The sequence below is a fragment of the Lagenorhynchus albirostris genome, chromosome 8, assembly GCF_949774975.1.
Source record: "Lagenorhynchus albirostris chromosome 8, mLagAlb1.1, whole genome shotgun sequence".
In the NCBI taxonomy this organism is placed as follows: domain Eukaryota; kingdom Metazoa; phylum Chordata; class Mammalia; order Artiodactyla; family Delphinidae; genus Lagenorhynchus; species Lagenorhynchus albirostris.
This window is the reverse complement of record NC_083102.1, coordinates 6,222,241-6,344,713: the sequence shown is the minus strand read 5'-3', so window position 1 is coordinate 6,344,713 and position 122,473 is coordinate 6,222,241. Positions and strand designations below refer to the sequence as shown.

Here is a 122,473-nt window from a genome sequence, read left to right as displayed (position 1 = left end):
TGAGTTAAATCTTAATTTAAAAATAAGTATGGACAATATTTAAACTTTAAAATGAAGGCATGATATTGATGCAGAATGAATGGAGATGACTAAGCAGGTAGTAAAACTGGAACAGGAGAGGGAAAGAGGCTGGAAGATGTGTTATAACATTCACAGTGGCAACTGCAATTTGCTGCCGTGTAGCAAAACCAAAAAAGAAAAAAAAAAGCTGTTAGAGACCTTTTCAGCAAACACATACAGGATTTGATAAAATGTTTCCTCTCAACCATCAAAAACAGACCTGACAACTGAAGCCAGAATTAAATGTCCAACAAAAACCTCTAGACAACTTTTAATAGCCTCTGAGCTTATAACTTGGGCCAGGTGTAAAACAGTTTGGATTACTGCATGAAAAAGAAAAACACTTTTAGTTGGAGAGATGGTGAAAACAACTTATTACTTTGGTTATGGAAAGTTGTTTGTTTGTTTGTTTGTTTTGCGTTACGCGGGCCTCTCACTGTTGTGGCCTCTCCCATGGCGGAGCACAGGCTCCGGACGCACAGGCTCAGCGGCCATGGCTCACGGGGCCAGCTGCTCCGCGGCACGTGGGATCTTCCCGGACCGGGGCACGAACCCGCGTCCCCTGCATCGGCAGGCGGACTCTCAACCACTGCGCCACCAGGGAAGCCCTATGGAAAGTTTTACTGCAAATTTTTAAAGAAAAGACTAAAAATTATAAAGTATGCAAAACACGAAAGACCTTCCATCAAGGCACCAAACAATTGCCCAGAGAAGGCAAGACTTTTAAAATAATATCAAAGATGAATTGATTTAAGGTTTGAAAAATTGCAAGTCTCTTTCTTTAGAGCTATATGAGAAGTGTGACATAAGACATGATCCGAATGATACTTTGAGTATGTCTTAAAGTCGTCCCACGTCTAGGAAAAGATGTAAACTCAGGGCAAAAAAAAAAAAAAAAAAATCAAATTAGGGGTATAGATATTTTTACATCTTTCAAACCTGTCAGAGGAGAATTTTAATAGATACTTGGCACAAATTGCTCATGATGGAAGCACATGCAGTCATCTCCAGTCTCACACTTGTACTCTGCGCCCCAGAATTCCTGGACCATATGCTCTTCTCCACTTCTGGATCCTGCTTTATTTTGCCTTGACTGTTTCCAGTAACATTTCATCTCTCTCCACTTATACAGAGTATTCGATTAGGAAAACTGAAGCCAATCTAGGTACTAAAAGTAGGATGAACTTTTTGTTTTTCCTTCTAAAATGGTAAAAAAAAAAACTTTTTTAAGTTGCCTTTAGATACAGTAGATTGGTGAGTGTATGACTTTCATCCACATCTTTCTTTTTCTTTTCTTCTTTTCATCTTTATTGGAGTATAACTGTTTTACAGTGTTGGGTTAGTTTCTGCTGTACAACAAAGTGAATCAGCTACATGTATACATATATCCCCATATCCCCGCCCTCTTGCGTCTCCCTCCCTCCCTCCGTATCCTACCCCTCTTGGTGGTCACAAAGCACCGAGCTGATCTCCCTGTGCTGTGCAGCAGCTTCCCACTAGCTATCTAGTTTACATTTGGTAGTGTATGTATGTCCATGCTAAAAGTTGGATGAACTTTTAGTCCAAGGAATGAAAGGCTTGCCCTGGCCTGGGGAGCGAGGTGGTGTGCTGACCTGGGTGATTTTCAGCAGCTATGAGCTGTGAAACACACCGCCGTCTCCCGTAGTCTATTTGCAATGGTTGCCATGTGCTCCTTCTCCAGCAAGTTCCAAATCTTGTGGGAGTGCTTCTCATTGGCAGACTGTAACCCGGACCTGTAGGGAAAGGGATGATAAGGAACGTTGGCCCAGGCTCCTTCCCTGAGATGCAGAGGACCCAGGAAGAATCAATGGTGCCACGTTTACAGCATTCAGCACAGCTGAATAATTCAGATGGAAGGATTCACCTTACATCTGACCTTAGGGAAAGCTTTCCTAGCTCATCCACGACATCGAATAGGAGTTACACCTATTTGATGCTGGGTATGCCTGGGACAAAGTATTAAAATATTATCTTGAATTTTCATTTCAACATGTACTCCCTCAGTAGTGAGTGGCAGCTAACTCTTCCTGTTCACTCCTTTGTACCAACTTGCTGGCATACATGAGGCCCTCACTAAATATTTTTTCACCTTACCCCTTGAAGAGTTGGTGAAACTTGGCTCAAGCTACATTTCCACAGCATGGACAGCCCCAAATCTTTCTTGTTCTTTCTGGGAATTTCCTGAGCTCACTTCTTTATGCTTCCCTCTACTTTCTCAGTCATGTACTACTGTTCTCTATTTGACTCAATTTCATGAAGACTCAAAATTCACTTCTTTAGCTGGTTTCCACAATAACCATGGATACTAAGCTTCTTGTACGCTTTGGCATCTTTCCTAGTGACTCATGGGGCGGGTCCCACAGGCAGCAGTGGGCATTATTACATCAAGTCGACTGCCTTCCCTCTAGCTTGGAACGAGGAAGTGCTAATCCCTCCAGAACCCAGGAGGGAGAAACTCTGGAGTGACACTTCATAAACGGTCTCCCTCTCACGAAAGGCAGAGGGATTGACCTGTTTGGGGATGTTAAGAATGTTAGGAGAGCCATTAGACCCATTAGACCACTTCCTGCTCTGAGTTTCATTTTTCAGAAACAGGAAACAAACGGCCCTCTCAACCTTTTGACCTGCTGTGATCAGATATGACCAACACTTTTGGTTCCTTGTTTCATCCTATAAGCAGACCAAAAAAGTCCTCTTTCTGGTGGTCCAGAGGAGTCTTGCTTTTTGGGTTTCACCTTCTCAGACTATGACTCTTTGGTTGTCAGGTGGCCCCATTATGTGAAACTAGCTCTCTTCCATTTCAGGGAAAAGAAGGAAGACTCCTAACTTAGGTTTTTCATCCCTGCTCTGGTCTCCACTTCATCTTTACCAGGGAGTCCTAGAATTCTGGTAACAAGATGGTATTTAGCTTTATTTGATTCAGTTCTTTGTGTGTATAGTTTTCCTGCAGAATCCTGGAGGGGAGAAGGGTCTTTGGCTCCCTGGCTCTAGCTGGTAACATTTGGAGCAGGGGAAATGCCTTGAAAATTATTGAAGTGACTTTCCCTTTTTATTCAAGCACAGGATATTTGCTCCAGTGTAATCACTCTCAAAGTATATTCCTGGAGCAGCGAGATCGGCAATGCCAGGGAACTTGTTAGGAATGCAGATTCTCAGGTCCACTGACTCAGAAACTTTGTACGTTAGCAAGTCTTCCGGGCGACTCTGATGCATGCTAATGCTCCACAAAATACAGGAAAAAACCTGAATAATCAGATTTTAATATTTTTAAAAATACTAATAGAATTTTGTCGAAAGATGACAACCTTGTCAAGCTGGGTGTTTTCTCTAGAATGGATGGTCTGTATTCTATCACTTCTCCAATTTGCATGAAAAGGTTTAGGCACTAAGCGATAACATTTTACACGGTAGAAGTCCAGCTGATAAGAGATGAGAACAGCTCCTCTTATAGGGGAAAGGAAACAGGAAGGCAGAGGAATCAAGCCATCAGATATGTGTCCTAAATTTTGTGTCTCCAAGTTCAGGAAACAAGAGGTATATTAGATAGTTAAGTTCCGGTCACTTCTTGAGCTAGGATCTGGGGAACACCCTCTGAGAAAAGCCTTTAAACCTGGATGTCACCCTATGTGGTCCTCATCTCAAGGATGGAAACACTTTCCGTTTCTATCTGGTTTGGCTGCTCCCCGGTACTTTCTAGCATTTGATTCTTCGTAGTTTATCCAAAGTTTATCTGTAGGATATTTAGTATGTTACAAGCCTCTGTCCTTTTGGAACCAGACTCAAGTTCTGACGTTGTATTCTCTTTCTTGGTTTGTATGTAGAATGAACAAGAGTTTAGGATTATAGGAAAGTCTGGTTGGGAATTGGCAAAGGAATTCACCACGAGGGTGGGAGTGAGGTCGCTCTAGAGCCAGGTGTAGAGCAAACTCGCCCAGCTGCCTCTGGCACGTGCTGCTAGTCATCTGCTTACTAGCATTTACCCCTCCTGTTCACTAACAAAACTACAATTTTGCTTATAACTGCAACGTACCCGTGTGAAATACTGAATTGCACAGTGTTTCTTGCAGCTGGGGGTAACCATATGACCACGAGGTAGTAGCAGAAGCTCTGTGGACATTTCTGGGTAGCCTTTGCTTCTGTAATAGATGTGGCATTCTGTCCTCCTTCTTGTGTCTGTGTTCTTTCCACCCGCAATTCAGACATGAGGCTGAAGGTGAAGCAGCCGTCTTACCACTTTGAGGACAAAAGTTACTTGCAAGTAATGGTGGAGAAAAAAATCAAGTTCTTTGGGTAGTTACATGGGCTCTGGACTTACCAGCCGTAAACGCCTTGTATCACAATTGAACCCTTTGTTAAGCTGCTTTGGTGAAGTTCTCTTCCATGCAACCAGACATAGCCTCCAGCTTACATTCCAGGGCTGAATGAGCGTCACTGCCGGACCAGCCACAGAGATTTTAGACCATCAGGAGCTGTGGTGAAGTCAGCCAGGAGACCCTCAAAGGGCACTGCCTGGAGTGAGAAATTCATTCACTTGGTGACTTTACACCAGCTTGTGGACTTTCTTGTTGGGGACCAGCAGGGCTGCAGAGGCTTGACAGACATGGGATGTCACCCAACAAGTAGAGGAGACAGGGACTGAGGCTTGGAGACCCCATCTTTCTCCGCAGATCACGATGTCACAGAAGAAACCCATCCCCCACTGAAGGAAAGAAATACGATGGTTGCAAGGAGTCTCTAAGTCACCTAAATGGGGACTGAACACGGCTCTTTAGCAGATCCGATTGGACTGGTTTTTAAACAAGAGTAAACATTTAGTTATATATTTTCCCTAGAAGTAATGGATGGGATCTAGGAAAGAGTATAAAATTATAGACAAATTAAACAGGTACATTTTCTATTTGTGTCCTAAATGTAGTATATGTTTAGTTTTGCCTCGTAGGCTGTTTCCAGTGAATTCCAAATTGTTCCACAAGAAGCAACTGACTTATATTCTCAGAGGACTCGTTTCCACAAGCTTGCTCAAAGCATTTTTTTCTGCAAATGCAACTATTGTCTCAAGAGGAATTAAAAATAGAGTTAAAATTTCCGTATCTCATTATCCTTTCTCACAAATCCTATATCAGAGACATAATGCCTAAGAAAATGTACGCACTACATAGCATAGCCATTGTGTATATGAAGCAAAAAGTACAGAAAATGCAAGGAGATATGGACTAACAGGTCCTAATAATATGACTTTAATATAAACTTGTCAGAAAAGACAAATCAAGTAGACAAAAAATAAGTAAGGAGATAGAAGAATAAACATAATGAAGAAAGTAGCTCTCTTGGATTTATAGAAAATACACTCTTTTTGCGTAATATCAGAGAATACATCCTTTTTCAAATGCACATGGAACATTCACAAATATTGATCATATATTAATATACGTTAGCAAACATCAGTGAGTTCCATGAAGTAGAAATAATAAAAACAACACTTTCTGATCATGATGAGATAAAACCAGAAATTACATTTGGAAAAAAGTCCTTCCATCGAGAAATGAAAACACCTTGTATTAAACAACTCTTGTTGAAAAGAAAAATACAAACTGAGGCTTTAGAATTTCTTACAGATCATACTAATAAAAATACTAAATGTCAGAAGCTATAGGCTTCATTTAAAGAAGTGATCAGAGGGGCTTCCCTGGTGGCGCAGTGGTTGAGAGTCCGCCTGCCGATGCAGGGGACGCGGGTTCATGCCCCGGTCTGGGAAGATCCCACATGCCGCGGAGTGGCTGGGCCCGTGAGCCATGGCCGCTGAGCCTGCGCGTCTGGAGGCTGTGCTCCACAACGGGAGAGGCCACAGCAGTGAGAGGCCCACGTACAGAAAAAAAAAAAAAAAAAAAAAAAAAAGAAGTGATCAGAGTAAAAAGCATTGCACCAAAAACTTCTTCAACTAAAAAAAAGAAGAAAATGAATTAAATTCTCACTTCCAAAAAAGCTAGAAAAAGTACAATAAGGTAAACCAAAAGAAAGTACAAGTATGAAAGACAAAAATTAATGTAGTGGAGAAAAAAATACACCTAATTAATAAATCAAAATCCTGGTTTATTGAAAAAATTTAAAATTAACAAACTACTCATTAACTTGTTCAGGAGAAAAAGAGAAAAGGGCACAAATAAAACTTCCAAAATGACAAGAGGAACAACCATTGAAATTGAAGACAATTTTAAAATTTAGAACCTTTTTGCAAATAAATTTGAAAACCTAGAAGAAATGGATAATTTCCTAGGGAAATGCAGATTACCAAACTTATCTCCATTAGAGACAAATTTATTTTTAAAAATATTTTTAAAAGGTTTTTTGATGTGGACCATTTTAAAAGTCTTTACTAAATTTGTTACAATATTGCTTCTGTTTTATGTTTTGGTTTTTTGGCCCCAAGGCATGTGGGATCTTAGCTCCCCAACCAGGGATCCAACCTGCACCCTTTGCATTGGAACGTGAAATCTCAACCACTGGACTGCAAGGGAAGTCCCTAGAGAGAGAAAATAGACCAGTGTGCATGGAAGAATTAGAGAAAGCTATTAAGGAACCACACCACAAAGTAAGCACCAGGGACAGACTGTTATGCATGGAAATTCTTCCAAACCTTCTAAGTCCAGATAGTTTCAGTGCTCTTTAAATTGTTGCAGAGCATCGAAAACGATGAGAAATTTCCGAATTGCTTTTTGAAAACAAATATAACATTGATACCTAAGTCTGATAATGATGGTACAAAAAGATAAAACTATAGAGCCATATCTCTTGTGAATATCAACACAAAAATACTAAATAAAATATTAGCAAACAGGTGCCAACACATCAAGCATGTGATACATCCTGACCAAGAGGGATAGAAAACAGAAATGAAAAATTGGTTCAATATTGGGAAATCTGTTCATATCATTCACCATGATAATTCTCATGGATGATTTTTTAAAAGCCTTTAATGAAATTCAACAGCCATTCATGATAAAAACCATCAAGAAAATAGTGATTGGGGGATACTTGTTTAACATGATTACACACACACACATGCGTGTGCACACACACACACACAAATACATGTACTACTGTAGCTCAGCAGCTATCTCACTTACCTAATTGGGAAACACGGAGGGCGTATCCAAGGAAGAAAGCAAGTATACCCACCCACTACTAATCAACATTATAATGGAGGTTTTAGCAAATGCAATTTGACAAAAGCAATCAATTAGGGGCATAAGAATAAGTAAAGGAGAAGTGATACACTGTGGGACATCCGTAAGATGGAATAGTAGTCAGCAATAAAGGAGAACAAGCTCTTGGTACACACAGCGTCAATGATTCTCAAGATCATTACGCTAAGTGAATGAAGCCAGTCTCAAAAGGGACTTTGTTTTACTTATCTCTAGATTCTCAGTGTCTCGTATAAAACCTACCACCAAGTACAAACAACCAATGAATGTTAATAAATAGATGAATAGGTATGAACTCCCAAAAGTCTTGAGAGAAGAGAACATGCTTCATTCTTCTATTGTATTAGTCACAATGCACAGTTTCATTAATCTGTCTGCCTTCTGCCCTGGGAGGCAAATAGGCAAAACTGCTCTCAGGATATGTCACACGGGTTTCTCATTTCCTAACTGCTAGTCAAGAGCAAAACCTTTTTCTTTGTCTCATCTACAGCATTAACTCGGAGGCAAGGGTAAGAATAATTGAATGCATTTACACAGAAAATAACCACTGACATTAGAATTTTCTTCGTATTAAGCCTGTATTTACTTTTTCTTGGGAGGTGTATGTGGTTCTTTGGTTAAATATTTGTTAATAGAAGGTTGTAATACAATAGCACATTAAATTCATATCTCAGAATTTTGACTACAACGCCAATGATGAAAACAGTAGAGACAGAGATCACCCACCTTCTGCAGAGTGAATCCAAATCTCTCTACTCAGAGCGACTACCTCTAAAGGAGTCATGTGCTTCTTTGCACGGTGCTTCTCATATGCGTGAGCCTTTGCTAATTTTTATTAAGTGTACAGTCTAAACTCCTTGTGTTTGGGGGAAATCATGGAGAGACATATGCCCTAGTTTGAGCAAAATGGGTTAGGACATGGAGAAGACGATTTTAAGGTGACAGAGCAAGGAGAGTTGGCATAGGTCACATATGACCACCAGAACACGTTGGTAGAACATGGAAAAGTGCTTTGGGGAAGCCTAGAAATTATTAGGTGAAGAGTACTCAGTAGAAGAGTAGAAAAGGGATAGGGACTTAGCTATTTTTATCCATATATTAAAAAGAATTGTTGCATCAGGAAAGCCACAAAGGTCTCAGAAACGTAGGTCACGTGTAATTTCTATCAACACATAATGAATGAGACCAAGGGCAATGTAGTCTCTGACTGTCAGAGGCGTTGAGAATGTGGCTCAAACCTTCCAGGGAAAAGGAGAAAGGGAGAAGTCTAGAGGGTAGACCAAGCCTACTTCCAAAAGCATCTTGAACTTTTACAAAAGACTATAATTCATTCCTGTGCTGTTAGAAGAAATAGTGGTAGTATTTTCCAAAAAAAGATTCCATTTTGTACAAATATGAGAGAACAGAAAAGTTTTATTATAATAACAATAAGCAAACAATTCAACTGGGTGGGACAGCAGTTAGTTTCCCAAGAAAAGGAGAGAACTGGTTATTCAGCAAATTGGTTGGTGTTGGTCAAAGAGTTTCTACAGATACATCTGAATATACCAAACATTGTTCTCTTATCTGTTGAATCTCTTTCACTCTTTCTCGCATTTCACATAGTTGAGTTCTGAAAGATCTATCTTCCAGACAACTCTGTTCGTCAATGGGCAGACGATAAGGAACAATTGAGTCCTTCTGTAAAATTGTAAGTAAACAAATTTCCATTCATCTACAAAGAATTCTATAAACATCTCCATCTATAAGCTTAACTAATGCAAAGAATTGATCTTTCTCATAAACTATAAGGTTAAGATGATCACTGTGATTCTGAGGGTAAAATAAGTGAGACGAAACCACAGGGGGAGATTACCTACCAATCTAGAAAGAATCTAGAGGAGAAACATTTACTAGGGATAAACAGAGAAAGCTTGGGGTCATTTTCTTTGGTCTCCTGCATTCCTTCTCTCTGTGTCTCTGAGAAAGAATTCACAATTAGGGAGCATCAATACATTGTGCTTTGGAGTTTCACAGATTGAGAGTTTGTCCCTCCCCTGTTAAATCAATCGACATATACCAATTCCCAGCAGTGAGCTTTACTCTCCTTAGTCCTGAGAGTCTGAGAGACAGAAAAACGAGAATGCTCTGACTTACATGGGGCAGGGCCAGCTGAAAATATGCAGGAAGTATAGACACATTTTCATGAAGTTGGATCTTAATGTTTAATTCTTAAACAGAGAGAAAACAAAAGAAACCACCTTAAACAGGCCTAAGATGAATTCAAGTATCTCGCTCTGATTCTCAACTTCGTGTCTGGCATTTTGCTGCCTTGCAGCACAGAAAGCCTCCCTTTCTGCCAACTGCCTCCTCATTTGCATCTCTTGCTTTTGCTGTTCTAGTTCATCCTCCAGCATTCTGATTTTCTCTTCGTACTCCTGTCTTATCTGCGCTTTCTGTCTCGCTAGCTCTGCTCTGTAATTTTCTTGTATCACTAGGATTTGTTTCTGAATCTCCTCCTCGACCTTTTGATACGTGTTGTTCGTGAAGCACCTGCCTTTGCACTCTGCGACCACGCGCTGAACCAGGACCAGCAGCTGCTGCCTCTGGTCCTCCTGCTCCGCTCCCGTCGCCCTGTTGTTGAACACACAGTAGCGGTCTCCGAACTTGTCCATCAGCTCTCGAATGACTTCTGGAGCTTCCTTTAAATAATCACGGAAATCGGTGCCTTCCAAGTCATCTTTCCGGGTGAATAAGAGAATCATGTGTTTCCTAGCTCTCTCTCCAAACATTTCCAGGACCTTTTCCGTGGCTCTCTGCTCTTCCAGCGTGTACCGGCCCAGTGGGATGACGAGGAGGAGAGCATGAGGCCCTGGGGAGGTCAGGGCCATGCAGCGAGCAATCTCCTTGCAAGTGTCAGCATCCTGTACCTCTGTATCAAAGATGCCTGGCGTATCCACAACGACGACTTCCCTCCCGTTCCAGGTGCTGTCTCCTTTCTTACAGGACCTGGTGATGGATACTGCAGAAAAGCCCGAAGGAAACACCTTCTTTCCGAGGATGCTGTTTCCTGTTGCACTTTTTCCTGCCCCAGTCTTACCCACTAAGACGAGTCTCAGTTGTGAATCTCTGGGGTCTTGGTTTCCAAGCCCTGGCACAACAGGAAACAAAAGCCGTAGTGTTAGAAGGAACTTCAACCGTCTCCCCTGCAAGGCTCCTGCCCACTGGTGCCCTTCTCTGTTGCCTGCTAGGGTCCTCCGCACTCAAGGGATGTCTATAGAAAGCCCTCTGGGCTCGTGTTCCTCTTGCAGTCTTTGGGGACTGCCCAGGTACTTTTCAGCATCCCCCCTGAGCTTCTTACTGTGACCTTGTGTAGGTAAGTAGCCCACAGAGGAGGAAACAAAATGGTTAAGAAGAGAACTCTGAGTTGCTACTGGTAGCTGTTCTTCATAAGATAACATAGGAAGTAACACAAAATTGACTTGCGTATTTTACTTCCTAGGAAAGTTCGAAGTTAATAATCAGAGCAGCAGAGCACAGCAACTGAAACCTTAAGTAACATACCAAGTCATCTGATAGCTCTTTCCGTGTTTGTATTCAGCAGGTCTCTGCATATCTCTTTAACGTGTCTATAAAGTCAAAGTCTGCCCGATTTGTTAGGCATAGACCCAGGACCGGCGGGAAGAGAAATGGCAATCACGTTTGAGAGGCTGTTTTCCCGAGAAGACAGACCCTGCCAGCCGGCCCTTGAATGTAAGACTGATTCCTGCGTGAGGAATCCTGTGTTATAACTACCTATTTCTGCTTTGAGACAATCCATACATTATCCCGCTTACACCCTTATAGACACTGTTACAAACTCCAATTCGTTTTCAGAGCTATCATCCCCAGTCACCCAGTTCCTCAGGCTAAAAATCTAGGCATCACCCTTGACTCCTCTCTTTCCCCTTCTTTCCATATCCAACCCATCACCAGGTTCTCTTGGCTCCAAATCCGTTCGCTTCTCTCTATTTTGAAGATCATCATACTAGCCCAAGTTACATCCCCGTCCATGCCTCAGTGGTCTGCTAACTGGTCTCTCTACTTCCGCTTTGGCCCTTTCAGTCTATTCCGTAAAGTGGAATAATCTTTTAAAAATATCAATCAAACAGAAGAGGGAAATCGCAGAACCTCCCACTCTGGCTTCCACAAAATCTGTAGTTCATCCGCATCTCCCACACACTTTATGGTGAAGCTTCTGCTGATCCCTGGATCCCTAAGGCAGAGTTTCTCACATTTGATAACCAGAATCCTGGGGTGAAGGAAGTAAATTTCCCAAAGCTGAGAACACTGGATACGGATGGCTAAGATTACCTACGGAAAAATGTGGATGGGAGTTCAGACTATTATGTAGTTAGCATCACAATGGAAGATTCCAACCTAGGGATATCCTGAGGGCGTTGGTTGACCTTAGAGACAGGACGTAGGAAAATCATGGCTGGCGAGATAAAAAGGCCCCATGGGCCAGTGCCAACACTGCAACAACTGGCCAGTGTTGACAGCAAATGGACGGCGATCTACAATAGGTGGCAGACACAGCCATGAATTATTCCCTCTCTGTACTCATGCCTCTTAGGAATGTGGATTTGCAGCTACTCTCATCAAGAGGCTGGGTCCGTTTCTCCAACCCTTGAATCTGACTGGGCCACGTGACTTGCTTTGGACGGTAAGATCGTGAAAACATGATCAAGCAGACTCCAAAAGTGCTGACTTACTGTAGTTTGCCTTCTCTTTCTGCTTTTCGGAACCTTACGACTGCCCTGGACTAGCTACTAGATGAGGGACACAAGGGCCTGTTATCCCTGTCCCCCTGGTCTGCCCAAGAGCTTGCTGACTACCAGACATGTCCATGAGGCTACCCAAGATTATCCAGTTGCATCCTGAACCACCAGCCTACCACACATGCATGAGTGAGTCTGGCTGAGATTAGCCAAGTTGATCCAGACCCAAAGACTGCCCAACTGACCCAGAAAACCAAGAGCCAGCTAAACGGTTGATGTTTTAGGCTCCTAAATTGTGGGGTGGTTTGCTAAACCAGCAGAAGCTCAAACGATATAATCAATGTCTATGGATAAGGGAGTAGAGGCAGGGTTATGTGAGGAATGGAGTGATCAGTCTGTTGAATTTGTTGGTTATAGTGAGGCCACCAGTGCAGCAGGGAATTTAAGGAACTGAATGAGGAATTAATTACATCCACGTTCCTCCTTCCCAATCCTCTCTTGGGCTGAAGAGAGGGGCAGAGAAACAATCAGGGAGGCTACAGCCCACTGTTCTGGTGTGTCCACGCTGTAGGAAGTAGCACATAAGAAACCTCACCAAGTCCGGATCAATCAGGATATTCTAACTCTCTTCCTCTTAGCTGTTTAGCTACATCACAAGAAGAAGGCATAGAGGGTCGAGAGAAATGAGAGAGCAGAGTAAACGAAGGGAAAATAAGAAATGTGGTTGAAAATGTTTTGCTCTTGTGCAGAGGGGGGATGACTGACGGGACAGGAGAGACCCAGCCCTCCTCCCCCAAGCCTGGCCGGTCTAGCCCCGAGCAGCCTCTCACCATGGCTGGTCCTGGAGTTGCTGGGGTAAAGGGCTGCCATTGTAGTTTGAATTCCTGGAAATAAAGAAAAACAACTATGTCATTTCAGGTAAATGGAGAGTAACTGGAAACTGGAAATGTCAACCTCATGTAACCAACAGTTTCTTTTTCTTTTCATAAACTTGCTTGCTACTCGATTTCTCTTCCTCTATTTCCCAATACTTCTCCATTCTCTGTTTTCAGTCTCACTTTCAGATTGTTCATTTTTCTTTACACAAATGTAAGTGCTTCAGGGCCTTCCTCGGCACTGGTTCTGGGTGCCCTCGCCCACTCTATTCAGTGAATTATTGCTTTGAATGCCATTTGTACGTAGCCTGCAGCCTAGACCCTTCTCAGAGTTCCAAACTGTCAAATCCCCATTCAACTTGTCCAGTTGGCAACTTTATGGGCATCTCACAGAGAACTCAGACAAAATGGAGCCCTTGACCTCCATCCCCAGCCTGGTCCCCATTTCAGTAAACAGCACCCCCAAATGGCTCATGCAGAATCTTGGGGTCACATCCACAACACTTCCTTCCTCACTTGCTCATAGGTCTGTCACCAAATCCTATTGATTTTACTTCCAAAAATGCAAAACTCTCCATTTCTCCGCATCTCCATGTTAATCCAACCCACTGTCATTTGACTGTAAAGGTAATAGGCTCCCAACTGATACTGCATCTTCAATCCCTTCTCCACTCAATAATCAGACAGCTTTTTAAAACTGAAATTTGATTTTTTTTCCTTGCTTAAATTCCCTAATGGATTCCTTTTGCTTTTTATTGTTCAAATAGTTGAAAACCCTTGGAATGGTCCAAAAGGCCCTGCATGATCAATTACTCTCTCTCTCTCTTTCAAAAGACTTGAGCCATACTGGTCTCCTCAATGTCCCGTGAATCCTCTAAGCTCCCTCCAGCTCCTAGACCTTTGGGGAATATTTCCCCCTCCCTGGAGCACTCCCACACCCATCCAATGCCCAGCTCATTTCTGCTCAGCCCTGAGGCCACAGTGTTCTGTTATTTCTCCAGAGAGGGCTTCTCCATCCCCATCACCAACCAACAAGTTAGCTCTGGTGTAGAGTTTGTGCTAGCCACACTCCAAGGGTTTCTACAGAATACGTACCACAATAGGAAGTTGTTCGTCTGATTTTTTTACTGTCTCCTCGTAGACTGTAAGCTTTGTGATGGTGAACCGTCTGTGTCTTGTCTGCCCCGTTATTCCCTAGGGACAAGCACAATGTTGGACAAAGCATGGATCTCAATAAGTATTTGTTAAATAAATGAATTGATTAAAACAAATCCCCCTGATTCTTGCCTTCTCTCTGATTGAGCTTTACGTCCAGCCTAATCTGGCTTGTGAAAAAGATTATCCTTTCCTTATTTTTTAAAAACTTAATTAATTTATTTTTTGGCTGCATTGGATCTTCATCGCTGTGCGGGGGCTTTCCCTAGTTGCGGCGAGCGGGGGCTACTCTTCATTGCAGTGCGTGGGCTTCTCATTGCAGGGGCTTCGCTTGTTGCGGAGCACAGGCTCTAGGCACGTGTGCTGCGGTAGTTGTGGCACGTGGGCTCAGTAGTTGTGGCTCACGGGCTCTAGAGCTCAGGTCTTGTAGTGGTGACACACGGGCTTAGTTGCTCCATGGCATGTGGGATCTTCCCGGACCGATGATTGAACCTGTGTCCCCTGCATTGGCAGGCAGATGCTTAACCACTGTGCCGCCAGGGAAGTCCCCTATCCTTTCCTTATTAACAACACCTAGCATCCTTGAAACACGGTAATACGTTTTAAAGGTTTTCTTTCATTGCTACCTACTAACGTTGGGCAACGGAGAAAGCCATTTGAAGAACTCTTAGCAGATCAGATTTTAAGTAGGACAGGCTGAAATGCTAGTTGTTAAAGAAAGCGTGTCTGATAGGAAGCCAACAAATACAAATTTCAAACACTGTTAGAAAGACAGGCACTTCCTCTGAAAGTGGATTAGGAATAGGAAGTAGGAAACAGCTTCTTGTAAACTGGGAGGAGAAATCACAGAATTTTTAAAAAATCAGCTTTGGTCACATAGTTGATGTTGGTGATTGATTTCAGGAGAAGGAGTAAGATACCAGAACTAGGAAAACAAAAGGTTTGGGGTGTTTCTTAAACACCATTAAGAATGGTGTTTCCATTCAGTCTGTGGACTTTCTCTTCAGCATTCTTTAATGCTGTTCTCTTTCTCCTAAATCTGATGTAAAACCAGAGGTCTGAACTTCTCTCCATACTGACACTGGATGGCTGAATTCTCCTCCTACTGCCTAAGGAAGAAGCACCCATGCATCCCCAGATTCTCCTGAACTGTAGATAGTAACATGGGCTGGCATTTCCCTCCTCCTATCTCCTAAAAGTTCCCCTTCCCCAACTCTGGGTGAAGTCCACGGCGGGACTGTTCCGAGGAGGAAGGTCCAAAGGGGCAGCTCTGAGCAGATCATTAACTAGGTAAGAGAGTCTTGGATCCTGACCGTGTGCTGGCTTTGTGACACGGGGCTGCTGACTGCGGCTCTTACATCTCCTAGTGCTCTTTTCACCACCAGCTCCCCACACAGCTAATTCTGTCTGCTCAGCCAACACAAACCGTGAAAGCTTCAACTTTACTTGTAAATTCTATCAATGGTGAAAACAATCATTTTTTCATACAAGTATCCTCTGAGCAGTGACTGCTGAAAGAGTTATCAATTTGTAGAGCTCAGCCTTCAAAACAGATTACTGCCTAAAATCAGCAAAGACGGGAAGCAGGAACCAATGAGAAATATATTCTGAGAGCAAGTTTGCAGGGAGTTTTAAGCTATAGATCCAGAAGAGAAGTCCCCCCTCCACCAAATCACACATTTCCTTCCCTCTCTTCCCACCCCCACAAACACCCCTATTCCCTTACCTAAAAAAATTCTGGGTCCTGCTCCCTCCTCTGACTTTGAAAGCAATGCTAAACCAGGAGGTGACACTAAGCTATCAAGAAGCAAGAGGAGAGAGGAAGTGAGGGGAGGAGCTGTCCAAACTTGCTCATGCAAGAGACCTGCCCACCTTATCACCTAGCAGCACCAGAACTTCCTGCAATGATGAGATTGTTTTGTGTGACTCCATTTGGTAGCCCTGAGCCACATGGGCTATTGAGCTCATGAAATGTGATGAGTGTGATTGAATTTTTAATTTTATTCCATTTTGATTAATTTAAAGTTAAATAGTCACATCTGCCTAGTTGCTACCATATCAGACCATGCAAAGACTCTATAGGGAGGGAAGAAATATGGGTCATGCTGTGAAGTTTGAGAAAAAACCACTGGGTCAAAACCAGAGAGTTGCCACTCAGAGTGTGGCCAAGATGGTGGAGTAGGAAAACCCTGAGCTCACCTCTTCCTATGGGCACACCAAAATTACAGCTATTTAGAAAGCAATTATGACCTAAAAACTAGTAGAAAAGATTTCTCACAACTAAAGATATAAAGAAGGAACCACAAGACAGACAGGAAGAGGTATAGTCAAGGCCCACACACCTAGGTAGGTGACACATAAATGGGAAGATAATTACAATTACAAAGGTTCTCCCCAAGGAGCAAGGGGTCTGGGCCCCACTTCAGGCTCCCCAGCCTGGGGGATCCTGCACCAGAATGACGAGTCCCCAAAATATCTGACTTTTACGGCCAGAGGGGCTTGCACGTGGGAGAGCAAGAAGGCTGTGGGAAACAGAGACCCCATTCTTAAAGGGCACGGACAAAATCTCCATGCTCTGAGACCCAGCATAGAAGCAGTAATTTCAAAGGAGCCTGGGGCAGACTCACTGGCTGATCCTGGAGAGCCTCCCAGAGAGGCAGGAGGCAAGGAGGACTCCCCTAGCGACGTAGACTCTGGCAGCAGCTGTTTTGGGGAGTTTACTCTATGACAAGGACACCTGTCATAGAATGGAGTCTTCTCCATTCTTAGAGTCTTCCCTCTAGCCTATTACTGCCAGGGGCTTACCTGCCCACCAGCCAATTGGCACCAGTCCCAGAGCCTCCCAAGCCAAACAGCCAGCCATGAGAGGACTCAATGCCACTCACCAGGAAACTGGCACCAGCCCTGCACACTCAGGCAGCCACCCCAAACCTGGGCCCACCCACCAGTGGGCCAGCACCAGCCCTGGAGCACCACAGGTCCCACAGCCAGCTGCACCGAATGCCAGTCCCACCCAGCAGCAGGCCAGCAGCCAGAGCACAAGCCAGGGCCTGGCAGCCAACGGGGCCAGAAAAACCTACAAAGGATCTCACAGCAAGGTTCTGGTTCAGATTTAATGGAGAGATCAAAAGCTTTACAGACACGTAAAAGGGAAAAGAGTTCAGCACCACCAAACCAGCTTTATAACACATGTTAAAGGAACTTCTCTAGGAGAAAAAGGAAAAGCCACCACTGGAAACCAGAAAATTACGAAACAGAAAATGCTCATTGGTAAAGGCAAACATAAAGGTGGGAAATCATCTACACACGAAGCTTGTGGGAAGGTTAAAAGAGAAGAGCGATAAAATAATTTATATCCACAGTAAGCACTTAAGGGACACACAAAGCAATTAGATGTCAAATATGATGTCAAAAACAGTAATGAGAGGAGGAGAGTGCAAAAGCAGGGATTTAAAAATGCATTGGAAATTAAGAGATCAGCAACTTAAAACAATCATATATATATATATGTATATATATATATATATACACCTCATGGTAACCACAAACCAAATATCTATTATAGATACACACACACACACACACACACACACACACACACACACACACACACACGGAAAAAGGAAAAGAGAAAAAAGAAAAAGGAATCCAAACATAACACTCAAGATCATAATCAGATCACAAGAGAAGAGACAAAAGAAAAAGAAATTTATAAAAACACCTACAAAAACAACACACAAACAATTAAAAAAATGGCAGTCAGAACATACATATCAATAATTACCTAAAATGTAAATGCACTCAATGCTCCCATCAAAAGACACAGAGTGGCTGAATGGATACAAAAATAAGACCCATATATATACTGTCTACAAGAGACTCATGTCAGATATAAGGACACACACCAACTGAAAGTGAGGGGATGGAGTCCCTCCCATCAGGAAGCTTGCACAAGCCTCTTAGATAGATTCATCCACCAAAGGGCAGACAACAGAAGCAAGAAGAACTACAATCCGCCAGCCTGTGGAACAAAAACCACATTCACAGAAATACAGACAAGATGAAGAGGCAGAGGACTATGTCCCAGATGAAGGAACAAGATAAAACCCCAGGAAAACAACTAAATGAAGTGGAGATAGGCAACCTTCCAGAAAAAGAATTCAGAATAATGATAGTGAAGATGATCAAGGACCTCGGAAAAAGAATGGAGGCAAAGATCGAGAAGATGCAAGAAATGTTTAACAAAGACATAGGAGAATTAAAGAACAAACAAACAGAGATGAACAATACATTAACTGAAATGAAAAGTACACTAGAAGGAATCAGTAGCAGAATAACTGAGGCAGAAGAACGGATAAATGACCTGGAAGACAGAATGGTGGAAATCACTGCTGCGGAACAGAATAAAGAACGAAGAAAGGAAAGAAATGAAGACGGCCTAAGAGACCTCTGGAACAATATTAAACATGCCAACATTCACATTATAGGGGTCCCGGAAGGAGAAGACACAGAGAAAGGATCTGAGAAAATATTTGAAGATTATCATTGAAAAGTTCCTTAACATGGGAGAGGAAATAGCTAGCCAAGTCCAGGAAGCACAGAGAGTCCCAGGCAGGATGAACACAAGGAGAAACACTCAGAGACACTTAGTCACCAAACTGACAAAAATTAAAGACAAAGAAAAATTATTAAAAGCAACAAGGGAAAGATGACAACACACAAGGGAACTCCCATAAGGTTAACAGCTGATTTCTCAGCAGAAACTCTGCAAGCCAGAAGGGAGTGGCACGATATATTTAAAGTTCATCAACAGGAAGAAACTACAACCAAGAATACTCTACCCAGTGAGGATCTCATTCAGATTTGAAGGAGAAATCAGAAGCTTTACAGACAAGCAAAAGCTAAGAGAATTCAGCACCACCAAACCAGCTCTATAGCAAATGCTAAAGGAACTTCTCTAAGTGGGAAACACAAGAGAAGGAGAGGACCTACAAAAACAAACCCAAAACAATTAAGAAAATGGTAATAGGAACATACATATTGATAATTACCTTAAATATGAATGGATTAAATGCTCCAACCAAAAGACACAGACTGGATGAATGGATACAAAAACAAGACCCCTATATATGCTGTCTACAAGAGACCCACTTCAGACCTAGGGACACATACAGACTGAAAGTGAGGGGATGGAAAAAGATACTCCATGCAAATGGAAATCAAAAGAAAGCTAGAGTAGCAATACTCATATCAGATAAAATAGACTTTGAAATAAAGACTGTTACAAGAGACAAGGAAGGACACTACACAATGATCAAGGGATCAATCCAAGAAGAAGATATAACAATTATAAATATATATGCACCCAACATAGGAGCACCTCAATACATAAGGCAAATGCTAACAGGTATAAAAGAGAAAATCGACAGTAACACAATAATAGTGGGGGACTTTAACACCCCACTTACACCAATGGACAGATCACCCAAACAGAAAATTAATAAGGAAACACAAGCTTTAAATGACAAAATAGACCAGATAGATTTAATTGACATTTCTAGGACATTCCATCAGAAAACAGCAGATTACACTTTCTTCTCAAATGCACATGGAACATTCTCCAGGATAGATCACATCTTGGGTCACATATGAAGTCTCAGTAAATTTAAGAAAACTGAAACTGTGTCAAGCATCCTTTCTGACCACAACACTATGAAATGAGAAATAAATTACAGGGAAAAAAGAAACATAAAAAACACAAACACATGGAAACTAAACAGTATGCTACTAAATAACCAAGAGATCACTGAAGAAAACAAAGAGGAAATGAAAAAATACCTAGAGACAAATGACAATGCAAACATGACAATCCAAAACCTATGGGATTCAGCAAAAGCAGTTCTAAGAGGCAAGTTTCTAGCAATACAGTCCTACTTCAAGAAACAAGAAAAATATCAAATAAACAATCTAACCTTACACCTAAAGGGACTACAGAAAGAAGAACAAACAAAACCCAACGTTAGTTGAAGGAAGGAAACCATAAAGATCAGAGCAGAAATAAATGAAACAGAAAGAAAGAAAACAGTAGCAAAGATCAATGAAACTAAAACCTGGTCTTTGAGAAGATAAACAAAATTTATAAAACTGTAGCCAGATTCATCAAGAAAAGAGGGAGAGGACTCAAATCAATAAAATTAGAAATGAAAAAGGAGAAGTTACAACAGACACCGCAGAAATACAAAGCATCATAAGAGATTATTATAAGCAACTCTATGCCAATAAAATGGACAACCTGGAAGAAATGGACAAATTCTTAGAAAGCTATAACCTTCCAAGACTGAACCAGGAAGAAATAGAAAATATGAACAGACCAATCACAAGTAATGAAATTGAAACTGTGATTTAAAATCTTCCAACAAATAAAAGTGCAGGAGCAGATGGCTTCACAGGTGAACTCTATCAAACATTTAGAGAAAAGCTAACACCTATCCTTCTCAAGCTCTTCCAAAAAATTGCAGAGGGAGGAACACCCCCAAACTCATTCTATAAGGCCACCATCGCCCTGATACCAAAACCAGACAAAGATATCACAAAACAGAAAACTACAGGCCAATATCACTGATGAAAATAGAGGCAAAAATCCTCAACAAAATATTAGCAAACCAAAGCTAACAATAGATTGAAAGCATTATACACCATGATCAAGTGGGATATCCCTCAGGATGCAAGGATTTTTCCATATCCACAAATAAATCAATGTGATACACCACACTGACAAACTGAAGAATAAAAACCATATGATCAACTCAATAAGTGCGGAAAAAGCTTTTGAGAAAATTCAACATCCATTTATGATAAAAACTCTCCAGAAAGTGGGCAGAGAAGGAACTTACCTCAACATAATAAAGGCCATATACAACAAACCCACAGCAAACATCATTTTCAATGTTGAAAAATTGAAAGCATTTCCTCTCAGATCAGGCACAAGACAAGGATGTCCACTCTTGCCACTATTATTCTACATAGTTTTGGAAGTCCTAGCCAATACAATCAGAGAAGAAAAAGAAAGAAAAGGAATACAAATTGGAAAAGAAGTAAAACTGTCACTGTTGGCAGATGATGTGATACTATACATAGAATATCCTAAAGGTGCCACCTGAAAACTACTAGAGCTCATCAATGAATTTGGTAAAGTTTCAGGATTCAAAATTAATACACAGAAATCTCCTGCATTCCTATACACTAAAAACAAAAGATCAGAAAGACAAATCAAGGAGACAATCCCATTCACCACTGCAACAAAAAGTATAAAATATTGAGGAGTAAACCTACTTAAGGAGGTAAAAGACCTCTACTTAGAGAGCAATAAGACACTGATGAAAGAAGTGAAAGACGACACAGATGGAGAGATATACCATGTTCTTGGATTGGAAGAATCAATATTGTGAAAATGACTATACTACCCAAAGCAATCTATGTATTCAATGCAATCCCAATCAAATTACCAACGACATTTTTTACAGAACTAGAACCAAAAATCTTAAAATGTGTATGGAAACACAAAAGAACCCAAAGAGTCAAAGTAATCTTGAGGGGAAAAAAAAAGAAAAAACGGAGCTGGAGGAATCTGACTCCCTGACATCAGACTTCAGACTATAAAGCTACAAGAATCAAGACCACATGGTACTGGCACAAAACAGGAATATAGATCAATGGAACAGGATAGAAAGCCCAGAGATACACCCACACACCTGTGCTCAACTAATCTATGACAAAGGGGGCAAGGATATACAATGGAGAAAAGACAGTCTCTTCAATAAGTGGTGCTGGGAAAACTGGACAGCTACATGTAAAACAATGAAATTAGAACACTCCCTAACACCATACACAAAAATAAACTCAAAATGGATTAAAGACCTAAATGTAAGACTGGACACTATAAAACTCTTAGAGGAAAACGTAGGAAGAACACTCTTTGACGTAAATCACAGCAAGATCTTTTTTGAGCCACCTCCTAGACTAATGAAAATAAAAACAATAATAAAGAAAGGGGACCTAATGAAACTTAAAAGCTTTTGCACAGCAAAGGAAACTATAAACAAGACAAAAAGACAACTCTCAGAATGGGAGAAAATATTTGCAAATGACACAATGGGCAAAGGATTAATCTTCAAAATATATAAACGGCTCATGAAGCTCAATATCAACAAACCAAATTCAAAAATGGGCAGAAGACCTAAATAAAGACCTAAAGACCTTAATGTCTTTCTCCAAAGAAGACATACAAGTGGCCAAGAGGCACATGAAAAGCTGCTCAACATCACTAATTATCAGAGAAATGCAAATCAAAACCACAATGAGGTATCACCTCAGACCAGTTAGAATGGGCATCATCAGAAAATGTACAAACAATAAATGCTGGAGAGAGTGTGGAGAAAAGGGAAACCTCTTGCACTGTTGGTGGGAATGTAAATTGATACAGTCACTATGGAGAACAGTATGGAGGTTCCCTAAAAAACTACAAATAGAATTACCATATGACCCAGCAATCCCACTACTGGGCATATACCCTGAGAAACCATAATTCAATAAGACACATGCACCCCAATATACATTGCAACACTATTTACAATAGCCAGGTCACGGAAGCAACCCAAATGTCCATCGACAAACGAATGGATAAAGAAGATGTGGTACATATATGCAATGGAATATTATTCAGCCATAAAAAGGAACGAAATTGTGTCATTTGTAGAGACGTGGATGGACCTAGAGACTGTCATACAGAGTGAAGTAAGTCAGAAAGAGTAAAACAAATTTCGTATATTAAGGCATATATGTGGGATCTAGAAAAATGGTACTGATGAACTGGTTTGCAAGGCAGAGATGGAGACACGGATGTAGAGAACAAATGTATGTAAACTCAGGGGCGAAAGCGGGAGAGGGGGGCATGAATTGGGAGATTGGGATTGACATATATACACTAATATGTATAAAATAGATAACAAATAAGAACCTGCTGTATAGCACAGGGAACTCCACTTTGCTGTACTGTAGAAACTAACACAACATTGTAAAACAACTATACACCAATTAAAAAAAAAGAAAAGAAAGTGAGGGGATGGAAAAAGTCATTCCACACAAAGGGAAATCAACAGAAAGTCAGAGTGGCAATACTTATATCAGCTTAAATAGACTTTAAAGACTCTTACAAGAGACAAAGAAGGACAATACATAATGATCAAGGGATTGATCCAAGAAGAAGAAAAATTATTGTAAATATACATGGACCCAACACAGTAGCACCTAAATACATGAAGCAAATATTAATGACATAAAGGAAGAAATTGATAGTAACACAATAATGGTAGGGGACTTTAATCTCCCACTTATATCAATGGACAAGTCATCCAGACAGAAAATCAATGAGGAAACACTGGCCTTAAATGACACATTAGACCAGATGAACTCAATGACATATAGAAAGCGTTCCATCCAAAAGCCACAGAATACACATTCTTTTCAAGTGCACATGGAACATTCCCTAGGTTAGATCACATGCTAGGCCACAAAACAAGCCCTGGTAAATTTAAGAAAACTGAAATCATATCAAGCATCATTTCTGACCACAATGCTATGAGACTAGAAATCAACTACAAGAAAAGAAACTAAAAAACTCAAATACGTGGAGGCTAAATGATAGTCTACTAAAAACCAATAGATCACTGAAGAAATCAAAGAGGAAATGAAAAGAATACCTAGAGACAAATGAAAATGAAAATATGGCAATCCCAAACCTATGAGACACAGCAAAAGCAGTTCTAAGAGGGAAGTTTATAATGATGCAAGCTCACCTTAGGAAACAAGAAAAATCACAAATAAACAAGTTCACCTCACAACTAAGGGAATTAAAGAAAGAAGAATAAACAAGACGTAAAGTTAGGAGAAGAAAAGAAATCATAAATATTAGAGCAGAAATAAATAAAATAGACTTAAAAAACTATAGAGTAGATCAATGAAACTAAACAATGGTTCTTTGAAAAGATAAAAAAAATTGATAAACCTTTAGCCAGAATCATCAAGAAAAAAAGGGAGAGGGCCCAAATCAATAAAATCAGACATGAAAAAGGAGAAGTTACAACTGACACCACAGAAATATAAAAGGTTACAAAGGATTATAAGAGACTACTATGAACAACAATATATGCCAATAAAATGAACAACAGAGAAGAAATGGAAAAATTCTTAGAAAGGTACAATCTCCAAAGACTGAACCAGGAAGAAATAGAAAATATGAACAGACCAATAACCAGTAATGAAACTGAAGGAGTTATTAAACGACTCCCAACAAACAAAAGTCCAGGACCAGATAGCTTCACAAGTGAATTCTACCAAACGTTTATGAAAGAGTTAACAGCTCTCCTTCTCAACTGTTTCAAAAAACTGCAGAGGGAGGAACACCCCCAAACTCATTCTATGAGGCCAGCATCACCCTGATACCAAAACCAGACAAAGATATCACAAAACAGAAAACCACAGGCCAATATCACTGATGAAAATAGATGCAAAAATCCTCAACAAAATATTAGCAAACCAAATCTAACAATACATTAAAAGGATCATACACCATGATCAAGTGGGATTTATCCCAGGATGCAAGAATTTTTCAACATCTGCAAATCAATCAGTGTGTTATACCACATTAACAAACTGAAGAATACAAATCATACGATCATCTCAATAGATGCAGAAAAAGCTTTTGATAAAATTCAACATCCATTCGTAATAAAAAGTCTCCAGAAAGTGGACATAGAGGAAACATACTTCAACAAAATGAAGGCCATATATGACAAACCCACAGCTAACATCATACTCAACAGTGAAAAGCTGAAAGCATTTCCTCTACGATCAGGAACAAGACAAAGATGCCCACCTTCACCACTTTTATTCAACATAATTTTGGAAGTCCTAGCCACAGGAATCAGAGAAGAAAAAGAAATAAAAGGAATCCAAATCAGACAGGAAGAAGTAAAACTGTCACTGTTTGCAGATGACATGATACCATACATAGAAAATCTTAAAGACGCCACCAGAAAACTATTAGAGCTCATCAATGAATTCAGTAAAATTGCAGGATACAAAACTAATACACAGAAATCTGTTGCATTTCTATACACTAGCAATGAACTATCAAAAAGAGAAATTGAGAACACAATCCCATTTACCATTGCATCAAAAAGAATGAACTACCTAGGAATAAACCTACGTAAGGAGATAAAATACCTGTACTCTGAAAACTATAAGACACTGATGAAAGAAATTAAAGATGACACAAACAGAATGGAAGATAATACTGTGTTCTTGGATTGGAAGAATTAAGATTGTTAAAATGACCGTACTACCCAAGGCAATCTACAGATTCAATGCAATCCCTATCAAAATGTCAACGGCATTTTTTACAGAACTAGAACAAATAATTTTAAAATGTGTATGGAAACACAAAAGACCCAGAGAAGTGGAAACAATCTTTTTTTAAAATTCCTTTATTTATTTCTCTTTATTTATTTTTGGCTGCATTGGGTCTTTGTTGCTGCGTGCGGGCTTTCTCTAGTTGCAGCAAGCGGGCGCTACGCCCCATGTCCCCTGCCTTGGCAGGCGGATTCTTAACCACTGCACCACCAGGGAAGTCCAGCCAAAACAATCTTGAGAAAGACAGTTCTGGAGGAATTACACTCCCTGACTTCAAACTATACTATTTAAAAAGCTACAGTAATGAAAACAATATGGTATTGTAGATTAATGAAACAGAACAGAGAGCCCAGAAATAAACCCATGCACATATGGTCAAAGGAGGCAAGAATATACAATGGGGAAAAGACGTTCTCTTCAATAAGTGGTGCTGGGAAAATTAAACAGCTACATGTAAAAGAGTGACATAAGGACATTTTCCAACACCATATCAAAAAGAAACTCAAATTGTGTTAAAGACCTAAATGTAAGACTGGATATCATATAATCCCTAGAGGAAGACATAAGCAGAACCCTCTTGACAGAAATCGCAGCTATATTTTTTTGCATCTGTCTCCTAAAGCAGAGGACATAGTATAAAAGCAAAAGTAAGCAAATGGGACCTAATTAAACTTCAAAGCTTTTGCACAGCAAAGGAAACCATCAACAAAACAAAAACACAACCTAGAGAATGGGAGAAAATATTTGCAAATGATATGACACATAAGGGGCTAATGTTCAAAATATAGAAGCAGCTCATACAACTCAACATCAAAGACAAACAACTTGATTTAAAAACAGGCAGAAGACCTGAATACACAGTTTCCCAAAGCAGACAAACAGATAGCCAACAGGCACATGAGAAGATAGTCAACATCATTAATCACCAGGGAAATGCAAATCAAAACCACAATGAGAGATCACCTCACACCTGTCAGAATGGCTATCATCAAAAAGAACACAAATTACAGAAGTTGGTGAAGATGTGGGGAAAAGGGACCCCTCCTGTACGTAACTTGGTGCAGCCATTGTGGAAAACAGTATGGAGGCCCCTCAATGCTAAAAATAGAAGTACCATGTGACCCCACAATTCCACTCCTGGGTATATATCTGAAAAAACAAAACAAAAACAAAAGCACTAATTTGAAAAGATACATGCACCCCGATGTTCACGGCAGCATTATCTACAATTGTCGAGACATGAACGCTACCTAAGTGTCCATCAACAGATGAATGGATTAAGAAAATGTGGTATATATATAGACACAACGCAATACTACTGAGCCATAAAAAGAAAGAAAATTTGCCATTTGCAAGAACATGGATGGACTTGGAGGGTATTATGCAAGTGAAATAAGTCAGAGAGAGAAAGACAAATACTGTGTAATATCACTTATATGTGGACTCTAAAAACTACAACAAACTAGTGAATAGAACAAAAAAGAAGCAGACTCACAGATACAGAGAACAAACTAGTGGTTACCAGTGGGGAGAGGGGCAATATAGAGGTAGGGGACTAAAAGGTACAAACTAGTAGGTATAAAATGAGATATAAGGATATATTGTACAAAACAGGGACTATAGCCAGTATTTTATAATAACTATAAATGGAGTATAACCTTTACATATTGTGAATCACTATATTGTACACCTGTAACTTATATAATAGTGTCCACTAACTATACTCCAATTAAAAGAAAACACAATGAGATATGAACTCACACCTGTTAGGATGACTACATCAAAAAGCCAAGAAATAACAACTGTTGTGAGGATGTGGAGAAAAGGGAACCTCATGCATGTCGGTAGGAATATAAATTGGTGCAGCCACTGTGGAAAACCAAATGGAGGTTCCTCAAAAAAATTAAAAATAGAACTTCATACGATCCAGCCATCTCACGTCTGGGTATTTATCCAAAGAAAATGAAAACACTAACTAGTAGAGATATCTGCACCCCAATGTTCATTGCAGCATTATTTACAATAGTTAAGATATGGAGACAACCTACGTGTCCACTGATGGTTGGAAGAATAAAGGAGATACACACACACACAAATAGTATTCAGCCACAAGAAAGAAGAAAATCATGCCATTTGTGACAGCATGGATAGATCTCAGGGCATTAGGCTAAGTGAAATAAATCAGACAGAAAGACAAATAGTGTACAAACTCATTTATATGTGGAATCTAGACAAACTAAAAGCCAGGCTCATAGATACAGAGAACAGCATGGTGGTTGCGAGAGGCGGGGGCTGAAGGTGGAAGTGGGAGAAGTGGGTGAAAGGGATCAAAAGGTAAAAATAAGTAAATAAATAACTAAATAATAAGTAAATAAAATGAATACTCGTTGCAATGTGTATACACATATATAAGCTCATTACAGGCTCATATATAAGCTCACATATATACGTCAATACCAAGCTTAGAAATATTGTTTAACTGATTATTGAATCTACTGAAAAAAAATGCATGAATTTTATTTTATGCAAATTAAAATTCAATAAAGCTGAAAACTGCTGCTTGTCCTGTACTGTTTCCTGGGATGCCTGTAACATGCTGTATATTATGTGTTGCAAAAAAGGTTTGACATTTTTGAGAAAGATATGTAGAAGCATTATCGGTTTTTATGTTGTCGGGAATTTCCATAACAGCAAAAGCTTCTAATAAATGAGTTATTACAGCATCAGCTTTTTCAGAAGATAATGGAGGTGCCCATGAAAAATGAGAGTAGGTATCTACAGAATGATGAATATATTTTAACTTTCCAAAACCAGGATATTGAGTTACATCCATTTGTCAGATAGCATTAGCAGATAAGCCTTTAGGGTTAACTCCAATATTCAAACAAGGTTGATTAATGGCAGCACATTGCGGGCATGTACGGAGAATAATTTTTGCTTGTTTCCATGTAAGATTAAATTTATTTTTCAATCCTCTGGCATTAGTATGATATCTGTGATGTTCTGCTGTAGCTAATTGTACAGTACCCACTAAAGTATCAATAAAATCATTTCCAGCTACCAATGGGCCGGGTAAATGAGTATGAGCACGAGTATGAGTAATATAAAGTGGTGCAGTACGTAGTCTAAGTATCTGTTGTAGTTGCAAAAATAAAGAGTGCAGTTCTGATCCATCATTTGGGATAAAAGCGGTCTCAATATTTTTAACTGTAAATTCCACATACTGTGAGTCTGTAATTATATGAAGAGCAATTGGATAATCTTGTAACAATAGTATTACAGCAAATAGTTCTACTTTTTGAACTGAAACATATGGAGATTATAATACCTTTTGATCATGACTGTTAGCATATCCTGCTCTTCCTGTTTTATTGGCATCAGTAAAAAAGGTTGGTCCTATAACAGGATCTGATTGAACTATTTTTGTCAAAATCTGATTAGTCTTTTTTTAAAAATTGTAAACGTTTATCAGAAGGATAATGATTATGTATTTTGTCTATATAATGAGCACAGGCCATTTGCCAGTTATCCTCCAGCTGAAAAAGAGTTTGTATTTTTTTGTTTGAAAAAGGGATTATAAGTTTATGTGGGTCCTGACCACATAATTGTCTTAATCGTAACCTACCTTTAATAATAACATCAGCTATTTTTTGTACATAAGATTGTAATGTTTTTTGAGCTTTATGAGCTAAAAATATCCAATTTATGAGATTACTGTGTTGTTGTAGTAATCCAGTAGGGGAATGAGGAGTATGAAATACAATAAGTCATAAATGATCCAGAGATTCAATCCGATCCAATTGTGCATCACGTATATGTTTTTCTATCCATTTAAGTTCTTGTTCCGCCTGGGGAGAAAGTCCACGGTGACTATTCAATGCTGGATCGCCTTCCAAGGTGTGAAATAAATTTTGTAACTTAAAAGTAGGAATTCCTAGGCTAGGATGTAACCAATTAATATCTCCTAGTAATTTTTGAAAATCATTTAATGTTACAAGAGAATCTCGTCTAATTTGTACTTTCTGAGGAATAATCTGAGTATTGGTTACAATTTGTCCAAGCAATTGCCGGGGAGCACATTTTTGAATTTTTTCTGGAGCTATCTGTAAACCCCATTCTTTAAATTTCAACTCTGCTTGTTGTAACATCTGCTGTAATGTTTGCTGATGGGGATGAGCAAATAGAATGGAGACTACGTGCCTCAGGATACATGTGAGTAATTCCTCCAAAGGCTGATTAACAAAAAATTGGCACATAGTTGGACTATTTAACATCCCCTGAGGGAGAACTTTCCATTGAAATCTCTGAGCTGCATGTTCTTGATTTAAGGCTGGTACAGTAAATGCAAATCTTTCACAATCTTCAGGTTGTAATGGTATAGTAAAAAACAGTCTTTCAAATCTATAATCATAAGTTCCCAATTGCGAGGGAGCATTGCAGCAGGTGGAATTCCAGGTTGTAATGCCCCCATTGGTTGAATAATCTCATTAATTTTTCGTAAATCTGTCAACATTCTCCATTTTCCTGATTTTTTCTTGATTATAAAAACAGGTGAATTCCAAGGGCTAGTGGATACTTCAATATGTCCTGCTATTAATTGTTCTTGTACTAATTGGTGTAATGCTTGTAATTTTTCTTGAGTTAAGGGCCACTGCTCTGTCCATAAAGGGGTATCCTTCAACCATTCTAATGGTAATGCAAATTTTCGAGCAGTGGCCCCTATCCTAAATTTGGATATCCAAGCCCAGCATAATCTTTCCCTGTTTTAGTTACATGTTGGGGTTCAGTAGCATTGTTTTTATTTTCTTCCAATTTAGCCATCAAATTTTCCAACTTTGAAAGTATATCAGAAATCTCATTCTGTTGAGAAAGTGGCATTTCATTTTGTTTGCTAGCTTGCTCCTAATCTTTATCATCATCAGAAAAGCCCCTTCATCACTGGAATCCGAAAAATCCTCTCCTGTCTCAGACACAAGGGGAGGAGGAGGGGAGGAAGGTCCTCTATAGGAGACTCACGGGGCAGAGTACGAAAAGCAGCAGAGTGATCGCGAGCAGGATTCGGACGCTGAGGACGCGCCCCATATTTACTTTCAGTTTCAGATGGTAATGGTTCCAGGGCAAGGGAAATTAATTTACACCAAACACGGACAGATATAAGGTCTCCATGCTGATGAGCTCTTCTTAAGGTTCGCATAACCTGTTTCCAAACTTTTAAACTCAACTGGTTATGACTAGTAGGTTGAAACCAGTAACAATATTTACGTACCAGCGCAAACAATTCATCAAAAGATTCTGGTTTCACTTTCACTCCTGAACTCCGTAATAACTGTTTCAGGAGTTTAATGTATTGAAATTCTACTGAATGGGAATTCCCCCTTTCAATTACTCTACTGTTGCCGAAGGTTTCGCTCTGAGCGGACCAATTTCCCCTTCGGTCCCGCCATCACGCGATTACTTACATTCAGGTCCCTGTTCGGGCGCCAAATGTTGCAGTTTATCTTATGACAGGGTTTCCGAAAGCAACCTCATCACGCGAGATGAACTGTGCCGAAGCACAGCAGTAGAGGGCTGCCTCTCGCTCAGGCAAAACAGCGCCGTCTGTCCTGCTGTGGTAGCTTTTATTTACGCATTATCTGTGTTTACATCTTAAGACTTGTTTTCTTAACATTCCAGAAATGCCAAAGCAGCAACATATGCTTCTATCGGTTATACAAGCAACAGTGGGCTTTCTTGAAGACATGCCGTGCTACGCGTCCTTGAGCTCAGAAGCGGCACAAGGACATCTCCGTGTGTTCCCATCATTCTGATTATACTGAAGCAGCACAAGGACGTTTCCTTGTGTTCTGATTATACTGAGGTCATTTCATGCATCAGTGCCCAAAGTCTCCAGGACTGCCTGCAGTCCTGGCTTACTCGCCCGCCCTCGGTTTGCCGAGGGGTGCCAGCCCCTTGCCTTGCAGAGGGGCTCTGGCCTATGGGTCACGTCTCCTTTCCATGTCCTCGGTTATTTCACTACACTTTAAAAGCCTAAACTTTATAAAGAAAACTTAACAAGTCAATTTTTTATCATTGCCCATTTGGAAGTAATAGCAACTTGAAATTTGTCTTAGAATTTCTCTATTTCCAAGTTGTAAATGGCCACAAATAATTCTGTGTAAATATATATATGTAAATGTTGCTCATTCTCTCTCATTACATTTTACTTCTATTTAACAGGAGATCAGGGATTTCAGCATCCAGATAGCAAACTGGCCATATGCCAAGCTTTCTGGATAATGAACTGAGATCAGTTATCGACCACAGACGTTCTCTTTCTGCAAACCCTAATAAAAACCAGGATGCCATAGACAATTAGGAGTATAAGTATCAGAGACAAGAGGTTTCAACAGATTTCTGGAAGGACGCATCGGAGCAGAACACCCACGGCCAACATGGCCCCAGAGAGGCTGTCCTGAGGTGCCCGCGGATGTTGACGGAAGCACCTCGGGGAGGTGGGCTTCAGAAATTTCCACTCCAAGGGGATGGGGCTGTAGGGCTGAAAGCAGGGCATTCGTGGAAGAAGTGAGTATGAGACACATGATCCAGTCATCTCCTTACTTCCCCCTCATTCAGAACCTCACACTTCAAGGTCTCTCTTCCCGAGTGGGTAATTGAAGGAATCTCCCCTAGAGGTTAGAGCATCTCCAGAGAAAATCCTCTGCATTCTGGCATTTTGCATTCCCTCTACATAACAGCCTGTCCTGCGGTCACCTCAGGTGAAGCCTGCAGTCGGCACCCTCACTCAGACGTGGAACTTCCAGGTTTTCTAATGATTTATTCCAAACTACAAAGAGGCAGTCAGGGAGAGCTGCTGTTTGACGAAAAACTGCGATATGAGAGACAGTTGAAAGAGACAACGATAAACAGCAAAAATAACCCCACAGGGAGCCATACACACAGGAAACAAAACCAGGAAAAGACTAACCGAACATAAAAATCAACTTCTCTTTCAGATATTTAGATTACTAATCCTCCCACTGAAATCAACTAACAATACTGAAAAATATTACACACATTTTCTTAAAAGCACAGGTGAGCAGGCAAGAAAATAACCTTTCTCAGACGCGGAACTAAGTGAAGGTGGGCAAGTGGAGCACAGCAGCTAGCTGTCACTCTGAGGATATTTCACCAGCCCTGGAGAATTTAAAGTCTGCTTCTCAAAACCACATTGACAACAAAGACTGAGAGTTCTTGCCGCCAGCACAACCTCACTAAGAGAATTTGTAAAGAGTGTGCTTGAGGCAAGAGGAAAGTAATCACAGATAGTAAATCAGAGGTTGAAAAGAAAGAGGAAAGAAAGAAGAAAGGAAGGAAGGAAGGAAGGAAAGAAAGAAGGAAGGAAAGACAAAGAAAGGGAGAGAAGATAATGGTAATAACTTCTAGGGCTTAAAAAGGAAAAAAATACACAACAATAATGCATAGATGGGGTGGAAGGTGGGAACGGAGTTTAAATGTTCTATAGTAATTTGTTGTATAAGAGGAAGGTTAAAATATAGATTCCTTTTAGACTTTGTTAAGAATATGTGTTGTATGAGGAATATAGCCAATATTTTGTAATTACTGTAAATGGCATGTAACCCTTAAAAATGGTATAAAAAATTTAAAAATTTTGAAAAAAGAATATGTGCTGTGGCCACTAAGAAAATTAGGAAGAGTGTATATAATTTCCAACTGAGTAGAAAACAAAATAGAATGTGAAAAGAAGAACCAAATAATCCAACTTAAGGCACAAAGAAGAAAGAAAAAAAACTATGAAACAGGTTGGACAAGTGGAAAGCAAAAAATAAAATATTACAAATGCATCCAAATAGATCATAAATTATAACTACGATAAATACACCAAAGATTTCCGATCAAAAATAAATATTGTTTGGAGTGGATTGCAAAGGAAATCCAAATCTAAAACATGAAACTTGAGAGAGGTTGAAAGCAGAAGTAGAGGCAAATACAGCAATCCGATTCTAAACAAACAAGAACAAAATATCAAATGAGATAGAATTTTCATTCAGTGTTTCTTGCGAGCCTGTTATGTGCCAAGCACTGTTTTAGGCAATAGCAAGGTAAAGATCCTTGCCCTCCGGGCCTTTCAGCGTTCCTTGAAGGGACAGAAAAGAAGCAAAAAAGGAATAGTGTGTGAATTATAAAATAAGTATAGAAGATGTTCACTTATGTAAGAAAAAACAATCAGGGAACATATGGTAAAGAGGACCAAGAGTGAGAAGGCAGGTTAAATGTCAACAGTGTGGAAAGGGAATACCTACAAAGTCCTATTCTGCAACATGGCAACTTGCTGATTGCAAATCTCAGAGAATGCAACCCAATCTAGGAAGAGTTTTGGATAATCGAGATGCTTTTTAACAAGAAGAGAGAACTTTGAGAACAATTGCCTTGGATATTCCATTTTTTATATTTGTTTATAAATATAGATGAGACTGATGTTTAAAAATATAAGTTGGTTTGCAACGTCCTCGGGATCTTCCCAGGTGTCATCTGAAACCCGACGGTGAGGCAGACCACTCCAGGTGGGCAGCCGGCAGGTTTAATAAGCAAGGAACTTACAAGGCTTGTCCTGAGCGGCCACGAGGAGAATAGCTCTCCACCCGTGTCTGCCAGAATCGTCAACCTTTATACAGAGGCCTTCAGTGGGTTCGGTCCTGTCTAGCATCCAGATAGTGTCAATTTCTACTCAAGGCTGTATCCTTGGGGAGGCTTCTGGGAGTGGGGAAGCCAAGCAGAACACACATACCAAGGACAGCGGAGTAGGTGGGGCGCCCCCAGCTGGCTGGGTCTAGTTCTTAGGTCCAACTCTCAAGCCCCGTGACCCGCTCTCGCGATGTCACAGGCTCGCGGCTCGCGCAACGCGCCCTGGCGGTCAGCGAGGGCTTTCGCTAGCACGGAGGTGGCTCCTTTGGTAGCTCCCTGGCTGCATTGGTGGCAGATGTCACAGCAACAATACAGTCACATGCAAGAGAAAACGCAGGTTAAGACAATGATTCCCCAAATCAATGACCAACTTTTTCTACCAAGAACCTATGATCGGAACCACTGATTTACTAGGTCCCCAGGTAGGGGGATCGGATCACTCAGGGGCTTCACTTGTGCCCTCATGTGACTCAATAAAGATGATACATTAACAGTCTCATCAGTAGGAACACACTGCATTCTGTTTGGACAATGGCACGGGTGCCTCCTTGCCAGGCAGGGATCACGTCCAAGGCCATTCTAGTTTGGAGGGTAGCTTTTCTCATTAGAGAAATGTCAGCGTTCAGTAAGGACAGGCTTTGTTGGCTCTCATTCAAGACTTGCTGGGTGAACTTACCAAGGGCTTCTCTGTGTGTATACCTTCCAGAAAGGATGCGATTTTGCCTCTATGTTCAACAAATTACCCTTCCAATGAACTTTTGGTCGTTCGTGGATTATACATGCAGCACTTTACAAATGATTGCTCTGTCTCAAACGTGCCTCCTTTGACCTTGGGGCTCATTACTCAACATCTCTGGAGCCCCTTCTGCTGGAGTCATCTTTGAACTTAAAAGCCACAGTGGAAAACAAGTCTCTGATTTGTAGCTTCTTTTTTTTTTTTTTTTTTTTTTTGCGGTACACGGGCCTCTCTCTGCTGTGGCCTCTCCCGCTGCGGAGCACAGGCTCCGGACGCACAGGCTCAGCGGCCATGGCTCACGGGCCCAGCCTCTCCACAGCATGTGGGATCTTCCCGGACCGGGGCACAAACCCGTGTCCCCTGCATCGGCAGGCGGACTCTTAACCACTGTGCCACCAGGGAAGCCCTGTAGTTTCTTTTTTTTCCAACCAGAAGCATGCTTTCAAGTTGGGTCATTGACCCTGTTCACCAGATTGAGACCCCGGCACAAGGTAAATCCGTTCTCCGTAGGTCAAGTTGTGATCTCTAAGAACGGTCGGAACTTTGGCCACAGCTCACACCATAAACTTGCTGTGACAGTCTCCTATTCATAGCAGTGAGCCTTACTGCCTGTCCTCTCCCAAGGACGGGGAGACTCCACGGCACAGATTTTTAGCTGGTAAGGCTCCGCTCGGATTGACCGTGAGAAAATAAGGCTCAGGGCTCTTCGGGACACTTCCCCCCCTTCAGATATTGCAAGCCCTACTCCATCCCTTTGAATCCTTTGACTGTGTGGGATGTACACATAAGTACCCCTCTGGGAATGTGGTCATGTCAAATTTCTTTCCATAATCTGCACGAGCAGAGCGCTTCCCTGGACTCCTGCTACACCACTCACGGGAAGCACGCAGTGCCACTCTTACAGGAAGAGGATTGGCAAGATCTTGGCATTCTTCTCTAGCGTGATCTGCTCCATAGCAAAGAAGGTGATCTATGGCTGAGCCTGTGATTAAATAAGACAGGCTTCACGAAGAAGGGAGGGCAAAGAAGGAAGACATTTATTCTTGTCTCCTACTGGCCCATCAAACTGGGTGCATCAGTGCCTCATGAAGGAAGTCTTGGATAGCTTCTGCCCTAAGCGCAAACCCTCTCCGGTCTCTGTTAGTCCCATTTGTGTAATTACAACATCCAACCCAATAATCAAACTCGGAATTTCACTGCAGGGTAAAGCGTCTCCTTCCCCTGGCTGGTGCCTGCTTCCGCTGAAGGACCAGCAGTGTGCACAGGGCTTCTTCCATCTCTCCCCACCCTGCCCTTCGCCACCTCCTCCCCCCGTCACTCGCCTTGGTTGTGACCCCTCGTGGGTTGGAGGAGAAGAGGAAAAACCATTGAAGACAAGGCAGGTGTAATCTGGCTTTGGGGGATGGAGGCACACTTCGTGGCTCTTTTCCTCATGGGGCCCCATTAATGACTCCTCGCAGAGTCTCCCTGGAAATCTGCAATCACAAGTCCGACTGATAGCCACCATCTCCCCCCAGCTGGTCACTTCAACTCCAGTTCCGGGCACAGGTGCGATCCCTGGTGGACTTCCGGGCAAGTCCCCTCAGCCTGCCTTTGGCTGGCTCCCTCCTGTGTGGCCCGCATTGACTTACGGGGAGCACATACTTTTGCCCCACAGTCAGTGAAAGTTATGGTTGCTTCCAATCAACCTCTTCAGTCTTTACCCTCTGACAAATAGTAACGTCCTTTTGTATTATATTTCCCACAGGAGCACCCGACTCCAAAGCTGAACTCCAGAGGACACAGGTCAGGTCCTCCCAGGAATCTCTTACCATACACCACTCATGTCCTCTGGCAGCATCAAAGCCCAAGGGGCCACCTTACTTGCTGGGAGGCGAGAGGGAAGTGTTGTCCTGTTGGGTAGGGCACGCAAGTGGAGTCCCCGTGGAGCCTCCCTTATTAAATCACACGGTTACACATAGATCCCCCTCTTTACCAGGGAGCCAATTACTCTCGAGATGAAGCCCAAAAGTTTGCCAATCCTAAAGGCTGTTGTTCTTATGATCAGAATGTCCTCTTTTCAAAAGCCCTTTCCTCTTGACCTCTTCAAATACCTACCGAATTAGTTGAAGAGCTAAACCTCACCTAACTGGTTTCCAGCTCCTTCCTTGGCAGGACCTGCCCAGATCTTCTAGTGTATGCCTTTGGAATGTGGGGGTGTTGGCAATACTGAGGACTCAGCTGAAATTCACATTTATGTTAATATCCTGTCACATTCACCCCAGGCCTCTCACATAACCTTCAGTCGAAAATTTCAATGTAGGACGTTTACATTGGACCCGCCCTTTGACGTCTGCTACTCAGCTTGTCACAAACCTAATTCAGTACTGTGACTCCTGAGTCTACCCCGATGATCTTATCTGCAGATCCCAACTTTCCTGTTTCTGAAGAGAAGCATGATCAATCATTCCAGGCACCCACATGGACACATCCTATACATCCTTCACAGGAGATTTCAAGCCCTGAATTCTTCCTCAAGTCTTCTCCTATGAATCCTACTTTAATTCCCCAATTATGGGTCATGGCTCTCACATATTTCAACAATTAGGAATGATGCACACAAAAAATGCTGGAATTTCCAGAGACCTCAGAACTCAGAACCACCTTCAGAGAAAACTGGGATGTAAGCATTGTGAAGATAGTCGAGCGGGCAAGAATTCCTTCGACACGGGAGAAGATAATGTCGATGATTTTTATTTGATTTCTCCTCTGGGCATGTCTTACCTTCCAAAGTGGAATATAAGCTGCATCGTCCATAGGCCCTAACGTACGCCTAGATACACACAAGTTAATTGAATTAATAATGCTTCTGCAAGTTGCTGAGAGAAAATGTCATTTAAACGGCTCTTAAATGAAAGTGTCAGGGCAGTGCATGAATAGTTCGCTCTCTAGAGATAATATTGCACTGATGAATCACTCACAAGGAACTACCTCTAAATACAAGAATTGTGTTATCAGGAATAGCAGTTTGGACCAGCGGTGTTATGTCACAACATATATTATGAATGTTTTCTCACAATGGGCTTTTCTTCCCTGCTGTCTTTACTCCATTCATAATATTTGTGACGAACCTTAGAATGAGCAGGTATTTGGGATCCTATTTTCTCCAGATTTGATCTCGAATCCCTGCCTCCCTAAATTTCACCAGTGCAATAAATACTCTCAGTCACATTCATGGGGAAAGCAAAGGACAGCTGTAAAAATTCCAACAATTTGAGTTTGGGTTATCTGCCATCATTATAAATGATATAGAATCATCCCTCTAACTTCGAAGGTTTGCAATTATTTTAGCAAGACAGAACCTTTTATCTGCTCACTGCCAATGTCACAGTCCATGTGGGTAAACTTGTCCCAGAGATTTCAACAGTCAGGAGAGAGTTTTCTGCTGGCAGAAAACACTAGAGGGAATTGAAAAACAACAACAAAAGTCAGGGGATGCTCTGAAAGAGAAAAAGAAGTAGGCATCATAAGATGTATCGATCAGGATTCCAGCAGAAAACAGATGGCTTAGTATAATGAAGTAGTTGGAGGAGAGCCTAGTGCAGGGGCTTCCTACAAGCTGTGGTTTGGAAATGACAAGGGAGAGGGCTGGTAACAGTGAGGAAATTACATCCTTACCCTAAGGGGTGAACAGAAGCTGGAACCCAGAAGGAGAGCTGGGTAGAGAGCCTCCAGGGGAGGAGTTATGAGCTTCCGGCTTAGGGTTGCAGCTAGTGGGAGAGGCCCCTGCAGGGAGAGAGGCAGGAAAACAGATACCCTGACCCTGCTTTTCTATCCTCAAGAGCTCTCCTGCTTGGATTTCCCATTGGCAGAAACGGAGCAAAAGTCAGAGAGCGAGAGATCCCACTGATGTAGTCCATATAGATCAGCCTCCCAGGCAAAAAGCTAGAGTGAAAGAAGGGTGAACTGTGGATCTGCAGAGGCAAGAAAAATATTTGGCACAGAAGAGATTTCTAAGGTACAGCAGGGACATTTAAAGTTAGGATGGTACCTTAAAAAAAGAGAGAGACAGAAAAAAAAAATCAGAGGATTTATCAACGTCCACATCTCCATGAACCACAGAGGAATGGTGCCAGAGAAGCCTGGTGCTTCACCAACAAAGTACTCATAGATGTGGACTGACATAAGACACATTACCAGTGGGGCTAACACTGAACGTATGCAGGCTTTCTTATTTGAATCTTCCTAAATTGACTCTTTGAACTCTCTGAAATAGATCATTGCCTGCTTATGTCAATTTCATAACCTCTTACATTCACTGGCATTGTGTAGAAGGACAGCTGGGAGCCGGGTGTCGTGGGGAATGTGCTGGGAAGATATTTCATTCTGGTTAGCTCTCACTGCGTAACAAACCATCCCAAACTTAGTGGTTTAAAACATCAACAATCATTTATTTTTCTCATGAATCTGAAAGGTGGGCAGGACCCCGTGGGGATGGCTCATCTTTGCTCTTTGCGGCTCCATCCGTTGGCAACTGGAGAATGCACTTCGGTGTCACCTCGCTTCCATGACCGGCAAACTGCTTCTGGCTGGCAGCTGAAATATCAGCCAGGGGAGTGGGCCAGTGACTTCAAGTCCTCTTCGTGTGGGTGACTGGGGCTTCCTCACAACATGGTGGCCAAATTCCAAGGGCAAGCACCCCGAGACAGCAAGGAGGCATTTTCCCTTTCTAACCTTGGAAGTCACATGGTGTTGCTTCAACCACCCAGAATTTATCGAAGCGGTCACAAAGTCCATCCAATTTCAAGGCAGGGGATATAGACCCATAACTCAATGGAAAGAGTAACAAGGTCAGAGTGTAAGAAGACGTCAGAAAGAAGATATGGTTTTAGTTTATGGGTTTAGTCCTCTTTGGGAAATGCAAACTGCCTATTAACAAGTTATAGTAAATTGAGAAGTAAAAATAAAATTGACACTACTTCCAAAACATTTGCCATATTTTTGAAAGCATATTTTTAATCTCCTTGAAAACAACTTGAAATATATTCTCCTTGGCTTCTTCCCTTATATTTTTCATTCGTTCATCATGCTTCTGCATTAGCAATTTTATTTGTTCCTCCTTTGCTTCCTGTGGTCTATGGGCATATTCCTTTTCTACTAGTTTAATTTCCTTTTCTAATTGATCAGTGTAGATTTTCTTCAAGACTTCCTCCTGCTTTCTCAGCTTTTCCTCTATGTCCTTGTATATGGCATCGGAAAAGTAAGCCCCCTGGTTGTTTTGCACCATCTTCTCTATCAGCTCCACCAGCTCCCGCACCTGAGCTTCCTTCTCAGTCCAGTCTGTACTGTTGTTACTGAAGGTACAGCAGCGGTCTCCACACTCCTGGAGGATGCTTCGCAGGTTTACGTTCGCAGTCTGCAAAAAGTCGCTTAGGCTGTGGTCCTCCAGTTCCTCTTTGCGAGTGAACAAGACGATCATGTGCTTCATGGCTGGTTTCCCAAACACAGCCTTGATCAACGCCACGGTTTTCTGCTCTTCCTCCGTGTAGCGGCCCAGCTGCAAGACCAAGATGATGGCGTGAGGTCCGGGGCAGGAGGCGAGGACACAGCGGCTGATTTCCTTGCAGGTGGTGTTCAGGCTCTCCTTGGTGTCGAAGAGCCCTGGGGTGTCAACAACGAGAAGGTCTCTCCCCTCCCATTTCCGGGATGCTTTCTGACAAGTTTTGGTAACAGCCTGGGCAGCAATCTTAGACTCAAATTCCTTTCTCCCGAGGATGGTGTTTGCTGTGGCACTTTTCCCATTTCCAGTCTTCCCGACCAGCACGATCCTCAGAGCATTGTCCTGGGCATCAGCCATGTTTATATCAAGAGGCCCTGGGGCTTAGGTACCCACAAGATCTTAAGAAAAAGAAGGAGAGGGAAAAAGGGTCAATTTGGGCAAGTTGGAACCATTCCCAACTCTTTTTTTCTTTCTTTTCCTCCCTGCAAATATGTAATATTCTATTACACATAAACAGCTCAATTGCTGTGGAAGAAATAACAAAGTACTTAAAGAATATCCCCACAAAACAGTCATGTCCAGATGGTTTCACATGGAATTAACTGAAACCTTTAAAGAGCTGATAATCTCAGTGCTACTTAAACAATTCCTGATCACATAAAAAGGAAGGAAAACATTCAGCTCTTTCTATGAAGCAAGTGTAATGTTGATCCCAAAAGCTAACCACGATTTCACCAACAAATAAAGCGATACACGTCTCATGTGTGAGTATTGATTCAAATATCCTAAATAAATTATTAGACACTAAAAAGCAATACACGTTGATTAAGTACTACTGTTTCAGAAATACTAGGGTGGTTCAACATGAGGAGATTGATTGTTGCAACACATCCCATTAATAGGTTAAGAAGAAAAGGAACTAGGTGCAGAAAAGACATTTGGCCAAATTCAACACTAATTCATGTTCTTTTTTTTTTAATAAATTTATTTATGTATTTATTTATTTTTGGCTGCATTGGGTCTTTGTTGCTGCACACGGGCATTCTCTAGTTGCGGCGACCCGGGGCTATTCTTCATTGCAGTGTGAGGGCTTCTCATTGCGGTGGCTTCTCTTGTTGCAGAGCATGGGCTCTAGGCACGCGGGCTTCAGTAGTTGTGGCTCACGGGCTCTAGAGCGCAGGCTCAGTAGTTGTGGTGCACGGGCTTAATTGCTCCGCGGCATGTGGGATCTTCCCAGACCAGGGCTCGAACCTGTGTTCCCTGCATTGGCAGGTGGATTCTTAACTACTGAGTCACCAGGGAAGCCCCACACTGATTCATGTTTAAATCATAAAATTTAAATGAATAGATACTTCTTTAACATGATTTTACATAAATATAAAAATTTTTTCATCGCTTTTTTTTTCATGCAACTAAAATAGTTGATTATAAAGTTCATTTGGATGAAGACAAAAGAAAATTAGCCTTGGCAATCAAGAAAAGAAAAATGAGGGAAGACTAGCTCTACCAGATAGTAGAACATTATAGTTTGTATAATTAAAGCAGTATGATGTTGGTGCATGGATAGAGAGAACAGTGAAACAAAAACAGAAAATTCAGGAGTAGACCAAACTGATCACACTATATTCATTTATATTCAATTCAGTTATATTATATTACATTTATATTCAATAAGGCAGCATCTCACATCAATGGGAAAAAAGATGGACTAATAAGCAACACTGAGATAACAATACAGAAAAAGATAAAACTGCATCCACTTCCTGACGCCATTCAAATTCCAAATAGATCAGAAATTTAAATGTAAAAAAAAAATCCATATGATAATAGAAGAAACATGGATAAATCATTGTAACCTGGGGGTGGGAAAATATTTCTAAGATTTGAAATAGAGTAAGGAAAAAGACTCCTAAATTTGATTACATAAAAACCAAAAAGATAATGTGAGGCAAACAAACAAGTAAATAATCCTCCATACACAAATTAAAACACAAATGTCAACTTATATAAAAGAGGGGCAAGGGGCAATTTTCCTTTTACACCAAGAATATCTATACAGATGGCCAACAACCACATGAAAAGATGCTCAGCATCACTAATTATTGAAGAAATGCAAATCAAAACTAAAATGATGTATCACCTCACAGCAGTCAGAATGGCCATGATCAAAAAGTCTACAAATAATAAATGCTGGAGGGCTTCCCTGGTGGCACAGTGGTTGAGAGTCCGCCTGCCGATGCAGGGGACACGAGTTCATGCCCCGGTCCGGGAAGATCCCACATGCCGCGGAGCGGCTGGGCCCATGAGCCATGGAGGCTGAGCCTGCGCGTCCGGAGACTGTGCTCCGCAACGGGAGAGGCCACAACAGTGAGAGGCCCGCGTACCGCAAAATAAATAAATAAATAAATGCTGGAGAAAATGTGGAGAGAAGGGAACCTTCCTGCACTGCTGGTAGGAATGTAATTTGGTGCAGCCGCTATGGAGAACGGTATGGCAGATCCACAAAAAACTTAAAATATTGTTACCATATGATCTAGCAATCCCACTCCTGGGCATATATCTGGACAAAACTCTAATTTGAAAAGATACATGCACCCCTATGTTCTTAGCAGCCCCATTTACAATAGCCAAGACATGGAAACAATCTAAAAGTCCATTGACAGATGAATAGGTAAAGAAGATGTGGTACATATATACAATGGAATATTACTCAGCCATAAATAAAATGAAATAATGCCATTTGCAGCTACGTGGATGGGCCTAGAGATTATCATATTGAGAGAAGTAAGTCAGACAAAGAAAGACAAATATTATACGATATCACTTACATGTGGAATCTAAAAAAAATACAAATAAACTTATTTACAAAACAGAAACAGACTCACAGACATAGAAAACAAACTTCTGATTACCAAAGGGGAAAGTGGCAGAAGAGGGATAAATTAGGAATATGGGATTTATGGATACATACCACTATATATAAAATACAAAAGCAACAAGGATTTACTGTATAGCACAGGGAACTATATTCAATATCTTGTAATAACCCATAATGCAAAAGAATCAGAAAAAATATATATACAACTGAATTACTTTGCTGTACACCTAAAACTAACACAGTATTGTAAATCAACTATAATTGAATTACAAAATAAAAAAAGAAAGCAAAGAATATCTAAAAGTAGAGAAACAAAAGACCAGCAACACGATAAAAAATGGAGAAAGAGATATAAATAAACAGTTCAAAGAAAAAAATGTAAATATCCCTTAAATATATAAAAAGAGACTAACATTCACTTGTAATAGAGAAAAATATATCAAAACATAGAAAAATTAAATTAATTATTTAATATTACACTAAGATACGATTTCTCACCTACAGGTTTGGGAAAAATCCAAAAGTTTGCTGGCATAATATACTGGTAAAAGGTATAGGGGAGACAGGTGCTCTCCCACATGGCTAGTGCGAATGGAAAAGCAGTGTGAAACATCTAGAGGAGAAGTCAGCAATATCTCGCAAAAGTACATGTGCATTTACCCTTTGATTATCAACCTCAATTTTGGGATTTATCCCAAAGGTACACTGACAAAAATACAGAAAAAAATTATGCAGAAGGCTGTTTACTGCACCACTACTTGAAACAGCAAAAGACCAAAAACCTATCAAATGCCCATCAGTACGGGCCTGGTTGAATAAACTAAGGTATATTCACACAGTGCAGTACTAGCCAACTAAAACAGAATGAGATCTATCTTTATGTCCAGCTATGGAGACATCTCCAGGATATATCATTAAGCAAAAAAAGCCAACTGGTGAAAATAATGAACAGTTTACTATCATTTCTCTAACCAGGAGGACCGGAGCCTACATATATAAAATGTAATATATATATTTTTTCAATCATACGTAAAAGCAATGGCAGGATAATCTGAAAAGTAAGCAGACAAAAAAGTTACTTATATGGGGATGGAAAAAACAGGGTGGAGGGAAGCTGGGAATAGACGCTGGGAACTAGACTACTTTGGATATACTTAGATTTCATAGATTTGATCTTGAAAGCATGTATTATACAGCAAAAATTATATTTCAAAATACTAGTAAAAAGCAAATGAAACAAACTAGCCAGATTGTATTTTGTGTGGTGGATGAACCACAAAAAAATTGGTCCTAGAGACTTGACAATGCAGTAGTTTCTTTGTCCATCCCCAGTAGGATATAGTTAAGCAACGCCCCCCCCCGCCCCAAAAAGAAAACCTGCAGAAAATTGTTTTCGGGAATCCTATTCTTAGTTGTGTGTATGTGCGTGTGTGTGTTTGTATAGTTTTGAAATCCATTGAAAAGGCATAAAAACAATGATAAGCCCAGCAACAATGAGCACCCTCAGTGCCAGATTGTAATCTTCAAATGCCATTTCCTACCAAAAATTTAGGGCTCTTAGGAGAAAGTATGGATTCCAGGTCTGGGCCAGGCAATGTAAGAGTTGAGCATAGACCATCTTGTCATACTAGACAGCAAGGATGCTATGAAAAAAATTACTAGGATCCCATCAAAAGGGCTTAAGAGCCAACTTGAAGACGATCCCCAACAGGACAAAGATGAGACAGTTTGAGCATCGGTAAGAATAATGATTTCAAGGGATTGAAATATATCAAATAAGTTAAAATCTATGTGTTCATAGCAATGCCATCTTCTTAGAAGAAGTCAGTTGTTCCCTTTGGAGTATGCTAGGAGTATGTCATTCTGAACGTTGACAAAGGGAAAGAACAAAGCATTTATCTTGTCTTTCTTATATAACTGTGCCTCATGGAAATGAAAGGATTGTTGAGGGGAAGTTTCTTTTTATAGGTTTATTCCATCTATTAAATGAAGAAAGAATGATAGAATTAGAATATCATAATTTGTGACCCTTAAGGAAACATATACTCAAGGTAATCATTAATATCTGAGACAACCAAACATTATGTGCCTTCTGATTGACGTTAACAACTGCACCTGTGAAGTACTCCCACCAAAACACCAGACAAACTTGAATCTGACCAAGCTTCTCCCTAAACAGGATGCACACAAAACACTGGAACTAGAAGAGCAGGTGACATTTTGGGGACGTAATCAGCAAAGTGTACACTTCCAATTCTGCTGGACAAAAGACCTCCCCTTTCTTAAAGAAATTTTATAGCAAGAAACAAGGAAGGTAGAAACCTATGTGTTAAGTTAAATTTAAGAGATATCAGTGAATTGCAATTTATGGACCTCATTTGGGCGCAACTTCAAACAATTTTTAAAATTATGAGACAATCAGGGCAATGTGAATATAACTGGTAATTTTCTAGAAATTCTCGTTGCTTTTTGAAGTCTGAGTCTGGTAATTTTTTTAAATGCTCTTTATCTTTCAGACATATATACTCAAATATTTACTGATAAAGTGACACAAGGTCTGACATTTGCTTCAAAGTAATCTGGGGTGGCTGGGGAGTGGTGAGTATATAAATGAAACAGGACTGGCATAAACGGATAATCGTTGAGGCTTGGTATAGGTACATGGAAGTTCCTTATATTATTCCCTCTATCTTTCAATAAGTTAAAAAAAATTCCACAATAAAAAAAATAACCTGGGTGTAGTGTAACCGCTACTGAATGTATACTGTATACCGAGCACCCTAATAAGTATGTTTTGTATATTACAGTCATCCCTCCATATCAGTGTGGAGGGGGGACTGATTCCAAGACCCCAACGTGTTCCAGAGTCTGCAGATGCTCAAATATCTCAGGTAAAATGACTAGTACCGTGGGCCTCCATATCAGGGCTTTCACATTGGCAGATTCCACCTACCTTGGAGGGAAATTTCCATCCTGTTTTGTTGAATCTGCCAACGTAAAACCAGGGATATGGAGAGCTGAATGTGTATTTATTGAAAAAAAATCCACATGTAAGTGGACCCGCACAATTCAAATCCGTGTTGTTCAAGGGTCAACTGTGTCTCACTTACTCGCAAAAATAACCTGCAAGGAAGCTAACTTTATTACCTGAGTTTTTTAAATGAGGAGACTGATGTGGCTCAAGAATTCTGAGACACTTGCCCAAGGTCATTGTGCTAATAGGTGTCGAGCAGAGAGGGGTCCAGTTCAAAGGCTGTCTGACTACCATGCTCGCTCTTAAGCACTGCACACTACGGCCTCTTCTTGTTCCTTCTCGGACCCGTCATTCTGTAGTCCACGTCAGGTCAGAGGCAGATCAGGGGAAGACAGTCCACACTGTTTCCCGAATGGTGAACTGGTTAGCAAGACTATAATTAGGGAAGGCAAGGAGGGGGTCTCACACACATGTTTTTTTAGCATAGTTAATCCTCTCTGCATAGCACCCGCTCCTCACCTCATGTGTCACCCTATTAGGGACACAGCTTCTCTCTGTGAAGTGTCAGAAAGCATTCAAAGTGAATTCTACATTTCCTGTGTCATTAGTGACCTGGGTAATCCCTGGAGAGTCACCATGCTCTCAGGGGTTCTGATTCTTTTTCAGTAAAATCAACAAGGACCTACTGTATAGCACAGGGAACTCTACTCAATATTCTGTAATAACCTATATGGGAAAAAAATCTGAAAAAGAATGGATATACGTATATGTATAACGGAATCACTGAGCTGTATACCTGACAGTTACACAACGTTGTAAATCAACTCTACTCCAATATAAAATAAAAATTAAATTAAAAAAAAGAAACAGGGGTTTAGACTGGGTGGCCTCTGAATTGCCTTCCAGCTCTGAAGACCTGCCTTGGGGACACTCATTTCCTACTAAGGGAAAACTCTGGGTTATCAAGTGGTACTCAATATCTATCACAACAGCGACTAGACAGACGGTACAGTATTCAGCAGAAGTTTGTCATGTTAACTATGAGATGTATGGACATTATGCTCATAAACATCTTTCCTCCCCTCTCTCCCCTCCACCACCAGCACTCTGGCAGCATCCTCCTTACTGCGTTGCTTGCTCACCACCTGGTCCCTTCTCACGCCAGAGCCCACCCCCACGCAGACTCCCTGCATCCTACTGCCCCTCTCAGCTCTATCCTCTGGGGCCTCTTCTCAGCCAGGCTCACCTTTTGAAGGAGTTGATGAGTTGTCAAGTTTTCTCCAAAGAAGCTGTTTGAGCCGGTGCTTTCGCTTTAACTATGAGGGGGAAATGTTTGCACCCTCTGAAACCTCTGATCCAGGAAGCAGATTGGGTGGGGCTAGTGAAGGAAGTGTTTGCCTTTAAAGAGACAGAAATATTGCGCTGTAACTTGGTGGGTGCTTCAGCGTTGACAAGTTGAAAGCTTTTTCTCCGTGTGCCTGGTATCACACCAACATTTCCAAAGTTATACTTGTTGTTTGGGGTTATTGTGGTGGGTCCAAAAGGCCCTTAGTAAATGACCTAAATCTTGCCCAGAAAGCCAGTCACAGTGTCTGATTATCTCTCCTGGGTGCAGTGGGAGACTGCAGGGCTCTTCGGGGAAGAAAGAAGTCAGACACGTGGCTTGGTGTATCCTCGGGGTAGCGCCAGTCTATTGCTGGGTGGAGAGTAGAACTTGTAAGTGATGAACTTGAATATTTAGCTGAAGAGATTTCTAAGTACAGTGTGGAAGGTGCAGCCTGGTTTCTCCTTACTGCTTATAGTAAAATGCAAGAGGAAAGAGACTGGAGTGATGCAGCTACAAGCCAGGGAATGCCAGGGATTGCCAGCAACCACCAGCAGCTGGGAACACACAAGGGACGAGCTCCCCCTGGAGCCTTCAGAGAGCATGGCTTTGCCAACATTTTCAGTGTGAATTCCCAGAACTATGCAGCAATGAATGTCTCTGCTTTGAACCTTCATAGTTTGTAATAATCTGTTAGAGCAGCTCTAGGAATCTAGTCCATCACCTTTCTCTTTTCCTCTACCTTTTCCCCTGCCAGGTTTCTGTTCCTCCTAACGACCCAAAGACTCCCCTCCTGCATTACATGGTCTGAGCGGTGCAAATTTACTAGAGTGCGCTCTTCCGCATTCTCTACCCACACGTCTGGCCCAGATGGACCGTGGAAGTCTCAGTGATGGGAGAAGTTGTAGCTTTCTCAGGAGTTTAGCTTTGAAATTCTCTGGAGACTCTAGCTTTTGTCAACAATTTACACAACACTGTCAACTGAAAAAAGTGCACAACCGAAAAGTTGAGAATTCTGTTTTATTCAGCAGACTTTCTGAGGACCTGAGGCCCGGGAGGCAGCCTCTCAGCTAGCTCTGAGGGACCACTCCCAAGACATAAGAGAGGAGCCTGGTACTGGCATCTTTACAATCGACACGGCGCTTTTCTCCACCACAATCCAGTGTCAGTAGATCGGCTTCACTGTGTGCGAGTGAGTGGACCCAAGTTTGCTTCAGTGATAGAAATCGTCTGTCACATAAATGCTATTAAAAATGCATTTGCATAACTGTATTTTCTTTAATTTGCTTTTCTATATCAGTGAGAAGATTTTCAACAAAACTGAAATTTAAGAGTTCTGTGTTTTAGAACGTTAGGGTTTAATTTATCATGCCTTCAAAAGCTTGCCTACGGTAGGTACTCAGTAAAGACCCTCTTTTAAGTGCACAGGTTAGACCAAGAGCAAATCTCTGTTGTCACTTTTATTAGCCCCTGAATATTAGTTCTTAGTTTTCCTTTATATTGTACGGTCCCAGGTAACACTATCAGTTTCCTTTAGTTTGTTTAATAAATATTTCCCGAGGGGCAGGTCTATAAGTCCTGTCTTATAATGCCACCCAGGGGAAGTAATCCCCAGTGAAACATGTCTATCCTACAATATAATTAAGCAAAAGAGATGTAACCATCTTATATAATGCCTATTTACATATACCAATATTTATTAACTTTCATCTCAATGTTATGATTTTATACCTTTACCTTTAGTTTCCATTAGGAGCCAATCAACAGGTCTCCTCCTCTCTGGGCTCAGACCTAGGTGGCGGCGACATGGCTAAATGCACCAAGAAGGTCAGAATGGTGGGTAAATACGGGACCCATTATGGTGCCTCCCTCCGGAAAATGGTGAAGACAATTGAAATCAGCCAGCACTCCAAGTACACTTGCTCCTTCTGTGGCAAAACCAAGATGAAGAGACGAGCTGTGGGCATTTCGCACTGTGGTTCCCGCATGAAAACGGTAGCTGGTGGTGCCTGGACCTACGACACCACTTCTGCCGCCACAGTAAAGTCAGCCGTCAGAAGACGGAAGGAACTGAAGGACCAGTAGAAGGGCCACCATTTGAAACATTGCTAGCCTACAATAAATGGGTTAATTTAGGTAACAACAGCAACAAAAACAAAAAACAAGGCTTGTTCTTACAGGGACTCCTAGAAGTTTTTTTTTTCTTTTTATCCCCAACCATTTAATCTATTTTGTATAACAGACTCTGGGTTCCCAGGGACTTCCCTGGTGGTGCAGTGGTTAAGAATCTGCCTGCCAACTCAGGGGACACAGGTTCGAGCCCCGGTCCGGGAAGATCCCACATGCCGCGGAGCAACTAAGCCCGTGCGCCACAACTACTGCACCGCGTGCGCCTAGAGCCCGCGCTCCACAACAAAAGAAGCCACCGCAATGAGAAGCCTGAGCACCGCAACGAAGAGCAGCCCCTGCTCACCACAACTAGAGAAAGCCCGCGCGCAACAATGAAGAACCAATACAACCAAAAATTAATTAAAAAAAAAAAAAAGGCTCTGGGTCCCCAGAGAGGAGTTGAGCCAAGGGACCCAGGCCCTGTCGTCAATCTTTAAACTTGACTAACTGGCCTAACTGCTGCCTCAGGTAATTGTTGTTCAGGTATCTCAGTGTAATTTTCCTTCTGCCCTTTACATATATAGATTATTATAGATATACATATTTATTTATTTTAAACTGGGATAAATAGAGTGGACTTGATTGGGGCCTTTTAATGTTGGGGACCAGTTGGGGGGACCTTTGGGACCATCCAACCTCAGGTCATGTTCTATCAAAACCTTTTCCTTTAATCTTATTAACATTCATTTTACTTACCCATTTTTAAATACCAGTGATAGGGATAGAGTAGGATAGTTACACAGGTAGTTTTAGAAATCCCACTAGGGGATTATAGTTAGAGAGGGAACTTTAGGGAACTTTGGGAGACCACTCTAAGTTAAAGATCACTCAGGAAAGCTATTGGAACATCATGAAACAAAGCAGGCTTGCTTAACAATAAAGCCATATATAAAAGCACAAGATATTCAAGGTCAGCAAGATACTGATTCTTAGGACCAAGTGGAGCGGAGCAGAACACAGAACCCTGAAGTGCCCCCCGTCGCCAACCAGACTGTAGCCATGACATGAGCTGCTCCACCTTGAGCAGTACTGAATCTAGGGGCACAATTCCAGGAACTGGCCTCAAGAGAATGGGATTAACATTATTGCTCATAATAATCTATATCTTTGTGGGCAGTCAAAGAATTGTAGCTTTTCTGCTCATATATGTAAACAGGCAACTAAAATTGTCAGCAAAGAGGTGCTACAGACCCATCATGTCAACATCTTCCACTCTGAGAACATGGCATCCTATGTCAGTGTGAAGTTACAGGAGCTGAATCTTTGCCCCTAATCCCACAGAATGGAATGGTCTTTGACAGCAGGGAATTGAAAACAGCTTTTGCCACTTTCCTGTTTGCCCATTTCTGTTCCCCTCTAACCGTAAAATAACCTAATTATAGGAATGAGATCACTAGGCAATTTAACCTAACTCCTGACTTGAGCTCTCCTGAATGCACACCATGCCTCATCTAACCTGTTGATCCTTTTCCTAGATTAAATGAAGAATGAAGAATGAAGTGGTTAAGGAATGACCAGCTCTCTGCCCCCAATAGCCCCCTTGGCAATCCTGCAGGCAGATCACACAGGCAAGATAATATCTGAAGAGATGGGCTTCCCTAGTGGCACAGTGGTTGAGAATCTGCCTGCCAATGCAGGGGACACGGGTTCGAGCCCTGGTCTGGGAAGATCCCACATGCCGTGGAACAACTAGGCCCGTGAGCCACAACTACTGAGCCTGCGCATCTGGAGCCTGTGCTCCGCAACAAGAGAGGCTGCAATAGTGAGAGGCCCACGCACTGCAATGAAGAGTGGCCCCCGCTTGCCACAACTAGAGAAAGCCCTCGCACAGAAACGAAGACCCAACACGGCCATAAATCAATCAATCAATCAATCAATCAATAAAATCTAAAGAGAGAGCCAGCCAGCCTGCACGCAATGGAGAAGGATGCAGAATCCAACTTCTTGCTTTGACGATTCACTGAGATTCTTGTCCCCCATTTTTCCCTTTAAAAACTGTCATGGCTGAGCAGAGTCTTCAGAATTGGTTTCTGGACATGAGTCCACCTTCTCTCCAGATTGCCAGTTCTTCTGATTAAAACACTTTTCCTTTCTACTAACACTTGCCTTTTAAATTATTGACTTCTGAGCGGCTAGCAGCTGAACCTGGGTTTGGTAACACAAGGACAGGAATATTAAGGGAAAGGTGACATTCCAAAGTACAAGACCCTCATTATACCGAAACCTGAGATGATTTAATGTATTTGAGTGTATGTTACCACACTTCTGCTGATCTGAATAGCGCCAGGACGTTCCTAGTTTGATCATACAGGGTCAAAAACTCCCCGCCCTACGTGAAAGAGGAGCTAATGATGTAAGCATGACATCTACTCAAAGAATAAGGAAGAAGGTGGTCTTCTCTCCCTCCCCACTTGTCCTTGGGTTATAAAAATGTAGCCCATTTAGTTCTCGGGGCAGAGCCCTCTTGCTTGCCTACTTGTAACCTTAGTGAGGGTCCTATATTAATAAATCTAGTTCTTACCTGTCACATTGCTTCTTGCTGAATTCCTTCTGCACCGAGACATGAAGAACCTGAGCTTCATTAAGTCCTGAGATGAGTTGTGCAGTTTCAGTTGGAAGATTGTGGGTTCGAGTCCCAATTGAGGTGTGTGGTTTCACCAATAAAACATCTGTTTATAATGAGAGCTTTCTAAAAATTTACCAATTTAGAAGTTTTTCCAATTTCAAAGATCCATCATCTGGCCATTAATGAGATATAATATTAATAGTGATTCAAACCAATAAGATGCAAGAGGCTTCCCCACAAAAGCGTGCAAAGGATGCCCCTAAAAGAGATCCAGAGGGTTTATTCCCCAAAATAGTCTAAGAAAGTACAGGCTGAGGCAACGCATGTTAAGATGGCAAAAAAAACAAACAAAAACCCTGAAAGTTGACACAGCCAAAAGACTGCTCAGAATCCGAGTCTATTTGATTTGCTGCTCAATGTGCACCTATGGGTACCTTTTGGATGGCAGAGACTGTAACAGGAAAGGGCCAATTCTCACTCCATGTTGGATCTGTTTCTTTGACTTTAGTCTTTGCTTCTCGTTGCTTTTGTGATTATAATCACACATAATGGCCTGCTTCAGGGAACCCTACCCACCTGTGAAGGGCTGCAAGACAGAAGAAATGAATACATGCCCTCCCCGAAGCTGGCCATTCCAGGAGATGTTTTGCAAGACTGACGGCCCTTTTTACTTTATTTCCTCCCCACCTCTCCCTCTCTATTCTGCCTTTCTACTTTACTTCCCTCTCTGATTCTATAAAAGAAACTGGCATCCAGACCCCGATAAGATGGTTATTTTGAGACACTAGTCTGCCATCTTCTCAGTCTGCCGGCTCTCCGAATAAAGTCATATTCCTGGCCTCGACACCTCGTCTCAGATTTATTGGCCTGTCATGCAGCGAGCAGAGCGAGCTTGGACTCGGTAACAAGACCAAGTTTTCAAAACACAGGCGCACACACCGAAAAGCCCAAAGAAGATCAGGGAGAACGTTTACATTTCAAAGGCGCAGGAAGAGAAATGCCAGTCCCCCCTTGAAGGGCTTTTGTTTCTTTAAGAACAGAATACTGAAAAGATGTTTTTATTAAGCCAGCTTTTCTAATTCCACTGCATAGGTAATAAAAGAGCCCCATCTTAGCCATTTTAAGGGTGAGAGTTCCTTTAATTTCCAATTAAGTAGGTACTTATAAGTATGAGCTCTGTACATACATGAAGCTGGCTGGAGTTTTAGTCGGAGGTTGGCTTTCTGATGCCCCTCATTTTTGTCTGAGAGAATCTATTTCCCATTTTAAAGTTGAACTTATTGGGGATAAAATTTACTAGTGTGCTTTTATCCTGACAAATTCTTGCGAAGATAGCCAATTTGAGGAAAGGTGTCAGGTCAGCCTCTTACCTAACCATTCATCCTAGACCACTCAGTATCCTTCCAACTGAGCAAATCCCAGTGTTTTTCAACCAGGCTGCCCTAGTATCTTTCAACTAGAAGGGGTCACTCCCCAATATCTTTGAACTGGGGAGCCAGGTAAAGACACTGCCCAATAAAACTCAAGATCATCAATCAATAATTGGGAGACCCGAGAACCACGAGGGACTCACGCAAATTCGTCTGGACCCTCCGAGAAGGCAGATGGGCACAAGTGGCCTCTGTTGGTACCGAGGCTCTGGTTCCTCGTAGAATTCAGATGGAGAGAAATTTGCTCTGGGGTGCTTTGTGATTGGTTACCAAAACTGTCAAGCGGAAAAAAAAAAAAAACACAACCTAAAAGTTGAGAATTCTGTTTTATCCGGTCGACTTTCTGAGCACTTCAAGCCCAGGAGGAGCCTCTTGGCTGTGAGGGGCTGCTCCTGGTGAGGATGGAGTAGGATGGTTACACAGGGAGCTTTAGAAATTCCACTAGGGGATTAAGGATGGAGAGGGAACGTTGGGAGACAACTGTAAGTTAACTATCACTCAAAAAAGCAATGAAAACATCATGGAACAAAGCAGGCTTGCTTAACAATAAAGTCATAAATAAAAGCACAAGATATGTCCCAGGCCATTAAGTGAAAAAATGAGGCCTGCATCCTGCTGGTCGACATAATGATCCTTAGGACATGTACCTCTGCACATACCAAGGACAGAAATATAAGGGAAAGGTGACATTCCAAAGGGGAAGACCCTCACTATATTGAAATCTGAGCTGATTTAACATATTTGAGTATATGTTACCACCCTTCTGCTGATTTGAAGAGCGCCATGACAGTCCCAGTTGGACCATATAGGGTCAAAAACTCCCCCACCTGGTGCAAAGGAGGAGCTAATGATGTAAGCCTGCCATCTATTCAAAGAATGAGGAAGAAAGTGGTCTTCTCCCTCTCCCCACTTATCCACTGATGATAAAAATGTAGCCCACTTAGTTCTCGGGGCAGGCCCCTCTTGCCTCACCTTGTATCCTTCACAGGCATCCTATACTAATGAATCCACTCCTTACCCATCACTTTGTCCCTCACCGAATTATTTCTGTGCCAAGACATAAAGAACCTGAGCTTCATTAAGCTCTGAGATGAGTTGTGTGGTTTGACTCCCAACAGGTAAGAGAGGAGCCAGGATGTATAGGAATTTTGCAAAAAAAACCCAGGTAGTCGGAACTTGAAAAGGTTATTGTTAACTCAAAAAAAAAAAAAATCAGACAACAAGTCAATGAATTGAGTGCTTTTCTCTATCTGTGAAGATGCAAGAGTCTGGGCTCTTGGAAACCATCCCTTTGATATGCACCTTAGCTGTCTAGGGCCAGTATCCTGCTCTCTCCCATCCTGAGTCCCCTCAGGGGACCCGGTTGGGGGTCTGCAGTGGCTGGGGGCTGTTTATCTCCATCCTGAGTTCCCTCAGACTCACTGTGGGGGTGGGGAGGGCGGTGGTAGGGGCTGCTCACCTGATGGCCACGGTATCCATTGTTTGCTGATAGGGCAAGCAATATTTTTCTTTCACAACACCAAAATAAAAACCAAAAAATTGTTGTTTTTTTTTTTAAAGAGAAGCTAAAGGAATCAAGGCCTGGGAGTACCATTTAAGGTCTCCTCAGCTCCAGACGCGCAGGCTCAGCGGCCATGGCTCACGGGCCCAGCCGCTCTGCGGCATGTGGGATCTTCCCAGACCGGGGCACGAACCCACGTCCCGTGCATCGGCAGGCAGACTTTCAACCACTGCGCCACCAGGGAAGCCCTAAGGTCTCCTAAACTCTTAAGGGGAACAGGCTGACTGCCAGGATATTATGAGCTCAGTGAGTTATACGACCACCTGCCTTACATCATGTCCCAGTCCCACCACCAAGAGCCCAGCCCACACTTTTACAGAATACCAAATTCACACAAAAGAATTGTTTTATCTAAAAAAATAAGAAGAGGAGGACATTATCCCTTAAAATAAGATAAAACAACTTTAATGCATTTAAAGGTATGGAGGGCTTCTCCCCAGGCTACACTGGCAGTGCAGGATTACCACCTCTGTCTGCGTGGTCTAACGGCATTCAGCATCCTCCTGTGAGCCCATGACACCTGTCTGGTTCCATGAGACTCCGTCGTACACTCTCATTTAGCATATGGGCACCAGGTCTCTCCATTAACATATGAAAGGCAGACGGTGGAAACATAGGTGGGTCTTGATTCTGCCACTAGCGAGATCTATGGTTTGGGGGAGAAAAATATGACCCCTCTGAGCCCATCATCTTTACAGATGAGACGATAAGGAAGTATTATTGAAGTCAGGTGCCTATCGCGGAATTGTATCATACTCTGATATTTGGGCCTTGCCCAACGAGAACAAATCCGCAGACTCTCCCACTGGCAGGGGTCATGAACCCTGGCCTGCTTACCCTTACTGCTTCTCAGCTATCGGTTGGTTATAGTTATAAACTTCCAGCAGTGGCGCAGAAAAGGGAGACCACCATGTGGGGGGAACATTCCTGAGGCTCTCAGCTTCAGGGGTTTGGGATGCGGGACCAATATTAGTACAGGCCCTCCCTTCCCGGTGTTCTTGAGTTCCGAGGGTCACCAGAGCAATGGATGGTTACAGCCAGTTACATATATCAGCTTTATTGACCACTTGGCTCCAATAGCCAAAAAAGCAGTCAGCAAGGAAATGGGTTTTTCACCCACAGTTTTCTATTTCTCTCAGGAAACCCACAGTTCCCTTCCTTCTTTGCCTACCTAGATTTCTTAGCCCTACACCTCCAAAGCCCACAATGTCTGCTTAGAAATCCTCTGGATTCTTAGCCATTCCATGATCCTAATGGTGGAAGAGCCCGATTAGGAGAACAAGAGCTGGGAAGGAATGTAGAGGCTGCCATAGTCACCCGATAGCCTTCAATGACTTGCTTTCTTTCTGCCGTTTGTAATTTGGTTTGCGTGATTTCTGCTCTTATTTTCATTTCTTCTTTTTGTTTCAATTTGACAGCTTTTGTTGCTTCCCTTCAATCCTCCTGTAAAGACATTGTTCTTCAGTGCTTTCTTACTAATGATGGGTGCTATAAATAAAACTTTTACAAGGGGTAAGGGAACCACTGCAATGTACACCTCAGCATATCACAGCACAAACTTCTTGTTGTTTTCCGTAAATCCCTAGATTTTCAAGAAGTGGGAGACAGGATGTTCTATTGTACTTTCGCTTGTGCAGAGAACAACCCACATCCTGCCTCAGCTGCAGCCATTTCCTGCTCGCATTTCCTCACCACCCTGTCTTATCCATCACTTGAAATTGTGGTCATAGCACAGGCTATGAAAGGCTAGGTTACGGGGTCCAGGTCCCCTCTTGGTACCTGCTGAAGTGTTCAGAAGGGAGAGGAGAAAGGCTAGGCCAAAGAGAAATCTCACCATGGAAACTGCACTGAACTCTCCTTAGGATTCTTTTCAGACCCCGCCTCAGGCTGCCCTGGCCTGAGGATGAAGTGCAAGGGTTTTCCTGTGAGTCTCCAAACCCACAGCAGGGTCTCATTGAAAGCAGGTCCAGCAGTCAGCACTTTTGACTTTGACTGAACGAAACAAAATAAACTCTGCTCTAGACTTGAATAGGTGTGTATGGGTGTTGCTGTCTTTCAAAATCCTGACAATGAAGTTCTCAAAGCCTAAGTAGCTAATAAACAGCTGAGCAGCCTCATTGCTTTTGACTGTTGCTTATCATGAAATAAATATAACTTGAAAATGGTACTTAATGACTCATTTCTAAGCTTTGAGAGGCCGCATGTGACTATGTGGAAATATAAGGAGACACTAACATTTTTCTTATCCTCTGCAAGTAGAGCATGTTTGTATTTAGTGGAAAACCAAGGATTCCAGATAAAATAGCAATCTGGAAGACAATGGCGGCTGCCGCCTAGGTCCCTGTTAACTAATGTTCATTCAACTACAATAAAGAACAACAAGAAGGGGAAACTAAACTCTACAAAACCCATGCACTCAGCAGGAAGGAAGAAGAGCGGAGCTACCGACATGGCCAAAGTTTAACTTAAACTAATGACAGGGTGTCCAAATCCAGAAAGCATTGTGGGGAGCCCTGCAAGCTTATCACTGGTGAAAAACCATAACCAGTGGAAATTCTTTTTAAAGAAAGCAAAGTCTCTAGACGTTGTCCTAAGATCATATAACAAGTGAATAGACATTTATTGAAAAAATGTCTACTGAATCTGAGTAAGAACAGTGAGAGTCTGTATCGTGCTTGAGCCGTGACCCACTTTCTCCGTTCCCAACACATCCTCAGCCCAGCTTGAAGGAAACTCCATTCTAGGCAGGGGTGGCCGAGAAGATGGGGCTCCCTCTCCCCTCAGCTACCCAGCAAGAATATAGTATAGTACCAACAGGGCCAGGCTGGCAACATTTCCCATCCCCTCCAACACTGAGCTGCAGAGACGAAAGTTCTGGTGAGTGCAGCCAGCAGTGCCCTATTGCTCTTCTATTCATAGGGCAGACGCTCTACCCTAGGCATGACAGGCCCCAACTGCCCACACTCCAGCTCCCTCTTAAGATAGAGGTTTCACGCTAGGAGAGGCAAGTTGAGAACTCCAGAGGCTACCATCCCCTGCTCTGGGCTTGGAGCTGTGGCTCAAAGATTTTGTTCAGGATGAAAAGAAGTTCATAATAACAGAATACTCTAAAGCCCTCCCCAAAGGAAGCAATTATTTGAAATAGAGTGTGGGAAGTTCAAGTGAAAGCGTATTTCTGAAAATGATAAAGATTTTAGAGGAGACTGGTAATGTTGTGAGAGCCATAAGAGGAACCATAGGCCAACAATTTTACCAGCAAGAACCAGAAAAATAGACAGGTAAGAAGAGTCCTTCTAGGGCCAGAGAAAACCTGAAAAACTGGCCATGAAAACTACCCCTGCAAAGGAAACCAAATTTAATTAGACCAGACTGTGGAGCAATTTATGCTCATGAACCTCGTCAAAAACTAGAGTGCAATCAAATGGCAGTTAGTAAGCCTAACAGCGGGTGTAATACCAACAGAGTCACACAGATGAACAAAGAGAGTAGGGAAACAGACATTCAGAGAGAGCACTGCTAAAACTTTTCATCCCAGCTGACTGTGTGAGTGCCAAAGTCTGCACCCTCTGAGGAGCAACATCAGAGATTCCACACTGCAGGGGGAATAGTCTTCACTAGAAGAGTCTAGCTGAGTCACTAAACAAATCAGGAACAACGGCAAATCAAGCCCCAGAAAAGCAGGAGGTGAATCAGTACCCAGAGTTGCTATACTACGTTACCTAAAATGCCCAGTTTTTTAACAAAAACTGCAAGACATGCAGAGAAACAGAAAAGTGTGATCCACGTACTGGAAAAAATCAGGCAACGAGAATTGCCTGTGAGAGGGCCCAGATATTGCATTTGAAGACAGAGCTTCAAAGCAGCAATTATACATATATTTAAAGAGCTGAAGGAATCACACTTAAAGAAATAAAGGAAGCTATGATGACAATATCTCATCAAATAGAGAATGTCAATAAAGAGATAGAAATTATTTTTTATAAAAGAACAAAATAGAAATTCTGAAGTTCAAAAGTAGGACTGAAATTTAAAAATTTACCACAAGGGCTTAATGACAGATTTGAACTGACAGTAGAAAGAATCAATGAATTTGAAAATATAACAATTATAAACATATGAACTTAGCAACTGAACCCTGAAACACATGAAGCAGAAAATGACAGCAATCAAGGCAAAATAGACTATTCAACAGTAATAGCTGTAGAATCCAATACCTGACTAAGAATAATGCATCGGTCAACTAACCAGAAAGTCAAGAAAGAAATAGAAGATGTGGCCAACACTATAAATCAACTAGATCTAACACAAGATACTCCACCCAGCCACAGCAGAATACACAGAAAGAGAAAAACAAATACCGTATGCTAACACATATATATGGAATCTAAGAAAAAAAGGAAAAAAAGGTCATGAAGAACCTAGGGGCAAGACGGGAATAAAGACACAGACCTACTAGAGAATGGACTTGAGGATATGGGGAGGGGGAAGGGTAAGCTGTGACAAAGTGAGAGAGTGGCATGGACATATATACACTACCAAACATAAAATAGATAGCTAGTGGGAAGCAGCCGCATAGCACAGGGAGATCAGCTCGGTGCTTTGTGACCACCTAGAAGGGTGGGATAGGGAGGGTGGGAGGGAGGGAGACGCAAGAGGGAAGAGGTATGGGAACATATGTATATGTATAACTGATTCACTTTGTTATAAAGCAGAAACTAACACACCATTGTAAAGCAATTATACTCCAATAAAGATGTTAAAAAAAGAAAACAAAAAAAAACACCATATGATCATCTCAATAGATACAGAAAAAGCATTTGACAGAATTCAACATCATTTCATGATAAAATCTCTCAAGAAACTGGATACAAAGGTAACAAACCTCTAATAATAAAGGTCATATACAATAAGCCCAGAGCTATCATACTCAACAGTGGAAAGCTAGAAGCTTTTCCTATAAGATCAGGAAAAATACAAGAATGCCCACTCTCACCACTTCTATTCAATATAGTACTGGAAGTCCCAGGCAGAGCAATTAGCAAGAGAAAGAAATAAAAGACATCTAAATCAGAAAGGAAGAAGTAAAACTGTCTCTATTTTCAGATGACATGATCTTATATATAGAAAATTTTAAAGATTCCACTCAAAAAATGTGATAAGTAATAGGCAAATCCAATGAAGTTGTGGGATACAAAATCATATACAAAAATCAGTTGCATTTCTAAACACTAATAATGATTTATGAGAAAAAGAAATTAAGAAAATAATCCCATTTACAGTAGCATCAGAAAGAATAAAACACCTAGGAATAAATTTAAGAAAGGAGGTCAAAGACCTGCACATGAAAATTATAAGACATTGATAAAAGAAATTAAAAGACACAAATAAATGAAAATGTATTCCATGCTCATGGATTGAAAGAATTAATATTGTTAAAATACTACCCAAAAGTATCTACAGATTCAATGCAGTTCCTATCAAAATTCCAACGGTGTTTTTCAGAAACAGAAAAAACAATCCTAAAATTTGTAAGGAAGCACAAAATATTTCAAATAGCCAAAGCGGTCAGAGAATGACAAATACTGTATGATATCACTTTTTTATGTGGAATTTTTAAAAGCCAAATTCATAGAAATTGAGAGTAGAATGGTGATTACCAGGGGCTGGGAAATGGGAGAAATGGGGAGATGTTGGTCAAAGAGTACAAACTTCCACGTACAAGATGAGTAGGTCTGGGGATCCAATGCACAGCACAGTGATTATAGTGTAATTCTGTATTATCTACTTGAGAATTGCTAAGAGAGTAGATCTTACATGTTCTCACCACCAAAAAGAAATGGTAATTATGTGTCATGATGCAGGTGTTAGCTAATGTTATGGCAGTAATCTTTCTGAAATATAAAAGTGTATCAAATCAACACATCATGCACTTTAAACACATACATTGTTATATGTCAATTATACCTCAATAAAGCTGGAGGGTATGGGCAGGGGGCAGAGTGGGGGGGGTGACCAGGTGGAGTTCAGTGGGAGTTGGGTTCTTCACTAAAGAGCTGGCAGGAATGGGTGAACATCACACCCCAGCCCATTAGCTTCAGATGAAGTTAATCCCCTCACTATATCCGTGGAAAGTCAACTCCAGAAGGTTGAAGTGAGTTAGGCAAGATCACACGGTTTGTTAATAATCTAACCAGGTCCAGGGCATGTGTCACCAAAATACTTCTCTCCACACAATGATTGGCTATTTTACTCACCTTCTCATGACCCTCCTAAGAGGAGAAACAGTCACTTGAGTTGGAGGTACTAACAGAGATGGCTAGGTTAAGCCCCGTATAAAAATTTTCTGTCTTCTGCCAGCTGTCCTATTTTTAATAGCTGGAAAAGCCCTCCTTTTCTTTCAGAATGAAGAGACTTTGCGTGTGATGTTCCTAGCAGGTAGGACCACTTTGGTGGCATTGTCCACTCTGAGGTTCACTCAGAGATTCCTCTCAAATTCCTGTCCTGGGGAAGGAAGGCCATTTTATTTTGTTTTTTAAAAATGCCTGAGGGCTTCCCTGGTGGCGCAGTGGTTGGGAGTCCGCCTGCCGATGCAGGGGGCGCAGGTTCGTGCCCCGGTCCGGGAGGATCCCGCGTGCCGCGGAGCAGCTGGGCCCGTGGGCCGTGGCCGCTGGGCCTGCGCGTCTGGAGCCTGTGCTCCACAGCGGGAGAGGCCACAGCAGTGAGGGGCCCGCGTACTGCAAAAAAAAAAAAAAAAAAAAAATGCCTGTAAAGCAAAAGACAACTGGAGATAAGATTGCTGGTCAAAGGTCAGAAACAAAACGAGTCCTCAGAAACCTAAAGTGCTCTTCCCCGCTGAGGTTATAGACCCTGCCAGGGACAAGATGCTGGTGTCACAGGAACCTCTGGAAAACAGTACCATAGCCCAAAGCAGCGGGTGGGATTCGCAATGACAACATTGCACACCCACCACCTCACTGGCCAATGTTTCTGTCTCTTTAAGTCATCACCACTGGGCCCCCCCTCCCTGAGCTTCCTGAACTCTGAGGTCTGAGAGGCACAGAGACTTCCTCCATGTGTGGAGAGGAAACCGCCCACTGCACCCACAGTCCAAGGGCAGGCGGTAGGTCAGGAGCTTCTGGGAGCCAGCGTTAGAGCCTGTCGCCAATCCTGCAGGAACGGTGAGCACAAGGGAAAAGGAACCAGCCCGGAGCAGGACCTGTGGGGAACAGGAAGAGCTCTGCCTGTGTGAAGCTGGCTGAGTGAGCAGCTGCGTTCTAGTAAGTATGTGAAAGGGGGGCAGGATCTAGAAACGGTAACTTCATGTGCCTCTAGGTTTGTAAGGCTGTTCTGAGTGTGAAACAGTAAGTTCAGAATAACAGGTAATCTTCTCGAGCTCTGCAGCGCACATGCTCTTCTTTGGGACTAAATTCTCTCTCCTTCCCTACTCCCTTAGTCCTTCTGCTGGAACTACCGCAGAAGGCAATGAACACTCCCCAAATGCATGTGCAGCAAATGCAAAAGATATTCCTGGGGACTTACAAGGGAAGCTAACCTCAGAACAAGTTACAAAGTGAAAATTCTGTATATATCTGAGCTGAACCCTCCTAAAACCTCCACTCTCCTTAGCGCTATCCACAATAGTGCAAGAGACAGCTAAGGTTGTGAACTGGGTCCTCAACCCTTGCCCTACATGATCACTTGAACATCTGCTCCCCACCCCAAACTGGGCTCTGTGGGCTGCTCTGGTGTCAATTAAGGGAGTTTGTTGATTTCTAGACACAAAATAACGAATCATATTATGTGATTTAGCCCTGGGGTAAACTTTACAGAAGCTTTGGGGGGGTGGGGTGATGGGGGTGGGGTGGGTAACGGAGTGGGGGGCGGGCAGCGGCAGGAGAGTTACTGCAGAGACACCCACAGCTTTGGCTTGAGCTCTAGGCAAACCTACCATCTGAGTCCTTTGGCCAGAGACAGGTTACTCAGCCAACCTCTCCCTTTGCTTTTGCTTCGTTGTTGGTGCCAATAGGGGGAGAACACAGTTACCTGTAGGAACCAGGTGGGTGACATGAAGAGGTAGAATTTGAAACGGACGTTGAAGCACAGACAGGACTCAGGCAGAAATGTGCGGTGGGATGAATGGTCCTAGGAATGAATGCACAAGGTGGGTTGGAAAAGGCCCTGAAATCTGCTGTTTGTGGAGGGGCTGACTGGGGAGGGGATTAGGTGGGAATGAGGCTGGAGTAGACTGAGGAGAGACTGTGCTGTCGTGTTCAGGCACTCGTGTGATCAGGCAAACTTGACCACAGAACGTTTAATTGTATTAAATAATGTTGGAGTGGGTATTTTACTTCAAAAAGCCTCAGGTTTGAGGCAAGAACATAAAGAGCTGGAGGGGAGCATCCCAGTCTCTCCAGCACACAGATTATATTTAGACTTATTTATTTACTTATTTTTTACTGAAGTATAGTTGGCGTACAATATTATATTACTTTCGGGTATACAACATAGTGATTCTGCATTTTTATACTTATGCTCCATATAAAGTTAATATAAAATATTAATTAACTATATTCCCTGTGCTGTGCATTACATTGGTGTATCTTAGTTATTTTATACCCAGTAGTTTGTACCTCTTAATCCCCTTCCCCATCTCGCCCCTTCCCCCACCCCTCTCCCCAATGGTAAACACTAGTTTATTCTCTGTGTTTGTGAGTCTATTTCTGTTTTGTTATATTCCTCTGTTTGCTTTATTTTAAATTCCACATATAAGTGGAAACATACAGCATTTGTCTTTCTCTGTCTGACTTACTTCACTAAGCATAATCCCCTACAGGTCCATCTATGTTGTTGCAGATGGAAAGATTTCATTCTTTTTTATCTTTTTCATTCTTTTTTTATGAGTAATATTCCATTATATCTACCTGTCTATATATATATGACACCTTTTTCATTCATCTGTTGATGGGCACTTAGGTTGCTTCCATATCTCGGTTATTATCAATAATACTGCTATGAACATCAGGGTGAACACGTCTTTTTGAATTCGTGTTTTCATTTTCTTTGGATATATACCCAGGAATGAATTGCTGGATGATATGGTAGTTCTCTTTTTAATTTTTTAGGAACCTTCATACTGTTTTCCACCGTGGCTATACCAATTGACATTCCTGCTATCAGTGTACTAGGGTCCCCTTTCTCTACATCCTCATCAACAACACCAGTTGTTTCTTGTTTTCGGATGACACCATTCTGACAGGGGTGCTCCGTGCTTCCTGTACCTGATATCTGTTTCCCTTTTCGGGTTAGGAAAGTTTTCAATTACAATTTCACCAAATACATTTTCTACCCCTTTCTCTCTCTTTTTCTGGGACCTCTATCATGTGAATGTTAGCACACTTGACCTTTTCCCAGAGGTGCCATAAACTCTCCTCATTTTTTTAAATGTGTTTTTGTTTTTGCTGTACTGATTGGATGATTTCCACTAGTCTGTCTTCTGTGTTCTCCTACATTGCCTAATCTGCTCTTAATTCCTTCTAGCGAATTTTTCATTTCAGTTATCGTATTCTTCAGCTCTGACTGGTTTTTGCATTTTCTAATTCTCTGCTGAAGTTCCCACTGTGTTCATCTGTTGTTTACCCAAGTTCAGTTAGCATTTTTATTACTATTGCTTTGGACTCTTTGGCAGGTAAATTATTATCTCTTTCATTAGGGGTTTTTTCCTGGGGTTTTATCTTGTTCTTTCATTTAAAACATATCCCTTTGTTTTCTCATGTTGTTTGACTTTCTCTGTGTGTCTCTATGAAATTAGGTGAAACGGTTACCTGTCCAGGTCTCAAAGGCATGTCCTTGTGGGTAGCAACCCTTTGCAGTGTGCCTGTCACCAGTGGCTTTGGTGGGAGAGCTGGACGTGAAGTGAGCGGGGACCGCTTCCTCTCCCACAGTGTGCTGGCGGCCACCACCTTGGTGGGAAGCAAGGCTGGAGGCAGAGGGCTAGAGCCAGAGCCAGGTGCCAGCCAGGGCTTCTCCTCGGCTCAGGGCTAGTTGTTAGCCTATTGTGGGAGGAGTCAAGGACCAAGGGGCTGGGCAGGAGTCCTAAGGGAGTTGAGCTTCCCCCAGATGTGATGACAGTCTTCACCTTGGCTGGGGGTGTGGCCAGGGCCTGAGAGCCTGAGGCTGCACTTCTGAGCTGCCTCTACTTTTTCCTCAGTGTGTACCCCTTGGTTAGAGGCAGGATAGAGAGCCAGAGGGGTTGGAGCCACACACCGGAGCTCTCTCTGCTCCTTCCCTGGTGCACATATGCCCACTGCCAATGGCAGCCTTGGCCTTTGTGGGGGGCAGTGCTGGAGCAGTAGGGGCTGGAATGGGAGCCTGGAGAGGGCTTGGAGGTGCTCTGGGGCAGTCCCGGCAGGCTGGCCAGAGCACCAGGCAGTCTTCAATGTACTGCCTCTGCACTGGGACTGAGAGCAAGCATGCTTGTGCTCTTCAAGACCAGAGTGTCAGGTTCTTACAGCCCTCCAGTAAGCCCTACTGATTTTCAAACCAGCTAAGGGGGCTCATCTTCCCAGTGTCAAGCCCAGGCCTGCGGTGCCTAGTAGGTGGCTCAAACCCCCCACTCCGCAGGGAGGATCCCCAAGCCTGGGATAGCCCCTTCCACTTCTAGGTCCCCACTAGGGACTCAGGTCCCAACTAGATTGCGTCTCCGCCCCTGTACCAGACTCCACGTGGTCCTTTCTTTACAGCCTTGATTGTGGAAAAGCCATTTTCCTAGTCTTCAGGTCATTCTCAGAGAGAGTTGCTCTATACGTAGCTGTAGCTTGGATGTGTTCATGGGGGCAGGTGAGCTTGGGGTCTCCCTCCTCCACCTCCTGGATCCCACCTCCTAGACATATTAGGACGAGCCAAATTTTGTGGTTTTCTGAGCACAGAGTCAGGAGCTTTCCAGGTCAGCTTGGGAAAAATGTCTGTTTTCTGATTTCCAAAACCAAAATTCCAAGTTTCTTCTTGTTTCCCAGGCCAACAACCCTAAGGTAGGTCTTAAGTCAGTGAGCAAACTTTCTTGTTCTCAGGGTTTGACAAACCCCCCACCCCACCCCCAGCTGCTGAACCTCCAGGGAAAACTTATTTTCTACAACTTACGTCACTGACATAGAATTACCTGGGAAAATGAACATCAAAAGCTTATTCATTGACATAGAGTAAGTGTTGTCATCTCCCCTCTGCTCTCTGCATTTCGAGGCCCTGAAAAGACAGCACAAGCTCACCAGGTGTTCTCATAGTATCGTCCCAACCACAGACCGAGCTCTTCCACTGTCTTCCCTAAATTCTGATGCTCAGAGAGGGCAGGAACTATGACATTTTCACTGTGGTGTCACCAGCATTTGGGGCTTTGCCTGACACATAGTAGGTGGTTTTACCTATGAATGAATAATGAACGAGTGAACGAATGAAAAAATAAATAACTTGTGCTGGGGACACTTTCAGGGAATCATGAGAGGACAGAAAACAGCAAGAGATGAAGAAAACGCCTATGGTAAGAACATGCCTCACAACGCGTGTTTGCCCCCAGGTATGAGCTCTGGGTAGTAAGGGGGATGGGCTAACTCAACACTGAACAGAGAGAAGCCCCAGAGGTTTCTCGATGCTGGGATGAAACAGCAAGAGCCCTGGGGCTGGCATTTGACCTAGATCTCTGCCCCTGACCTGCTGTGAGATACTGAGTTCTTTGACTAACCTGCACCTCCGTCCCTAAGGTAAAATGAATAAACCTCCTCTGATCTCCACAGAAGGGGGTGTAGAGGGAATCCAACTATATACTAGAGGGAACATGACTCACCAGGTAGAAGGTGTTAGGGAACAAGGATGGAGGGTTAACCAGGTATCTTATTAGGCAGCAGGTCTAAGAGAGAGGAGAGGATGAGGAGGGAAAGAGGGAGGGAAGAAGAGATGGTCTCATCTTATCCTCCCAACAGCCCTATGAGGACGGCGCTACATTAATGATCCCATTTGTGCAGGAGAGGTTTAGCACTTAGATTAAGCATCTTCCCAGGGTTACACTGCTGGCCGGTGGTGGGGCTGTGATTCAGACCGAGGGTGTGGGACAGCAGACAGCCCTCGTGGCCAGGCCCACTGCCCCTCCTGCCTATCTTCAGTAAGAGGGTATCTGGGGAAGTAAGGCAGAGGCCACTGAAGTTGTCCAATAGGGAGCAGCTCTGCGCAGTGTGGATGGCAGGTCATGTCACACGAAGTAATGGCCTGTATCATACAGGGATGTCCTCTACAGAAACGTTCACCGGGTGCTGGTGCACCTACAGGTGCATGTGTGACGCCAAAGAGGGAAGAAATAGACGGGTAGAGATCCCCCGGAGTTCACAGATCTCCGACCAGGGCACTCAGTAAAGGTTTGGTCCGAAAAGCAAAAGTCGAAGCACTCTGTTCTCCTTTGTTCAAAGGCATCCAGGGGACCCGGGTGCCAGGATATGTGCTTTCAGGTTCGGGAGCTTACAGATCATTGGTGCTCACAGGTTTAGAAGCCCGCGAGTCTGCCCTGCAGGAGCCCAGGCTGCGGCTCCTCCTGGCCGGGAGGTCAGGGACTGGGAAAAGCGCCACGGGAAACAGCATCCTGGGCCAGAAGCGCTTCCTCTCCAGGCTCGGGGCGACGTCGGTGACCCGGACCTGCGCCACGGGCAGCTTCAGGTGGGCCAAGTGGGACGTGGAAATCATTGACACCCCGGACCTCTTCAGCTCCAAAGTCTCCCAGACGGACCCGGACTGCGCGGAGAGAGGCCGCTGCTACCTGCTCTCGGCGCCGGGGCCCCACGCCCTGCTCCTGGTGACCCAGCTGGGCCGCTTCACGGCCCAGGACCAGCAGGCCTGGAGTGGGGTGAAGGCGCTGTTCGGGGACGGCATCGTGACGCGCACCATCGTGGTCTTCACCCGCGAGGAAGACCTGGCTGGGGGCTCGCTGCAGCATTACGTGCGCGACACCGAGAACCGCGCGCTCAGGGAGCTGGTGGCCGAGTGTGGGGACCGATTCTGCGCCTTCAACAACCGAGCCGCCGGCGGGAAGCAGGAGGCGCAGGTGATGGCGCTGATGGGGCTGGTGGAGGAGCTGGTGAGGCACCACGGCGGCGGCCCCTACACCAACGACCTGTACAGCCTGGCACAGGCCCTGCGGGGCGCGGACCCCGCGGAGAGGCTGCGCAGGGTGGCGGAGCGAGTGGCCTTCTGCGCGCAGAGGCGGCGGGAGCGCTGGCTGCTGACCTGGCTGTGGCGGTGGCCCAAGGCGCGGGGGAACTGGCGTAAGCTGGGCGCGTGCACCCTAATGGGCGCCCTGGTCCTGCTCTACCTGCTCTGCAGGCACCGGCCAGAGGCCCTGACAGGGTGATATTCAGTCTTGCAGGTAACCTGGCAAGAAAGGAACTGAACACTTGGGTCTGAAGGGGGATTTCAAAGGAATCAGAGTTTTGAAGAGTTTCATATTTCCTCCAGTAAACAGTTTTAAAATAAAGTTGTGCAATTTTAAAACGTCCTTAAAACGTGTTAGTTAGCTTGATGTTTCGGTCCTCTCTTGAAAAATAGTGGAATGACTGGTGATTTTTAGTAGAAAATGGGTTCATAGCAAAGGGAAAACAGCTATTTTTATTTTGAGCTTGTGTTTGTTTGTTTAGACACTGCCTTCCTCCCTTTGGACTGCTATTTAAAAAAAAAAAACAAAAAAACACAGACTGCATGGCTTAGAAACCACAGACATTTATTTCTCCCACTTCTGGAGGCTGGAAGTCCAAAATCACGGTCCGGTTGGAGGGAGAGCCCTCTCTGAGATTGCAGACTGCCAGCTTCTGGCTGTGTCCTCACCTGGATGGAAGGGGCACTTTGGCAAGGGCACTAATCCCAATCATGAGGAATCTACCCTCATGACCAAGTAACCTCCCGCTGACCCCATCTCCTAATACCATCCTCTCCAGATTAGGTTTTCAACATGTAAATGCTGGGGAGGGGGACACAAACATTCAGAGCATAGCCTGCACTCTCTCTTCTTGATGTTTTCTGGTTCTTATGGGTAGATATCTCCCTTCAGTGATCCTTGTAATTTTTTTTTTTTTTGCAGTATGCGGGCCTCTCACTGCTGTGGCCTCTCCCGTTGCGGAGCACAGGCTCCGGATGCGCAGGCTCAGCGGCCATGGCTCACGGGCGCAGCCGCTCCGCGGCATGTGGGATCTTCCCGGACCGGGGCACGAACCCGTGTCCCCTGCATCGGCAGGCAGACTCTCAACCACTGCGCCACCAGGGAAGCCCCTGATCCTTGTAAATTTTTATTATCATCAAGGAAAGAGATGTCACAGTCATACATATTAATGTTTACTTCTGATACATCGGTTTATTTACCAGTACAATGGCTTAGTACCAAGAAGTTAAATGTAACTACACTGAAAATAACACAGTTTCCAACTTTCTAGCATGGATTAGGGTTCATGTCTGTCCAAAATGAAGTAAGATTTGGGGAAAATAACATGCAATGTCTTCAATGTAGTCATCTATCTGGATTTTTAAATAATAATAATAATAATAATAAAGCGCCTGTCTCAAAATGGAGAAGAGAGGGGTGGCAGGGTCATCGGCAGAGAGCCACAGAGCACCGGAGGCTAGGTGTGGCTGTACCGTGGGGTTTTTACAGGGCATGGGCCAACCCACATAAGTCTGTGAATGCCAGCCTTACGTTGTGTAAGCAAACGCTAGGATCTGTTTATTTCCATATTTCTGAATGTGACAGAACACTTTAAAGGAAGTCGTTCTATCAGCCATGTGCTAGTTAGGAGGTGTGGATACAGGAGGAGGCAGATATCCCAATACTACCAGGGCTCAGGGGTGCTAAGGGCCGGGAGGTTGTGCGCAGGCATCCTAGGGCCATCCCAGCTCCACGTGGAGAAGGGGCCTATGCACATGCACTTCGATGCCACCTCGGGTTAAGGGCCTGCAGAGACTCAGGATGACTATGGGCTTAGAGTGGCCTACAGTTGGGTGGGGGGGTACCTGAGGGCCATAGTAGTGGGGCAGGGAGTTGGGCTCTGTGAAGCCTGGATGGAAAAAAAGTACATTATCAATTCCTGCCTTCAGCGTCGTGCTGGGCCCATGCAGGAACTCTCAGCCATGGAGGCACTCTTTCCACACCCTGAGGGCCCCAGGAAGGGCCGACGTAGCGGAGACCGCCTGTGTCCGCAGCTTGCCCATCCAGGGCCACGTGCGCATGAGCGTGCGTTGTAAGCCAAAGACTTCGCTTACCATGGGGTTGATTGTAACCTGCTTGTTCTTTCATTTTTCGTTTTCTCATGTCAGGGTGTCCACATATGCCCTCCAGTTTCTGTCATTGCTTATTATTTTTGTCTTGTTTGTAAATGGACATGTGATTTTTAAAATAAATATGAGTGTTAGGATTGTAAAATTCTCATGCGGACTGTAGCATATAGAAATGTGTAGGATCAGAGGAAGGCTTGACATCCGTGGGTGAAACACCCTGCTTGGGGCATCACCAGGACCATTGTGGGGGACAGTGGAAAGAGCAGGAGATGTGCAGAGGGCTTGTGTGACAAAGCCGGTCCCCTATGAACTTGCTCCAGGACCTTGGGCACAAGGGGAGTCAGCTTTTCTTGAGATGCATATATTAATATTAATCCTATAGCTTTCATGTATGATGAAGTAACATGAGTGAAAGCACTTTGTAGGTTAAATTCCATAAGAATATAGTACAGAAACAAAAAGTCTAAGAAGAAACTTCTCATAATAATAATCCTCATAAATAAATCTCATACTCATAAATACATAAATTTCACACTCATGAATACTCCGCATTTATTCTTCATAATAATAACTACTCCACATTATTCTATGTATAGAGTTGGGAGCTAGTGGTAATATAAGGTCGGCATGATTAGTCATCAAATATATTTACAAAGTGCAGTCAAAGTTGTATTTGTTCTCTAAAATATTGCTAGTTTCTAATCCTTAGATTTAGAACTATGCAACATGACTCATAAGTAAATGGAAGACACGATTTTTAGTTTTTAAAATGTAATTTAGGGACTTCCCTGGCGGTCCAGTGGTTAAAACTCCACGCTTCCACTGCAGAGGGCACGGGTTCCATCCCTGGTCGGGAACGAAGCTCCCGCGTGATGCGCGGGCAGCCAAAAAAATTTAAAATATATACAATTTAATGTTACACATGTAATACAAGATAGATCATAAAACAAAATAATGTAAGACTGATCATAAAATAGAAAACAGAAGCTGTAGAGAGAACACTATAATAACAATTTATTGCCTTAATATTTTATGATGAAAAATACCTCATGAGGTATGAAGGGTAATTATCATTAACAGCCTTTTATTTGAAGAGGAAAGTAATGTACTGAGAGTCAAGTGATTTTCTAAGGGCAAAACGTGGCAAATCAGAACTGGAACTTATTTTTCCTTATTGTCCTATAGGAAGAGTTTCCTGAACCAGACACAGGGTCAAAATGCTATAACTTCTCAAAAACTGTCTATTTGAGTGAATATATATATATATATATACACATATATATCTTGATTACTTACATGTCCTCTCATTTTCTTTCCTTTTTTTCTCACCTTTTCTTTTATCTCTTCAAGAATAAAAATTCGTTGATCGTGTGCTGATGAAGTTTCTTTCATATTTCCATGCCCTGCTGCCTGGATCAACTGTCATTTTATCTAAAGAGGTTCATATTTGACTTACTTCTGAGAGTTGTTTTTGGTCATGATGAGTTTTTCTTTTTTTTTAATTAATTTATTTATATGTTTGGCTGCACTGGGTCTTCGTTGCTGCGCATGGGCTTTCTCTAGCTGCGGTGAGAGGGGGCTACTATTTGTTGCAGTGCGCGGGCTTCTCTATGCAGTGGCTTCTCTTGTTGTGGAGCACGTGCTCTAGGCACACGGTCTTCAGTAGATGTGGCTCACAGGCTCTAGAGCGCAGGCTCAGTAGTTGTGGCACACAGGCTTAGTTGCTCCACGACATGTGGGATCTTCCTGACCCAGGGCTCGAACCCATCTCCCCTGCATCAGCAGGCGGATTCTTAACCACTACGCCACCAGGGAAGCCCCCAAGATGAGTTTGTCAAGCAGAAGATTTCAAACAATGCATACCCTCTTACGTAGTCTTGTACAATATTCATTATTGTACAATATTCAATTCTTGTACAATATTCAATATTCATCACCTGGCTGGGCAGATGCCACTACGCCTTCCAGAGAATATCCTATGGATTGAACTCCCTAGAAGAGGAATTCCTATAACTCCTTGGGGAAGCCAGAGCTAGACTATGACCCAAGACTCTTTTTTTCTGCCCCGGGAACCTTCATCTGATAGTGGCAATGTTTGCCTTTTCTTATACAACTGCATTTGGGCTTGCTTATTCCAGCAATAAAATATTTTGAGATTTTTTCTAAATTTGTCTTTTACCTCTTTTTTTTTTTAAGTAGTTGTCTTCCAAAATGATGTAGTGTTTTGTTTTAATTATTATTTGGGGTCTTCATTATTTTTATACCTTACATTCAATCTCCTTCTCGGCCCATTTCTTATTTATTTTATATTTCCTTTCACTCTACACCATTAATTTTAGGCACTCCTTTTTACTTTGGAAATAGTGTTAAATCGTGTATATCCCTTGATTTACTACATCTGAAAACACCTAAGATCTATTCTTCCACATGCTGGCGAAATAGCTCATGGGTACGCTGAAGAGAACTGCTTACCACTCCTCAAACATCACACACACACCCCCAAGAAGAGACACCCAACCCCAAGAAACAAAAGACAAGGTCACTTTCTGCCTCCCAGCCCTGGGGAGTTTCTGGAAAGGAGGAAGGCTCCATTCTAACCTGTTCCACATCTGGGCTCCAGCTTTTCACGAAGGTAGACAAGTCCTCCTTCCTGAAAAGCCAGTGATTCTTTCCCGTACCAAAGAAAATAACTAATTTTCTCAGTAGATCTCTTTGTAGGTGCTTTCACAGGGAGACTCAGGTCAGCGTGGTCTGTGTTAGAGTGAGAGGTACTTGGACTCAACAGGAGAGATGAAACGTTGATCTTCCGGGAATGGTGGCCGGAGAGCACGATACGCCCGCGGAGGCAACAGGGGTCTTTAGCAACGGGGGAACTGGGGGGATTGGGGCCCGTGTTCTTCTCTTTCACGCTCCAAACATCACTTCTTTGCACACGTCTTAAAGAGGAAATGGGAGTGGGCGAGGGACTCGCGGGCTCCGACAGGAAGCATCCCATTAGGGGGGAAGCACGCTCCGAACTCGCTGCTTTCCGGTTTCCGCAGCAGCAGTTTCGCCCCATCCGGAGGGGGTGTCCCCAACTGCGGGGACAGGGGGCGCACTCCGTCAGCCCCATTTTCCTTCTTGCCCTGCAGCCGTGCCCTGGAACCTTCGGCCGCGCGCTCGCGCCGACCCGCCGGCACCCAGCCCGCAGCGCCGCGCCTGGTAAGGGGAACCCGGCGGGGGTCCCAGCGTCCTGGGTGGAGGCCCGGGGAGGCGGGGCGCGTCCTGGAGGCCGCGGTTGAGTCAGGGCTACTGATTTCTCGTGGGATCTGACACCGGTTACCATACTTCTGGGCTCTCCCATCAGTGAAACGGGGCGCCGATGGTGAGCGTTATGGGCAACCGCGGATTCCTAGCGGGAGGGAAGCGGCTTCGGGAACCGCTCACCCCGCCTTCACGGCCCACAGCTTTCCACAGCGTGGAGGTCTTTTCCGTCTAGTTGCCTACTTCTTAGCTCTTCTGACTTTCATAAGCTTCACGGGGTTTCATAAAGCTTCACTAAGATTCTCAACCCATTTGACAGATGAGTAAACTGAAACTCACCAGGTGCCCGAACTAGGTGGGGCGGACGTCTCAGTTTTAGCTCTTCACTTCCCCGCACCAGCCCCGCCCCATCCCTGACAAGCACCACGCCCCCTGAGGCCTGGGTACCGAGAGTCTATTCCTAGGGCTCCACAGGACAAGTTCGGGGTCATTATGTTCCCGCCCTCATTGAGCCACGTGCTCCAAACGGAACCTCTCAGTGAACATTGTTCCATTGATCTGAAAACCAGCCCATTCTCCCCCAAATACCCACACTTTTCCTACGACACGATGTCGAACTCGATCGTATGGCAGACAGATTCCAGTGTGTACAGGAACCAACCCTTTGCTAAAGCTCCTGTGAGAGCCGCGTTATGAAATGACAACGCTAAACTCTGACACAAGTGATACCAGGAAAACAGCGGGAGGGGGCAGATGGGCGAAGGAGAATATGAATCAGGCAGACAGAAAATATTTTTATCTTTCCTAAAACAGCATGAGAGAGCCTGCTTTCCAATGGTTTGATAAAGTAAGGTGCCGTCAAGATAAAATCAGGTTCGTGTAGTGTACAAATCAGGAGGTACATTATATGCTCATTGGCTTCAACCTCCTACCTAAGCTACATCCTCCTGCTGCTCCTGTCAGATACTCTTATAATCTCTGCCCGCATGCTGCCCGCGACTCTCTCACGATTCCTGATCCCACCTGGGGGAAGATTAAAAGGGTTTTCCTTGTGGAGAAGAAATCTGCCTCCACTCCCGATTCTCCCTCTTCTGTCTACTATGTGATTGACACGTGTCACGTTCCTTCGAGTTTAGGATGTTTCCCGATCTTTTCCTAGGCTGATTCTGTCCTTTTAATATTCTATGACTCATTTTAGCATCTCCATCAATATCCTTTCTGACTAGCCTCTGCACACTTTATTATTTGTTAATATCTGTCCAAAATAATCTACTCCTCGGTGGGACGTGTCTCCCCCGGCAGCCTGAGCCACTCAGAAGACGGTTCAGGAGGACCGTGCGCGCCTCTGCTAATGTAACCTGAACTTTGACTGGCTTTTGTGAGGCCACAGAGCTCCATTTGGGTCACACTGATCATCAAGTCATGGGAAAACACTAGATTGCTTTAAACTGAAATACTTCCATTCCGAGCAACTTATGGCCCTGCGATTTTACCTTTGAATAATCTTTTTTTTGCACTCAAGATTTTGCAATACAGTTCCCTTTGTTAGTTTTAGGGTAAGCTTCCAGCCTGCCTGCCTCAGTTTATGTCCTGACCATGGATGGCAGCATGGTATGTGGTGTTCCAAGAGGTTCATTGACTGTATAATCTCTTCTCCACCCTGATAAATCTAGGAGAATACACAGGCAAAATGAGCCATGTTTTGGTCTTAGCTCCATGGAAGTTGTGTGATCGTGGGCAGGTCAGTTGAGGCTCAGTTTCCTAATATTTTAATAGAAATTTTAATACCTATCTTGATCACATCATAGGGAATTTAGGAGAACGATTCAAAGAACGGACATGAAAGAAACTTGAAAATTACAAACGGCTGCACAGAGGATTATTACCATGGTAAAGTTCATCATCAACATTGTCACCACTGTCGTCATCCTCTTTACCACATCGATATATTGATTCCAATATATAGCAACTGCCGTCTGAAGTAGAAAAGATGTCAGAGGATTTGAGCAGTTTTAGCAAAAGCTGGAGTGTTATTGACCAGAGGCCAGGACAGCGTGTGGGAGAATGTGGTGAGGAAAATGCTCTTCTCTGGGCTTAAGGAAAGGAAAGTGGTGCAGAAGGAAAAGGAAAGGAAGGAAGGAAGTTGCCTTAATAAATTCTGAGCATGTGACAAGGGCTGGTTTCCCTAATGAGGGCCATTTCTAGTCTTCCCTCCTGAGTGAACAGAAGCATGTGAAAGAGGCAGAAATAACAGAATCGACCTGAATAGCAAGTAAACTATGAAAACCGTTTTGAATTCAATGTTAATCAATAAAATGCACCTTTAAACCAATTAAGACATCCTAAGATACGCCCATCAGGGTGACCAAAAAATTAAAAATCTAATATCACCAAGCGTAGGTGAAGATTGGGGGGATTCTCACCCATGGCTGCTGCCAGCATGACTTAGCACAAGCTTCTTGGAGTCACATTTGGCAGTATCTTGTCAGGTGGAAGCTATATATCCCAGAGCAATCGTCCACGTGCACAAGGAGACGTGTAGGGGGATTCTTCTGCAGCGTGGTTTGTAGTAGCAAGCACGTATTTTGGCACACCAAGTGTTTGTTAATAAAATTGAGTTGGATAAAATGCTACATAAATAATGTCACTGACATAAAAGATTAAAATACCAAAAAGTACTATATATTACCTATACATACATGTGTATCTCAGAATATTGGTTGCCTCTGAAGGGAAGAGGGAGAATGAGACGGGTTGGGGGGAGTCAAAAAATAAATAAATGGAACTATATGTGTAATGTTTTAACTTTTTCAGTCAAACCAAACAGCAGCAGTGAAAATGCCAAAATACTTAGATCTGTTCACTGCAAATAGTGGGCATTTGTTTCATTACTCTGTGTATTTCTCCCCTTAAAATGTTTGCTTCAGAACTGCATAATCTTTAAAACTGAATAAATAAAATACAGTCTCGGAGATCATCTTAATTATAGTGGCACATTGCATGCTTGCCTTTTCTAATGCATGCTCACCTTTTCTAGCACCAAGAAGAACGACACAATATTATGTCTCATCTGAATGAAACATTTATCCCCATAGTTTTGCCAATTTCTGGGTATATCTACTGGAAAAATTTTTAAGTGGTTATTGGGAGACCCACAAGGGAAGACATGTGGTTTAAAACTGAGCAGGAAATGAATTTACCTTGAATTTGTCCTGAATGTTGACTCTGTCCCTCAGTCATGGCAGCAGCTTCTCTCCACCAGCTGCTCAGAGGGGAGGGAGGGTGGTGGCCGTGCTCCTCCATCTTCTACTGCATCCTCTCATGTCTGTGCTCAAAGGAGCCCTGGATCCCCAATTCCACACTGCCATTGGAAGGTACATTGTACTTTCCTCTTTGCCACTGGGATATCCATCTGGTACAAAGAGTTTCTGGGGCTGGAAATGGCCAGTACTTCAAACAAGCCAATGTCATTTACAGCAAGGCAATTTTTATTCTCTAGTCTAGCAAGTTTGCTTACTTTGATTCCAATAATAATAGTAATAATAAAACAATAAACAAAATCCTGCTTCTCATTCCACAGAAGAAGACTTTCTTTATTTCATGCCTTTTCAGGTAGAGGGGAGATAATCAACTGACTTGTTTTCAAACATTTCATGCTTTCCTATAGGATGAGGAAAAAGCAGGAGTTCATTGTGTTAATATAACCTAGAATCACCTGGCTTGCTTAAAGTTATATATGGATATTTGAAAGTAAAATATAAGTTAAAAAATTAGCGATGGAAACGGCTCATCTAAGGATAATTATTCTTGGCTGTCTGAATTGGAGGTGTTCTCAGGCCTTAACCAAGTCCCATATGGACACCTGCTTTTTATTCCTTTCCTTTTTTTATTCCAGAAGAGAATGGAAGGGCTTCAGAGGAGCAGATACGGGACTATGGCTGAAGGTAAGAAAGCCTCCAAATTCTCAAGAGCTCTAGGCATCAGGGAAGAGTCACTGTTTTCTCTCCTCCTTTTCCTCACCTCAAACACAGTGACAGAAAAGAAACCCAGTTGTTTTCCACTGCAGAAGAAAAGGCAGCTACCATGTTCTTATCTTCCCCACCATCATCACAGCACACACACCCGAGTGTGAAGCGCTCCCCTGTGCCGTGATGTATGGGAAATGAGGAAATGAAACTTCAAGTCAGAGGTCAGGGGACTTGGAAACGAACTGTGAAAATGATATCCTTCCCTGCCTGCACTCAACTGAAAAGAGGAAAACTTCCCCATAAAGATTTAGTGATCGTGTTTGCTAAAAAAAAAAATCCAGGATACTTAAGAAAGAGAAGAACCAACACAGGGTAAAAGGAATAACAATAACAGATTTTAGGAGACTAAAATGAACTTAATTCATCTGAGCTCCTAAGAACTCCAGAAATCCTCGGATTCGCACTCTCTTCATCCCTTGAAGATTTTAGCTCTTGATGCAGGGTCGCCCTCGACAACACCAGTTTTGTTCTAATTTCCTGTCATTCTATCAGCCAAATTGACGATCTTTCCAACGCACGTATTTCTTATACATGATGGTCTTATCATTTCTTCCTCAGCCACCGATCCAGGGTCATCTGTCAGACTGTTGCGGTCTCACACACACCTGCGAACTTCCCTCGGAGAGGAATCAGAACCAAGACAGAACACCAATATCCAGTGCAAATCCAAAGTAGATTAGTGATAGGCGTTTATTACGCACAAAAGCGCAAACCGATCGGGGCCTCACCAAAAGCAGGGTGAGACCCCGAGTCTTGTACGGGTGTGGTTTTTATATCCCAGGGTAACAGGATGTTCGTTCTAATTTTGAACTATTGGGTCGGCCATCCGGAACCCAGCGTCTTCCTGTTCACATTATGCTGGCAAGAAAAGCTCAATTTCACAGCAGCCAAGTCAGGCGGTTAGCAATAAAAGCAGTTACGGTGCAAACAGTTTTAAACCAAAACATTCCATCATTAATTCCAAGTATTACAATCGAAACTGTATGTTCTGGGACAGCGTGTCCCGGCACAAGACTCCGTCCTTGACTTTAACGACAAGCCTTCTGTAGGCTCACGTTCAAACATCCAACTCCCCACCCAAAAAGAGGAAACCCAGGGCCATTCAGCTGGTCCTCGGTGGTAGGTCACTGGAGCTCTTGACATCTGAGACTTCCTTTACCCCCAAGGTTCAGATGAATGTGATTGGCAGCCTGTGTGCCTGGGAATTAATTGGTGGGTGAAAGAGAGGTGATCATAGTTTCTCACTGATGACTTCTCATCCTCCACCTCTTTCTAATCTCACGTTTATTTAGCATGAAACTGGGCTAAGCACCTTCCCTGGAAAAGCTCAGGGACCAGCTTTCTGAAAGCTGTGTTTTCCCTGGTCCTGACGAAGCCCCTGGAGCGTCCTTCACAGTGTAGCGGTTCTTACTCCTGGCTATGCGTCCAAGTTCGGGCTCCCAGTGTGGGCTTCCTGCCATTCAAGAGTCGCCTCAAGTTGTCTGCAAACATTTGTATGTATTTAAATATCACTGTTTGGCAGGGAGAGAGGTCCATAGCTTTCATGAGATACCATGAAAGGTCCGTGACCTAAAAATCTTAAGAATCACTAACTTTACCAACAAGGACCTACTGTATAGCACAGGGAACTCTGCTCAATATTCCGAAATAACCTAAATGAGAAAAGAGTTTGAAAAAGAATAGATACATGTATATGTATAGAGTAATCATTTTGCTGCACACCTGAAGCTAACACAACATTGTTAATAAACTAAACTCCAAGATAAAATAAAATGTTTTTAAATCACTTAGTAAAACACGAAAAACTCTTTTTTTTTTTTTTTATAGGCGGGATAGAACATAAGCTGTTTGCAACCTCGTCCTCATTGCGGATCATCCTGGTGGGCAAAACAGGCAGTGGGAAGAGCGCCACCGGGAACAGCGTCCTCTGCCAGCCAGTGTTTGAGTCCAGGCTGGCGGCCCAGTCGGTGACCAGGAAGTGTCAGGGGGCAACGGGCACGTGGGATGGGAGGAGCGTCCTGGTGGTGGACACGCCCTCCATCTTTGAGGCGAGGGCCCAGGACCAAGAGGCGTACGAGAACATCGGGGACTGCTACCTGCTCTCGGCCCCGGGGCCTCACGTGCTGCTGCTGGTGACCCAGCTGGGGCGCTTCACAGAGCAGGACGTGGTGGCCGTGACCAGGGTGAAGGAGGTCTTTGGGGCGAGAGCCCTGAGACACACGGTCATCCTCTTCACCCACAAGGAGGACTTAGGGGACGGATCCTTGCATGACTACGTAGCAAACACAGACAACGTCAGGCTGAGGGGCCTGGTCCGGGAGTGTGGGCACAGGTACTGTGCCTTCAGCAACCAGGCCTCCGGGGACGAGCAGAGGAAGCAGCTGGCCGAGCTGATGGCCGTGGTCGAGGGGCTGGAGAGGGAGCTCCAGGGCGCCTACCTCAGCAACGACCTCTTCTTTGATGCACAGCGGCTCCAGCAGGGCGGGGGCGAGCCCCATGGAGAAGGTCACGTGCGCTACCTGGCCAAGGTGCGGTCGCATATTGCAAAGCAAAAGCAAGACCTGAGAGAGGCCCAGAGAAACCGCGCCTTCAAGGCGCTCCTGCGAGTCAAACGCTGGATCGTTTCTCACATCAGAATATTTGCTGTTTTTGTTATATGCTTTTTGAGTTTGCTTGCCATTTTAATTAGCTTGTGTAGCACTCACGAATGCTGAGCATTTTCAGATGATACCTGCCATCAGCTTCCATTTTTTCAGAGTCAGTATCTTTGTCTATGTTGATAAGGAACTTTATTTGCGTTTCGTGTAGTTTCACTTTCAATTTCCCTTCCTTGCATCGGACACACCGTCCATTTTCTTCAGCTGCATTTTAGGTAAATAAAATCCAAAGGAAAATCCCCTTTTTGTTTTGTTAAAAATGGTGAAAGCAAATAATAAACTAACTGGATACAGTCGTGAAATATTAGGGAGCTTGCAGGAAGGAAAGTGAGTGGACTGTCACGCTGTGTGAGCATCTCAGCTCTGTGACCTACTTTTTACAGCCTTGCGGTTGAGGAGAGAAACATGTTATATTAAAAGCTGGTAGTGGAATTCCTTATTGTATTCAGAAACGTACTCTGACTTCCTTGTAGGCTGTGGAAAAAAAAATAAAAAGGCACCCCCCCCCCCCCCGCAAGAGAGAAAGATGAGGACATATCGGTGGGGGGCGGGGGTGGTCTCTGAGGCCTGAAGAGGCTGAGGGAGAAAGGGGGAGGGGCCTGGGGGTGAGGAGAAGAGGAATGGGGTCTGTGCAGAGTCAGTGCCTGGGAAATTAAGGAACTGGAATTTGTTAGAGCGGGGCTTGGCAAGGGCCAGACTGTAAGGGTAGTATTTCAGGCTTAGCCGACTATCTGGTCTCCATTTCAGACACTCAACCGTTCCCTTGCAGCGCAAAAGCCGCGGTGGACAAGATGCAGGTGCCAGGCGAGGCTGCATCCCCATACGACTTTATGAAATTTGAATTTCATGTACTTTTCATATGTGAAACGTTTTGCTTCTTTTGATTTCTTCACCCTTCAATAAATGCAAAAGCCCTTTTTTAGCTCACAGGTTATGCAAAACGGGCGGCAGGCTGGATTAGGTCTGCCGCCTGCGGTTAGCCGACCCCCGTCTTAGGAAGTTTTCCATCATGGGTTGAGCTCTGATGTAGTGGAACATCGTGAACCCCAAAGTCAGCACAATCGTGTGTGATACCTGCAGAAATTTGGGGAAAGGGTGGCGTTGCCCATTTCAATGGTAGCAAAGAGAAGAGGGCAGACATTGGCGTGAAATCTGAGCGGAAGTCACGAAGTCAGTGGAAACAGGAAATCCGAAGAGGAGGGCCCTGTGCGGCCCCTCTGAGCTTCTCCTTTGGGATAGCTGCCGCCCCCAGCCCCTGCTTCGTACCCTGTAGGGGAGACCCGCAGTCGTCCCAGGCAGCCTGTGACTGGATGGGCAAGTGATGAATACGCTAGAATCTCAGGAACTTGACTGTGATGCCCAAGCGTCATTCTGCAAACCTCCACTGGTACTAAGGTGCGTGTTGGTCTCTACAGCGCTACCCCATAACTGATTCCAATCTTGTGCAAGGAGTGCTATGTCTGAGCTCCACAAACTCTTGAAACCCCAAGGAACTCTTGCGTTCTCAGACCAAGGACCCCCTCCTCAATGCAGTGTTTCCAAACGGTCCGACCTAACTCGGTCTCTCCCTTCCTTGTCTTCATTCAGTCCTGCTCCACCAACAACTGTGTGAGCGCTGAGTGTCGGGCTCTATGCTCAGCGCGGTAGGGGGATAAAGGCATATAAAAATGGGTATGAGAGAAATGTGTCAGCCAAAAGGAGGGGGCGGGCTCGGAGGGGGGGCGGGGGGTGGGATTGGGGGGTGGGCAGAGGCAACCTAGCCAGGGCTGGGCTTCTAGGAATGTGCCGGCCCGTCCCCCCCGGGACTCACTCAGGAGGAGGGAGCCCACGCTCAACGAGGGGAATGAGAATCCTGGTAGGAGGGATGCAGGGAGGCACCTGGCTGGGCGGGGCCCTGGGCGTCACCCCCAGGGTTCAAGGGCTACCTCCCCAAGGCTTTTAAGCAAGTTAGGAATTTTAGGAAGACCATGCTGCAGCAATGTGGCCATTGGACTAAATAAGTGTAAGCCTGAGAACAAAGGATACCATTCAGAGGAAAAGAATTCCCTCTTGGCCATCAGTCTGCACCAAAACACGAGGCGTGGGGAAGGAGAGGAGAGAACGCGGAGGGGCGACACCGACGGGGTGGAACTGACACAGTGTGGGCACTAGCAGCAAGGTCGGGAGGGAGCCAGGTTTCCGTCTTGCCTCCCTGTGACAGTGGCTCCCTGCACTGTCCCGGACCCTCAGAGGGAGAGTGGGCTGCGCAGAGGAAGGCAGACTTTGGAGCTGGTTGTGCCGTCCTTGAAGCCCTCTGGGCGGGGCGGTCTCATCCTCCCTCCAGGGAAGGCATCCCTACCAGGCAGGAACTCGGCCCAAGAAAGTATTAGAGAGCAGGGCTGCAGGAGGATGGTCTCCCATTCCCAGGCCTCCCCGCACCAGGAAGTCATCTCTTTCCCCAGGAGCAGCGTTGCCCAGTGATCCGGACGACATTCCACCTTTGTTGATTTCCAAGAGGAATAAAGCCGGAGGGTTAACCCAAGGATGCTTTACAGCAGAGAAGGAGAAAGGGTTTTGCTCAGCCTGTGCTCACACGTGAATGTTCGCCAAAGTAACTCCTTGGAAAGTGTTCAAATGTGGCTCTGTTTCTCCCTCAAAGGATAAACGAAGCATGGAAAAGACCCCCCTAGGGATCGTCCCATTTACTCTGCCCCCTCCTTTTGTCATTTCCAAAATAATACGACTCTAGGGATTTTTCACTTTCTTCAGGATTCAGTGAATGTCTACTCTAAGCAGGAAATTTGGCTGTAGAGGGAGGTCCTTCCTGATACTGGGAACAAGAAAAGAGAAATTCGTTTATTTAGTCTCGATTCACTTACTCACAGGAAGCATGAAAACAGGGAAGTTCTGATAGATTTAAGGATTTTTTTTAAAGGATATGGAGAACACTTCATTAGTTCAAATGTTTTAAATGCAGGTAAAAGAGACCCCAAACTCCAGTAGCTTAAGCAGTAAGGGAATTTATTGGCTGACATACTGGAAACCCAGAGACGGTGCAAGCTTCAAGGTGGTGGAGTCAGTGGCTCGGGCTGACTCCATCATTCTGCTTGGCTTCAACCTCAGGTCGGTAGCCACACGGCTGCTGTCATTCCAAGCATTACACTCAGGTCCAACAATGCTCAGAGGAGGAAGAGACTGTTTCTCTATGGGGGTCTTTCCTGGGCAAGCAGAAACCTGGCCCCAGCTCTGCAGACTTTTTCTCACTTCCCATTGGCCTGAATTGGGTCTCAGGCCTATGCCTGAGCTGCTCACTACAAAGAAAATGAGATTGTATATAGACCAGCCAGGCATCCCTCGATCTGAGCCATCGTCACCTTCCTCTGAGGCACGTGGCTTCACCGAGGGACTGGTGGAGGCATGAACCAAGCCAGAAACCTACAAGGAAGATGGGAGCCGCGGAGATGACAAACCATGTCCTCTGCAGACCAACAGAATTTATTTCTGAAATGAACAAGGAATCCTTGAGGTGATACTTTAGAAAAGCCTCTGACAAACAGATGAGACGGAGGAGAATTAAAGATGATACCAGATGATCAGCAGAATAAGAAGGAAAAGTACGCTGCCCCAGACAAGACAAACACAAAGAGCATCGTGCACAGCGGCCCAGCGCTTGACTCGCAGGAGCGCCTTGAAGGCGCGGTTTCTCTGGGCCTCTCTCAGGTCTTGCTTTTGCTTTGCAATATGCGACCGCACCTTGGCCAGGTAGCGCACGTGACCTTCTCCATGGGGCTCGCCCCCGCCCTGCTGGAGCCGCTGTGCATCAAAGAAGAGGTCGTTGCTGAGGTAGGCGCCCTGGAGCTCCCTCTCCAGCCCCTCGACCACGGCCATCAGCTCGGCCAGCTGCTTCCTCTGCTCGTCCCCGGAGGCCTGGTTGCTGAAGGCACAGTACCTGTGCCCGCACTCCCGGACCAGGGCCCTCAGCCTGACGTTGTCTGTGTTTGCTACGTAGTCATGCAAGGATCCGTCCCCTAAGTCCTCCTTGTGGGTGAAGAGGATGACCGTGTGTCTCAGGGCTCTCGCCCCAAAGACCTCCTTCACCCTGGTCACGGCCACCACGTCCTGCTCTGTGAAGCGCCCCAGCTGGGTCACCAGCAGCAGCACGTGAGGCCCCGGGGCTGAGAGCAGGTAGCAGTCCCCGATGTTCTCGTACGCCTCTTGGTCCTGGGCCCTCGCCTCAAAGATGGAGGGCGTGTCCACCACCAGGACGCTCCTCCCATCCCACGTGCCCGTTGCCCCCTGACACTTCCTGGTCACCGACTGGGCCGCCAGCCTGGACTCAAACACTGGCTGGCAGAGGACGCTGTTCCCGGTGGTGCTCTTCCCGCTGCCTGTTTTGCCCACCAGGATGATCCTCAACCAAAATGATCCTGCATTTAAGCTCTCTTCTCCTCCACCTGTCAGAGCACACGGAAAGTTAATGCGCCATTGCCATGGGCTGAATGTGTCCCCCCCAAAATCATGTGCTGAAACCCTAATCGTCAATGTGATGGTGTCTGGAAGTTGGGTCTTTGGGAAGTGCTGAGGTCTAGATGAGGGCGTGAGGATGGAACTCCATGATGGAATTAGCGTCCTTCTAAGAAAAGAAAGAGACTAGAACTCTCTTTCCCCCAGATGAGGACACAGCAACCCGGAAGAGTGTTCTCCCCAGACACCAGCTCTACCACACCTGGACCTTGGACCTCCCAGCCTCCAGATCAGTGAGAAATTAACATTTGCTGATTACCACCCAGTCTGTGGTGTTTGTTTTAGCAGCCTGAACTGACAAAAAGAGTAATAAATGCCTTTTTAGGAGGAAGAGAAGGAAAGATAAAAAGGAAAAGACCTAGAAGAAATAGCGTCCCTGGATCAATCAGGCTATCACACTCTCTTTTCCCACGACAGGGCTGGGCTCAGAGTAAATATTCTTAGGTAGAGAATAAAGGGAAGTCATGCAGGGTTGGTGGAATAAATCATCCCAGCTGGCCAAAGTCCTTAGGAGCGCTCCTTTTGGGATGCTGAACTTTTCCACCCTTTCCAGAACATTCTCCCTGTTCAGTTCCCACCCTGAAGGCCTTCTGATGCTCAGAGCTTCCTGCAACCACTGAATTAATTGTTAGTCGCATACTTTCATCTCCTCCCATCCCTGCCTGGTCTCTGTTTTACAAGATGGCAGGGTTTTATCTGAAAGAACTTACCCTTACTAAGGAGAGCATGACAGCAGATAGCCTGATAAGTTCTATTTCTTGGGGGATATGCATTTTTCTTTGTGTTGAGGTGACTCTAGTCTTGTACCTTTCCCTACAGGTGGGAAGTTTGCTGACCCAATGCTGAGTTCTTGGTCCCCAGGTGTTGTGCAGGGCTCCACCAGATCTTACCTTTGATGCACGTGTCTTCTCCACCCTTCTGAAGCCCCTCCATTTTGTTCTAGATGGAAAACAGGCAGAGATTGTTCATACTCGAGTCGGATGTGGCATCCGACACAAAACACCACATTTTATAGATGAGGAGATTGAAGGGAGAAAAAAACAACTACTGAAGGCCACACATACTTTAATGGATGAGCCGAGACTAAACCCAGGGCTGCTGACCCTCAGCCTTTCTTGGCACGAGACTGAACTTCCTCACGAAGAGTATATAGACAGTCCCAACACAAGAGCACCGCACGTGCTTTCCCACCACCTGAATTTAGCTACTAACAGGATGCACTGAAAACGTGCTGTCCACCCAGAAGACCAACTAAGGAAGTTGGTCATATCCTGGCTTCCTGGCTCTCTGTCTTCAGGGTCTCAGTCCTGGCACCCAAACTCAAGATTGCCTCGCAAAGTTTCGCCTTGGGTAAACTCACAAAAGACGTTCTTCCCTAAGTTTCCATGGTGATGGTGGTAGAGAGGGTCACGAATCATCCCAGTTTGCCCAGGACTGAGAGGATCCCCTGATCAAAGGAACTTCAGTGTTGAAACTGGGAGAGCCCCAGGCAAACCAGGACGAGTTGGTCACGCCAGGAGTAGGAGATTGTCGTGACCCCAGGTGGGCAGTGGGGTGGAGCATACGTCCGGTAAACAGAGGGAAGACCTGATCTGTTAGGCTCAGACCAGCTCTTATGTTACCAAAGATCTATGCTTCCATATTCTCAGCTCAAATAGTCTCTGACCAGTAGCTACCTCAGAGGCATCTCTCTCCAGTCCACTCCCCTTCTTTCATTGTTCCCCATATGCCTTTTTCTTGATCTTTGTCTTTCTTCCTACTTCCTACTTCCTGTGCTCAGCGAGTGGGGCCACTCAGGCCCCACCCAAGGATGACTACTCAAGCTTCACTATTGGGAAAGAACTTCACGACCCTTCCCAAAACTGCATCAGGACCTCACTGTGTGCCAAGTTTTAGAGTATTTTCTGAGGCTCAAGCAGTTAATGCTAAAGAATGAATCTCTAATTGTGGAATTTCAGCATCTGGGACAGGTGAACCGAAAAAAACTACTTTTTGGAATAAGTAGATTTCCTCCACGCTCCTTGGAATCACACCATATAGGATGTTATCTAGCCCCTCCACCTCTGAAACTGGCCACAGTGATTACCTTTGAAGGGAAAATAATTTAATAAATAAATAACTTGGGAATTATTTTAATTTGAATGTCAAAATTCAGCCTCTATCAGACAGTTTCCCGGTAATATCTTGTAATTCGTTCTAATGGTATTTTCAAGCCAAAAGAGAATTCTGCCTCAAGACTTCAACATCAGCTCCTGCCTGAGTTTCCAGCCTGCCAGTCTAGGACCTACCAGCCCCCGTAATTGTGTGAGCCAATCCTTCAAATAGATTTCTTCATACGTACATCCTATTGGTTCTGTTTTTTCTGGAGAAAACTGATACATCGATCCAGCTGACTCTCTGTGTTGAAATTTGGAGAAGGAGCAAACCTGAAAATAATTCTCACCTTTGGCTGGATCTCTTCAAGCACAAAGTCTACAGGGAGGAGTTTTTAAAAGATGTGATTGCATGGGGGGGGCACATGGGGACACAGGTGTTTTTTAGATATCAGCTTATTTTCTGTGCTGATGACCTTGAAGCCAAGGTCCTCTGTTTTCTCATGTACTGCCCTTGGATCATCTTGAATGGTGGTCTCCAGAGAGGACCAGCAAGGAGGGGCTCCCAAGCATCTGAGGACACCGGGCTGGTACCAGGTAAGTGATTGGATGAATGTTAAGGGGCAGAGAAGGTGATGCTGAAAGAGCTGCAGAAGGGGGAGCTGGAGGGGGGCTGAGGCTGATATGCCTGGACTCAGAGAAATCAGGTAACACTGTCCACGTCTTTTATACATGAGGAATACAGCAGCGACGTGAAGCCACCTGCAGCCAGGACTGTGGGTTGAAGGGATATCCGAGAGAGATGGCAACCCCTTCACGGTGTCTCCCGGCCAATTGGGAGTGCAGGCAGGACCAGAGTGTGCCGCCTGCCCTGTGTGCTGGGAGGGATGTTCCCCTCTGGCTGCCCCTCAGACCCTCGGGAACGGGTCAAGCAGCGCTACTCACCTGGTGTGTATGGCCAAGCGACTGGTAGCCAGCCATCTTGGAACAAGGATGAGAGGCTTAAATTCCTGCTCTCTCTGAGTCTAGCCTGAGCAGAAGGAGAAGTGAAAAAAGGAGCCCCTTCTCAAGAACCATCTTTCTCAATTATTTTGTGAGGATTTTTTTTTCCCTCTCTAGTCCAAACGGCCACACCTCTGGCCAGAAGGCTGCCACCGGGTCCCAGCTGCACACCCTCCCCTGCTCTGTTCCCTGCAGATCCCTGTGCCCTTGTCACCACATTAGCCCCCTCCCGACATCACCATCATCGTGCTTTCTCCTGGCCATCAACCTCACTGCAGAGCCATCATCCTTTATCCACTCATTGAAAATGTTACTAAATACCTAGCTTTGCTAGACACTTCTCTCCCTACACTTGGAGGACGGTTGGACCAGTTTAGAGAACAGCTCCTTCCAAAGACAGGGAAAGAAGGTGATTCCTTGTACCACCCTTGGGAAGCCCCACTTCCTGCGACGTCTCCACTGGGCAGGGCTGAAAGGAGCACGTGGGGACAGGAAAGGTAGAGGCACCCTTGGCAAAATTGTGAAATGGGCTGAAACTGGCCTGAAATGGGCCAAAACCCAGGCAGATTATCTCACTCTCATTTGCCAAAAGTATTCAGGATCTCCTCCCTACTGGCCCCACGGGAGAGGGTTGGAGAAGGTGACACGCCGATTAGGAATCATAAACAAGATGCCATGGTGAGACACCGTCACTGTCAAAGGGTGCCAAGCAGGGTAATCCTCCAGGGATAACGCCCTCGTAACTCCATCCTGGTCAGTGAGCAGGTTAAATCATTTTTCAAAACAATACATTGTATGCCTTTCTCAGAAATAAAGCACGTGTTTTACCCAAGCGGTAAAGCACGTGTTTACCAAAGCACGTGTTTTATTTCTCAGAAATAAAGCACGTGTTTCTCAGAAATAAAGCACATCCTGTTCCTGAAATCTTTTTCCCTCTTGAAAACAGAAACTTGCCTTCGAGTTGAGCGGTGTATACAACAGAGACAAGCAACAGACATCAAGTCAGATTAAAATCGCAAGGCCAGTTTTCAGCCTGTTCTTCAAAGGGCATCCTATGACTTCTGGGAGCAGGTTGCAGGGAGGAGGGTCAGACCATCCTCCCTCACCCAGCAACGTGCAGAGAACTCTATAGGTGCACCCAGATGTGGGTGCCTATGTGAATACACTTTTGCACAAACGCGAGAAATAAGCAAGCTAGTATCACCAAAGGGCTACTCTCTGAGCTCATCCTGTTCAAAATTTTAGGTTCTGAAAAATATAGTACTACATTTTCTGTTTGCAGTTATTTGGGGCTTTAAGGTATGTAATTCCTGACCCTGATAATTTAGGAATGATGAAACTCAGGCTTAGAAAGATCACGTGTGCAGATTGACACAGATTGTTACTGGGAGAACTGCACAGAGAGGGAGAAGGAGAGGGAGGGAAGGGGAAAGAGAGAGGTAGAGAGACGAACAATCCCTGTTACCTGGTAGGTCCTGGAAAGTTCTGCAAGTTCTCAGACGATCTTGCTGCAATCTTCCCTCCTCTCCCAGGCAGCCTCTCTCATTGGCTTCTAGTCTCTTCACAAAAACATAAGAGGAGTGGCAGATGAAAAAACCTGGCCACCAATTCTACCTGCCAGAGAGAGAGAGAGAGAAAGACTGCGTCCCCCGGGGCAAGAAAAGGACAATGTGTGAGTTTCCTCACCAAGCTATCCTCAGAGAGTGACTCAAAAGCCCTCGGAGACGCCAGAGGAAGAGGGTTTTCTTTTTCGGCTTGTCTTGGTTTTGTTTTCTTTTTAATAACAGTCCCATTTCCTTCTCCCCGCCGCGTCTCTGTAAGGCTTTTGTGCAGAACAGGGTCTCTGCCTGAGTTAGTCTGGAGACCCGGGGAAGCCAATGAACATCTGGGGCACAGCTGCACCCCAAACCAAGCACCCGCCGCCCTTCACTGGCCCAACTCGCATCTCCCCACGCCCACCATTTCTGTCTCCTGCATAAAGATAGCTTCTTATATGTAATTCCAGATGGCAGTGAAGGCTGAACTCAAGGCAGGCATCTTGCTTGAGACCTTCTATGGCTCTGGCCCCCCTTCTTGTTTCTCTGTCAAATGCCCTGCTCTCAACTCACCAATGCTTTGACCTGAGGAGGAAACAAAGTTTGGTAGGTTTCTCCACCTAGGTGGACTTGCATTTCCACAGAAGCCAGGGGCACATCCGACCCCACCCACAGTGCGATTTAGGCAAAGTGACAGGCACTTAAGAGGATAGGGGCGCCATGGCGTCTCCCACTGCCCTGGTTAATGTTCTTCCTCTGCTTCTGTGCAGAGGCCCTGCTGGGGGCCCCTGGGTTGCAGGGGCTGAAGCACCTCCCTGGAGACATCCTTAGAGTGAAGGGGGCAGAGTTTGAACCATTACTTGCGCATTTGGGTTCAGAACTATAAGTTGAGAAACAGCTATAATCAGGACATTGAGCTGCAAGTAATTCTTGCTTCTTTGCCTAGAGGGGAGGGCGTTTATAATGCAGATAACACCCACGTTTCACGTTTGCAATGAAAGCCATGCCTGGCTTACAGAATATTCTCCCATATTGATACTGTCATTTTAACTTTTCAAACAATAATAGCTATTACACTGAATGAGGTGGACACACGCCCTCCTGCTGTAGAGGACAGAAAGGCATGCTTTTAACGTACAGAAGACATTTTTTGTCTTTGCTAGCTAGAAATCCCTCTGCTGTCTCATTTTAGTTGGGTGGGGGGGGTGGGTAGGGGAAAGAAGGTTAAAAGATCAACTCCTCTAAAACAAAAATAACTCTTTGTGCTAGACATTTACCAACTCTCAACTGGTTTATCGTGAATACTTCTATGCACGAAGTCAACCTGTTCAGTCATCTCAGCACATAGTTTGTAAATACCTGGTACACAAGACATTGCTCAACGATATCAGATCCACACCTGCCACGTGAGTTCTGCACGGTTGAGGTAAACCTGTCCTTTTACTTGTCTTGAGCTACTGAGGCTAATACGACCCCACACCATAGACTATGGATCCTGACCGGCTACTTTCTGTGCATTAGAAAAAATGCAAATTAATCACTGAAAAAAATCATCTTAGTTCTGTCTTCAGGAATTTCCTCAGCTACTACATAGGGTGAGATGAGCCGCCTTCTACTGGGGACAGTTGTACGCTTTTTCCTCTAAACAGCCTCTTCATATACTTAGCTGATTTCTTCTGCTAAATTATATGTATTTTTCTTGTTGATTCAAGAAAGGCCTTTATTTATTACTCAAGAAAGCAAAATACTACCTACTCTATATAACACTGGTTCACACTCCTTTCCTGCCCCTTTCCTTTCTTTGTGTAGAGTTTTGTGACTATCCAGGACTCCTCTTTTTCTTCAGTGTTAGCTCTTGGAATTCTAGTGATGGCTCTTCAAACCATAAGTGCTTCTCATGGTTGGTGAAAGAAATACCAGCAAATAAAAGGAGGGAAATTGTTCCTTTGCCCCTACAGCTACAGAGGAAAACAGCAAATATTATTCCTGCAACAGAGTCTGTGAGATATCCAGTCCTCGAACACTGTAGCTCTGCCCCGTGAAAATAACCATTGGTCTCTCAAAGCTTGTAGAATTATGGTTGTCTTATTTAATAATGTGTTTCCTGGGACTTCCCTGGTGACTTCCCAGTGGTTAAGAATCTGCCTGCCAGTGCCGGGGACAGTTCAAGCCCCGGTCCAGGAAGATCCCACGCACCGCGGAGCAACAAAGCCCGTGCGCCACAGCTACTGAGCCTGCGCTCTACAGTCCGCAAGCCACAACTGCTGAGCCCATGCACCACAACTACTGAAGGTCATACACCCTAGAGCCTGTGCTCTGCAACAAGAGAAGCCACCACAATGAGAAGCCCACGCACTGCAACGAAGAGTAGCCCCCTCTCACCGCAACTAGAGAAAGTCCACACACAGCAATGAAGACCCAACACAGCCAAAAAATAAATAAATAATAAATTTATTTTAAAAAATAGGGCTTCCCTGGTGGCACAGTGGTTGAGAGTCCGCCTGCCGATGCAGGGGACACGGGTTCATGCCCCCGGTCCAAGAGGATCCCACGTGCCGCGGAGGGGCTGGGCCCGTGAGCCATGGCCACTGGGCCTGCACGTCCGGAGCCTGTGCTCTGCAATGGGAGATGCCGTGGCAGTGAGAGGCCCGCGTACCACAAAATAACTAAATAATAATAATAATGTTTTTCCTCATTGTGAGATGTAAATTGAAATCTAGTAATTCCTAACAAGTCTAAATACTCATAAGGTTTCTTGGACAGCTCCAAAGGAGATCACTGATACTTCTTTCTTCTGCCATAGGCATGGAGGTAATAAAATAAAACAAAATAAAAGAGTCAAGAAAGTTTGAGACTTGTGTCTCTAATTTAAATTGACAATATGCTCAGTAAGAGAGAACTGTCAATTGGTGTCGAATGTCTTGCAGATACTGCCCTCTGCTGTTCATCTAAGTTAGCTACAATAAGTTTTTTGCTCAGTCTGGAAATTTTAACAAACATTTTCTTTATGGCTTCTATCGTTCTTAGAAGGCCCTCCTTTCTCATCCCTTTATTTAAAAATATATTATTTAGCTCCATACAAAAATCTGCACATGAATATTTACAATAGCTTTATTCATGATCTCCAAAATTTGCAAGCAACCAAGATGTCCTTCAGTAGGCAAATGGATAAATAAGCTGTGGTACATCCAGTCAATGGAATATTATTCAACATTGAAAAGAAATGAGGGGTTTCCCTGGTAGCACAGTGGTTAAGAATCCGCCTGCCAATACAGGGGACACAGGTTCAAGCCCTGGCCCGGGAAGATCCCACATGCCGTGGAGCAACTAAACCCGTGATCCACAACTACTGAGCCTGCGTGCCACAACTACTGAGCCTGTGTGCCACAACTACTGAAGCCCGCACGTCTAGAGCCCGTGCTCTGCAACAAGAGAAGCCACCACAATGAGAAGCCCGCGCACCGCAACAAAGAGTAGCCCCCGCTTGCTGCAACCAGAGAAAGCCTGGGCGCAGCACCAAAGACCCAACGCAGACAATAATAAAAATTAAAAATAAATAAATAAACAGAAAAGAAATGAACTATGAAGCCATGAAAAGACATGGAGGAACCTTAAATGCATATTGCTAAGTAAAAGACGCCATCTGAAAAGGCTACGTACTGTATGATTCCAACTCCGACATTCTAATAAAGGCAGAACCATGGGGACAGTAAAAGATCAATGGTTCCAGGGTTTGGGGAGATGGATGAATAAGTGGAGCACAGAGTATTTTTAGGGCAGTGAAACTATTCTGGCTGATGTTATAATGGTGGATACATTTCACTATACATTTGTCAATACCCATAGGCTAGACAACACCAAGAGGGAACCCTCATGTAAACTGTGGTCTTTAATTAAATAATAATGTATCAGTATTGGCTCATCAGCTGCAACAAATGTACCACACTAAAGCAACATATGAATTGGGGGGAACACAGCATTCAGACCATAGCAAGAATCAAATGCTTAGATCAGAAAAGAAGAAAGCTCTCAGAAAATCTATTTTTGCATCAACCTTAAGAAACTAGAAAAAGAAGAGCAAAAATAAACCCAAAAGCTAGCAAGAAGATTGAAAAATGATAAAAATGAGAGTAGAAATCATGGAATTAAAAACAGAAAAAACAACATGAACCCCAAACCTGATTCTTTGAAAAGACCAATTAATAAACATCTAAAAAATATTTTCCTGGACTTCCCTGGTGGTCCAGTGGTTAAGACTCCATGCTTCCAATGCAGGGGGCACAGGTCCATCCCTGGTTCAGGGAACTAAGATCCCACATGCCATGCAGTGCAGCCAAAAAAAAAAATATATTATGTAAAAAATTTTTTAAATATATTTTTCCAAGGGAAAAAGGGAGAAGACACAAACTACTAATATCACCAGTAAAAGAGAAGACATTACTACTGATCCTACAGATATTAAATAGCCATTATTAGGTGGTTATTTAATATGTAGATGGCTGTAGATCCTGTGAACAACTCTATGCCCATCCATTTGACACTTTAGGTGAAATAGTCTTTCAATTCCTGGAAAGACACAAAAACCACCAAAACTCACTCAAGAAGAAAAAGTTAGCCTAAACAGAATAGAGAGCCCCAAAATGAACCCACACTTACATGGGCAATTAATCTACACAGAGGAGACAAGAATGTCCAATAGGGAAAAGACAGCTTCTTCAATAAATGGTTTTGGGAAAACTGGACAGCTCCATGCAGAAGAATCAAACTGGACTAGTTTCTCACACCATATACAAAAATAAATTCAAAATGGATTAAAGACTTAAATCTAAGACCTGAAATCATAAAACTTCTAGAACAAACATAAGCAGTGAGCTCTTTGACATCCGTCTTAGTAACATGTTTTTGCATCTGTCTCCTCAGGCAAGGGAAACAAAAGCAACAATAAACAAATGGGACTACATCTAACTAAAAAGCTTTGCACAGCAAAGGAAAATAAAAAGTAAAATGAAAAGGCTGCCTACTGAATGGGAGAAGATATTTGCAAATAATATATCCAAAAGGGGGTTAATATCCAAGATATACAAGGAACTCAAACAACTAACGTCAAAAAAATAATTTGATTAAAAACTGGGCAGATGATCTGAATAGACATTTTTCCAAAGAAGACATACGAATGGCCAATAGGCACATGAAAAGATGCTCAGTGTCACTAATCATCAGGGAAATGCATATCAAAACCACAGTGAGATATCACCTCTCACCTATCAGAATGGCTATTATCAAAAAGACAATAAATAACAAGTGTTGGCCAGGATGTGGAGAAGAGGAAACCCTCATGACCGTTGGTGAGAATGTAAATTGGTGCAGCTGCTATGGAAGACAGTACGGAGATGCCTCCAAACATTAAAAATAGAACTACCATATGACCCAGCAATTCTACTCCTAAGTATTTATCCGAAGAAAACAAAAGCACTAATTAGAAAAGATATATGCACCCCTATGTTCATTGCAGCGTTATTTACAATAGCCAAGATATGGAAGCAATCTAAGTGCCTATCAATAGATGAATGGATAAAGAAGATGTGAGTAATAACTAGACTTATAATGGTGATCATTTTGAAATGTATCAAAATAATTGAATCACTATGTTGTACAACAAGAACTAACATAGTGTAGTAGGTCAATTATACTTCAAAAACAAACCAAAAGGGCTTCCCTGGTGGCGCAGTGGTTGAGAGTCCGCCTGCCGATGCAGGGGACGTGGGTTCGTGCCCCGGTCCGGGAGGATCCCACATGCCGCAGAGCGGCTGGGCCTGTGAGCCATGGCCGCTGGGCCTGTGTGTCCGGAGCCTGTGCTCCGCAACGGGAGAGGCCACAACAGTGAGAGGCCCACGTACCGCAAAAATAATAATAATAATAAAATATAGGAAACTGTATGGACAAGAGTTGGATATACTTTCTTAACCAAGACATGAAGCCAGAAGTTATCAAAGAAAAGATTCTTTAATGTTTTATTATGGCCTCAAAGTTAAAGACAAAAAAAAAAAAAAGATTTGAAAAATACAATGAAATCTTGAAATGCATGTCATAAAAAAAGCTCACAAAAATCAAGGAAACTGGGCAATATATGTGTAGATTGTTCAAAGATGAACACTAAACAGCCAATACATATATGAAAAGATACTCAACTTCATAGTCAAGGAGGTGAAAATTAAAATAATTTGCAAAAATTAAAATGAGCTCCAATATCTCCTACTGGCAAAAGTCAGTCATGAGGTTAGGGAGAGGGACAAAGACCACTTTAATGCACTGCTGGTAAAATGAAAATGATTCTAGCCTTTTTGGAAAGCTCTCTGATAATATTTATTGCAATTTTAAATAGCTATACCCTTTAATGAGCGATCCTATTCCAAAGACTCCATCTCACAGCAGTAGAAGCTCCAGTTACCGCAGCCCAGGAGCACAGCTTTTTTTCTAGAGGCAAAAATACAGGTAGTGAGGTAAAAGTTCGTCGGTCAGGATATCATGGAATTATTGTGCAACCGTTAAAAAGGACAACTAGAATGCTTGAAACTAAATACACTGACCACACCAAGTGTTGGTGAGCATGTGGGGGAAATGGTTGGGGTATAAAATGGTGTCATGGCTCTGGAAAACACTTGGTAGCTTTCTTAAAGAGTAAACATACACCCGTGATGTTTCAGCCATTCTAATCCTAGGTGTTTCCCAAGAGAAAAGAAAGCATATGTCTGCAAAGACTTGTACCTGATTGCTTACAGAAGATTGTTTACCTGTAACAGCCCCAAGCTGGGAACGACTCAAAAATCCATCAACAGGTGAGCGGATAAAGAAACTTCGGGATAGCCACACAATGGAATAGTATTCTAAATAAAAAGAAATGAACGACTGATACACAACAACATGGATGGCTCTCAGAATCTTAGGCTTAGTAAATCAACTATACTCCAATATAAAATAAAAATTAAATTAAAAAAACAAAATCAGGTTTACTGAAAAAAAAATCATTAGGTTGAGGGAAAGAAGTAAACAAACAGACAAAATGAACACACATCGTATGATTCCACTTATAGAAAACTCTAGAAAATGTACGCTCATCTACATGGACGAAAAGCAAATCAGGGGTTGCCTGGGGATGGGGGGAGAGGAGGGCCAGGGGGGAGAGATTGCCTAGGAGCACAAGGACACTCCCGGGAGGTGATGGATATTTTCACTACCTTAATCGTGGTGTATATATGTCAAAACTTACCAAATTGCATCCTGTAAATATGTGCAGTTCACTGTGTATCAATTATACCTCAATAAAGATAAACAAGTACCAAGAAAAGTACAAACAAGCATCAGTTGTTAAGACAAATCACTTGGGAATGGGCGGGGCTGGCCAAAGGAGTGACCGAGGATTTCAGAAAGGAAAAGAAGAAAAATACTGCACTGAAAATCAAAACTAGTATGAAAGGGTCACAATTGAAAAAATACTTTAAATTACTGATTCTAGTGATTGGTTTTACACGTTTTTACAATTTGTGCACGATGGCTGCTGTCTTTCAAACTCACCTACTTTTATTTTTGGCGGTACGCGGGCCTCTCACTGTTGTGGCCTCTCCCGTTGCGGAGCACAGGCTCCGGACACGCAGGCTCAGCGGCCATGGCTCACGGGCCCAGCCGCTCCGCGGCATGTGGGATCTTCCCGGACCGGGGCACGAACCCGTGTCCCCTACATCGGCAGGCGGACTCTCAATCACCGCACCACCAGGGAAGCCCCAAACTCACCTACTTGTAAGCAATTATGTCCGGTCCCAGAATCAGGGACGGATATCTGTGGATAACTTTCTGAAACCTGAGATGCCTTTGCCAATTTTGGTGTGCTTTCCTACTTTTTGGTCCACTCTCAGCAATGACAGTCAGCCTGGCCTGTTCTGTGTGCTTGGCAACATTCTCATCACTTTTACAATTTTGTTTCTAGTTCTAAGTAAGCTAACCAATCCCTCAGGCCCCTCCTGCTGCAGGAAACAGAAGTACAACTCACACAGCTTCAACAGCAAAGGAAATGTATCTAGCTTCAGTCATTGCTATATTCTCTCTCTCCTCAACCCTCCAACAAAAAAATCCCAGGACTGAGTCTTGTGGGACAGCCTCGGAGCCCAAGCCCATACCTAAGCATTGGGGCTGGGATACACCGATTACCCTGCCTCACATGATGCCCTGCATCCTGCCAGTCCTGGGTTGAGAACTGGTGAAGTCAGAGTCACTTAGTTAAGGTTCAAGGGCTTACAGCCGAGGAGGACTGTTTCCAAAGGAGACCAGGGGCCTGTTCCCAGAAAGAGCAGGAATGCATGCTGAGCTGCTGAAAAACCAGCGCTTAGTGATGTCCCCCATAAAAGACTAATCAGATTTTTTTTTTAAGGCCAGTATTTATGTCTATTTTTTAAGTGTTCAAGAAACTTTTAAAAGGCCCAAATACCCAAAGATGTTCAGGTTTGATATAAGATCATACTGAGCTGGAGTCTCTCCGTTTCTCTGCTGCTAAAGCCTCAATTGGATCCTGGTTAATTACACATGCCGCTAATTCTTCCAGTTGGGTAGCCGTGATTTCCTCTGACTCCCAGCATCTTCCATAAATGGTCATCAGTCCACGAATGATGAAAAATGCAATACCAGAAATAATCACTAAACATTTGCAGATCCTTCCTGTATTATTTTCTGAAACCAGGTCCTCTGAAGATCAATTTGGGCAGCGGAGATAATGTGAGTCTCATCTGGTATTAAACACAGCTCTTCACTACAGAAACCAGCAAACACCCTTCACAATAAAACAAATTCTCCAAAGAGAGGAAATATGAGGGGGATAGAGATGAAACTAGATCTGATCGCTGAAAGTAGAAAATGTGCTCTGAGGGCGCGTGGGTGCGTGTGTTGCAATTGGCTATAGTTTTTTGTGCTTGAAAATGTCCTTTAACGTTTGTACTTTTAGGGCTCAATCCCTAAGTAATGCTATTTGAAATTATAAATATTCAAAATAAAATGAAGTATGTAGACAATAAAGATTAATCAAAATTGAATGTTTCATTCATGTGTTGATAATGTTGGTGCACACCAAGATGATGTGGTTTGAGGACTTATTTATGCATAACTTAAGTTCATATATGCCCTTTCTAAGTTGTTTTCGAGTTTTCTTTGGCATTTTTACTTTTTTCTCAGCCAATGATGCCTTCATTATCTATGAGTACCGGCCTTGTTCCGTCAACAGGAGTGACTTTCTAGGTTCTCACAGGGAAGATGAAATATCCTCACCCTGCCCTTCCTCCCTCATCCACCCCCCCAACTTCCACCTCCCTCCTGCCGCCAACCGCACCTCTTGTCCTTCTTCTTCTGGATCACATGCCCTGGGAGAGCCCATCTCTCCTTTGGGTTGGTCTCTCCCTAGTTTTGCCAGCGCAAACCTTCAAATAGCTATCACTAAAAAGTGAGTAGGAGGCAAACTTTCTGAATTCCAGATGTTGTGAAAATAAAGTATTTTTCTGCCCCTTCATTCAAGAACTGGATTGACTTGCACTATCAAAACGCCGATTCAAAATCATTTTCCCTCAAAATGCTGAGGACATTTCTCCATTTGTCCTCCAGCTTAGACTGATTGGGTCTGATGCCAATCTAACTCCTATACCTTTGCAAGCAACCAAATCATTATTGTTGTTATTTAACTTTTGGAATCTTCTTATCCTTTCATGAAGTTGGGTCTACGTGGGAAAGAGTCTATTTTTTTTCCTATTTCTTGTGCTGGCCACTAAATGGGCCTTCTCACTCTGCAAATTAAAGTCTTTCTTAACTCTGCAGTTTTCTTTATGTTGATTTTTCTCTGTTCTCTCTTGCAGACACCGCTATTGGTGGATGTTTCTCTAACAGAGCCATGGCCACAGGGATGGCCTTCTTCTGCTCTTATTCTCTTCTCTCATATTTCATACCTCTTTTTCATTCTTTTCTAGATTTTCTTTGGATTTTTTTTAACTTTAGCAGCCATATTTTTTTTTCCTTTTTTTTGCGGTACGCGGGCCTCTCACTGCTGTGGCCTCTCCCGCTGCGGAGCACAGGCTCCGGATGCTCAGGCCCAGCGGCCACGGCCCACGGGCCCAGCCGCTCCGCGGCATGTGGGATCTTCCCGGACCGGGGCACGAACCCACATCCCCTGCATCGGCAGGCGGACCCCCATCCGCTGCGCCACCAGGGAAGCCCTAGCAACCATATTTTTAATCTCTAAGTAACTCTTGTCTGCTAATTGTCCTTATCGATAGCACCTTCTTATGCTGATAGAGGCAATATTTAATGCAGTTCCTCATCTTGCTAAAGATGTTATTTGAATGGTCTTAATTTCCCTTCTGCCTCTCTCAGGGCTTCTCTATCAGTTCGCTGGGCTTCTGCTTTCCTCAGGTACCTGGTCTTCGTTCCTACAAATGAAGGTGGCGGCAGCCTGAACTTGTGGCCTCCACGCGGGAACTTTCCCGGGGGCCCTCCCTGCCCAGGCAGCCTGATTAGCGACTCTGGTCCATCAGGCAGGGACTCCCAACCCCCCAAATGTCAGAAACAGGGGCTTTCCTATGCAGTATCATAGCCCTACTTGAAACCTCAGTTCTCCCCAGAGAGATTGCGCAATCATTTTGGAGAAAGGCTCTTGGCAGTTGACGTGTTTTTTGTGCTCTTTTGCCTAAAGCCTGACTGTGCTTTGGGTTCTCTGCGCATGCGGACCATCCCTGGATCATGTCATGTTGTCGTCTCCATCTAAAGTAGTAAAGGGACAAAGCAGATGGGCTTGGTGATAACGCCCAGCAGGCACTGGGTTAGCGAGGACAGAAGGGATCGAGTGGAAGTCTTCAAATATTTTAGTTTTTTAATAATTTAATTTAAACTACTTTTCTGATTAGGGAATACTCAAAATGTAGGAATGAGTCTACCATGAAAAGTCCCCCTGCTTCATCTCCTGATGTCCAATTTCCATCCCTCCAGGCAATCAGGGGAGCCAGTTTTGGTGTTTCCTTCCAAAAACCGATCCTATGAGTATATAAATTATACATATATATGCATGTGTATATTTGCATTCATTGCAAAGAATATATACAACTTGTTATGCCGCACATATATTTTTGTAACCAAATTCTCTCCTAAGGGCATGGAAAATGGGGGGAAGGGAGGCAGTAGAATGTAAAAACCATATCGGGGCACATGTGATTTCCCTCCAACCCCCAAATCACAATGTTTTATCCCCCCAAGTAACAGCAATGGAGTAAGTACACCTGGGTTCACCCCCACAAAACAGCAGCCCACCCAGGCGGTTTTGAGTGCAGCACCCTAGGATGTGGGACCTGGGGACTCCTGGGCACCCATTTAAATGCCAGTTACCTTAGCCCAGTCTCTCAGCCTATTAATTAGAACTCTTTCAAACTGCAAGAAGCTTAAGCAAAAGACTACTTACTGGGCACGTACTAAAGTCAAGGCTCAGCCCAGCTTCAGGCACTGCTGAATTCAGAGCTCGAGCAACACCTTCAGGAGTGGTTCTTTCCCACCTCTCAGCTCTGCGTTCCACAGGTTGTCCTCATTCTCGAGCCCGTGGAGGGGGTGTGGTCGTTGGCAGCTCCAGGAGAACCGCTCGTGGGGGCGAGGTGGCTGCTACAGCTCCAACTTTACATCCTTGCAGGTTCAAGTTCACGCTTCAAGTGAACCTTGCACTCTTCAAGTGCAAGAGCTTTTCCTGGTAGCTCTAAGATTTACTGTAATGTGACGGACTTGGGCAATGGGCACACTCCTGAAACAATCACCGTGGTCTGCGGGAAATGATCTGCGCTTAATCTAAGTTTGGGTCACATGCCTTATGCCTGGAACTGAGGATAAAGCCCCACCATGAACACACAGCCAGACAATGAGGAAAAACTGGATCCCCAAATGGAAACCTAGGGCTGTGCCTAGAAAATTGGGGAATGATGAATGCTGGGGCCATCTACTTATGAAACTGCATACTAACACTAGTCCATTGGTTCCAAAGGTGGAACCAAGATATTTCAACCAAGAACGGTAGGATAGCTCGTGAAAGCCTCCAGGGGGTTCTCATTCCTAGTGGGAATGTTATTCTAATCCCACACTGAGAATCGTTGCCCTACTCAGTTACCCCGCAAATACATCCCATTGATCCCACTGCAGACAGTATAATTAGTTCAAACAAAACTCTACTCACACTGCAAAAAATAATTCGTGCCATTTATTGATTCATCCAGCAAATATTTAGAAGCTGTCCTCCCAACTCTCTCTAATATCACTCTTGTATAGACAAGACAGGAGGGTTTATTTACCATTACAATTCAAGACCAAATCGCCTATCAACAGAAGAATGGGTGAACAAAATGTGCCACGTACAATGAAATACTGTTCATCCTTAAAAAGGAAGGAAATTCTGATATAAGCTACAACATAGGTGAACCTTGAAGACATTATGCTAGACACGAAAGAAATATGCTAGACACGAAATAATAAATATTATATAATTCCACTTATATGAGGTACATAGAATAGTCAAATTCATAGAGACAGAAAGCAGAATGGGGGTTAGCAGGGGCTGGAGAGCGGGGGAAATGGGGAGTTAGTATTTAATGGGTACAGAGTTTCCATTTAGGATAACAAAAATTTCTGGAGATCGATGGTAGTGATGGTTATACAACAATGCGAATGTACTTAATGTCACTGAACTATACACTTAAAAATGGTCAAAATGGTAAAAAAAAAATTAATAAAAATAAATAGATGTTAATAAAATAAATAAGACAGTATTGGTGAGAGTTGGGAGGGTTGGGAGAAAAAACAGCAAAGACTTCAAATTTGGTACTTCTCTTACAGAAAATAAAAAAATAATGTAGTAAGCTTAGAGAAATAAAATAGGTCATTGATGGCATGACTTAAGAACAAGAAAATATCAAAAAGGAGCAGGAAGATCTGAAAAAGAAGCAAATATCATATCTAGAAAATGGAACTTAAAATTTAATGGAACGGAAAAAGCAGATTATACATAACTGAGGCAGAAATTGGGTAACTTGGTAAATAATTATGAAGAATTTAACCAGAGCACAGCAGGTAGAAATAAAGAGATGAAAAATAAAAAGCACAAACCGGGTTAGGAGATAAGGAAGCTAGAGTGAGAGGGTCTAACATGCGGCAAATCAAAATTTCAGAAGGAAATATTAGAGAGAATGTGGGAAAGGAATTATTCAAAGGCATAATTCAGAGTTTCCCAGGTTAAAAAAAAATTGTGTGAACTCTGAGACTTGGAATTTTTAAAAATACTTTCTCAGGAGGAATTTTCAAGGGAAAATAAATTCATGCACACCTACACACTTTGAAGTAAATTTTCTAAACATCAAAGACAAGTAAAGATCTCAAAAGCAACCAGAATTAGATATAATTAACTAAAGCTGGAATGGTATATCCAGTGAAACTAGTTATCTTGAGCCAGGTATAATAAGGAATATTCTGATAAATAAAAACTAAGAAGGTTTACCACCAAGAGATCTTTACTATTAAAGAAACGTTTATAGGATGTACCTCAAAAAAGAAGAAAAAGGATATCAGAAAGAAGGCCTGAATTACAGGAGGAAAAGGAGAGCTTTTTACCCGTTAATAAAAATATAGGTAAAGTTAAACAAACACTGAGTATACGAAAAAAATAAAATATTTAATTTATGGGGTTGAAATAAGTCAATATAGAACTAAAACTCAAGAATATCATTTAACAAGGAGCATTCTAAAGGCACAGTACTTTTCAGGTAGAGGATAAGGTTACTGGTTACCTTTAGAATTTGTTTAGTTAAGTGCACATGCTTTAAAAAAAAAAAAAAAGATTTCAAAGGAAACCACTAAGAAAGCAGAAATCCTCCTGAATGAGGAGTGAGTGGGGCACTGAAGATGGGAGAGGGAGAAATAAACTAAACCAATAAACGCTGAAGAAGTTCAAAGCAGTACCTACCGTGGAAATGAACACTTTCATAATGTCTGCTTCCTACTTCAGAAAGGATTTTTTTTTTAATTGGAGTATAATTGCTTTACAGTGTTGTGTTAGTTTCTGCTGTACAACAAAATGAATCAGCTGTACGTATACATGTATCCGCTCCCTCTTGGACCTCCCTCCCATCCCCCCACCCATCCTGCCCATCTAAGTCATCACAGAGCACCAAGCTGATCTCCCTGTGCTATATGCAAGTTCCCACTAGCTATCTATTTTACAGCTGGTAGTGTATTTATGTCAAACCTAATCTCCCAGTTCATCCCACCCTCCCCGTCCCCCCACCCCGTGTCCACACATCTGTTAGTTTCCCATAAAAATTAATTGCAAACTTTTTTGTGAGCAATTCTTTGCATCTGAGGCTCCAGGGCCTTCTTTGTGGAGCCTGAGGCGATGGGGCTTTATCCCATTCACTGAAATATCTCTGAAGAGACTCTGGGCCTTGCAGGGGCAAGAAATAGTAAGTGAATACTCGTACTGCAGGAAAGCCCTCCCCACCCCCGGCATTTCATAGCTGTCTCCTTAGGATGTACTTTCCAGGAAGTTTTCCTGATTGAGCCACGCAGCTAACGGAGCAGCCGGCAGGGAAATTCCTAGATGTCTCCGAGACGGCGCAAGAACAGACACTACCCACATCACATCAGCAAATGGTCACTGGCCCCCCGCTGAGCCAAGAAAGCCCGGACCCCCATCCCCTCCCCTGCCTCCCTCAGGACTCTTTAGGAAACCGGAAGGAGAGGGAGGGGCCACACACTAGCACAGCACATCCCTAACCCTCCCAGTCCAAGCGGCAGCCTCTGCTGACAGGGGGACCCAAGCTCTGATGACTGCAGTTTTAAACATGACCAGAACTGGGTCTTGTACACCAAACATGAGACCATTTTAATGACCAGGTTGTGGAATCTGGAATCTGGTCCTGATGTTAAAAGGACCAATATCCAATGGGGAAATGGGGAGCTGACAAAACACAGTTAAAAGCAGTGATTGGAGGCCTTCCCTGGTGGCGCAGTGGTTGAGAGTCCGCCTGCCGATGCAGGGGACACGGGTTCGTGCCCCGGTCTGGGAAGATCCCACATGCTGTGCAGCGGCTGGGCCCATGAGCCATGGCCGCTGAGCCTGCGCGTCCGGAGCCTGTGCTCTGCAACGGGAGAGGCCACGACAGTGACAGGCCCGCGTATCACACACACACACACAAAAAAAGCAGTGATTGGAAAAGAAAAATAAAACCATTTCCCGTTTACACTCTGAATGGTTTTAAACACTTCAGTAAATATAAATAGGCTTGTGATTAATTACTGGATCCCAGGGTCATGAAGTCAGTTGCATAAATACAATCTGGTCACCGAAACTGAGTTGTGCAAATAGACAAATAACTGTTGGTTTTTCCAAGTAAACAAAAGCAAGGGGAGAAGGGGATGATATCAGATTTCCTACAGAAAAGAAAAACAAAGATTATGAAACTTCCAAGGTTATTCACAGGGTAAGGAGAGGGAGGGCAGTGGAGCCCAGAAAAGAAGAAATGGGGAGAGGGAGAAGTCAGATGCAGGGGCGACCCCTTCCCTCAGAGACATACAGAGACGTCAGGGGGAAAAGAAAGAAGCTACCAGACTCTGACAGTAAGAGATCGCTTCATGCTAGAAAAACAGCAGCAAAATCAACAAATGAGCAAACTACCAAGTTGTCGTTTATTTACCAGAATGAAAAACGAAAAGAATTTCTATCGAATCCAGCTCTAAAGGGACGGTTTAGAAATACCGAACCACAAAAAACCCACAGCATCTTAAGCTAAGGAAGAGAGGAAAGGTGCTTCCTCTTTGCGTCTGCCCTGCTGTTGTTTCTTCTCGCGAAAATTCCTTTTTAAAATGCTAAGGTTAACAAATGCATCAAAAGAATGAAAGACATCAAATTCAAAGGGGCTTGTTCTATATCTGAACAAGACACCTAGATGTGATTATCTCCGTGCTTCTCTAAAGGTGACGGGGGCACGAAGCACCTGCCAATCTTGAGAAAATGCAAATCCTGACTCAGCCAGTCTAGGGTGGGGCAAAGCCTTCTCCCTGTTGCCCATGCTAGATTCACATTTGGGGAAGCAAGAGCACAGGCTCCCCGGCTCCTATCAATCACCCAGTAGGACTAGCTACTTCCTCCACTGGGGTCACCCGCACCAGGGGACGGCAAACTCTATTTTAAGTTTTGTGGGCCATTTAGTCTCTACTGAGACCACTCAACTCTGCCCTTGTTGCATAGACAATGTGTAAACCAAGAAGTGTGGTTGTGTTTCAATAAAACTTCATTTACAGAAGTAGGTGGCAGACCAGACTTGCCCCTCAGGGTGCAATTTGCCAAGCACTGTCCAATAGTCTGAACATAATACCACCTCATCCCTTTGACCTTTATTACACAAGCTTGCTTACAAATCTCTATCTATAAGCCCACCACCCTTACCTCCAATGGTGGGGCTATGCCTCACCCGTACCAGCAGCTCTGCCCCTGCCGACACCACATCGTCGGGCAGGATTGTGCAGGGGGTACAGGCGGGGCTCCCAGCCAGTTCTGCTGTGGGTCTTCTAACTAGTAATAACACCTACCTCTCGGAGATTTCATAAAACTGCAATGGAAATGCAAGTCTGCTCACTATGTTGGAAAGGAAAATGCCAGAATCCCTATGACGTCTTAATTCTACAGACCATGGCCGCTTTTTTACCCTTCAGAGATGAAATCATGCACCATAAGGCTAACAGAAACTGGTGACTAACAAATTCTTGAGCTCATCCTACAGAACTGCAGGGAAGGGAGCCGCTTGTTAAAAACCCCTCCCTTGTAACCTGCGTTCACTGACTAAGCTTGTCTTAATCATTTTTTGACTCCTTGGTGGCCCCCTATAGATAACACCTCTGAGGAATGGGTCACTATAGTAACGGGGGCTTAAGTTGTTTTCCAAGGCTTGGAGTCGGCTCCTGTCCAGTTTAAGCTGGCTAAGCCTGGTTGGGACCAACGACCCTAAAACTGGGCCTGCCCAGGGGTCCAGTGAGTGACCTTTTGACATCAGAGGGGTGAAAACTCCACCCTCAGATCATGCTAAGTACCTCCATTTTTGGACATGTATCCCCTGAAGAAGCATGTAACTCAGATATGCTGGCATGGAATACCAGCTACCTCACATTTTCCCTACTTCCAATCACCTTTCTCCATGCCTAAGACCACCCTGCTTCTCTATCCCATAAATATCTCAAGCCCCTCACCTTCAGGGAGGCAGATATGAGATTTGTTCTCCTGTGAACTCGCTTGGCTTGGCTGCCTCGCTTGGCTGCCTCGTGAACAAACACTTTCTCTGCTGCACACCTCAGCATCTCAGCATTTGGCTTGCACATTGGACAAATAAACCTGGGTCCATAGCAGAAGTGCTTACGTCTATATACTTACATTGTACATAGAAAATTTTAAAAGTGAAAAACTAATCAATCGTATCATTTACAATGAAACTGAAGAATAACAGGGGTGTGTGTGTGTGTGTGTGTGTGTGTGTGTGTGTGTGTGTATAGCGAGAGAACCAACAGTAATTACTGCAAAAAACAGGAGAGAAAGAGAGAGATGGGGGAGAAAGAGAAAAAAGAAAGGAAAGGAGGGAGGAAGGAAGGAAGAAGGAAGGAAAGAGACGGGGGGGGGGAGATGAAGGGAAGGAAGAAAGGGAGGGAGGGAGGAAATGATCTTGCTTCATGTCTCACATGGTTCTGTAAAGCCCACTGATCAGTTATAGATGCTTCAAGAAAACCTTAGCAGGTAAAAAGATTCTAAGTATGTAAGAGTTATTTTCACTTTACACTGAACAGAAGGAAATCATGAAAAGGAGTTTTTGCACTTGGGATATAGAGCAGAACGTAAATTAAGTCTTATTGGGACCTTGTTTCCATATGACCCATAACTCTCATTTAATTCCACGTGTACCAACGCACCGTGCATATCAACAAAGGGAGACTACATCCTTTCTGCACAAAATCATTTTTTGTGGTTGTTTCTGTTTAATCAGCATTGGGAAAAATGTGACAATACCTGTTCACTGAACTGAGGACCCTGGAGTGGGAATAGCGGGTGAGGGTGTTGGCGAGAGGAGGGGCAGCCTAAGGAAGCGAGTGTGAGGGACGGGGCAGTGAGGGGCCCTGGGCTACTCTGGGGGGACATGCAGGGTCCAGGCAGGGTCTTTGGCTGCTCACAGGACAACAGCTGTGCTCTTCTTCTTGTGGGGAGAGGGAGGCACTGAATTCTCCCCCCACAGCTTCTTCTCTGACCCTTCTTCATCCTGAAAAAAAAAAAAAACAGGAGGAAAATCAATTCTTGGGAGGAAAAGGTTGGAGTATAGTTAGCTCCATAGAACTGGAAATCAGACAAATGAAAGAAGGAGGAAAGAAAAAGGTGATGGAGGAAGGGGAGCTAGACAAGACCTAGGACGTGGGAAAGAGGGGAACGTGGGGAAATGAGAGCAAAGAAGGGCGCAGAGGCAGAAGGCGGAATTCAACCCAGGACACAGTGATGGGGTCATGCTCCCCAGACAGTGAAGGGCAGATCGAAGCACGGGAAGAGGGCTGAGTGAGGGGGAGCGTGACCCCTGCTCAGCAGTGTTCCTGCCCCCTTGTCCTTCCCATCCCTAGAGCTCCACCAACCAGATCTGCTCCTTCCCTAGTGCCTCCCTAACAGCTCACCAGGGCCCGGGAGCTCTGGCCACAGAAGCGTCGGAGACCCATGCCCAGGGAAGCCAAGGATACAATGACCTGCAGGACACAGACGGCCAGGAGCAGACCACGGATTCCTAGGAACAAATCCTGAAGATAAAAGAAGAAAACAGTTACAGTCAGGGGTCTGCTCCTCTGCTTCTGCTGTTACTGTCATCTTGCTACCCCAGGAGGGATCAGACCCTGGCCAACTAACTACTTCCCACCAAAGCAGATTGCATCTTCCAACTATGGGGGCAGCCACTGACTCCATCCCATCTGCTTGCCTGCAATGTGACCTTACCTCCCCCCTGTGAAGAGGTGGGATCCACTGTTCCACCCCCTAGAATCTGGAAGGGCCTGGTAGTGCTTTGATCAACAAAATACAGTAGAAGTGACACTAGGTCAATTATGGGGTGGCCCTTATTTGGCCTGGCAGCTCCCATTTCCTACCTCTTGAAATGCTCACAGTGGGATGCTCCCTGTTGGAACCTGGTTGCTGGGCTACGAGAAGCCCAAGCCACATGGAGAAGCCGTTGTAGGCTCCCTGGCTGAGAGCCCCAGCTGAGCTCCCTGCTGTGTGAGTGTGTCATCTTAGTGGTCCAGCCCAGTCAAGCTCTTAGATGACTTCACCCTCACCTGACACCTGACTGCAGCTGCATGAGAAAATGCAAGTGAGGACTGCCCACGTGAGCCTAGTCAACGCACAGAATGGGAGAAGTAATAGTAAATTGCAGTGTTAAGCCAGTACATTTTGGGGTGGTATGTTATGCAGCAATAGATAACTGATAACAGCCACACACCAGGAAAGACGGAAGGGTGGTTCATGAAATCCTCGCTTCAATGTCTCCTCTTTGTCCTCATCCCCTTTGATTCAGGGAATCTTCATGCCATGAGGATCTGAACAATGGCTTCAGATTAAGTTAAAACCTCCTGAACCAAAGATCTCGGATGAGGTTGAAGCTTAGAAAGCCTACATCTCTGCCCTCAGGTGCCCTAATTCCCCAATGCACAGCTGTGACGCGTCCTGGAAGACTGACTCTCCTTTCTCACCGTCAGCATTTGCATGTAGCTTCTGCAGCGCTCCTCCCTCCACGATGTACGTCTAGTCTGTTCGTACCCAAAGGTGGGGTTGTCAGGGTCTAAGGAATCATACACGGAGCTGATGTCATAGAAGACAAGTTCCCAGGTTAAACTATTCACACAGAAGACAACGGCGGCCACGGCCGTGGCAATGCCAGCCAGGGTGAGCAGACTTGATATGAAGCCCTAGGAGAGAGAGGTTCAGGCTGCAGACTCCCTCTGTGGATAGCAGAGCCGTGGGGTCCCGGCCTGAAACCGGTCTCCTCTTCCCCAGCTTCCTGGCTGAGGAAACCCTCCCTACCCCTCCAGGAAAGACCTTAGGATATTTGAAACCAAAGGGGAGAAGACAGAAAAATAGGGCAGGGAAACAGAGACATAGGAGGGGGAAGAGGACAAGGTGGGGCACAGAGGATGCCCAGACTCACTGAAAGTTTGCCGCAGTGTTTCTCATGGACAATGGCCCCGACTCCTGCTGCAATGGCCTAGGAAGAGAAGACACCAGAAAAGTCCTCCAGTTGGCTGTCCTGAAATGATCTCCCATCAAACTTCTCCCAACAGGCCCCAGAACAGCCAATTTGAAGCAGGATCCAAGGAACAGGCAAAGAAACCTAGCAGATGGACAGGACTCCACCTACAACTGCCCCGCTATTCCCAGCCTTGCCTTAAAGAGAAAAACAGAGGGTGGAAGGTTTTTGCCCACCCCTAAGGCAGCCTCCTCATAACAGAGAGCGTTTGGACTCTGGGTCTGTGGCCTCTTCCCCAAATCCCTGACCCAGGTCCAAAAGGAACTTTCTTTCTCCTTGTCCATAAACACTTGCCTCCCTCAGAGCTCACAACCCCTTTCTTACTCACCACAAACCCTGCCCAAAAGGCACAGCCTGAGGCACGCAGCTGAATCCAGGGCCCCAAGCAGAGAAGCCCTCCAAGAGCACAGCTCATAGCCCCCAGCAATATCTGGGTCACCTGCAAGAGATGCGGAAAGCCACACCCCTTCCCGTGAGCCACCTGCTCCAGGAGCAGCCCCCCAGCTCTCACCTAGGTGGCTTTCCTCTCCTCTTCCTCTGCCCTGACTTCTCCGCAGCTCCGATTCTGGAAATTCTGTTCCCTTAATGTCCGTGAAGCAGCCCGTCCTGGTTCTCCCTCATCTCTCTGACTTGCCAGCCTTTTATCCTTCATTCTTTTCTAAATCCCATTTTTCCTGAATACCACAATTTGTCATCCCACCTGATGATTCCTCCTTTTTTTCCTCCTCATTTTCCCTTGGGAAGCCCGTCATCCATGATGGGCCATGATGACCTCCTTCAGGAAAGGAGAGTGGTCAGCTGACAGCCTACAGTGGTCAGCGCCTTCAAGGTCCCTTCATCTTTCAAACTGAGGGTACAGTCTTTCGGGGTGGCTAACCAGCCAATGATTAAGCAAGGCAGTGGTTCAAGGGCCATTTTCAGCTAACACGGAACTCCTGTGATGGGCAGTCTTTGCTCCCGAGCTCCCCACTGGGCGGGCCCAGACCTCGTCAGCCCTGCCTCATGATCTGATGTCTCCCCCTGCCCAGCCCTGCTCCTGCCCTTTTCATTGCATGGATGTTACTCCCCAATAAACCTTTCGCACACCCAACTCCCACTCAGCGTCTGCTTCCTGGAGGATCCAACTATCACAGCCTCTTGGACGTCACCACCTACATGTCCTGCCAGCTTCTCAGATTCATTGCGTCCAAATTCCAGACCCTACGCACACCCTCAGTGTCTGCCTCGCTGACTTCCAGGGCTCCAATTTTCCGGTCTCCTTCACTCCAAACCTCAGCATCTTCCCGGACTCCTCTCCTCCCTTGTACTCCACATCCACTCACTCCCAAGTCATGGCAACCCCATCCCCAAAGGATTTGGACTCCTCTCTTTCCTCCTCATTTCTGCTGTGACGTTGCAGGTGCAGACCCGCCATGCTTCTTACCTGGACACCTCCTGGCTGTGAGGCTGCCTGAAGTTCAGGCACCTGCTCAGAATCCCTCCACAGTCTTCCCACTATCGAAGCTGATTCAGGACAGCAGACTCCTCACCTTGTCACTCAAGGCTCTCAGCAATATGGCCCTGGTCTGTATTTCCAGTCTAATCAGCCATGAGTCCCATTCTCTGTACCCTGACAGAACTTGTCCTATGCTTTCTGGCCTCTTTGCCCTCTTTCTTGCCATTCTTTTAACTCGAAATTCCTTTTCTTCCATCTTCCACCTCTATCTGTCTAAACATGCTGCTTCTCCATTCAAGGTCTGGCTCAGATGCCTACCCCTGCAGGACGCCATCCTGCCTCCCAAGGATGTCACCTGAGCTACCTTTAATTTTAGGCATTAGTGTAGTTGCCTGATCCCTTCTGATGGACGCTGGGCACCTTCAGGTTATTACCTAGATATTCTCTCTGAAGTTTTTCCCCCAAAGTGCCTATCATATTGCCTTGTATCACAGGCCCTCTGTCCACGTGGGTTCAATCAACCTGAATGAACAGCCTCCAGGGGCCCTTCCGCCCACCCCCACCCCCAGCTCTGGCTGGGACTGCTCACGTTGCACCAAAGAAGGGATCCACTATTCCTTTCCATCGACATCTCTGTGGCGAAACTTCCCAAGCGTGCTTTTCCCAAACAAGATGGGATACGAATAGTGGGTTTTCATGGGGATTCAACCCACTTTCCTTTTCCGCATCGTACTGAAGAAGGAGCGTTACCCTCCTCTGTGTCACCTTGCTAGCCCACGTCTCCATCCCGCCCTTACCCCTAGCGCCAGCTGTCCGTAGCTTATGCTGGCCTTGGCAGGATGGTGGGACAGGCGCTCCATCAGGGAGCTCCCAGCTTTTAGCAGCTGTGCCAAAGCAGATTCCTGATGGATGTGGATGTCGATGTGAGTGGGCTGGGACAGCGGAGAGACCACATCGACTCCATTCACAGCCAGCATGTTTTGGGTCATCCTGCCTGCTGGGGAGATGCACAGAAGTGAGGTTTGAGATCTAAGTAAGGGAAAAAGGAATACACTGCATGAGTGCAGGGAGAGAAAACAGTCTTTGAGTCAAGCCAAGTCACGGCATGTGGGATCTTAGTTCCCCAACCAGGAATCAAACCCAAGGCCCCTGCCTTGGAAGCACAGAGTCTTAACCACTGGACCACCAGGGAAGTCTCTGTCACAGTGACCTTAATCTGGGATGCAAATCTGAATCACCTCTAGAGTTTTCACCAGATAGACTCTTGGACCTCTTCCCAAAATGGTCCGATACAGTTTGTCTGGGTCTTGGGACTGACAAAGAAAGGAATCTGAATTATTTCAGCAACATAGTGTACATATTTACACGTAACACTTTCATATGGTTAAAAAAAAAATCAAAAGATAAAAAAGGGTATACTGCTAAAACCCACTCTCCTCTCTTTCTCTCCTAGCCAGCTAGTTGTCTTCCAGGTGGAAAAATAGTATCATTTTCTAATATATCCTACAATGACTTTTTTACATATAAAAACATGTAAAAATATTCTTTCTCTCCCTCTTTCCCCACAAATGGCAGGATAGCACACACAGTTTCTGCACAATGATTTCTTCACAGAACCATCTTTTAAAAATAATCCTACATTGGGCTTCCCTGGTGGCACAGTGGTTGAGAGTCCGCCTGCCGATGCAGGGGACACAGGTTCGTGCCCCGGTCTGGGAGGATCCCACATGCCGTGGAGCGGCTGGGCCCGTGAACCATGGCCCCTGAGCCTGCACATCCGGAGCCTGTGCTCCGCAACGGGAGAGACCGCAGCGGTGAGAGGCCTGCGTACCGCAAAAAAAAAAATAATAATAATCCTACATCAGTCCATAAAATGCGTCCTCACTCGTTTTTATGGCTGCATAGTATTCCATTGTACGAATGCATCATAATTGTTTTAAGCAGTCCCCTATTTATAGACCTTTATTTTTTTTCTTACAAGCAATGTGGAATCAGCAGGTCAATGGGAATGTGTATTTGTAATTTTAAAAGGTATTTCCCTCCACGGAGTTACTTCCATGCAATTCTCATACAAGGGCAATTCCAAGAGTGTCCACTGCTCCTCCCCAAGACCAGCAGAAGGTGTCAGCAAACTTTCTAATCTTTTCAAACGTCTCTTGGAAAAATGACATTCCGTTGTAGATTTTAATCCTTTTTAGTCAATAAAATGCCCCCTTTTAATTGTGTATCTCAGTGACTTTTAACAAATGTGTACATATGTGCAACCATAACTACCGTGAAGATACAGAACATTTCTATGTTGCAAAAAGTCCCCTAATGTCCCTTCCCTGGGAACCCCTCCAACCCTTGGCCCCAAGCAACCACCAGTCTGCTTTCTGTGACTACTCCAGTATCAGTTCTCTTATTATGAGTGAGGTTGGTCATCTTTCATACGTTTAAGAGCCTTTTTCCTCTTCTTTTGCGAGCTTTCCTTTCATATCCTATGAACTCCTCGTGTTACTCTGTCTTGTTTTGGTCTTTATAGGAGTTCTTCGTGTATTTGAAAAATTACCATCGGCGACACGCGTTACAGATAGTGCTTTCAATTTGTGATTTAGTTTTGACTTCATTTGTATTTTTATATAATCAAAGGTTTCAGTCATTTTTTATGATTTCTGGGTTTTATATTGTACTTAAAAGGGACTTTCCCATGTCAAGATTATAAAATAATAATTCATCCATGTTTTCTTCTAAGTGCTTTTATGTTTTCAGTTTTCACATTTAAATGTTGAGCCGTCTGGAATTTACCTTGTAAGTTGGAAAAAATGGGTCCAAGTTGGTTTTGGTTTGTCCTCTTCAGATGGTTAACTTCTGAAGAGTATATTCTGTTTCCGGAATATATCATCTTTCTCCCACTGATTTAAAATGCTCCCCTGAGCAAAAATAAAATTCCCGTAGGAATCCAAGCCTATTTTAGTCTTTATATTCTGCCCATTGGTGGATCTGATGAGTCATGCAACATTCCTGTAATTTTAATAATGAGTATAGAGTTTAATATTTAGTTGAGCTCTTTCATGACCTGCCCCCCCACGTTACTTTTTTCTTTCATGGCCACTTTTTTTGTTGTTGTTGTTTTTGTTTTGTTTTGGTTTGTTCGTTTGTTTTGGTATTTGCAGTACGCGGGCCTCTCACTGTCGTGGCCTCTCCCGCTGCGGAGCACAGGCTCCGGACGCGCAGGCTCAGCGGCCATGGCTCACGGGCCCAGCCGCTCCGCGGCATGTGGGATCTTCCCGGACCGGGGCACGAACCCGTGTCCCCTGCATCGGCAGGCGGACTCTCAACCACTGTGCCACCAGGGAAGCCCCTCATGGCCACTTTTGCTAGATTACTTCTCCTTAGGCACTTTAGAATCAACTTGCCTAGCTCCAAAGGAAATCCTTTCCAGGTAATTCTCATGGACATCCTACTTATCACTGTTTAAATCATAACATTATTAATAACAATTCTAAAAACACCAGCAAGAGCAATAAGTTTAAGGCCTTCCCGTTTGTATCGTATGAACTTTACAGAGCAGTTTCACTCTTCACCTACCTGGCCTCCGTGCAGTATAAAGGGCAGGTGTTTGACGATTCTGCAGACGTGCAAGGAGGTTCAGACCTGTTCACAGACACACAAGGAAGCCCAGCCGGGATTCTGGCCAGATCTTCCTTGGGACCCAGCGATCAGCACCATATTGCAGAGTCCAGAATGTGCCTTGGGCTCCGGCTCCCTCTGAGCCCTCCGGATACCACTGCTTCCCCCTCTCGCCTCACCCCCAGCTCCAATCCCCAGCTCAACCTAGATTCCTGCTCTTCCTCTGAGCCAGGCCAGCCCCATGCAGATCCCCTTTCACGCCACCCTAACTCCAGGGTGTGGGGCTCTTCCCTGCTGCCTTGGACACTCTTCTCTGCCCAGCTCCTCCCTGTGCCCCTGAAGCTGGGGAGAGAGGGCCAGGATCCCAGCTACACCCTGGGCCCTCCACCTTCTGCCTTTGCTATTGAAGGACCTCTCACCAGGAAACCACCCGAGCCTCACCACCCCACCCTCAGAATAAAGATATGAGGCACTGGGGAGGGAGAGTCCAGCCGACGCAGCCGGGCACGGGCCCCCCGACCTCCCTAGCCATTTTCCTAGTGTCACGTCCTCTATCTAGTGTATCCCTCCCTCCCAAGGAGGTCCTACAGGGACCAGGAATGGGGGGAGAATGGCATCCTGTGAGACAGGATGGGGGCTTTGGGGACTGGTCTTGGAGACTCCTCGAGAGAAAGAGAGAGGGTCCTGCACTGAGAGTCTCCTGGGACGGGTCACCTGGACTGCTCACCTGAGGGCCCTGCTCACCTGCTGTCCTCTGGGAACCAGCGGCCGAGTGGAGCAGAGCTGCCCAGAGCTGAGGCACCCGGCAGTGGGTGGGAGAGAGCAGAAGGAAGGGGTGGAGTGATGAGGGTTTGACCTTCAGCGTCTTGACTTCCCAGAAAAGAGCTGGCCCAAAGGGGCCCCTCTGGGGGCGGGGGGTTGGTCTTGAGTAGATAATCAGGCTGGCGGGAGAAGGCAGAGCGCACAGACACGCACACGCTGGCGTGTTCATCCCTACGCAGCACACACGCTGCGGTGCACACAGCACAGGCAAGTCCTTGTTCAGAAAACCCCTGCCCTGGTGGGGATGGGGGATTTTCCAGGGCTGGTCAGCTCTGCAGTCTCCTCTGTGCTCTCCAGAGCGTCGGAGCCAAGTGATCTCCCCTGGCAGCTAGAAAACCCTGGAGGGGCCCTTTGCTCCAGCTGTGTGCTGAGAAGTTGCCTCATCCTTCCCTTTCTGGAGCTCCACCAAACCCCTCTCCTTTCTGCCTGGTTCTCAGCCCCCACTCAGCCGTCCCCAGCCCTCCTATCACCCTCGACCGTGACTGCCGGTCCCTGAGGAGAGCAGGTGAGGCAGACCCTCAGCCCAGGCGGCCTTTTCCCAGAGACCCTTCTCACAGGGCCCCTCCCCAGAGGAGTCCACACCCTGCCCCCTCAAAGGCCCCCCAGAACTTGCTGGGGAGGGAAGGACTGACCACCGTGTAGAGGACATGCATCCAGAAAGGCGGCAGGAGTGGAGGCCAGGTACAGCCTCGTCCCCGTTTGAAGTCAAGTCATTCTGGCCTTGGGCCTCCATCTGCACCCACAGCTTCATGCAGAGGGTTGGGGGGCGCAGTTTGAACAGGCAGCGTGGGGCTGAGTAGCCATTGATGGAAAGGGAGATATGTAGGGGCGGGGGGTGGGTCCCCGGGCTCAGCTGGGAAGCAGATACCTCAACAGTAGTTCAACAGGCAGCCAGGACTCTCTTCTGTCCGGCAGCCTGAGGGCTCTGGACGGGGAGAGGCAGGGGGGAAAGCCAGGGTGAGGGCTGTGATCACACAAGCGGGCTGGGAGCAGAAAGGAGAGAGGTGAGGGCTCCAGGGCACTGCTTGGTCCAGACCCTGAGGCCGTGGGTGGAGGATGGGGAGACACAGCAGGTCTAGGGTGAAGAGGGCAGCTCCAGTGGGCTGGGCGGTGGCCACAGCCTCAGCAGACGCAGGGATCCCTCACATGACACCCCTCAAGGCAGGTCCCAGATGCTGCACTGTGACCGAGGGCCTCGCCAGCTCCCGCGGAATCTGTGCAAACCTCCTGCCAACTCTTCCCCCTGACGCCCCCTTCCTCCCTCCCAGGCGGGTGTCCACCGGCTTGAAGATGGCAGATGGCGGGGACGTGGCCTCTGGGGCTCCCCAGCCCACCTGCATCAAGGTGGACATCCACCAGGAGTCGGCTCTGGCCAAGCTGCTGCTGAGTAGGTGTCCCCTGCTGCAGCCCCACGTGCCCTCGCCGCACGCCGCCTCCCGGGCCCTGGGCCACCGCCGGCTGCTGGTGGCCTCCTGGGTGAGTAGGGCGAGGACGGGCGCCCAGGCTCCCCAGACTGGGAAGGGTAAGCCCCCTCCTCTGGCTGCACGCTCTCCCAGCCAGCCTCTCTCTGAGTGGGATGCTTATGCTCTTCCTAGAGATCAAGTTCCGGCCTTTCCTTCACTTACTGGCCTCTCAGTGAAAGCTGTAGGTAGGGTGGGCTGTGGGCTGAAGGGTGCAGAGGAGCCCCTGACCATTTAAAGTCCCAGCTGGTGGAACCCGGAGTTCATCCTCTCACGGCCCAGCGTGGGCTAGCTCTCCCCTCCCCTTGCCTTCTCTCCCCTCCTGTCCTCTCCCTTCTCGTGCCCCCTCTCTTCCTCTCTTCTCTCTCTCTTCCCCTTTCATAGGGTTCTAACCTTTAGTACATGGAGTGGAAAGTCCTCAAAACTCCCCTGAGGCTTAGACGCAGACTGGGCCTGGGACCCGGGATCCGGGTTCTTGGGTTTTTCATCTTTCAGGCGGTGCAGATCGTGCTGGGGGTGTTCAGTGGGGTCCTGGGGGGATTCCTCTTCATCTCCTACTACACCACGCTGCTTGGATCTGGAGCCCCCATCTGGAAAGGGGCTGTGGTGAGTGGGGCGGGAGGACCATGGGCAGAGGGACCCCCTATCAGAGGTGAGAGACCACCACCATCGACCCCATCAGAATGTAGACTGTTTGCAGCTGAAAAGACTCCCAGATCTCTAGGCTGACACCAGGCTTCTACAGACGGGAAACTAGCTGAGCTAAGGGCTGGGAGGGCCACGGTCACCGGTCAGCTCTCCCGGGTCCCTGCACCGGGCTTCTCCCACCACGTCTCCCACCTTCAGCAGCAGATCAGCTAAGGATCTAGGGCAGGGCTCATCTCCAGGCACTTGCACTGAGATGGAGGGAGGCGGAACGTGCTGGAGCGTGTGTACAAGGGAGATGCACCCCCCGGTGGTTTCCCATTGCCCTCTGCGGGCCCTGCACACAGGGGAAGTCCAGGGGGGCTCACCGGACAACGGCAGCTATGTCAGCAGATGGACGTGTACCATCTGCGGCAGGAGGTGGGTGGGCGGATCATAGCGGGAAGGAGGCGCCCTCTGTCCTGCCCACCCTCACAGAACAAGAGCAAAACACACATACCGATTAAGAGAGGAGCCCAAAGTAATGATCGTCATCCACCCCACGGCCAAAAACACTGAGATTAGCTACAGAACTGCCAGACAGGATTCAGATCCATCTTTCCCTTGGCATCAGCCAGACTTCCTGTCCTGGAAGACCCGCTGGGTGGGAGGCTGAGCGCTGTTGGAACGAGCGCCTGCCCTCACCCCGAGGCAGCGGACGCTGATCCTGTACTGAGAGCTCCTCCAACACCCCGGACCTTCCACCCCACCGCCCTGGAGCTTTCGTAAAGCACCTGGTGTTGCTTAAAAAGAGAGGGTTTTGGAGAAGGGAAGGGGGGCTTACACCCGGCTTGACCATGAGCAGTTTTGATGTCCCTAAAATAGAGGGTCCTGCAGCCTCGGGCGTTTGATTCGGCCTTCAATACCCTCACCGTTGAAGACAACAGAGCTCAGCTCAAAACCTCGGGTCCACGTGGGGTGCTGTGGGGAAAGGCCAGCAGGACGGTTGGTTTTGCCTGTGGGACTTTAGGAAGGAAAAAGAAGCAGGCTGCTGGGGGTGGGGCTCGGCTGCCCCGAGCTACCCCTGCTGCTTCAATCTCTCCCCAGGCTGTGCTGGCTGGAGCTGTCGCCTTCATTTATGAGAAACGAGGTGGCACCTACTGGGTGAGTTCGGGGAGGGGTTGACACCAGCCCCGGAAGCTGGAGGCCACCCCCAGCCTGCCGCCCATCCCACGCCCCCTCCACTAGGCTTCCCGCTCTTCGTCCCGGGCTGGGCTCCAGAGAGACTGAGTCTCCAAGGTCTGTCTCTGCACACTGCCCTCACCAGGCCCTGCTGAGGACCCTGCTCGCCCTGGCAGCTTTCTCCACGGCCACAGCCGCCATCATCCTTGGGGCTAGAAGTTTCCATGAGTACCACCATTTCCTCTTTAATGGTATCTGTGATGTCTCCCCTTCCTGGAGGCCCACCGGGGCCCCCAGCTCTCCGAGTGCAGACGAGGGAAGGCTGCAGCTGTGCACCTCCTATGTGAACATGCTGAAGGTAGCCGGGCCGGGGGAGGCAGCAGGCGGTGGGCAGGGAGGGTCGGACAGTGGAGGAGAGTGAGGCTGTCCACCAAGAAGGGCGTGACCTGTTCTGCCCTGAGCGTGTCTCCCGTCACCACAGCGTGGCAGCGAACGAAACAGAAGCGGTTCCTATGGTTGTGGGAGTTACAGATCTGTGGGAAATACAAACACTGAACTCATAATAAAGGAGCTAATACTGCAAATACGTGAAGAGCTGCGAAGGTGTTAAATGCATGTTCAAGTCTTGGGCTTGTCAGGGAACCAGACCACAGCCCAAGCCCATCGCTGCTCAGATGAGGACGCTGAGACCCGGTGACAGGGGTTACTGGCCGCTCTCTGCATGCTACACCCACTGACCCCCACCCCGGGCTCCTTCGTCAGCCTCCCCCCACCCCGGAAGCTACCGACTTGGGGATGGGATGAATGGGGTGGAGAGTGACCCTGTGCCATGATCAGCGTGAAGACAGACCACAAATGGCAACAGTCTCTCTGGGTGCCTGTAGCTTCGGTCCTCTGTCCCCAGGCCCTGTTCATAAGCATCAATGCCATGCTGTTGGGGGTCTGGGCTCTGCTGCTTCTAGCATCTCTGGTCCCCCTGTGTCTGTGCTGCTGGAGAAAATACTGATCTAAGGAGGTGAGTGCCTAAAGCTTGTGTCTGTGTGTTTGGGGCAGCAGTGCTGTCCAGGGGAGATAGGAATGGAGAGCGGATGGTTTGGGGAGGAGAAAAGTGTCATTACAGTGAGTGTCAAGGGGCATCATTCCTGTCTTTCCACCCCAGTAGTGGCCCAGCCCAGAGACCCCCTGTCCCTGACCAAGTAACACCCAGTCCAAAGACCCTAGTGAGGGACTTCCCTGGCAATCCAGCGGTTAAGACTTCACCTTCCAATGCAGGGGGTGCTGCTGGTTCAATCCCTGGTCAGGGAGCTAAGATCCCACATGGCTCGCGGCCAAAACACCAAAACATAAAACAGAAGCAATATTGTAACAAATTCAATAAAGACTTTTAAAAAATTGGTCCACATCAAAAAAAAAATCTGAAAAAGAGATCCTAGGAAGCTAGGGAAGTCCATGTACATGGTGGGACCTTGGGGCTCTTTGCATCAGGTACCATGAGGCTGATGGTGGATCTGATTGGCTCCAGAAGTAAGCTGCCCTGGTACAGAGCATTTACACTTTCTCTCCCCCAGGGGCTGTCCCACCCCCTCCTTTTCCCTTAGAAAAGAGACCCTCCCTTGGAAGAAACTGCTGGGAGTGAGTGAAATTAGCCCTGCTTCTCCAGAGGACTCATGTCTGGAGCTCCACCTGGACTGGGTGTCCCAGCATCTGCCTCGTGGAAGAAGAACCAGGCCGGGAAGAGAGGCTCTCCTCTGACCCCTGTTATCCTTCCCCCATGGCCACAGCCACTGCCCTGCACCACCAACCATCAGAGCTGCTCTGGTCCATTTCCTGCTCACCTTCACCATCCTGCCTGCTTCATGTCCCCTCTTGAGCAATGATGATAATAAACTCTCGTGCTGTTGCTCCCAGTTTCTTGCTTAGGGTATTTCTCTTGGCTGGAGGGAGGCAGAGGAGAATGAGGCAACAGCAAACCTACAAAGCTCGTTCCACTCCCAACAGCCAGTCTGGGTCTAGAGTTGCCGGTCTTGAAAACAGATTCTCTTTGAGGCTGGTCCTGGGACTGTAGGCCCAAATGCCTGGGAATGAAGGATGAAAGGAAGAGAGACTCTGATCCCCACTCCCTGGTATGAATTTTGTCATACCAGGATTGCTAACCAAGGTGGAGGGGAGCGTATCATCATCTAAACCCAAAAAACGAGGAAGGGGAGCAATTACTGTGTTTCAGCCAGAGACAGAGAAACCTGATGGAGATGGTGCTTGATTTGAGCTCTCACCTTCCCAGAGAAACACAGCCAGCCTGAGATGATTCTGCAGCGAGGCATCCTGAGGAATAAATACCCAAACTACCCATTTCTACCTCTTGCTAGTTTTCCCTATTCGCCAAACCTAACAGGAAGTCATGGGACATTGGGCAATGATATGATCCGTATACGACACCCCTCTGGGGCACAGAGAAATATGGAAAGGACATCTGGAGAGGCAAACAAATGGTATCTGAAACAATTACTTTTGTTTGTGTGTGAAAAAATATGGTTGAAGACTTCCCAAATTTGCTGAAAGACATAAACAGACAGACTCAAGAAGCTCAATGAACCCTTAACAGAACCAGCTCGAAGAAGTACAAGCCTAGATATATCATAATCAAACTGCTAAAAACTAAAGACAAAGCCTTGAAAATAGCCAAACAAAAATGACCCATTACCTATAGAGAAGGGTAATCCAATGACTGTGGTTTCTCATCAGAAACTGTGATGGCCAGAGAAAGTGGCACCATGCTATTTTAAATCATTAAATATAAGCACAATATTGAAAAGCAACATTTTAGTGTGACTAAAAACAGAGCTGGCACAAGGGAGTCTGGGGGGTGATGGTCTGTCCTTTATCCTGATCATGGTACTGGTTACAGGAATCTGTACATGTATTAAAACTCACAGACCTGTACACAGAAAAACAAAGGACAGTTTTACTATCGTAATAACTCATAATGATACGGAGATAAATTTAGGATTATTTGTCCATCCCTATCTCAACACCTCCAAGTCATTTCCAGATGTGTACATTCATTTTCCCCCTCAAAATAAGAGTCTCTTTGATGCAAGCCTGTGATTGTAGCTGTACTTTATATATATATTTGTTGTTGTTGTTGTTTTGTTCTGTTTTGTTTTGTTTTGGCTGCGTTGGGTCTTTGTTGCTGTGCATGGATTTTCTCTAGTTGCGGTGAGCAGGGGCTACTCTTTGTTGTGGTGCGAGGGCTTCTCATTGCAGTGGCTTCTCTTGTTGCAGAGCACAGGCTCTAGGAGT

At 44.7% G+C, this 122,473-nt stretch overlaps 8 protein-coding genes and 1 long non-coding RNA gene across 33 annotated transcripts; 4 read left to right on the top strand and 5 right to left on the bottom strand.

Moving 5' to 3' along the window:
* Nucleotides 1-8,678: 8,678 nt before the first annotated feature.
* Nucleotides 8,679-31,344, bottom strand: GIMAP4 (GTPase, IMAP family member 4). Of its 3 annotated transcripts, none has more exons than XM_060156387.1 (4): nt 30,981-31,342; nt 13,993-14,091; nt 12,853-12,906; nt 8,679-10,413 (listed from the first exon to the last, which is right to left on the bottom strand). In XM_060156387.1, the coding sequence occupies exons 3-4, from the start codon at nt 12,890-12,892 to the stop codon at nt 9,488-9,490; spliced, it is 966 nt and encodes a 321-aa protein (XP_060012370.1). In that variant the 5' UTR covers nt 12,893-12,906; nt 13,993-14,091; nt 30,981-31,342; the 3' UTR covers nt 8,679-9,487. The 3 variants fall into 3 exon arrangements, with proteins under 3 accessions (XP_060012370.1, XP_060012371.1, XP_060012372.1); XM_060156388.1 differs by lacking the exon at nt 30,981-31,342 and adding an exon at nt 15,779-15,827; XM_060156389.1 differs by lacking the exon at nt 13,993-14,091 and having other exon boundaries at nt 30,981-31,344.
* A 7,997-nt stretch (nt 31,345-39,341) lies between these two features.
* On the bottom strand, nt 39,342-47,637 carry GIMAP7 (GTPase, IMAP family member 7). Of its 2 annotated transcripts, none has more exons than XM_060155915.1 (2): nt 47,517-47,637; nt 39,342-40,816 (listed from the first exon to the last, which is right to left on the bottom strand). In XM_060155915.1, exon 2 carries the CDS (start codon nt 40,773-40,775, stop codon nt 39,894-39,896), a length of 882 nt encoding a protein of 293 aa, XP_060011898.1. In that variant the 5' UTR covers nt 40,776-40,816; nt 47,517-47,637; the 3' UTR covers nt 39,342-39,893. The 2 variants fall into 2 exon arrangements, with proteins under 2 accessions (XP_060011898.1, XP_060011899.1); XM_060155916.1 differs by lacking the exon at nt 47,517-47,637 and adding an exon at nt 46,444-46,676.
* Nucleotides 47,638-49,390: 1,753 nt separating this feature from the next.
* LOC132524071 (large ribosomal subunit protein eL43-like) lies at nt 49,391-49,729 on the top strand. The gene has a single exon (XM_060155914.1). The coding sequence runs from the start codon at nt 49,401-49,403 to the stop codon at nt 49,677-49,679; it is 279 nt and encodes a 92-aa protein (XP_060011897.1). The 5' UTR covers nt 49,391-49,400; the 3' UTR covers nt 49,680-49,729.
* A 5,992-nt stretch (nt 49,730-55,721) lies between these two features.
* Nucleotides 55,722-61,853, bottom strand: LOC132524463 (uncharacterized). Of its 2 annotated transcripts, none has more exons than XR_009541884.1 (3): nt 61,571-61,853; nt 56,638-56,760; nt 55,722-55,966 (listed from the first exon to the last, which is right to left on the bottom strand). It is a non-coding gene; the product is annotated as an uncharacterized LOC132524463 (long non-coding RNA). The 2 variants fall into 2 exon arrangements; XR_009541885.1 differs by lacking the exon at nt 61,571-61,853 and adding an exon at nt 57,155-57,278 and having other exon boundaries at nt 56,638-56,763.
* A 553-nt stretch (nt 61,854-62,406) lies between these two features.
* On the top strand, nt 62,407-68,867 carry GIMAP1 (GTPase, IMAP family member 1). 2 transcript variants are annotated; one of them, XM_060156379.1, is made up of 3 exons: nt 62,407-62,597; nt 66,802-66,850; nt 67,842-68,867. In XM_060156379.1, the coding sequence occupies exons 2-3, from the start codon at nt 66,808-66,810 to the stop codon at nt 68,702-68,704; spliced, it is 906 nt and encodes a 301-aa protein (XP_060012362.1). In that variant the 5' UTR covers nt 62,407-62,597; nt 66,802-66,807; the 3' UTR covers nt 68,705-68,867. The 2 variants fall into 2 exon arrangements, with proteins under 2 accessions (XP_060012362.1, XP_060012361.1); XM_060156378.1 differs by having other exon boundaries at nt 67,770-68,867.
* Nucleotides 68,868-73,664: 4,797 nt separating this feature from the next.
* LOC132524462 (GTPase IMAP family member 5-like) lies at nt 73,665-80,948 on the top strand. Of its 5 annotated transcripts, none has more exons than XM_060156380.1 (5): nt 73,746-73,815; nt 75,531-75,598; nt 75,666-75,747; nt 77,753-77,801; nt 79,713-80,948. In XM_060156380.1, the coding sequence occupies exons 3-5, from the start codon at nt 75,745-75,747 to the stop codon at nt 80,597-80,599; spliced, it is 939 nt and encodes a 312-aa protein (XP_060012363.1). In that variant the 5' UTR covers nt 73,746-73,815; nt 75,531-75,598; nt 75,666-75,744; the 3' UTR covers nt 80,600-80,948. The 5 variants fall into 5 exon arrangements, with proteins under 5 accessions (XP_060012369.1, XP_060012364.1, XP_060012368.1 ...); XM_060156382.1 differs by having other exon boundaries at nt 75,666-75,926; XM_060156381.1 differs by lacking the exon at nt 75,531-75,598 and having other exon boundaries at nt 73,697-73,815.
* A 2,605-nt stretch (nt 80,949-83,553) lies between these two features.
* GIMAP5 (GTPase, IMAP family member 5) lies at nt 83,554-89,787 on the bottom strand. Its single transcript, XM_060155913.1, has 3 exons — nt 89,606-89,787; nt 85,936-85,984; nt 83,554-84,975 (listed from the first exon to the last, which is right to left on the bottom strand). The coding sequence occupies exons 2-3, from the start codon at nt 85,976-85,978 to the stop codon at nt 84,095-84,097; spliced, it is 924 nt and encodes a 307-aa protein (XP_060011896.1). The 5' UTR covers nt 85,979-85,984; nt 89,606-89,787; the 3' UTR covers nt 83,554-84,094.
* A 17,921-nt stretch (nt 89,788-107,708) lies between these two features.
* TMEM176B (transmembrane protein 176B) lies at nt 107,709-115,973 on the bottom strand. Of its 16 annotated transcripts, none has more exons than XM_060155901.1 (9): nt 115,830-115,973; nt 115,044-115,109; nt 112,712-112,786; nt 112,271-112,470; nt 110,367-110,477; nt 109,940-109,996; nt 109,485-109,700; nt 108,423-108,542; nt 107,709-108,022 (listed from the first exon to the last, which is right to left on the bottom strand). In XM_060155901.1, the coding sequence occupies exons 4-9, from the start codon at nt 112,460-112,462 to the stop codon at nt 107,933-107,935; spliced, it is 786 nt and encodes a 261-aa protein (XP_060011884.1). In that variant the 5' UTR covers nt 112,463-112,470; nt 112,712-112,786; nt 115,044-115,109; nt 115,830-115,973; the 3' UTR covers nt 107,709-107,932. The 16 variants fall into 16 exon arrangements, with proteins under 16 accessions (XP_060011884.1, XP_060011885.1, XP_060011891.1 ...); XM_060155902.1 differs by having other exon boundaries at nt 112,271-112,467; XM_060155908.1 differs by having other exon boundaries at nt 115,813-115,956.
* A 402-nt stretch (nt 115,974-116,375) lies between these two features.
* TMEM176A (transmembrane protein 176A) lies at nt 116,376-121,074 on the top strand. Its single transcript, XM_060155894.1, has 7 exons — nt 116,376-116,588; nt 117,176-117,383; nt 117,503-117,973; nt 119,099-119,155; nt 119,319-119,531; nt 120,078-120,188; nt 120,772-121,074. The coding sequence occupies exons 3-6, from the start codon at nt 117,770-117,772 to the stop codon at nt 120,177-120,179; spliced, it is 576 nt and encodes a 191-aa protein (XP_060011877.1). The 5' UTR covers nt 116,376-116,588; nt 117,176-117,383; nt 117,503-117,769; the 3' UTR covers nt 120,180-120,188; nt 120,772-121,074.
* Nucleotides 121,075-122,473: the final 1,399 nt, after the last annotated feature.

Bases quoted from the DNA above. Each gene is read 5' to 3' on its own strand.
- LOC132524462 (XM_060156381.1), top strand. The intron at 77,802-79,712 runs GTAAGAAAGCCT...TTTTTTTTATAG, and splicing joins ATACGGGACTATGGCTGAAG to GCGGGATAGAACATAAGCTG.
- TMEM176B (XM_060155905.1), bottom strand. From the start codon at position 112,462: ATGACCCAAAACATGCTGGCTGTGAATGGAGTCGATGTGGTCTCTCCG. The intron at 110,478-112,270 runs GTAAGGGCGGGA...CATCTCTTGCAG, and splicing joins ACGGACAGCTGGCGCTAGGG to GTGACCCAGATATTGCTGGG. The intron at 109,701-109,939 runs GTGAGTCTGGGC...TCTCTCTCCTAG, and splicing joins AACACTGCGGCAAACTTTCA to GGCTTCATATCAAGTCTGCT.
- TMEM176A (XM_060155894.1), top strand. From the start codon at position 117,770: ATGGAGTGGAAAGTCCTCAAAACTCCCCTGAGGCTTAGACGCAGACTG. The intron at 117,974-119,098 runs GTGAGTGGGGCG...ATCTCTCCCCAG, and splicing joins CCATCTGGAAAGGGGCTGTG to GCTGTGCTGGCTGGAGCTGT. The intron at 119,156-119,318 runs GTGAGTTCGGGG...TGCCCTCACCAG, and splicing joins AACGAGGTGGCACCTACTGG to GCCCTGCTGAGGACCCTGCT.
- LOC132524071 (XM_060155914.1), top strand. From the start codon at position 49,401: ATGGCTAAATGCACCAAGAAGGTCAGAATGGTGGGTAAATACGGGACC.
- GIMAP5 (XM_060155913.1), bottom strand. From the start codon at position 85,978: ATGGAGGGGCTTCAGAAGGGTGGAGAAGACACGTGCATCAAAG. The intron at 84,976-85,935 runs GTAAGATCTGGT...GTGCTCTGACAG, and splicing joins AGAAGACACGTGCATCAAAG to GTGGAGGAGAAGAGAGCTTA.
- GIMAP7 (XM_060155915.1), bottom strand. From the start codon at position 40,775: ATGGCTGATGCCCAGGACAATGCTCTGAGGATCGTGCTGGTCGGGAAG.
- GIMAP1 (XM_060156378.1), top strand. From the start codon at position 66,808: ATGAGAGGACAGAAAACAGCAAGAGATGAAGAAAACGCCTATG. The intron at 66,851-67,769 runs GTAAGAACATGC...CTTTGTTCAAAG, and splicing joins AGATGAAGAAAACGCCTATG to GCATCCAGGGGACCCGGGTG.
- GIMAP4 (XM_060156389.1), bottom strand. From the start codon at position 12,892: ATGGCAGCCCTTTACCCCAGCAACTCCAGGACCAGCCATG. The intron at 10,414-12,852 runs GTGAGAGGCTGC...CTGTTGTGCCAG, and splicing joins CAACTCCAGGACCAGCCATG to GGCTTGGAAACCAAGACCCC.